This window comes from Tachypleus tridentatus, chromosome 9 (assembly GCF_004210375.1).
Source record: "Tachypleus tridentatus isolate NWPU-2018 chromosome 9, ASM421037v1, whole genome shotgun sequence".
Lineage (NCBI taxonomy): Eukaryota > Metazoa > Arthropoda > Merostomata > Xiphosura > Limulidae > Tachypleus > Tachypleus tridentatus.
This window is the reverse complement of record NC_134833.1, coordinates 42,187,315-42,293,632: the sequence shown is the minus strand read 5'-3', so window position 1 is coordinate 42,293,632 and position 106,318 is coordinate 42,187,315. Positions and strand designations below refer to the sequence as shown.

Below are 106,318 nucleotides of genomic sequence, written 5' to 3'. Positions count from 1 at the left end.
GTCGTTCATTGTTGTCCGAAACTTGTCCTGATCTATCAGTTATATTATCCTAATCTGACCAAACAGACGCAGTCGTGTATATTATCCCCAGTACTTCAGTAATTGTATACCAATACCTTTGTCACCGTAGCTTCTGATACTTGGCACATTCAGCGGCAAAGTTCTAACGTGTAACAGCAGTTTTGTAGTTGTAGAAAACTATGAAGTATTAAAATAAGCATTATGCTAAAATTACTCTATATGAACCAAACACAAAACTGGTTATTCTTAACTGACAAGAAACCAAAACTGAAACATACAGTTACTGTTGAATTCCTCTTGTACCTATAAACATATATGTTTCAGTAAGTTTTCACTAGTGCAATACAGCCAAGTGTAATATTCAAGTAAGTCTTCAGTAGTGCAATACAGCCAAGTGTAATACTCAAGTAAGTCTTCAGTAGTGCAATACAGTCAAGTGTAATACTCAAGTAAGTCTTCAGTAGTGCAATACAGCCAAGTGTAATACTCAAGTAAGTCTTCAGTAGTGCAATACAGTCAAGTGTAATACTCAAGTAAGTCTTCAGTAGTGCAATACAGCCAAGTGTAATATTCTCTTCAAGTAAGTCTGTCAGTAGTGCAATACAGCCAAGTGTAATACTCAAGTAAGTCTTCAGTAGTGCAAAACAGCCAAGGGTAATGTTCAAGTAAGTCTTCAGTTGTGCAATACAGCCAAGTGTAATACTCAAGTAAGTTTTCAGTAGTGCAATACAGCCAAGTAATAATACTCAAGTAAGTCTTCAGTAGTCTTCAATACAGCCAAGTGCAATACTCAAGTAAGTCTTCAGTAGTGCAAAACAGCCAAGGGTAATATTCAAGTAAGTCTTCAGTTGTGCAATACAGCCAAGTGTAATACTCAAATAAGTCTTCAGTAGTGCAACACAGCCAAGGGTAATATTGGGCTACTCTTTTACCAACGAATAGTGGAATTGACTGTCATATTAGAACTCCTCTACGGATGAAAGGGCGAGCATGTTTGGTGTGACGGGGATACGAGTCGAGTGCCATGCTGGGCTAATACACATAGAGTAGTATGATAACTTTTGGGGCAATTTTATTTTGTAGTGTCCTTGCTGCAATATTTGTTTCAAAAGGGAGGCTTGCGTATGCACTGTGTCAACATTAACGTAACAAATGCAAATTTATGTTCACAATGTTCATATTACGTACTAGTTTATATGATGTTTATGTGTTGGAAAGATATTCGCTGGAGAACATTAGTTTCGAGTATATTTTCATAGCATAGCTGGTAGAATGTGATCTTCAAAACTGAGAAAAGAATTGCTAATGCAGCTATTTTCAATTTAAAAACAGATTTTTGTCTTGCTTATAGTGCTCCAAGATGGTCCATTTATCATTATTTCTTCTTGCGATCCTCCTGGAAATCTGTAGCGCTAATGATGTCCTTTATATTCCGTCTCCTCCAACCATCGTCATTCAACCATCACAATCAGAACAGTTTTATCACGTAGCACTCACAAAAGGCGAGTCCATCATTCCAGTAATCCTGAAATGTGAAGCTGAAGGGGATCCACAGCCTCTGTAAGTGTAATTTGTTGTATCTCGATTGTTATGTTCATTATTAATAAAGTCATTTCATCGGTCACTTCTTGCTTGTAATACTAGCAATGACTTTTCTGCCGTTTAAATGTCCTGTATTATATAAGTCTTTTATTCCTGATCACCTATAGTTTTGGCCAAAATGTTTACATACTGTTCTATACTGATGTTATTGTCTGCATGTATAGAGTTTTTATTACCTAAATGCCCTAATAGTAACAGAGAAGGTAGTGTATGATCGGACAAATGTGAACCAGCAGCTATTTTGATGTGAATAAGTTGTTTTGAGCATTTGTTCATCAGAATATAAACCCGTTTTGGTATAATCTTTTATAAACATATCAACACTTTGTTCAGACAATTTCTCTGTACTTAGTGCAGAGTTAAGCCTCGTTAGTGCCAGAATAAGTTATAGGGCGTCAAATTGCCCAACTTTCCAGAAATGGTAAGAAGCAAACGGACATTACCAGAACAGTAGGGTATCCCGATTTACTGTATCCAGAATCATGAAACGTCATCGTACTACAAGAATCATTATTCCAGGAAAGTCGACTGATGGATATCGAAAACCTACTCCTGAGATGGCCTTGTTTTGATCAGGTTAACTTGTTAAAGTCAAAAAAGTCTTGCAACACTTTACGACAGGAATTACATGAACAGATTCATTCCAGAGTATTTAGAAAAAACAATGAACAAGAGATTGACCAAAAAAATTGTTACTTTGCAAGAAGAGCATTCTCCTGACCAATATTAAACAGAATCCAACGTCGCCACTGTGTTACTTGGAAAAGACAGCATAACAAGCATAAAAAGTTACAGTTAGGACATTGGCGACATGTCATCTTTTCAACCAAATCCTGTTTCCGACTTGTTAAAGCTGATGGCAGGATTCGTGTTCGTTGTTTCCCTGAATAACAGATGAGGGAAGAATGTCTTTCTCACAGGTAATGCAAAGAAGGTGTTGTAGTTTACATTTGGGTACCTATTCATAACAGTGGAAAATCTGCGCTTCATATCCAGCAGAGTAACGTCAGTGGCGCCGCCTCCTATAGGCATTACACGAAGCAGATATTTCTGCCATATACTTGCATAATGTTTGGCAATAAATCTGTGTTCTTGGATTACAACACCACTGCCCACAGTGTGTGTATTGTACCGAATTATTTTAACCAAGAGGAACGTACAAAGTTACCATGACCAGCAAAGTCTCCGGATTCTTGATGACGAGAAAGTATCCAAATTATAATCCCACTGAGCAATAAAATTGCTAACTACGACCCTAAGTCAGCTATTGTAACTGAGTTTCAGCACCTTCTATTGACAAGTTTGGATGAAATCACAATGGATGGCATCAATAACCTCATCAACAGCATGCCATGTTACCTTGCGGAGGTTACCAGAATACAAGTAGGACTAACCAAGTATTGAATGTTTAATACGGACTAAATTAAGGTTACAGATGCTATTTATATTAATTTTATGTTATATTTTATCATTATATACACTGCTGGCCAAAATCTTCAGGCCAATGAACATAAAGAAAAAATATGTATTTTGCGTTGTTAGACTCAACCACTTATTTGAGTAGACCTTAGAAAAATGAAAATAAGAAAAGAGAAAATAAAAACCTTTTTTAGCATTTAATAGGGAAAATGTGGACACTATGAACGTAGCCTAAATACTAGCTGGTCAAAAGTGAAGACCATACTGAAACGAAGCGTTAATTGGTAAAGAAGTACCGAAATTAGTTATTTGTGTTCAAGCATTAGCGTTGTCAACATCTCCCACTGACACCTCCTGTGTTACATTGGATAAAAACATGGCAAAGACTAAAAAGTTGACAGAGTTTGAACGTGGCAGAATTGTCGAGCTGCAAAAGCAAGGTCTCTCTCAATGCGCCATCGCTGGTGAGTTTGGGCATAGTAAGATTGCTGTTGCAAATTTCTTAAAAGACCCTGAGAGATACAGAACGAGAATTTCAAGTGATCGGCCCAAAAAAATTTCGCCGGCGTTGAGCAGGGGGATTCGACGGGTTGTCCGGTAAGACACCAGCTGATCGTCAAACCAAATTGAGGCCCTTTCAGACGCAGAATGCAGCTCAAGAACAATCAAACGGCATCTACTAGAGAAAGGCTTTAAAAACGGTGAATGTCTTCAAAGGCCACGTCTCCTTCACACCATAAAACAGCTCGGTTAAACTTTGCTGAAAAGCACCAAACGTGGAACGTAGAAAAGTGGACGAAGAGTTTGTTTTCTGATGAGAAAAAAATGTAACATGAATGGTCCAGTTGGCTTCCAACGTTACTGGCATGATAAGGATATCCCATTGGAGACATTTTCTACACGACACAGCAGAGAAGGTTCCATCATGATCTGGGATGCTTTCTCCTTCCATGGAACAATGGAGCTTCAGGTTATACTGGGGCGTCAAACAGCAGCTGGCTACATTGGCATGTTGGAGAGAGCATCCTTGTGTGGAAATGACTGGATCTTTCACCAGGACAACGCTGCAATCCACAATGCCCGCAGGACAAAGGACTTTTTCATGGCGAATAGCGTGATTCTTTTGGACCATCCAGCGTGTTCGCCCGAACTGAACCCTATTGAAAATGTTTGGAGGTGGATGGCAAGGGAAGTCTATAGAAATAGACGTCAATTCCAAACAGTGCATGATCTTCGTGAAGCTATCTTCACCACTTGGAATAACATTCCAGCTAGCCTTCTGCAAACGCTTATATCGACCATGTCAAAGCGAATGTTTGAAGTTATTCGCATTGATGGCCGTGCAACTCACTACTGAGACCTCTTGTTGGGTATTTCCTATCCTGTTTAGGACTTCTTTTTGGTATGGTCTTAAACTTTTGACCAGCTAGTATTTAGGCTAATTTCATAGTGTTCACATTTTTCCTATTAAATGCTAAAAACGTTTTCTACTTTTATGTTCCCTTTTCTTATTTCTATTTTTCTTATTTGAGTAGAGCTTCGAAAATAAGTGGTTGAGTCTGACAACGCAAAATGCATATTTTTTTCTTTATGTTCAGTGGCCTTAAGGTTTTGGCCAGCAGTGTTTGTTTTGTTGTGATAGATGAATTACACATCTTTATACAGATGTCTAATAAAACTGTGTTTTCTCAGTTTAATAGAACTAAGTATTCTATGTTAATAACAATGATCTCATTTGTTATAAAATATGCAAACACTTTGGCCAAAACTTTACATTTGTGGCTCCGTTTCTCTTCCACGATGCAGAACTTAGACAGGTACTTTTCGTGAACTAACTTTAGTTTTGATATTTAACTCGCGTTTTTTTTTTATTCATGCTCTAGTATAAACGTAGCTAAGAGATGCAAGTGCGATTTAAGTAGTTTAATAAGTTATAACTTTGGAGCAAGGTTAATTGCGTTCGCTAAGCTTGAATTACTATGTGTCTGTTGTGGTAATAAAAGGTGTTTTAGTAGTGCAGCAGTAGACGGGGGGGATAATCCTGATATTTCCTCCGTTTAGACAAAATAAAATAGAAGAAAGAGAGAACAAAGTAAGTTATTCTCGAAAACAAACTTTACTTATGTTGCATACATATATATTACGTGTTCAGTTTATATTGTGTGTTAATATTTTAAAAACTTGTTTACAAATCCAGAAAGAGAAAAGTTCATTTTTCCAGAAAGAGAAAATATTTTATTTACTTTTGAAACAAAGTGCTTGGAACAACAACTTGTGTGTGTGTGAGGCGGATGGGGTCTAGGTATTTTGCTTATGGCCTTGTTCTGTAGGATGAGTATAATAGGTTTGATTTGTAGGCCGAATCCTGTTACTTCTGGCCAAATATCTTGGGTAAGTACACAAGGAGTCCACTGTTTTGGGGAATGAAACTAAGGATGTCAATTATAAAACCTATCCAGTGTTGACACCATCACTGTCGGTTTGTGCTACATCTGTGACAATGTTATTGGATATTTCAGTGTTTGACGTCTCCCTTGGCATCATCCTTCCGCTATCTCAATGGTATCCTTCCGCTAAGGAAAGGTTGTTGATTGTGATAACAGACCCGAATCTTAACCAAACTACATAACCAATGGTGAGATTAGAGAAATGTGATGCTCAGTCACAATGAAAGTGGTTTTCAAGATTTTCTAATAAACTTGTTAATTAAAAGATATTTGAAATTCTTTATAAAAAATATTTAGCGTTTGTGTCTTTCCAAGCATACTCTTATTTTAGACAAAGTTTACTAATCACCTCAACACTTCAAATGCTTTTTTTCTAAAAAAAAACAAAAAAAACCACCACTAGGTACTATTGGACAAAAAATGGAAAACGCTTTGACCTTGACCTCGTAGGAGAAAGAGTGACCCAGCTTAAAGGAGTAGGCACACTGAACTTCTCCCATCCTCAAGCTTCAGATGAAGGAAGGTACCAATGTTTTGCAAAGAATCCATATGGTGTATCGTTATCTAACAGTGTTTTCCTTAGGAAATCAGGTAAGACACGAACAAAAAAATGTAATCTTGATTAAAATGAAACTTACGGTCGCAAAAATGCTTAAAAACATACATTTCCAGCTTAAACATGTACTAAATTCATATACTCCGAGGGTCGCTGGTTCGAATGTCCATCACACCAAACATGCTCGCTCTTTCAGCTGTGGGGGCGTTATAATGTGGCAGTCACTTCAGTTATTCGTTTGTAAGAGAGTAGCCTAAGAGTTGGCGGTGGGTGGTGATGACTAGCTGCCTTCTCTTTAGTCTTATATTGCTAAATTAGGGACGACTAGTGCATACAACCCTCGTGTAGCTTTGCATGAATTTCAAAAATAAACTAAATAAATTCACAATTTTGTGATGAAAACATAATCCCTGTTAAATTTACTTTTATGTATATCATGTTAAGTTTTTGTGATAATTTATTATTTTTGTGAGAGCTTGCGCATGTTAATCAAATATATTTATTTTGCCACCATTATCATCTTATCACTGCTATTTCCCTGGTAAGTTGTTTTTCATTTATTTATTGTTGTTGTTCGTAATTTTTATTTATTTTGACCATTATAATTGTTTCCTTCTATGAGGTTAGTTATCCTAGGCTTAATTATATTACAACTATTATTTTTTCACTCTTAGTTATTATCAAATTCAAATATGTATAAAAATAAAGGTGGTTTCACGTCAAGATTATGTACCTAGTAGAAATATTAATTATAAAAGGAATTTGACACTACTGTCCATACAAACGTAGATTGTTAAGGAGCCATGGTACTCAATATATATATATATATGTTTTATGCTTGGATTAAAACAAACCGTGGTCTATAAATTCTACTGTGAAGCTGGGAAGTGCAGTATCTGTAATGTAACCAGGAGTTTATTTCAAACGCCACGTCTAGAGGTCGCGACTTTTTTGGAAAGAAAACGTTTAGAAATGAGGAAGAAGATATATATGAAGGCTCTTAGAATTCGCATTATACGCTATGACTGTCATGTTTTAACATTGGATCTAAATATATTTTCAACTGTACAATAGCCGTCGTTTTTCATTAAGGGGCTTGGTTGTGCGGGCAATATAGAGGGATAAACTCACTACGAAGATGATGTAGCGACGTGAACTTGCACGTGATAGTACTTCAAGATTTCCACACAGCCTTATAATTCAAGGACAATCAGTTGTCGAGTGTATACGTATATTTAGTAATACGGCGGGACTTCTGGCTTCGGAAAGGATTATAGAAATGCATATTATGTGTATAGAATAAAAGTCATTTTACCTTTTATATGACTGTGTTTGTTATTTTACTGGTACACACAATTAGTTTTGTATTATTTAGTGTACGTCGTTATTAGCACTAAAATTTACAGAAAGTAAGCAAAGCAGAAATAAAAAAGTGCTACAAATGTCAGATTTCTCGTTAATAACAGAATTTGTAAATGTCAGCGTCACAGTTTTAAAAAACGTTAGGCATCCGTATGTCACCTCCAAGCTTTTCACGTAGATTTACACGCCGTCCAGTAAATATTTTACCTGCAATAGGAATATGGTCAGACATCAATAATCTAAAATTGATTAAATTTATTGAGTATTCATAATGTCGTATAATAACATGTCGAGTACGACGAAGCTTTACGTAGAAATTTAGTTGCAGCCTGTACGTGAAGGGTACGTTGTCCGAATTTATAAAATAATACTGTAGTTTCTAAGTGATACTTACGTCATATATTTTAAATTAAAAACATATAGCATGTTACATATTTTATAGGGAAAAATCGAATCATATACATATTACAAATATTTAATAAATAATATCAAAATCGGGAAATACGACGTTTAAGTTTTGTAGTACATTTTGTTTGTTTTTTGTTGTTTTTGGAATTTCGCACAAAGCCACTCGAGGGCTATCTGTGCTAGCCGTCCCTAATTTAGCAGTGTGAGACTAGAGGGTAGGCAGCTAGTCATCACCACCCACCGCCAACTCTTGGGCTACTCTATTACCAACGAATAGTGGGATTGACCGTCACATTATAACGCCCCCACGGCTGGGAGGGCGAGCATGTTTAGAGCGACGCGGGCGCGAACCCGCGACCTTCGGATTACGAGTCGCACGCCTTACGCGCTCGGCCATGCCAGGCCATGCCAGTACATTTTGTAATAAATAAAAAGTTATAGTTAAACTAAAAGTAACGCTAGTTTCGTATTCAAACAGGTAGTTAGTATATTAATCTCTTCAAAGTAAGCCTGTCGTTTTAAAAATATATATGCACACATACATTTAAAAAATTAAAACTGTGTTAATTTTTCCTTGTTAAAGTAATGTAAAAATTTCTTGTTCATGTGTAAAGGTTTTGTTTGGTTATTGTTGTTGTCTTCAATGCTCGTAATTAATAAGGACTTATAACGGTATAAATTTGTTATTTGATAGATTATTTAGGCAGAGTATTCATGATGAAACTTTGTAAAATGGACGGCAACTGCCTGTTGTGGAGACACAAGTGTAGAGGACTTCAAGGCTTGAAAACGAAAGGCGGAAGACTTTCGAAACGTCGTTCTCTACACTTGTGTCTCCACAACAGGTAGTCGCCGTCCATTCTACAAAGTTTCATCGGTATAAATCTGTTTTCAATACGCATTATGGACGCAACACAGAAAGTACATTGTGTGGCTTTGTGCTTACAATAAAGAAACAAAACTGATATAAACGTCACGAATAATAAATAATGTTAAGTTCTTTATTATTATCCAAAATAAAGCAAAATATTGTTTATTTGCAATAAAGGAGAACATAGACACTGACAAAAAATAATAATAAAACATTTACAATGTCGTTCATCAGAAATATAATTATGCTCGTTATCCATAGCACACTTGCATTCTCAAAAATATAAAACAAATAAAAATTGAGAATGTAAATATATATTTCAAACAAAGTATTCTTTCTTCCAGAATTAAACTTTTTTCCAAAAGAAAAAATAAAAAAGATAGAGGTCAAGGAAGGATTGCCTCTCAGTTTAAATTGTTATCCGCCCAAAGGGCACCCGCAACCATATGTGTTCTGGATGATCCAGCCCAACAGCGGTGAGCCTCGTAATATCAACAGGTAGTCATTATAACACTGTATTAGTTTGTTTTCTTGTCGCATATAATGATGAAGTTTTCACTTAAAACCTTTTTAAATCACTTTTTTATCACGTCACGTGTTACCATTTATCAATACAACATATTTCTTTCATTTCTATGAATAAAAACCCTATAACCCGAGCGCTTTCGAGAGGTGGGCCTTTCTTATTCAGGAGCAAACTGGGATTAAGATTCCCATTTTGCCCCTGAAGAAAAAAGGCCCACCTTTCGAAAGCACTCGGGTTATAGGATTTTATTTATTTATGTCGAGACTTCCTGAACCTTTGTGTTTTTCTAACGTCATGAAATTTTCACTCCTGTTTTAGATATGTTTGTAACATCTGTTAATTCTGTTGTTAAATATATTATAGGAATATTGTTAAGACATAAAACATTTTTACTTAAGAGTTAGGTCTACTTGCGACTGCAACATGTGTGTGTATATTGGAATATCCATCTGGATATATTGTTATGTTAGTCAATATGATTCCTAGGTGTCCTGCGTTCGAAACCTGTAATCCTCATTAACCACGCAAATGCTTTACCAGTTAAAGATAAAAGAAAAGAAAAAAGTTAAAATATATTATCATTTATAACGTTATGATCTATTGTTACAGCATGGTATCTTTTTTTTCCAAAATATTTTTGTAACTCAAAGTCAATTGTAATTGTATTTGTGTATGGACACATATTAGCATATTTACACAAGTAACAAAGTAACAATACTTATTCATGTAAATTGACTGTTATAAGATATTGGGTGAAGAGAGTTTTAAAAGTTTTAATTGTTTAATTTCATTTCCATAGGGCATAGGGATCCGATTTATCATCTGTGTTATCCCATATTCTAATACCATTTTACTCCAAACCTTTTTTACCAATATCTAACCCTGATCTCCAAAATACTCATTCAGTCGCTTCTTAAATTTTTCATTGTTACAACCACTACAACGTCTAAGACAGTGTATTCCACCTTATAAGAAAAGTAGCGTTGTTTTGACTATCTGAATCTTATACATCTTCAAAGTGTATCTTCTAGTTTTACTAAGTACAAAGTTTTTGTACGAAATTGTCAGTTAAACTTATGAATTCCAAACTTTTAATGATCTTAAAATCCACAATAACGTTCTCCCTAACCATTCTTGTATCCAACAAATATGTGTAAAAATATTTTAACTTCCCTTCATAGTATAACCATTTAAACCCTGAAATGATCCTGGTTGTTTTTCTTTTAAGCCCCTCCAATGGTCAAATATATTTTATTAATTTAAATATAATGGCCAAACCATTCACGCGAGGCCGAACCTTTATATCACACAGTGAACCGACGACTTCATTTGACTCTTACTCGACATTACTATGTATATAATGTAATATTCAATTTTCTTTATTCAAGCTATATATTATTTTGAAAGATTTGATGATTTGGATATAGCTATGTTCACATTTTATTATTAACTAACATCACTCAGAGTTTTCCCAATTATTATGTTAACTAATACACATAACTTTAATTTTTTGAAGAGTAAAATGTATATGGCAGCTGTTTATCGAAATCTCTCTGTAAAACTACATCTTCTTTGATATAATTTGAAACACTTATTACTTTATTTTATTCTTTTTACTTGATCAATTTACTACTTATTACATTATCAACTTAATGTAAATCTCAGCATAATACTCTTTTTTTTTAATAGAACAAATTAATATACATTTTATATATTATTTAAAACTTATTAATGTTCAAAACCAATACAATAATATTTTTAAATTGTAATTTTCTAATAAAAAACGATAATTTCGGTTTTCTTACCAATATCTTTTTTTGGTTAGTCACGTGCTAAATTTTATTGTAGACTCCGAAACATATTATATTAGTGAGATAATAAGTAATAAGGATATTATAAGAGCAAGGAAGTTGTAGAATAATTTATATAGTGTTTACTGTAACCTTGGGCAACTGTTTTCTTCGTATTGTTTTAATGTTGTAATTTGTTTATTTGTTAGAGGGCACATAACGTTAAAATCGAGGCGTAGGGAACACGAAGATTGTTTGTGACTGAAAGCTTTATACACGTAGGTTTATCATGAATGACTAAGATCGGATATTTTTTCAGAAAATTTTTAATGCTGAAACCATTATTGATATGGAATGTACATATTTTCTGATGCGCGACTTTTTTTACTTGAGCGTGGTGTACATATTTTTTCAGTGGGCCGGGAGCTGCAGCTCCCATCTTAATCTGGCCCTGGGGTTTACAAAACATCTAAAACAAAGAAAGTTACAGGTATAAATACGACTGAGCCAGTAATTTTTCAGTTAGTAAAGCGTTAGTGAAAAGTGAAGTATTCAGAACAATGATATTTATGATGTTTATTCTGTTAATCGATCGATTAACCGTGAGAGTGTTCAAGCAAGTTTATGAGTATGTTATTCGTAGTACAATTATCGAGTCAATTTCAATTGAAAGAGAAAACGTTATTAATGGGCTTGGGCTCAAAAATAATATTGTAGGCAGGTGATAGAATTAATAGCCAGAAGCAAACGTTACAGAAGAAATAAACTCATTTGTTATCGTTACGCATACTATATTCTTCTGGTCTGAACTTCGCATTATTTTCGTCAAATAATTCTCTCATCGGAAAACAGAGTTACATCAATATATTAAAAATTGCTGAACAATAATTTGTTGTTTTCGGCTCTTCTGGAGTAGCTGCTTGTATCATGGAGATTTGTTACAACTTGTGTTGTAATTTATTTTGTGTTTATCAAATACTTGTTGATTATATACATTACACTAGTACTTCCTGTTTGACTTAATTTTGATTAGGATAAAAGAAAAAATACAATAATCTTTCTACCTATAATATTATTATTATAATAAATAAGTTTACTCAACTTGTCAGTTGTTATGGTTTTATTCAGACTAATTTGCCTGAGAATTAAACGTCAAAGTGATCTACCCACTGTTGTTTTTCTAATTAAGTTTTCTGTTTTGTGTTTTTTTTTAGACAAGGGGCCATATCTCTACTATTTTATTTTATTAAGATGCATTTATTTAACTTCGTTCAATATACGTTTTAACTATATAGGTTTACGTATGGCTTAAATCTGTGTGTTAACGTCATTGACTTTGTGTATAAAACCAAAGCGTACATCACTGTGTTTATTTTCTTTAAATTTCGAAACATGACATTCAAATAATCTTCTGGCCGATTTGGAATGTAAACTGAAAAATATCTAGTTTTCGAAAACAGCGTGTTCGAACTTTATCCATTAATTTCGCTTCATAGTGACCTCAGCATATGACAGAGGTTTATGTTACAGATCACCGGCAGAAAGAACGTTTTGTTTATTAACTAAATAATAATCTGACTGTTATATTAACACGCAACGAACGTTAATAATAAACGCGCAGTCTTTCATTCCGACCCCATTTCCATCATTGCTGTTATCTGCTGACTAATCATCAAAAGTTGATCCTAGCTAAGTAAAATTGTGACAAGATATTTCAGAATAGAGGCGTCGCGATCCGTTGACACACGGGTCCGTGCCCCAAATCCTAAATTGGTGTCTTAAAAAATCAGAATGGAAAACTATGATCGATATCATACTAAAATGCCGAAAATTCCCGGACCCATAGGCGCCGAGCTTCGAATCTTTTTAGAAGCTAACGAGGCCTCCGTTTCAGAACAACTTACATTAGCTAAAACTTAAAGGTTAATCAACTAAACGTAATATGAAAGGCGAAGAATTAAAAAATTACTATGTATGATTCTGAAAATGTTTAGCTCGTATGTTATTAACTTCTGTAAGAATTTAGAAAGTTACGAGTCATTGTATGTGAATTACAACTATGTGAAGATATTTTTGAGTAATTTGTAGCCCGTGTCATATTTTGTTGATAAATAAAATAGTTTTCTGTAAGTACTTGTTTGTTTAACGATGGTGCAGTAACTTTTTTTTTTTTTTTTTGCATACTGTGCCAACTTTAAAAACCTGGTTTGTTTATTGTTGTTGTTTCCTTTACGATATATAAAGAGTAGTATACATAAATATACAGTTATAAAATGAAAATTAATTATATATATGAAAAAAATGATATATATATATATATATCACTAAAGTTAAGTGTAGCTTTAAGGTCAGGGTCATACACACACACGTATATATAGTGAAAGTGGTCAAATTCAAAGGAAAGTTAAAGTTTAGTTTTGTAGTGTGGATGAATGTCGTTTGTAGACGGCGGAAAATGTGAGTTATTAACCGGTTTCGATTTCAGTGAGTCGACATTTTTATACACTCCGATAACAATGTATACTGTATCTTGGTCGTTTAAAAGAGCTATGTGGGAAGGAGTTAATAATTTGATTTAATTAACTAATATTACGGCACCATCAAAACGATTTTTTTTTTTATTTTGAAACCTAATAAACTAAACATTTTCTTTGTAATTTTAAACATTCAAGTTTTTTGGACCGTCGACCTTTGAAAATTATTATTGTTCGGGTTGTTTTATGGCACTGTTGTTTATGTGCATGTGTTTGTTAGGAGTTAGCTTAAAGTTAAGGTTTAGTAATGAATTAATTAAAGCTAACTCATCCAATTTTCCAAAGCTGTGTTGTTTAAATTTCATCAAACTTTTCAACAGTTCACGAGTGACTTTAGATCCTGAGGGAGGCTTGCACTTTTCCTATGTTACCTTGGCGGACAGCTTCAATGACGCCGTTTACTCCTGTTTTGTGTCATCATTATTTCGGAATGAACTGAAAACGGGAAATAAAAGAAAACTAATTGTCATTCCAAGAGAAAGTAAGCTCTTCTGGTTTTACGAATATTACCTAAAGTTCATATTTATATACTAAATCTTGAAAATGAAATGCATCATATGAACTATCCACTTATTGTTCATATATTAACAGTAACAGTAGAACTCAGTTTATATTAACTTGATATCACATATTTCTTATTGGTCCTCACAAGCTACAAGTTTTCCCCCAGTGGCGCACCTCTAGAAACCGGGGTTCGATACCCGTGGTGAGCAGAGCACAGAGAGCCTTTTGTGTAGCTTTGTGCCTAATTACAAGTAAGCAATCAATAAACAAAAGAAGAATAGCGTTTCAGCCACACGCACTGCTGGCGATGCTAAAGTTCATTAGATGATCTAGGTTTACAGTTTCATTGCGATGTAATATCTTCACGTAATCCAAGCGTCAGGAGATAATGCTTTGCCAGTCTAGAATTTTTACACCGTAACATTTGTCATATAAATGTCTGGTATAAATAGAATTTAGACTGAGACTTTGTGTGGCGTGAAAGTAGCTAAGTGATACGGATCATTTACAGCAGCGAACCACACGGTTGAAATGCAGCCGTATATTATTTTCATTGAAAACCTTTACAGGGCTAGTAAATATTTAATATTAGCAGGTCTTACTGTGGTATAACATAAGTTTATAACTTATAAACTTCACCAACCTAAGTGTTATATATTTAAAGTCTAAATTCAGCTATTGTTTACTGAATGTTTGAAGTGAACTACAGCCTTCAATATATTTATTAAACCTTCCAGTTTCATACTGAACATGATAACCACGCATATCACTTGAAAACCATGACAATATTCTAATAGAAAATCTATTTTTGTACACATAAATGTCTGTAACTTTACATTATCTGCCTTAGAAAAACAAAACACAATTTTCTGAAATAATTAATAGAAGTTGTCTATTAAATGTTTTTATTCAGTTGGGGAACCTGTTACTCAACAACCAGTGAGACAGTATGTTTCACCAGCTAATAAACTTATCCTCAGAGGAGATGACTTACAATTGGCATGTATCTATGGTGGCATGTAAGTTTTACAATTTAAGGTTCTCATTCAATAAAATGAAACTTGGTTGTACATTTTTTTATCTCTTTGTAATTATAACTCAAAACTTATAAAGCTCCCACCCCATACCTTATTCCAAACTACAAAAAAAAGTGAAATGCTAAACTTATCTGTTTCAGACCTTATTTAAAAGTTTCTTAGTAAAGTTGGATTTCTAGACTGCAATGACTTGGTACCATATGTACTGTGGGATACATAAATGTATTTGTTATGTATTATAGATGATTTATTTGAAGTATATTATTATTTGATTATGCTTACAATATAATAATTACACAGTTGTATGATTTTGTTGTGGTTAATCACCTTTTCATAGTTATTGTTTCCTTTTTGGTGTTAGAAAAGCATCTGTGATTCCACACAATTTTTTTTAACTGTCTCCAGTGCCTTCCTCTGGTCCTTCTGGGCTTCCATGACACAGGGTCATAATCCATAAATTCAAATGGAAGTTCGAGGCGCCTAAAGAAGTATGTTGTGCTATTTGTGATGAAATCCTCAAATGACATGTCGTCAGATTTCCTGATACCTAGCTGGATGAATTTTGGGAGTTCAACCATGCTTTCCTTCTCATTCAACACCTTTACCATTGTTAATTTTGTCCCTGTTGATACAACTCAGTCAAAGAATGTCATACCATTGAGTTTCTCATTGAGATACCTTAGATATTCAACAAAATTTTGAGAGGCTAATTTTTAAAATAATATAATTCACTTTCTTATACATAGTAAAACACTGTAGAAAGTTAAGATCATTGAAAAGAACACAAATGGCATCCTGACCAGTGAGCCATACTCTGAAATATATTAAAACAACAAAGATACTGATTTCTTAGAATCCTCTTTCCTTGTAGCCAGTGAGCTTAAACTGTCCTATAAACATCCAGATCTTGATCTTGATAGCATGTAATGCCATGGCCATTCATCATACGTGATGCAGTGTTCTAGATGTTATAAACTGCTTTCCACAAGGAATGATGCTGTAAAGAATGGTTATGGCTTGTTCAAGATCTTGATAATTGTCTCCAAGTTGGTTGACCTGAAGTTGTCTTGAAGAAAACTTAAGGGTGCAGTCTTTAACTCCCTCTGTGGCTTCTGCTACTTCATCATTGTCAGGTGCAGTTTCATAACTGTATTAAGATTGTTGGAATTGGTTGAAAATTGCAATATCTTGACCAAAGGTAATCACATACAGTCTTTAAAAATACATCTCAGGATAATTTTTAGGTATGATGCTAGCACATCAAATATAGAAAACTGTTTAATCTTTATTCTACCAGCATACATGCTCAATTTCTAACACCAGTGTTGTTTGCTATTGTGTCAAAGCAAACTACTTTTACACAATGAGTAACTCTTCACTCTTTCAGCAAATGTACCACAGCAGAAGCTTAAGCCTCTCCAGTGATAGAAATCAACTTGGAGTTGGTTTACTCCTTTTCCAGACAGGATCACTAGTAGATGATCCACTTCTTCTTTCCCTGTGAGATCATTAAGGAACTTGCTATCTCAGTGAGCTGCAAGTAAGATTGTTAGCTGGAACTGTTTGTCAAAAAAAATAGAGAAAACCATTAACAATTTATCCATCCAAAGAATTCAACACTGGTTGCATAAATGGTTAATGGTTAGCTCCTGCACATTATGACCAAAGCTATGTCAGAAAAGGCAAATGTTGCCTTTCTGTCACTCAACTTAATGCTGTTCATAGCTACTTCAAAATCAGGAGAGATAGGATTTCTTCTTGCCCTCATTTTAGGCTTAGAATGTGAGGGTTCTCCAATTGCTTCTTTGTCACATCCTTTGAGCTTTCATAAACTATTGTCTTTAATGTTTTGTGATTGTAGAAAAGACACATAGCACATGCCTGTTTGAAAGTAATCTGTTTCCTGTTAGTTGAGTTTCTTCTAAGTTAAGTAATTAAGATATAGTTTTACTTTATGTTACAAGTTTCCATTTGCAATAATATGCTGATATAGGGTCAGCTGAAATGATACTGAAGAATCATCATAAGTACTCATGTATCTTCACAGAAATTTTGGAAAGTAATGTTTTATCATACAGAATATTCCAGAATTAGAAAGTGACAGCATAGTTTATTTATATGTGGAATTTATTGAACAATCTGAATAATATGGAATAATCTGAAATTTCCAGAATATACTAGAGCATTCTAGAATAATTTATAACCTTCCAGAATTGTACAGAATTTGTAGATGTAATGCATATTATCATGAAAATCCCCTAAATGTTATTCGATATCAGTAAAACGTTATGTGAGTTACTTATTAGTATATTGGTAAAAAACAAAGGGGTGAGAGTATTGTAACTACTGCAGATAGACTATCCAAATGAGAGTTACAAGATGTACCATTTTTATAATTATCTTAAATTTGATGATGTTTTCATAATTTGTTATACCCTTCTCATTACATTGTGATTGTTTGAGTTTAGGGAAATGCAAATAGGCATGATAAAGCATTCTTAATCCTATAAGTAAATTGTAAGAGTATCATGAGTTGCTAATTAATAAACAAACAATGTAAAACCTATTAACTTTAATACAATTTACAGGCTATTTATTAAAATATTGTTTTTTGATAACCATAGGAAAAAGCATACAGGCTTTGAAACATGTATTATCTTCTTTAAAGGTAACTGTAGAATTATCTCATATTGAATTAAATGTAACTCAATTTCAACTTTTTTATCCTAATTTTGAATGGTGTAAGTCAGCTTGAATTGTCTTTAAATAAATAAAACGGATATTGAAACATGATGATGCAAGATTGTAAGAATAGAAAAATCAACATATTTATCTCCTGATAATAAGGAGAGTGTGGACCAATATACTTATCTCCTGATAATAAGGAGTGTGTGGACCAACATACTTATCTCCTGATAATAAGGAGAGTGTGGACCAACATACTTATCTCCTTATAATAAGGAGAGTGTGGACCAATATACTTATCTCCTGATAATAAGGAGAGTGTGGACCAACATACTTATCTCCTGATAATAAGGAGAGTGTGAACCAATATACTTATCTCCTGATAATAAGGAGAGTGTGGACCAATATACTTATCTCCTGATAATAAGGAGTGTGTGGACCAACATACTTATTTCCTGATAATAAGGAGTGTGTGGACCAACATACTTATCTCCTGATAATAAGGAGTGTGTGGACCAACATACTTATTTCCTGATAATAAGGAGAGTGTGGACCAACATACTTATCTCCTGATAATAAGGAGAGTGTGGACCAACATACTTATCTCCTGTTAATAAGGAGAGTGTGGACCAATATACTTATCTCCTGATAATAAGGAGAGTGTGGTTATCTTTCAGTGTACTGAGTTAGGATTATCAGGTGACTTTTCTGTTATTTAACTTTTATTTTTTTATTCTAAGGGGCCTCTTTATCAAACTTATTTCAGAATGATATGTTTATCAATGCACCTGGTATTCACACAGTACTTAGCATTTTCAAACTTCAAATTTGGTGTTTGCTGAATTTTCCAAAAATGATGTACAGTTTTTTTCTGTGTTAACACATAATCTTTTTAACATAGTTCATTCAACCATTTTAACTAAAAGAAATTTCAGAAGAACAACTGTATATATGCTTGTATAACTAATAAACTTACAGTGTTAATAGCTTAAATATTACAGACAAAATTGCTTAACATATGGTTTTAGTGAATTTTAAACTCTAAATACCATTTCAGTAAATGCCTTTGTCTTTTTAGATCTTCAGTCTAAAGATAAATGCAGCTTAAGTCACAAGGGGAATGATATGTTTAAATAGAGAGTTGCAATATTGAGTATTTAAATTTGCCTCAGAAACAAGTGTTACATTTTGATATATTCATTATATCTGTTTCCTTACTTTGCCCTTTTTCTAAATGATTGCTGAGAAGGAAATATGTTAAACATGTTTTTATATAAAGGATTAGTAGCCTTTTTTGTATAACCATATGTGCATGATACAAAATTTTATTTCAGCTTATCTTTATACTTTCCTTGTAAAACATATCAGTAACAAAATGTTTATTAAGAAACATTAGCATTTATATGCCACTTATCTGTTTGCCACAGTACAGCATCAACATGTTAAATTAACTGAAGTTAAGCATATTTTTTTATAATAAATGAAAACATTTTATTTGTATTTAAACTAGGGATTTTGTTTTTTCTTAAATGACATTCTTTAATTGTATATAATGCAGTTTTCGTGAACTAACACATAAATGTGTTTTTCATCTTAATTATTTAGGCCTATTCCCACAGTGAAGTGGTATTTCACCAAAAAAGGACCCCTACCCAGTGAAAGACTTGGTACACCTATCAAGATTGGTAAAATATTAAAGATTACAAATATTAGCAGTGACAATGAAGGCATCTACCAGTGCATTGCTAATAATGGAGTTGGAAGTGAACAGAAATATTCAGTAACAGTTATAGTAGAATGTATGTTTAATATTCATACGTTTTTGTTTGTTGTTGTTTTTTTTCATCTGGGTGTCAAATATACATGTGATTATTTGGTTAATATCAAGTTAACCAACCACCAAGAAATATAAGTATGCTACTAAATAAATATTACTTATTCTTTCTGTGTATAAATTTAAAAACTGAAATTTTTTTAAATAAAAAAGGCAAAAAATTATAATCTTTGAAATATAAAAAAAAATTTTCTTTAGTTCTCATAATGTAAAAAATTGTGACATGGTTGAGAATGAAGCATGAAAATTCAGTGATAAATGAACTCAACTTATCCAGTTACACTTCAAACTGAAAAAACTTGTGTCATAAAGAATTCGTTTCTATGTGCCTTATATGAGTGAATTATCTCTGGCTTTTACCCTGAACATATCTTGACGTGACACGTTTTTAAAAATCAAGCTGAAAAATTATAAACTTTAAACACATATTGTAAAGAAATGTACTGGTTAAAAGTTTCAATCTGTGAAATTCTTTACTTTGTGCTTGTTGGAGATCATATTACGAGTCATAAACATAAACATCTATCTAATGATGTGAGCATTTTACATAAATGTAAATTGTGTATTCACATAGAAAATAGAATATCAATATATTTTATCATAGCATTACCCTATTGGAATGTATCACCAACCAACACACAGGCTGCTGAAGATGAAAACGTTAGGTTTGAATGTTCAGCTAGTGGAATACCTCCTCAAAACTTCACTGGTTGATAAATGGAGAAGCTATAGAAGGTAAAATACTTCCTACTGTTAAAGTATGAAAATCTAATGATGGTGTGAGGTCTGAATAATAGACTGAACTTATAGATTACCTGAAAAGGAGGTAAAGTTCAGTAACATAAGACCAAACTGTGATTGTAAGTTTTGTGTTAGGAAATATAAAAAGTCAGAACTTACATGTTTCTATTTTAGTTTCAAATGGATTGTCCATTATATAAAGGAATTAATGTGTTATGTTAAAACAATTTTGAATTTGTAAATCAGCAAGACATATGACAACCACAACCATTATAATAAGGTACTGTTGAAATGGAATGTGTCAGAACTACATTTTGACATAGTTTGACATTTTGTTATGCTAACAAAATGTATTGCTTTTGTGAAGATATGCAACAACCTTTTGTGATGTAAAATATTCATACACTCAGATTGCAAAGATGCATTCAAATTAGGAATTTGGAATTTCCAAGATGGGGATATTCCTTATGCTTAATGGCATTGGAAAACAAAGGAATATAGGTCAACTTGGGACACCAGAACCATTTGGAAAGAGATGTACGAGATGTATCCCAGCAAAGGTAGGCAAACTGCAACATTTTGTAACAAGTGAGAAATCATGAACAGAAATGTCAGTGGTAAAAGCTATCTATTTATCCCAGGCAGCAGTATACAACATAATCTAGAAGGATCTCGATCTGGAAAGAATGCCAACAGGTTATGAGCAGAGACTTATAGCTACACTTCCTCTTCAACCATTGCATACCTCTAACAGTTTGAGAATGGCATAGGGAGTTATGTTACTTTTATAAAGACATGCAAGTCAAGTTGCTGGATGCTGCCCCTATCTATTTCTGATCAGAGTGTCATCCTAATAAACTTATAGAAAGCTGCTGACAGGAGGAGTGTGTTTGAAACATGACAGCTTCACAGTGGAAACTATGCTGTGAAGTTATTTTCAATAATACATGGTCATGAGATACATAGAGCATAATCTAGCATAATATTTTGGAATAAAATCACATGAGAGGCTTCAGAAAGTGATGTTCCCAGAGTAACAGACACTTAGAGACAAGAAATCAATGACAAATAACTTTTTTGACATTACTGAAGCATTCTTCGAAATAACGTATATATTTTGAGATGACAAAATTAGTAGTAAAATTATCTTGGAATACAATCACACAAGAAACCCCAAAGTCATTTTAACATAACGTACTTACCTTCTATAAAATTAAGTTAATGTACTTGAAAAATATGTATACATTTAACAATAATGTAACTGATGTGTGATAACTGTGAAAGAAAAATAACATAACTGGTTTACTCTGCTGGAGGTTTTAAGAAAAGCCAAAGTAGTTTTACAGATAATCCTTTTTTTTTGAAAAAGAGAGACGTATTTGTCTGTCTTCCGGACAACTCTTATTTTCTATTTTATAGTATGCATTATATGATAGCTTAAAATTGGTGTGTAACTAATAATCAAGTTTATATGTTAATACATTTGTAATATATATGTTCGCAGTTGAAGTTGTCATATAAATTACAGTGATTATGTTGATTCATTTTGTTATGACTCTTTAAGGTAGGAATCTCTTTCGTGGTTTCTTTTTTTATAAACCTTTCCATAATAATTGCGAGAGGTGTATATTTAGGAACAAAAAAAACATATTTTATTACCTGTAAGTATAATGAAGACAACACTGTTTTGGTTACTACTCAATGTAGCTGTTCATTATGGCATTCAAATATTTTTTGTCTTTTTGTGATTCATGAAATTATAAACTTAAATATTAAAATCATGGTTTTATTCTTTCTTTTATGTTTTGGTAAATTTGGTAAATTTTGATTCATGAACTTATAAACTTAAATATTAAAATCATGGTTTTATTCTTTCTTTTATGTTTTGGTAAATATTCTAATTATACCTTCAGCATGAATGTTTATCAAATATTTTAAAATGAATGGAAAACTGTAATACGTTTTTGTACTGTACAGTGGCTGAGTCAAATCCACGAAGAATTATTAAGGGGAATGTCATGACCATCAGTAACCTAGTGAAAACTGACACTGCAGTTTACCAGTGCAATGGTTCCAACATTCATGGTTATACCTTCAAGAATTTCTATTTAAACATTCTATGTAAGTAAAATTACTATATTGATATTGTAACATCATAAAGCCTGCTCCATTCTCAAGTTTAAAATGTGAATAAGACCAGAAATATTTTGGAACACTTGGTCTTTAGTAGAATGATCACATGTAAAAATATGTAGGTTTCTACTATGTTCAATGTGAATATTGATTATAAAAGATTTTGGATATAAAACATAGTTGGATTGTTGATTTTAAAAACTATGTTAAAAGTGTTTTTTTGACAGCAGCTCTACAACAGTAAAAAAAAATTATTTGTTAAGTGTTCTTGCTTACATTAGACAAGTTTAGAGTGATGAGTTTCAATGTAATTTCAGTATTTCATTAAACTCACTAGCTCTGAGAAAAATTTTCTAAAAGAATGGTAGTTAGGGCAGTTATTTATTTTATGTATATGTTTTTAAATCAGTTCAATGAGTATGGCTAAACAAATAAATAATACAGCGAGATAGCAGAAATTGCATACAAAAGTGGTTGTGTACTTATAAAGCGTGCCTACTAAACAGTATTTAAATAACATGCAAACTATCACATTCATTTAAAAAAAACAACCTGATCTTTTAAAGATGTAGAGCATGTGTAAAAATCTAAACCATGCTGTTGGTACTGGAAAAATATATAGAAAATTAAAAAATAACAAACTTAAACATGTCGATATAGCTGTAATATATATATTTTCAATCTATACTTAGTTCCTTTTATATGATTTTCTACTATAAATAAAGGTAGATTTAACATCTAGACAACTAAACAATATTTGTTTTTCTTGTGTTAAGCCAAGAGCCTTTTTAAGGTCACTCTGTCTTTTAACATGCCTGATATATTGCATTTTAAAATTTTTATTGTATATCTGTTTAAATATATAAAATTTCTGATTTAATGTGGAGACACCAAAGAAATTATTTTCTAGTCACAAGTTTCGGCTTCTATTTAGAAACTTGATGAAATGCATGAATGTATCCCACATCAAAATATTGTGTGTTTTGGTAGCTATACCTCCAACAATGCAAGAACCACCTAAAAATATTACGTATGCAGTCGTTGGCTCTAAAAGAATTATTAAGTGTCTGGTATATGGAGTACCACAGCCACAAGTGAATTGGAAAAAAGACAACCAAGAACTTGTTGGAAGTCGGTTTCAGGTAAGAACTATGATTTAGTTATTTGCTGGATTCTGTAGTTAAATTCATATAATGTATTGTTTGGGGTAGGTCAAGCATTTCAAATATATATTTAATTTCACCAAAAAATTTGGGAAAAGAGGGTTGACTAACAGTAAATTGTGCATATATTAATGCTTTATTTAAGACAGTGAGAAATTTCATGTTAGCAAGCATAACATATTTTTTACCTGCCCAGTACCCATATTATGAATCTGTTAGTGAGAAATGAATGCTAATAAACTTAATTTTGTTTTGATTATATATTATAAAAGAAATCTGAAATTAGAATAAAGAAATCATAAAGAGCAAATATGTTTCTCATACAAGATGATGGAATTACTTGTCTGGTATCCATCATTATGGATGAAATGCCATTAATATATGATCACTGGTATGGTCTGATTTGTACCCTGAAAATATGATTATCATAGAATACTGTTTTATATTTTGAGACATCAGCTAAAACAACTGTTGGATGTAATTTTCTGTTCACCAAAAAATAGAAATAGTACCATTCTTTTTTTTTTTATCAAGATTAAATCTCTCGTTTTTAATCAAACAATAATGTTTGGGCCAGAATTTTATTAACATGGCAGTTTCTTGATATCTTACTGTCTCAATACTAATGTTTAAATTGTCATTAAATTTTTTGAATAGTAAAAACAGTTGCTTTGCAAAACTGAGAATAGAATATACTGAAGTTCATGCAGTAGTTTAATGAAAGCAGTCTATTACAGAAGTTTGAATTTAGACAATAATATGAGATTTAATGTTCTTGGTATTTATAGTTTAAAATACTGCCATTAAAGTTTATATTTTCTATGTATTTCAAAATAATAACTGATGAAAGAAGACATTTTGTTATATTACCTGTTAAAAATAAAATAATATCTGTACGTTATGTATACAGGTTTACAAAGTTGTTAGGAAGAAAAGAAACAGTTATTTATAAGTGATTCACAATTGTCTGTTTTTATAACATGAGCAGTGGTATTAAGCAGTTAATGAAATATTCTCTGTAACCTACATTTTTTAATATGCAGTAATTAATGGATGATGATGTGTATTATCATCTATAGACCTCAAACAGTGGGATTTTGGAGTTAACAAATATTTCAAAGGAAGATGAAGGCCAGTATACATGCATTGCAACAAATAAGTATGGGTCATTACAAGCTTCTGGAAATTTGGAAGTCAAAGGTACATTGAAAGTTTTTCAGAGGTGATTTATTTTAATAACTGATGAACAAAAAGGGTTTGATCAACAGTTTTGTTTTTTTTCAGTTTTCAGCTACATCTTCTAGAACTGATTTATGTGTAAAAATATAAAAACATCAGTTGTTTCTGATCCAAGGACTTACATCCAATTGAAAATTGATATGTAATAATGAAATAGTAATCATATCAGTTTTAATATTAAAAACTGTACCATTTGTATTTGGTATGACTTGTTAAGTTCCTGATGACTGCTACATACAAAACATTCACATCAGTAGATTTCTTTACCTCCTACTATATATTTGTAATACCAGAAATAAATAGTTGGCCTTACCTTATGGCTAAGTGCCTTTATAACCATCTTAACTGTTTTACTTTCCTCTTTTTTTTTGTTTTGAAACAATCAGCATATTCCTTATACTACCCTGTATTGTTGTTTCAAGCTGTGACCAAATATTTACCCTTTTTGTTATCTTCAAGGTTATTTTGGTTTATACTATCCTTTATTGCAGCTGTTTATCTTTTGCTGAATATTTATATTACTCTTTTAATATAACTTCAATTTTGTGAACAGAATTGTCGGCTTTTTCTTTCTTTCTATAATTTAATACTGTCATTTTTTGGTTTTACCACTAATAGTCAATGTTTATTTCACCCTGTAAAGCTAACTATTACCACATGTATACATTCATATATCTTGTTGAGTTCATCAATCATAACCATTGTTTATTTTTCCCCTTTATAGTTGGCTTCACTGTGTCACAATATTGCTCTGCTACTAAGCATTGTTATGTTTTCCAGATTACATGTTGCACATTACAGTTGATCTTCCATTACATCATTTGTTTTAGCCATATACGGTTAGCCTCTCTATGTTACAATATTACAAAACTGAAAAAGTGTTTGCTTCTTCATTTTCTACACCATATTGTTGTTTCCTTATCACACCTATTACAAATGTTATTCTGTATTCACTGTTTCACAGTATCACCAAACATTGTGTTCTCTTTTTTACAACATGCTCTTCACTTTCCAGTAATGCAGTGTTTGTTTTACCCAGCACAGTGAGCTTCACTGTATTAAAATATTACTAAATAGTGTTAGCTTGTGCTTTTCACTCATTATTATATTCCACACCATACTGTTTGTTCCCCATCACACTCAGTATTTGTTTTACCCATTACAGCGAGCTTTACTGTGTTACAATATTATCATACCATCAAACTTTATTGACTTTTCCATTTTAATAGTTGTTATTTTCTACAGCACATTTTTATGTTGTGTTTTCACTAGTATAATTAAAATTAAACTGGTTTTTCTTGTCATTTAAACTATACTGCAGTTTCATCTTAAGCTAATTATATATACATATATATATGAGCTGGTAACAACTAATGTCAAATTGTCTGTTAATGTATATTTCTTCTTAATATAGCTAAGATTGCATTGTAGTGTTTAACTTAATTTATTAAAATATATTTTTCATTCTTAACGGTTTTTTTATTATAAGTGTGCATGTTACATTTTCTATGGATCTTATTCATGGTTAATGGTTATTGATAAATTGGAATATTTTGTAATAACTGTTTGTTGGTGAGGCAGACATTAATACCCACTACACAGGTTTTTCTACATTATTCACTGGGTAAACTTGGTTATTGCTGTAGCCCTCTCTTTATTTTTCAACAGACAAACTTTCTGGAAAGTTTCAGACATTTTTCAAACTGTGTGGCCTTCTACATAATATGTTGACTATACTAGCAAGCATTGGTCAGTTTTTTATTTTACCATACTTGGTATTTTCTTCACCATATTGTTGACTGTCCTTCATACCAACTGTTTATTTTACCTTTTTTGTTTTTAATACTATACTGTTGATATGCTATCATGACCAGTAGTAGGGTTATTTGCACATAGCTCTACCTAATGTTTAAGTGATTGATAGTTAGTCAACAACACCTATAATTAACTCTGGAATAATCTTCTCTGGTTGATTAGCAAGATTTGACCATCATTTTTTGTAGTGTATCCTTCATCCAATAATTTTGAGTAAATTTTTTGGAAAAACATGTTGCAAAACATAAATCTTTGAAATTACAATCCAGACTTCCTAACCATTAGGCCCAGCATGGCCAAGTGTGTTAAGGCGTTCGAGTCATAATCCGAGGGTCGAGGGTTTGAATCCTGGTCGCACCAAACATGCTCGCCCTTTCAGCTGTGGGGGCATTAATAATGTGATGGTCAATCCCACTATTCATTGGTAAAAAGAGTAGCCCAAGAGTTGGCAATGAGTGGTGATGACTAGCTGCCTTCCCTCTAGTCTTACACTGCTAAATTAGGGATGGGTCGTGCAGATAGCCCTCGAGTAGCTTTGCGTGAAATTCAAAAACAAAACAAACACTCTCCTTAACCATTAAGCTACACTCACCCCACTTTCCAGGCATTTTGTCTATTTAAAAAAAATGCTTTAAACATAATTAGCAACTACCAGTGTAGTCCTCTAGTACTGTTTGTCACTTGAAAACGTTAGAATGTTGATATAACTGATGTGCAATTCATAATTTATAAATAATGGAAGGAAATTCATAAATAAGAGACTATAGTATTTTATGTCATGTCTCAATAAACAATAAAAGAAAATAAAAACCTGAATTCGAACACAGTGTAGTATAATGTTACCAAACAGAAGTAGGATAAATTAAACCTATGGTTTAGTAGTTATATATGTTGCTGTATTTCAGTTCTTTCTTGTGCTACTATGTAGAGATGATGCAAATGCCTTCTATGCTACTTTGTTTGCACTGTTTTTCAAGGAATGATATTAGCCATCCTTACATTTCCCTTTCTTCAAAAAAGCTTTTTCTTTACCTGTTTGTTTGTTTTTATAAATACAGCATTTCAACAAAGACGGGAATGCTATACTTATAATCAAATTCTAAATACAATGAGGTTCAACTGTAGTATATATTTATCTATTATTGATTGAAAATTCCTGTTTCATCCTTTACTTAAGCTTTTTAAAGAACACTAAATTTCTGTAAGAAAACTAACATTGTTTGCACTACATTTTTTTTTTAAATTACTAGAATTTAATATTGCTTATAATAGCAGTTACTATGTTTGAAACTATGTCATCTCAGTGAAATTGTTTGACACCATTGTTTTGGTTTTTGAATTATCATGTAATAAAAAAGAACTAGCAGAAAGTAGAACAAGATATTCAGACTGTGATATTTACAGATATTATTTAAACTTTGTACTGTGATATTTACAGATATTATTTAAACTTTAATATGATATTTACAGACATTATTCAAACTTTTTACTGTGATATTTACAGACATTATTCAAACTTTTTACTGTGATATTTACAGGCATTATTCAAACTTTTTACTGTGATATTTACAGACATTATTCAAACTTTTTACTGTGATATTTACAGACATTATTCAAACTTTTTACTATGATATTTACAGACATTATTCAAACTTTTTACTGTGGTATTTACAGACATTATTCAAACTTTTTACTGTGATATTTACAGACATTATTCAAACTTTTTACTATGATATTTAGAGACATTACCAGAACTTGTGACTCAGTTATTACATGGCTATGATCATAAAAGGAAATACTGTGCAGTATTGTAAAATTCTGATAACCTGTTGAGGAAATATTTAAAATACTATTTTGATGAACAATCCAAACTATCCTTACTTAGACAACACTACTGCCTGTCTGATAATCTGTTATTTCAGAGACAAGAGTTTAAAAGTTTCCAAGAAGGATTAGGTGATTCTTATTCTCACTATGTGAGAAGATACAAAACTCAGGTGGATTAATTACCTCATATCTTATAGTTAATGCTTCAATATACTAAATGTGTGTGTACTTGTAAGTGATACATAGGTTTATGTACATAAATAGCTATCAGTTACAATAAATATATTCGTATATGTTTTACAAGTGCAATAGAAATTTGTAGAATGTCTTTGGTTTAAAACAGGCTTGATGTTGTAAGTATTGACTTAAATAAAAACCAAATGTGGCTTAATTTGAGGATAATATATCTTGGTTATTTTCTGAATTAATTATTTGAGTTTAAAGCTTTGTTTACCCATGAAAAGTGTACTAAGAAGCAGCAGAGATTTCTAGATGTGTGGCTTCTAGGTAGATTCTATTTCATTTGTTAAAAACGCTCCTGCTATGTGATATATTGCAAGAAATTAAGGTTATAACCATTACTTTGTAACGTGTTATGAGTTTTTTGGGACTCTCCAGGTGCTCTGTTTAGGAGATTTAATACAATATTACATATGAAAGAGTCTGGTATGAATATTGTAATTTTTTTTAGACATCTTAAAACTGACATGACCAGTGTTGTGAAAAAGTAAGTAAAATGTCATTAACACATCTTCTATATAATACTGGTTTGTAATAGAGAGAGAATTTATCCAGCCACTAACATTTATAGCACCAGAAAAAACAAAAGAAAAAATAAGAATTAGACCTATGGATGATCCCACTGCCACACCATCTACCTAATCTTAAAAGCTGTTTATTAAATATGAAGTGATTGTCCCCGAACTCCAATTTAAGAAGACATTTGAATTTTTATTGGTTAAAATTAGAGTACAGGACATCTGGTTTAGAATAATTAGTTAATAATTATTTAGGTTGTTAGTGAATAAGGACTGAATATTAAACCTAACTGTATCAAATTAGTCTGCTTTAGGAAACTTCAGTATCCCTATAGGAAAGACAGGAGAGTCTTTAAAAGTAAATCTGTTCTCAGTTAGTTAGTTTTGTACAAGATATTAAGCAAGTTTGTAGGCATGGGAACAAAGAGTAGAGAAAAAAGGTCTAAGTTGTTTATTTTTAGTAGTTCATGTATCAGATTGGAATAGGAACCTGTTGGATGAAGTTTCGTAAAAGTGTTATGAGAGATAAGTTTGCAATTTTTAAATATCTTGAAGTTCATTGGAGCTTTTCCTCAAGTGAGGTTAAGCCACTTAAAGGATTTAAACTTTGTTCTGTAATTTTTACCCTCTAATTAAGTTGCTTTTGATACTTGAATCAACATTTATTCAAAGCTTGTTTAAAAACAAAAACACTGCCCATCCTTATGTACCTATAAATCATATATAAATACATTTATGGTAACTAAAAACTACCTATATTGGTAAAACCAAACTTCATCTACAATTATGCACACCTTAGTATATAGGAACATTAGCCAAAAATAGATATAAGCTAACTGAAAAGACAGTTAGAAAAAGATTCATATCCACTTTTTTGAAGAGTTTTCCTTTCTGATCCCTGGAACAACATATTATAAACTCTTTATTAAAGAAATCCTCACCATTTTTATTAATCATCCAGCATTATAACATCTGAAATTAGCTGTAAATATTAGAATACTTTTAAAAAACAACTATAATTTGTTCGGTTTGTTTCTATTGATGATTTTTAACTCACTTGTGTTTTTTTCTAGCTAAAACCAAGATCACATTAGCACCTGAGAATGTTGAAGTTAGCATTAACAAGAAGGCAGTGCTTCACTGTGAAGCTGAAGCTGATCCCACTTTACCTTTGACTATCAAGTGGCATTTTAATGGAGAGCCTATAGACTATCATCTAGATACCCGCCTAATACAGACAGAAGATCAGTCTTTTGTTATCAACATGGCTAAAGACAGTGACTCTGGAATTTACACATGTATTGCTGAAACTTTCATAGATAAAGACTCTGCATGGGCAAATTTGATTGTTCAAAGTAAGGAAAGAAAGTTTCGACAAATATCATTATGTTATGATGGTTTCTAAGTATACTCAAATATGTTGTCTAAAAACTAAATCTTGTAGAAATAGATAGATATGAGTGTTAAACTACTTTTTACTGCTGAATTTGATTGTGTTAGGAACATTAATGTTCTAATACTGGGTAATTCCATGTCAAATCATCCAGATTTTGGAAACTATTCCAGGTGACCCCTTTAAATGCCTTGATAAAATTCACGTGTGCTCATTTACCCATATAATGAAAAACTACCAAAGATTAGATCAATATCTCTAACAGTTTCTGATTTACAGCCCTGTAAAATTTAATTAATTTTTTTTATTTTTGGCAAATCAATTTCAGGCAAATTTGGCTGCTTAAAGCTGCAAGAGCAATGGTGGTAGAAGGCTGAAATTTGCTACACTGACTGAATTAATCTCACAGAATTCAAAAATGGTCTCAAACCAAGTTTATCTCTCTTAGGATTTGCATAGTGAGACTGTAAAATCACCTGAAAACCCAAAATCGTAAAAAACATTGGTTTATTTATTAAGCCATAGCTCTAAGACTTAATATGATACAAAGCTGAATTTTGTTTTCAAATTTCCTATAACATATCAGTTGATAAATCAACAATTGTTGTAATTAAAAGTCTATTAGATCTCCTGTAAAAACATTTAGTTCCATGCAACTTTTTATGATTTAGCTAAAAATAGCCCTACTTCAGGTCACAGTTTGACCATGTCACCAGTTATTCAGGCTTTTCAGATTTTTACCATATATTCTTACATCTCTGAATATGATCTACAAAAAAAAATCAGGATGGTTTTCAATCTACTTTTTGAGTTATAATTTTTTAAAGTATCTTCTTACCATAAGTTGTTTACTTGAAAAAAAAAACAACTTCAATTCAGGTGTGTTACTGTGTGCAAATATATCCATACAATTTTGAAAAATACCTGTCAGAAGTTTATGAATCCCACTGAAATATTCTAACCAGCCTTTCACAATGTTCAATAATGAAGTTGTAAGAAACAAGAAAGAATTAATTCATTTCCGAACAAGTTTATTGGCATAACTAGTTTGATCACATAGCAATGCAAATATATTGTGTATCCATTACAGTTATGCAGATATGGCTGAGTTTAAGATTCATAATATAATAAATACAAAGGTAAATCAGACACAAAAAGCACAGTGCTACAACAGGGGATAACTGAGAAAGATTATAGTCACACTAAACTGCAATAATCGTGACAGTGAAATGCTTCAAACATTGCTTTGGCGATAAATTAGCCTTAACAACATCAAATAAGCATTGTTTTGTTCAGACAGCTTGAATAAATTTCTGAAATTCGAGTTTGATTATGTTGAAGTCACTTTCACTTAGAACATAGTGGCGAGCACTACTGCCTTGCATGGTAGGTGCACTTATCAGATAAAGAATATGTTGGAAAGGAATCCAGCTTTCATTTTAAAGGACCTTGCAGGCCATGAGAACAGTTCGTTTCTTGATTTCTTCATAAATGACACCAACATATCAGAATGTTCATCTCATCTATCTTTTATGTTTCCCACATACCAATTCATGATCGTATATGCATGCCACATATTTCCCTGGCTGATAATTGTCATTGCTATCATTAGACCCTATTTGAGCTGCTGCAGCATCACTTTCACTGCTACTACCAACAGTTACAACTGTGTACACATCATCATCTGATAGCCTTCTGATACAATTTGTTGGTAGAATAAAGCTATGATGTGACCTAATACCTGTCACAGTTTTGTGTTTTTACATACTGCTCAAGTAGATCAAACTTTACACAATTCTGCAGGACTGATTCCTGATTAACAAGAGAGAACTAAATGCCCTGAATGTGGTCCTTTGGCCAATGGTACATATCAGAGACACTTAAAATTTGATAATTTATTATTTTTCACAACCTTGATTTTTTTTTTGAAGATCATGTTCAGAGATGTAAGAATATATGGTAAAGGCTGATTAGAATATTTCAATGGGATTAATAAATTATTTCAAAATTGTATGGATATATTTGCACACAGTAACACACCTGAAGTGTTTTTTTTTTTAAGTAAACAACGTATGGTTAGAAGATACTTTAAAAATTTATAACTCAAAAAGTAAGTTGAAAACCATCCTGATTTTTTTATTTTTTGTAGATCATATTCAGAGATGTAAGAATATATGGTAAAAATCTGAAAAGGTTAAATAACTGGTGACATGGTCAAACTGTGGCCTAAGTAGGGCTATTTTTAGCTAAATCATAAAAAGTTGCATGCAACAAAATTTTTTTACAGGAGATCTAACAGACTTTTAATTACAACAATTGCTGATTTATCAACTGATATGTTATAGGAAATTTGAAAACAAAATTCAGCTTTGTATCATATTAAGCCTTAGAGCTATGGCTTATTAAATAAACCAATGTTTTTTACAATTTTGGGTTTTCAGGTGATTTTACAGTCTCACTATGCAAATCCTAAAAGAGATAAACTTGGTTTGAGATCATTTTTGAATTCTGTGAGATTAATTCAGTCAGTGTAGCAAATTTCAGCCTTCTACCACCATTACTCTTGCAGCTTTAAGCAGCCAAATTTGCCTGAAATGAATTTGCCAAAAATAAAAAAAAAATTAATTAAAGTTTACAGGACTGTAAATCAGAAACTATTAGAGATATTGATCTAATCTTTGGTAATTTTTCATTATATGGGTAGATGAGCATATGTGAATTTTTTCAAGGCATTCTGTGGGGGTCACCTGCAGCCCCCTGGATGATTTGACATGGAATGACCCTACTATATTGTAACAAAATTGTTTGTTATTATTGTTCATGAAATGCAGTTATCAGCATTAGTTTTGTCTATCAGTTTATAAATGTAATTGCATATTTTTATATTTGAAACAAAAGACATTCTGTATTAAATTATTTACCTTTTTAACATTTGACTTGTTGGTAGCAAGTATTCTGAAAAATTTTCCATATGATTGTTTCTCACATATAGATGTTATAGAATATTTATTGTTCACACAATGTCAATTAGCTCCTTAGACTTTCTGATAGTCTTTGCAACAAAATGTTTGCAAGGTTCTTAAGCCTTGACCTACAACTATTTTTATTAACTACCTCATAGGGTTACAGAAGCTAGCTAACAATCTGTAATATCTTATTTAAAATGAAACTGTCTGTTGACTTACTGATATGATTTCACAAGCCAAGTAGAGTCTGTTGTGTTTGAAAATGTTTAAGAATATTTAACCCACTAAAGGAAATAATCATTGACTACGAAATATTACCTCTGTTTCTTATTCTTGTATAATTTTATTTCTATTTAGATGTACCTGAACCTCCAGTTTTCAAAGAAGTCAAGTGTGAAGTTCATGTGGCTGATATTCAGTGGGAACCAAGGGGAAATGGTCATGCACCTATCCTAGGATATAATATTCAATACAATACTAGTTTTAACCCTAATGTGTGGGAAAATTCTTTTTTGAATGTGCCACCCACAGACACTCATTTTAAGGTGAGTTTATTACAGAACCAACGTTCATTATCAACTTGAACCATTAAAAATTTTAATTCTTAATGAAGCTAAACAGGTGATGGAATATGCATTGAATGTGTTATCTATATCATTTGATTAGAGTATACATTTTATAGCCAAAATAGAATATTACTACTTGAAAAAAATGCAGATTCAAATGTATAAATGCCTTGCCTTTATATTATGTATAAAAATTTGCATTTCTTATACAATAACTACATTTTATTTTATATTATTTGAAAATATTTTAAACCTCCAAATAAAGATTTACTATTCTTTTTATTTATTTTCTTTTTTACTTTTTTTTCCAAGTACAGCAGTTACAACTATCTTTATTTGTATGTTTTTTGTAAAGTGAGATTACACTGTATTTGTTAAGAAACAATTCACTGAATTAATATTCTTCCTTTATACTGTAAAATACATACGTAGTCTATGTTTATTCACTGTGTACTTTTAAGTAACTCTGAGTAGTTTCAAAAGTATGTCTAATTGATTCATACTCTAAACATACATGTAGTTTACAGTAAAGCAACTTTAAAATTAATTGTTTGACTGAATATTTCAGGTACTTATGTCCCCATGGACTAACTACACTTTCAGAGTGGTTGCATTCAACAAGATTGGTTCCAGCCAACCAAGTGAACATTCCAAACAGTGCTCCACACCACTTGATACCCCTCATAAGCATCCAAGTAATGTTAAGGGTGAAGGAACAAATCCAGATAATATTGTTATATCATGGAAGGTATGCTCACAGGATCGTTTAATTGTTCTTAACCTAATGTTTCTGAGAAAAGTACATGTTTTTAGAACTTCTATACATTTATATATATAATGATTCTCTGTTAATTCTTGTCCTATTGAAATGCATGTAAAATGAAACTAGGTTCTAAATCACTGTAAAATTAAATATTCATTGTAGTTTATCATCACAAATAAATATAATAAAGATTACAATTTAAAGTTCTGTGAATTAATTGAAAATACATTTTTGAACTTTTATCTTTCCAGTTCAAAAGAAAATTTAATAAAGCAACAGGAAAATTTTTTATCTCTGAAGCTTTTGAAAGTTATAGATCTATATAAAAAACAAAGATGTTTTGCTTTCAAATACTTTTATGAATGTATGAAAATAATGTGATTTTGTTAATAGTTAAACTGTACGTAAATACATTTTTAATTGTTTTTATACATAAATACAAAGATCTATTTCTCTCATGAACAGGAAATAATATTTATATTTTGAAAATTTTGGTAATTAACCTAATGCTGCAAATATTTCGCTTGAAATATGGTAATTTTATTGATTTTCATTGTTCACAAATACCTTGTTTTATTAAAGAATGTCTGGTATGGCCAGGAGATTAGGGTGCAGGACTCACAACCAGAAGATTTCAGGTTCAAATTCTCATCACACCAAACATTCTCAGTCTTTCAGCCTTGTAGGTGTTTTAATGTTATGGTCTATCCCACTGTTCATTGGTATCCCAAGAGTTGGCAGTGGGTGGTGATGACTAACTGCCTTTCCTCTTGTCTTACATTGCTAAATTAGGAATGGCTAGTGCAGATAGCCCCTGTGTAGCTTTGCAGAAAATTCAAAATGAACAAAAATGAACTTTATTAAAGATTGTGTTATGCAACATAATGAAAACGTTGCTTTAACTTTGTATTATTTTTCAACATGGTTTTAAGCAGAGGTTAATTTGTTTTGAGTTCTAAAATGAAAACTTTGTGTCGGCTATTTTCTTTCTTCTTCAGTGTTCTGAATATATGAGAATTATCACAAAAATATTATCTTCTTGTGATTTGATATTTTCAAGCTGAATGTCAACTTTTATAGCACATAGGGTAAATTACCTGACCTCCCAGGGTAGAAGCACATCAACAGTTTAGGCACTCTTATCACCTATATGGTAGCTCTTAATCAAATAGCAGGATTGATTATGTTTCTTATAAGTTACCCACTGCTAAAAGTGTTGAGCATGTTCAGTAACATATTTTTGGCTCAAATATCGGATCTATTTAGCTGCAACCTGGCACACTAATTGCTAGGCTATGCCCAATCCATATATTATTCTGTAGTATGTTCAGTACAAAGAGTGAATGTGAGTTAGGGCTTTCATATTATCTTCTGTCGTCTTTAGTGTGCTGAATGATCTTCATAGTCACATGTTCAGTTAAACAATCACACCAGAGATGTATTTTGCAAGAACTGAAATTGTTCATTTCTTTAATTTTTTCTTCAACAAAATGTGAATTTTCATTAAAAACAAAACAATATAGAGGTCTAATCAATTCTTTGATACAGTGTTGCTTACAAGATCAAAGGAAATAAATAGAGTATGATTCTTATGATGATAGAATATCAGCAATTGGTTCTTTGTTTCATGTAGATATCTTTAGATGAACCAAATTATGTTATCTGTTGTTAAGTTCAAACACCAATAACAGACTCTAAAATGTCAAACACTGGATAAGTTTTTGCCAACTTGGTGAAGTACTCAATGAAACTAGCACATACCTATTATCTTTTGCACTTTTTCCATAAGAGCACTGTATCTAGAATGATTTTCTGTAAACAGCCTACAACCTTCTATTGGAATGTTTGTTTTTCATGATACACAAATGTCAGTTTTCTAGAGCCTGCAGTTCTTTACAGTAGGTGTCTGTGATTTGTTTTCAATAAATATCAACAATAAATGGACAGCACACAGTTCACTTGTTTTAAGATAATACACTGCTGGCCAAAATCTTAAGGCCAATGAACATAAAGAACAAATATGCATTGTTAGACTCAACCACTTATTTGAGTAGAGCTTCTAGAGATGAAAATAAGAAAAGGGAAAATAAAAATAAAAAACTTTTAGCATTTAATAGGGAAAATGTGAACACTTCACATTGTTGTATTGCAAATAGCACCTGAGCTATGTCTGAGACATTCATTTCCTCTTTTCAGAGTTCCTGCTTAGTCACTCCTGGTAACCATCTACAGATAAAATTACCACTGCATGTTCCATTTCATTGTTACTTCTGCTTCAATAGCTTTGGCTGTTGCATGGTGTCCAGGATTCAGACATACTTTTGTCAGTTGGCAAAATAATTCACTAACATTTCTCTGCTGCTTACCAGAATGATAACCTGCAATTAAGCTGTACTTTTACAGCTTCATCATTGAATGTGCAATCATAACTTCCATGTTCATGAACCATTTCATTGATTCAAGGTCATTTTGAGTATTGAACATCTACCACAGTTAGTGGTGGTAATTTTTGAAAAATACTACATCTGCAAGCAGTCCTTTCTTTGTCATTTAAGAACTATTAATGCAGAGCTAGAATAATAAATTACATGTTTCAATCTCTTCTATATTTGTAACAAAACTTCTTCATTGCTTCATTTAACTGATATCAATATCCAAGATTAATGTACTTGTTTAGTATAGATGAACTCCAGTCTTTTAACATAAATATGTTTTACAGACTGAAATTCTTGCTCATATTAATGCAACTCAAGAATACCTGAAAAAAATTCTTTATTTCAGGAGATGGCTCTTAGTAGCCTTTTCTGCATTGTCAAACTATGTCCACAGTTGAACTGCTGGTTTCTCTTCTCCACTTGTAGTGGTCTCACTACAGTGATTACAGTCTAAAATCTGTACAGTAGTAAGATGGTCAAACAGAATAAAAAACAGCTTATTGAAGATAAAATCTGCAAAAAACAGTTCTGGTTATAACACGACAGTGGAAACTCAGCTGTTACATTCAGGTTTAACAGGTAAATGCAAAGTATTAAAATAACGAGAGTGTTGAAAATATTTGTTTCCAAACAAACAAAATGAACACAGACTGCAAAGATAGGTTAAAACACAAAAATGGGAATGTATTTCCTACACATAAAACAAACCTACCTGGCTGGTCTCTTAGCTGTTTCAAACATTCTGGTTGTTGGAAGTACCTCATAAAGACAGTTTAATATTACGTACATCATTGATTATTTCCACAATTCATATTGAAGAGAAGATTAGCTTCCAAGTCACATAGATTTGTACAAACATCTTGTGTATGACCCATAACTCAACAAACCAATGACAAGTATCATTCTGAAACTGTTATAAGCTCAATAAAATTGTACTGTAACCTTAGCCCAAGGTTATGATTAATACAAGTTTAAGACCTTTCTTTCTTATGAAAGAAAGTTAAAAATCTAGAAGTTTTCAAATTTGACACATGTATACAATTTTCTATTGTGTTCAATGTGCTACATCCACAGAAGTTAAATTGTTTTCTTTGTTTTAAATCATTTTTAAACTGTTAATTTAAAAATGAGAATTGTCACCTGCTACAATTTTTTAAAACAATATTTATAAAAATTTTGCTAGAAATTATAATAGTTTAAAGAGTTTTTTGTATATTTATCATTTAGCCTATGCCCAAAATTGAGCACAATGCTCCTGGCCTTTTTTACAAAGTTTTCTGGAAAAGAGATGATATCCCTGATTCTCGTTGGAATGTAGTGACTATTAGGGACTGGAAACAAGAGAGCTTTTTGGTGGATCAACAACCAACTTTCAAACCCTACAAAATAAAGGTTGAAGCACATAATTCCTTGGGTAATGCTAAAATAACAGCTCCAGAAGTTATTGGCTACTCTGGAGAAGATGGTTAGTTTATTTCCCTTTTTATTGTAAACTGTAAAATTAAAATATTTTAGTCCCCTGAAAAATTTAACCCCTCCTTATTAACATAAAATTTTTATTTCGGTCCTGTTTATTTCCATGTTACTATGTTTTGGTAACTTATAGTGTTAATAGAGTGTTTAGTGTTAATAAAGTTCAAAATTGTTGGTTTATTAAAGTTATAAAATCAGCTCATCCTGATAAGCATGCAGACTAGCAGTAAGCATTTTAACGGTTTAAAAATTTCTTTATAGTGAAGGTAACTGATAAAAAAATAAATTTATTTTTCTCCTTCAGGAACACAGTTTGAAAATCTAATGTTTGTAACATTATTCACTCATCCTTGAATTATATCATTTTATTTAACTTTATGTATTAATATAAACTTTTGACCAGTTGCCTTCCCTCCAGCCTGTCATTTCAAAATTAGGGATAGCTAGTGCAAATACCCCATGCAAAGCTTTGTAAAAAATCTGAAACTAACTTATTAACTAACAATTATGTTTATTCTTGTAAATTTGTAAACACCAGTGTAATACTAATAAGGGTATATTTTGTCTTAAAACTGAAGATTTGGTGAACATATTTTCTGGTGTAAAGTTATACAGTAAGTTGTGAATTCTAGTAAACATTTTGGTATGTGGTTTTTGAATCACATTTTGAATCAATTAATTGCAGTTAGCATCGTGTAGTCAATGGTAGTTAAGTGAAGTAACATAGTTAAAAAAAGTTTTCAAATTAAGCGTCATTTCCAGTAGTTATATATTTTGAAATATTTGTTATCATAATAATATATAATAAAGTATTTGTTTCAATGATACTCCATGCTCCTTAGTATTTAGTATTATATGATATTCTAACTAAAAGGTTTTTGAAACATTCTAAATACACACATTTGTGTATTTTATCCTTTAGTTCCACTTGAAGCTCCTCAGAACTTTCAACTGTTAATGATACTGGATGGTAGAAGAGCAAAGTTTGCTTGGAATGCAGTTTCTTCAACCTCAATAAGAGGACACTTTAAAGGTTACAAAGTAAGAAATCAAATATTCTTGTGTGGTTAATTTTAAATAGCCTATCATCTGTTCTATTAAAGTATCTTTTCAAATTACATTTCACAACAACCATAAGCAATTAGTCAGACAACTATTATAACATACTGTTAATACCTTCACTGCCATGGGCACATATACATGTCCCTTTCCAGGCCATCTGCTACATGCACATTTATGGGCATACTATATAACCTTTGTTTTAATTTTCAAAAATATGACATTAATTAAATGTTCTGGGAAACAGTATACAATAAAACCAATAATTTTATAATTCATTTCATAAAGTGTAGACATTACATATTTATTTACAAGTTTTAGTAATAAATCTTAACCTCAAGATGACCTAGGAAGGTCGTAAAGTTGTTCTCTCCTTATCAGTAAGTGTTAATACCCATACCAGCCATTGTGAGATATAAATGCATGAATAATTATTTTACTTAATATTTTTTATGGTCTGAAAACATAATCATATGTGAAATATTCTAGGCCGTTACCCCTAAAAGAATTTCATGTTGATACAGTTAAATAAAATACAAGTAGTTCTGTATGTATTTGTCTGTGTATATGATAATAAATATGTCAGGAACAACTGTTTCTCTTTAAATGTGGCCATGAAAGAGTTAAACAATCAATATGGAAGTGGCAAACTACTTGGAGACACAAACATCAAAGCTAAAGGTTATGTAATTTTAGTTTATTACACTTCTTCTACCTTGTACATAAATTGTGTTTTAAAACTACTTGTAATGTAGAATATTTCAAAGCTACATTAAACTGCATGCAAAACTCAACTTTCTCACAAATTATTATTGCTTTTACTTCTCTTCTTTTTCTGTTTCCACTAAAGAAAGTTTGTGATCTGAATGAAATATGTATCAGTATGCAGAATATTCTGAGAATCAATGAGCATGCCAGAACAGATAATGCTTGCAGCAGCTATTTGGGGATGGGCCTGATATTTTGATTAAAAACGACAGAAACCATACTAAATGTATTCTATAACAATTTTTGAAATATCTTTCATCATTTCAAAAATTTCCTAAATTGACCTAGCCAACAGTTCCATATTTTGGTATACATACCCATAAAGTTACCTGGAGACTTTTCTCAGGTTACATGAGAATCTTTGAAAAACATTAAAGAGAAAATAAACCCAATGTTGCAAGCGTGAAGGCCTATTTCTTTGAGTTACTAATGTATACTTACCAACACTCAACTTCACATATTATTGAAACACCCATAAATTATTTCTTTTTATTTACCTTTTTCTATTAATATAAACCACTTTAAATATATTTAAACAAAATTATTTGTGTTATGAATATGTTGTTGGCTCAGAGGTATTACTGGAGGTATGAAGGATGAAAAAGATTGGGAATTATTGCTCCAGAGAATGTACTTTTTCAAGTATGATTACTTTAAATATGGGGCTTTTGTCATAAACATTCTATAGAAGTTATAAATTATGCAAGGTGAGAACAGCCTAATGAATTTACAAAAGATTTTTGGCAAAGAAAAGGAACCAAGAAGAAAATTTTGTACTGTGATTATCTCAGGTTGGTAAAATTCTCTGCTTTATCTTCACATAAATTCAAAGCAGAGAAAAGCTTGAAAAATAAAACTAGAAAGTTTAACTTTTAAGAATATATATAAAAAAAATACATAAGGTAAAATACCTGTAAGTCAGGTGTAGATATAAATACAACATACACAAGTTCCATATGTGTAGAAAAAGCTCATAATATTTCCTATTTCTGAAAAAAGTACATCCCTCAGCAGCTGATGTGTAACATGAGTCCCATTAGCTTTTCTACATTCTATCACTACAAATATAAAAATTACTATGGTGAAATTTTAAGTGTAGTTCAGACTTTAATTATTTACTAGAATCAAATATTTTGTTAAATTGCATTCATATTTGATATATATTTTCAGTTTGCTTCCAGACTAGTTAACATGGCATATTTTGTTTGCTTACAATACTAGTTTTCTCTCTGGCAGTTATGTATTATATGAAGATTGAGGTTTTGATACATTTCAATTAGAATAACTTGTTTTTTCTGTTACCCATAGAAGTGCAGTTTTTATTACTCCAGCAGTATTTTCCAATCACAGCATATAGGGAATTTTTTTTATTGTTTCTTCATATTATATTTAATATAATGAAATGTATCCTAATAAGTGATAGTCCAGATTGGTCACTCCCATGGTCATGGAGTAACCATGCATGTTAGAATTTTCAAGAAAAAAAGGAAAATTTATCCAACTACCTTATCAAAATTAAAGAAAAAGAGCAATTTTGCATTTAAACACTTATTAAAACTTGTTTTCCAAAGAATTATTTTTGCTAACATTTAAATTTATGCATCTGTCAGAACTGTCAGGGATTTTTCAGTTCCTAACCTAATGTACAGTCACAATGTAGTTTGTGACACTTATTACCCCTGACAGAACTTTATTTAAACTAAAAATTATGCCAGATATTTAAGATATTGAATGTGGTAAATGTAAATAAACAAATATTGGTCTTGTTTGGATGCTCTCATCAATATGTCTGACTAATTTTTATAACCATTTGATGTCATAAGATTTTCTCATAGTGCAACAATTGAGATATCCACACATCCTTAAATTTCCTGCCTCAGTATTGTGAATGCTTACTTCACCAAGCAGTGACTATCATATTGAAAAAGTACTAAAAGAGGTTAAGCCCTTTGATTGCACAGTTAAATCCTGTGTGGATTCTTGTAAAGTGTCAGTTAACTTAGAAACATGTTTGGTTTCTCAAATATATGAATCTGGTCCAGTTTAAAAAAAATATTCTTTGATTTATTAATTTTATGAAGTAGGTCTTGTTTTAAAGAATGTTGGTTCACTGAAGTTATGAAACTGGTCTTGTTTTCAAAAAAAATATTCATTGGTTTATTAAAGTTATAAAGCTTGTCTTGTTTTAAAGGATGTTTAATGGTTTATTATGCTTAAAAAACTAGTTTAATCTAGAAAATGTGTTGGTTAGTGATGGTTCCTTAAAAAGGCAGTTTTTTTATCATTAGAATTGGGTTTTATTTTCTTTGTATTTGTTCCAAAGAGTATTCCTTCTCTGAACATTGTTTAGGTTTCTGGATCAATAACTGTGGATTATGAACATAGATGGTGAAGCAATGAACTTCAAACTGTAATTTAGTTTTTTTAAGTATTCTAGAAATACAGTAAAAAACATTTGAAATTTCATCCTTAAAGATCACACATTAAAATAGGGTAGTAAAATTTGTTTATAATTATTAAGTCATAAAAACTATTGTCTGCTGTTTTTAAAATTTGAATAAAAAGTATATATATTACATTATTTTAATTTACACAGACAAATGGAATTGAAATGTGAAAAGGTGTTTCTTGATTCAGGTTCGAACGTGGGCGATAGGTGATGGTCAACACTGGAGAGAACAGGATTTCTCACCAAATGCCACTGAAGGAATAGTTACTGTTCTGAAACCATTTGCAAAGAATTTTGCAGAAGTTGCAGTTATTAACCAAAGATATATTGGGCCACCTTCACAGACAATTACCTTCACCACACCTCAAGGAGGTAAAGTTAAAAACTTTAAGGTGGCTAGCATTACATCTTTTAAAAGCTATTTGCATGTGTTTTTTCTAATTATATCCAGATAAAATGATGAAGAACAAACAATTAACCTGCCTATCCCAATTTAAAGAAATAAAAATATAGTTATTAATCTAATTGCAACCAAGAGTTTGATGAACAGAATTTAGTTGTACTTTTCTTAAAGCTTATTTGTTACCAAGTGTCTTAGTTACACTGTATGCTGTTATTTTTAGACAAATCAAAGCTTCATCAGTTTGTTTTAAATGTTATATAGTCATTTGGTTATGTGCTTGGTCTTATGTATAGTTCCTGGAGCAGTGGCCAGCTTTAGTGCCTACCCATTAGGCATCAATTCCCTTTACTTGATCTGGAAGAAGCCTGATGAGGCCAATGGTATTTTAACAGGTTACAAAATATTTTATAGTGAAGGTAAGCGAATTTTTTTTTCTCTCTCTTTCAGGAATACAATTTGAAAATCTACTGTTTGTAACTCAACAATTTTATATAGGTAGCGTGTATCTTAAAAATAAAGTGAATAAGTAAAATATGAAATACATTGCAACACTTTTTTCTGCTTTCATTATTATACAAAAACTTTCTTTTCATGGCATCTATTATTTAAATAACTCATGTTTTGTGTAGTAATTCTTCCAGACAGATATATGCTAAAAATGGTCAATACTCTGATCAATACATTTGTTACACAAGAGATGAGTTTTTGTAGAATTCTATGATATCATAACAATTACATTTTGTTAAAATGAAAATAGAATATTGGTGAATGAAGAACAAAGTGACAAATTTGTAGTATTTATAAAAATAATTATGAGAAAATGAATGGAATAATATGAACATTAGATACCATAGAATAACTCTGATTATAATCAGTGGAATCACATGAATTTAAGGAAAAACCTATACTGTTGGCATAATCACCAGAACAAATTTAACTTGTGTTTACAAGTTCAACAACTTTAAATTTATATAATAGTTGTAAGAACAGGTTTGAATTCTTAAGTGAATACTTATGTTATTGTATATTACTTTAATTGACAGATTTTATGTTTTAAAGAAATCAGTGCTAGGAAATAATAGGGTGGGTTTATGAAACAAGCTTTTCAAGACAGAAATAAAAGAAAGTTTTTTCAGTCTTTAATAATTGCACTACAAATTATTTCCAGTAAATGGTACAATATTAGGAATAAAAAAGGAGCACCTGCCCCCTCTTTCCAATCCTGATGCAACCAGGCTTAAGTTGACAGGTTTAATACCTCAAACCAAATACAGAGTCACTATTCAAGCCACTACTCAGGTTGGAGCTGGAGAACCACGTTACATTGAAGTAATGACAGGTTCTGAAGATCATAAAGGTATATGTAACTGTGATTTCTTTTAGGAAACCATTATTGAGTGTCTGGGCATCATAGAGGTACATTTCATGTTTCCAGTTATGTTCCTTATGTTTATTTTGTCATTTATTGAAAGCAGTGTTGAATCAAACAGTCAGTATAGGTTGTTGTTGTTTTTTGTCTAAAACTGACTGAAAGAAAAATCATTGGACTTTACAAGCTCTTAACTCTATTTTCTATAATCATTACCATTATCAATTTGTAGAAGTAATTTTTATTGCTTTTTTAATTGAAGGTTAAACTAAATGAGCTTCAGACATTGTAAATTTTTAATTCTTTATTCCTGAAATTGTTGGTCAAATTTACTTATTTTCTAAATTTTGTTTCAGCACAACAAAATACAGACAACAAGAAACCATTTGGTTCTTCAAAGCTGTCCCTCTACACTAAGCCTCGAGAAAATCTAAGAACAAAACCTAACATTTATTTCTTCAAGAAATTCTTTATTCCCCTTCTAAAGCCTTCAAAATTACTGGCCTCCACAACTTTCAATGACATCTCATTCCATAAATCAGTCACTCTGCTAGAAAAATAAAACTGTCATAAATAAATCCCACCCTTTCTTTATCAAGTCCTTTCTTCTTGCTATCTTCAGAATAAAGCACAAAAACATCAGAGGCTTTTATCTTATTGATCCCCAGGTAACCTGGTAACCTTCAATAAGATCACTTTTTACACTTTTCCCAAGAGGAAATAACTTAAGAGATAAATAACCCTCCATCCCTTAAGTGTCCTTTATCTAAATTTCTACTAAAATGTTAATATTTTTGCTAGTTGAAAAAACCAAACCTCTACACAGCAGTCCAAGTGAGACCAAACTGGTGAATTGTTTAAAGAGATAATAACATCTTTTTATTTGTAATCAGTACACCTGTAAATAAAACCTCATTTCTAGTACTAGAAACAGAGAATTTCTTCAGTGGCTTGAACTATCCATCACTGTGCCAAGATTTTCTTCAGTCATCCTTGTTTTGGTTTCTAGCTATATTAAACATGTGATTCAAATTATGATAACACAAATAAATTATCTTGCACTTCTCATAAATAAAGATCATATGCCAAATATTTATCTATATAGCCAAGAATTTAATGTCATTTGCAAACTTTACTAATTTATTGCTTGTACCCATTTCAATATTATTTACATAAATAAGAAAAAAAGCAAAACCCCAAGCACTGGCCTATGAGGTATTTCATTAGCAGTAAGAATCCACTTTGACTGTTTTCCATAAAAACAAAGTTTTGCTTTCTCCCAACCAACCATTGTACAAACTAATTTGCTAGTCTATATTTAACTCCTGTTGATTTTTGTAGCTAATTTTTTATGTGATGCCTTATCATAAACTTCTTGTAAGTCTTAAGTCTACACCATTTCCATCATTCAGATAATACATAACACTCATCCCCAAAATAAAAGTTAACAGAACAGATTAGATGGGAGGATTTTCTTTCAGCTAATAATTTAATTTCTTTCCTCTATTAAAGACTCTGAAATCTGTATTGAAATAAAAATTCTGTTTAAGAAAGTTTTTAAAATGATGTATTTTGATTGCTTATCGTGAATTATTTCTCAATTAGCTAAATAGTGTTACCTTTACTTTTAACATATTAAATTTCATATAATTATGCAAGTACTCTATTTTTGTTTATTATATAGTTCCAGGTGTACCAATCTTTATTTGGTCACAAATTCATGATGATAAGGAAGATGTCATACTCAAGGTAACATGGTTGCCTGCACTTGATGACCACCTGGGTAGTCATTTCTTTGTTCAGTACAGGCTAAAAGGTAAGTAACAGTTGTGTTGTGTATGTTTGACTGAACTTAATTATCACTTTGATAGATGTTTCTTTGTTCAGAAAAGACTAAAAGGTAAGTATCAGCTTGACTGTATTCAAGATAACATGGTTGCCTGCACTTGATGTCCAAACTGGTTGTCATTTCTTTGTTCAGTAAAAATAAAAGATGAATAAGAGCTGTGTTGTACTCAAGGTAATATGGTTGTCTGTACTCAATGATCAGAACAGACTGAAAGGTAACAGCTGTGTTATACTCCATGCAATATGGATTCCTGCACTTGATGGTGGCCCTGATAGTCATTTCTTTCTGTAGTACAGATTAAAAGGTGAACAACAGATGTGTGTGGCTGAATCTGTTCTCTTAAAGTAAAAATCAATCTAATCTTTATTGAAATAAAAGTTTAGTTTATAAAAAAGTTTTATGTCTCTGCTTTTTATAATTAGTTATCAGACATTGTAGAAGAACAGAACAAACATATATTTGTTGTTTAGGTTCATACAGAAGCAATTTTAAAATACATCTGTACATTTTCAAGGCTTTACCATTACTTTTATTGCACCAATACATTTCATGTTTAAAAACTGGTTTTTTCATTCCTTTATCAGCTTTGTTTTAAATTTTTGGTCGATTTAATTTTGATCTCTAACTTTATGTTAGCAAATTTTATTTTGTCAAATGCATGTGTCCAGTAATTAATTGAAGTTTTTGTAATGATAGTTATTCCATATATTTGTATTAGAATTTTAGCATTTTTTTAGTCCTTAAACGAAATTTGGTTTGAGAATGAAATTTCAAGTCTCTTTTTAATAAATATTTGGAAAATTGTACATTTTTGTGTCATTTATGTTATTGTATCATTTTTAATTGTCTTGCTTCATTTCTACAGTTCAGTGTGTTAAAGTATCTACTAAATAAATATAAACCTCCAATTAAAGAAAGCTACTTATTTAGATCAAAAATAAAAAGTAACCTGTGAATAAGTATAGTTAACTAAATATATTGTTTTACAATTAAATGTTTAAATTACAGTTAAATTACACTTGCTGTTAGTGATATTTTCACTAATAAATCCAAAATAACCTCATGTGTTGAAAAGCTCAGGAAACTTAAATTAGCTGTTAATCCATAGAATAAGTTAACAATACAAAATAATCGTTGTAATAAAAATATACTAAAGAAAAATTCCACGCATAAAAAGAGACATCTTAATAATACTATTGTTCAAAGTAGGAGAGAAAAAAGAACAGAGTATACCTAACTTACAAAACAAACAAATTATAATTATTAGCTCTATTGATAATGATTTGGTCTAACTTATAGGAGATTCCGCCTGGACAAACACTATTTCTGAATTAGAAAATGATTACACTATGATTACGAACTTGGAAATGAATGCTGTCTACGAGTTAAGAGTTGTTTCCGTTGATGGCCCTTATGAAACTCCAAGTCTTATAGCTGAGGTAAAAATTGGAAACCATGGTAAGTAACATGATGTTTGTATAATACTGTTTTTATATTCCAATATTTGCATTTTGTTACGTCTGTTTCTGCCTGTTAAGATTTGTGGTTCAATAAAGTTCATATAGTTCAAGCTTTTGACTCCAGTATTATAAATGTAAGTTAGAAATCCAGTCATGTTTGTAATTTTGTTAGATTTCCAATTTGTCATTCATACATAAAACAGAGTTAATTAGAAATATTCAAAGTACAGAAAAAAACTTGTACATATTTCTTTTGAAGTAATAAATAGTCTGTCAACATTTCAATAATTCTTTAGCTTATGTAATGAAAACTGATATTATCTTTTGATCAAAGCAAGCTACTTACATAGATCAGAACTAAAAATTATTATACCTAATAATGAGCACAACTAATTACAAGTTTCAAACCATATCACTTATAAACCCAATAAGCACAACTAATTACAAGTTTCAAACCATATCACTTATAAACCCAATAATATTTCATGAGACTCAGCCAGTTTAAGAGATTTAGGTTAGTTCTAAATAAATATGATAAGCTACATGTACAGAATAATCATTATGGTAAAGTAATGAACATAATATTAGGTTAAAAGAGATTAAAAAGTTAAAGTAAACACTGTAATGAACATTGTATGCCTACACTGTAATAAAAGTTATATGTGGCTCAAACACTAACTGTCAACTAAGATGATGAGTCCACAAACTAAGATAATAATTTGTATAATAAAAACGAATAGTAACAAAACAGTTGGAATTAGTTATAATAAATAAAATAACCAATACTGTTAATGAAAGTAACCTTATAGAAATAATAACATATATCTAAATTGCTATTGTTCAAGGATCTATTGTATGACTTTCCTTTACATATTCTGATGTGTATTTTGCTTTATTTGTCATTGTTCAATTAATCAACAGTGCCTAAAGTTTCTTCTTTCAATGTAAGTTCATGTAGATAAAATATGTTCATGTTATAGTGAAGTAACAGAGGGCAGAGTGGGACATGATAGGTGAGTTGTTTTAATAGTGGGCTGGTAATGACCTGTTGCTTTGATTATGAAACATGAAAGAAAGCTTACCAACTGACACAAACATACTTAAACTGTGCAATTTATGTGAAAAAGGAACAGTCATATTTTGGGTCTTCTTTACATTTGAATCATTCAACATAAACGGCAGTTTATTTATACATACATATGTGCATATAACATTCGATATTCCACAGGTTTTAAGGCTAGCCATTACCCACAGTTTTTAACTAATATGCATATATTTCTTTTTATAATAGTTAGCAACTAGATTAGTTGCACTGCATTTATTTATAATTACAAAAATAACCAATTTGTGTTTATTGGTAAGTGGTATTGTTTTATAATTATTTAAACCCATACTCAGTTTTGAAAATATTGATTACAATATTCTGTTAAATTTTGTCCAGCACGTTTAATGGCCGTGTGAGTTAAAACAAACAAAAATACTCTTTGTGAACTAATGTTTGTTATACATTTCTGAAGAGTTAATATTTATTATGTGTAGTTTTATTTGTCTTGCCTCAGTTCAGAGAGAAAAAAAAAGATTAACATGAGATAATACAATAAAATAATAAGTTTGATAATGATTTAGCTGCTAGTCTTTAGTACAATAAGTATTATTTAAGTTTTACTTTTTGTGGGTAAACTAAAAATCTGAGTCATCTTGGAAAAATGGTGGCAGTTCCCAAACTAAACAAATCACAATCATTATAATAAATGCTTTAAAAGCATAATTAATAATTAATATATTTTATATGGTTCGTTTAAGAAACTTCTAAACACTTCTTAATGGTCATACACAAGAAATGGTGATATAAACTGGTCAATTGAAACATTCCGTTTCTTATCATTATAGCTGCTCCTTTCGTTCAACCAGTTGAAGAATCAGGAATACCTCTCTGGCTTATAGCTCCGGTATGTTGCATCATTCTGTTAGCTATTATTTTGGTCATTATCTATCTTGTCAGACAAAATGCAGGAGGAAAATACCCAGTATATGAAAAGGAGGTGGCATTAGGTTCTGAAAACAATTGCCTTGACGAGGGAGGCTTTGATGAGTACAATAAGCCGTAAGTAGAAGTTTTCTCTTGTGGTGTTTTTATAGATAATATAAACATTTTGTTTCTAAAACTAGTGGCTTGGAAACGTTTTAGTATTGTATTTTTTCTGTATTGTAATTCACCCCACCCCCCTCCACACACACACAAATATACACTGGTAAAAATATATGACATGTATTACCATCACTAACTATTAAAAGTTGTAGCATACTAGAGATTCAAACAGACTTACACATAAGTATACAGTAATATCAATTTTATGTGACATGCCTATTAGCGAGAAAAAGGCACCTGAGCAAATTCCGGCTAGGGTGTAATAAACAACATACAGCAATACTTGGAAGAGAACTTTATCCTTTAACATCCAAGGTAAAAAAAAACAAGGGGGAGAGCATCAGTCAGACATAAAGTGCTATCTGAAAGTTATAATATACATAGAGGTATAAGCAGTGAGACTTGCTTTACTTCACATGCATCTAAAGATATGTGTAGTAAATTTGTTGTATTTTTTTTACTAACATTTTCATGTCCACAAACAAGATACTCAGATTTTTAACATTTCGAAAGACTCCTGTCCATGAATAATATAGAAACACTTTTTATCATTATCAACTTTTACCCACAAACAATATACTCAGGTTTTCAATGTTTGGAAGACTTTTATTCAAAAATAATGTACTCACATTTTTGATGTTACGATAAGTCCATAAACACCGTTTATTAACTTATCACTGGTATGAAGACTTTTTTTTTCCATCAACTCACTTTCATCATGTTCTAAATACTAAAAATAATGTTCTTATTTCCTCATAAGACATATATTCATTTTAGTACTGTATTTTGAAGACCATGAAGAGTATATTCAGTTTTCACTATTATGAAACTTCTATCTAGAAACAGTATATTAATTTTCTTAATTTTTTGGAGACCACAAACAATACTAACTAATTTCTTATTCATATTAAGATTTAATATTGCAAATAATACATTCACTTCAGTATTGTTTGAAGACAGCTAAAAACAAATATATAATCTTTTTCATTGATATAAAACCTTTATCCAAACACTTGGTACATTGGTACTCAGAATAAATTTTGTTTATATTCAAGGTTTCCACTCCTTAGTTGGATCACCAGCAGCATTCACGATTATTGTATGCTTTCACAGGCTGTGGAAGCTTCATTTCAAAAGTTCCTGGACATTTAGTAACCTTAATGATGAGTCCAGGAGCTCTGCAGGTCCTTGAGTCACTACTGGTCATTCAGTTTGCAACTTTCTAACTATTTTCCACCAATCCTGTGGGATTTCCCCTTCTTGCATTTTGGTAGGATTTGAAACTTAGTCCAGAGTTATCTGAATCTGTTAGATCTGGGAGTAGTGAGAGAGAGACAGGCTAGTTCTTCAAAGTTTTATTCCTGTCAGATGTTGAGCCTATTCTGTCAGGAAATTGGTGTCCAGTCATCAATCTTCCTTGTCTATATCAATGCTTATATTCTCTAAGATTCACATGTTACTCATTCCTCAGTCTGTGTTGTTTTTTTACTGGGATTGTAGTTGTCCAGCTTAGTTGTAGTTAGCTCCTATTTGCAGTTTGTCTTTGGGGTGGAGCCCCATCACTACCAGTATTTGTGGTGCACAAGGGTCATGTACTGCAGTTCCTAGTTTTTTCCTTCGAACTAGCACAGTCTTCACAAGGAATCTGCCATATTGTATAAGTTTTGATTTTTCTCATCCCCTTCATTCCATCTTATTTCCATGAACAACTGGTTATTGCTGACAAGATCTCATCAATTTTTACCATCACATCCTCATTCTACATTCAAATACAACCCAGGTGGGCTTCCCTTTTAGGACTACAACTTCTATTCTTGCTCAAATTTCACATTTCATCAGTCTGGGTATTTTGTATTTTTCATCTCAGCTTTCAGCTGTCTCCCATCCTGCTCAATGCTATAGAATAGGATGCTATGCTTTTACTCATCTCTCCTTCTCCCACTACTCAGATGGTTCTTTCTCCTTTGCCCTGAGAACTCAAGCTATCCTTTCAGTGATCTTTAAGTGAACAAGGATCACACACACCTCTTTACTGATTTCCCCTGTTTTCTTAGTTCGGATCATTCTTTAATCTCAAGGGGTTTTTAAATTTGGAAACTACTATGATTTTAGTTTCTCTATTGCCACTTCATGCAGAGTTTCATTCTCTTCACGAATGCTTTGCTTTCGGGATAGGGTGCATATATCAACAGACAGGACTTCTAGAGTTTGTGCATGGATAAGAAAAATTCCCTACACAATGTTTTTGACCTTCTTGCTCTAAAACGGGCAATGCCTTGTAGTCTAGGCATCTTAATGGGTATATTGTCAGGCTTCATTCTGACTGTTCTGTAGTGGAGTATTATGTTCCTCATCAAGGAGGCATGTGGTTTAGGGTTCTTTATTTTCAAATTTTTTATTCCTTTCTTGGGTCTAGCCTTATCACCCTCCTAGCTTTCCATGTTTCATGGGTAATGCCTGCAGTAGTAAGTCCATTGTCTTAATTTATACAGATCCTCCAGACAGAATATATGTTGTATTGCAAGATTTAGGTGGATTGTCTTTCATTTTGAAACTCTAATTGGCAGGTTGACTTCTCATTATATCACTCAACTACTGACACTTTTGTTTCCAGTAGCTCATCTTTGGACTTTGGAAGTAGATGCTTTCTTTCTTAATAGGATTGGATTACCACTCTCAGCTTTCTCTCCTCTTCACATGTTGTCCAGTGTATGAAATATGACTTGTTCCAACCCATTGTCAGATCCTGTTTATAGCACCAGATTGTCTGCTACACCCAACTTACAGTTTCTGTGATCTTTTCTGGTGTGTCCAACTCTCCTACTCTTTTTTTTAGGAGGAAGCCATGATCTGATATGGTACACCCAGACATAGAAATTATGCTTTCTTTCACACAGTGTTTGGGTCTAATTTCTAGGATGACATGTACCTAACTCAGTTTCTGTTTAATCCCAAGATGAGCACTTATCAACCGTAATGACATCATATTGGCAACGTTATATGGGGAGGAAGTTGAAGCCTTTTCAATAACTGGTGTTAACCATAACTCATTTTTGATTTGGCTCTCTAACAGAGGTTTTTTGCATTTTCCACAATTTCTATTATTTACAGCAGCCTTGTCAACTACCGTTCAACATGTTTTTTTTAAGTCCCCAATACTCTCCAGATTCCTCACATTGTTTAGGGTAATTGGTCCCAAATGGATTAAGGTTATGTGTTCTTTTTCTACACCTGTTTGCAACCTGACTGTTATTTGCTATGTATCTCCTTCACATGGAGATTTTTTGTTGCTTCTGACCTACAGGCATCATCATTTGGTGTGATTTGTGCTGTTTGTCCACAGACCACTTTCACATTCTCTCTATGTCCTCAGACCAGTTCTTCTTACCCAACACTCTGTCAGGTAGGGGTTCAGTCCTTTTTCCAAGATTCATCTGCTCACTTCTTTTCTCTCTGTGTTTAAACAAATTTCAATCTCAGTCATATTCAGTAAGGGTCTTAAAGGTTTTGTTGCCTGCACTTGCACCTTTAGAGATACTAGAAAACATTTTTATTATGAGCTCTCTTTGAAGGCAAGGTATCTTTTGTGAATCATATTTAATCAGATTTCTGTTTTTTATGTTTTTTGCAGCCTGGTTGAATTGTCCACTGGAGGTCATTGTGTCGACTGGTATGTGCACCTCCCCTATATCTTTATCTCACGTTATCTGCTTCATGGGGCAGTCTCTTAATCTAATGACTTTTTCTACTCTTTTTTAGCTATCTTAACCATTTCTGCTAGATTATCTTGAGGGGTGAGTATTTGTAATTATATATTTCAGGGTCCCTTATCTTGTTTTCACAGGATCCCACTCTGTGGCAAGTGTTGCCCAGACAGGTGTGCTTTTATCAAACCAATTTCACACTAGCAACCACAATTTTACCATAATTATTACTAGTTGAAACAGGTCCTGTAGAAATGAAGTGTTCCATAAGACCACCAAGGAGCTCACCAGATGATATTACCATATTATGCTCGACCATCACTCATTGACTATCATGAGTAAAGCGAAATCAGATCCTGCCTATTCATGCCAATCATCAGGTTGAATAAATCAAGGTTGGTTTGCTTTTAAAAATTTATGAACTTTCTTCACCGATTCCACCGTTTGCAGAGCACTGTTTTTCAGGACTTTCCAACACAGATTCTACTAGTGGAGCTAAGGAGTCTTTACCACACTCAGTTTCCAGTCACATCCAAAGCCTTAGAGTGAATTCCTACATTTTCTAAGAGGGGTGAAGTGGGGGGCCATTCTACAAAGGGCCATGAATGTTTTGTTTTGTTTTGTTTTTTTCCCCTTGATATAACTAGGATCAGCACTAGCCAACATGGAAGCCTACTTGTAATACCAGTACAAGTTTGATGTTTGGCTCTCTGGTTGAGGTGTGATGGGCCTTCTTTTTGATCAGTATCAGTTCAGTACATTGTACATGGAAGAAGGTCCACTATCTCCTCATAATTCTGAACATGGAGTAGTCCCATCCTGGGACCTTGGTTGAGCATAATGTTCCATGTCCTCCCCTTAATTCTATGGGCAGGTGGAATGTTCCTTATCCACTTGACTGAGAAGTGAGGATGAATGTTCATAATTCCAGAATGGATGAGTTCTGTTCCTTAGGTTGAGAACCTCATACACAATTCTGTTATTATGAGCCTAGGGTGTTGCCTTTTGGGCTTCTTCAGGTGAAGAAGAAGGTTTGTCTGCTTCAGTGTTGCATACTTTCTCACTGTAATTCTAATGGTTTGTAATGCATCACTCTATAGTTACAAGTTGGGTTTCAATCAATAGTATATATTTGTGTGTGTGTGTGTGTTTCTGTCTGTCTGTCTGTCTGTCTTTACATTAAAGCCCAATTGTTCTAGCCATCACTGTGGGATGTAGGGACCAAGATCCTTTAATTCCAACCCCAAGTAGTGGAACCTCAGCTATGTGGTTGGACTATGAGCTTGTAATAATAATCACCCATGATACAGGAACTAAGTTCAAGGTGAATAACATACTTGTTCTTAATTTATTGCAGTTCCCTCTACTCTGGTACCAATCTTATCTTGGTATACCAGTCATTTATGCAAATGTTTTTTTGTATGGATACTGCCCTCACCAGCCTCTCCACCTTCTCAGTGTGGGCTTCTAACTATAAGTAGCAGTAGAGTTAAGTATGTTATGATAGTTAACACTTTACTAAACTGAAAATGTATTTCCATTAATACTTACCTCCACTGAAACTTTATCATCTTCTTTCCTCAATAAGAGCTAGTGTTAGATGATGGGATAAAGTCAGTCTTAAAAGTGATAAAATTATTTAAATTAGGTGTTTATACACAGTACCAGGATAGAAGGTGGGTAATCCATGCCAACTCACCTAGGGCTTCCTAGTTCATGTCATAAATTTCCTTGAAAAAATTCAAGCAAAAACTTCATTTTGGTTTATTCAGCCATGCGGTACAGCTTTAGGATTTTCTATGGCTGAATAAATCAAAATGAAGTTTTTGCTTGAATTTTTCAAGGAAATCTATGACATGAACTGGGAAAAGTTTGTTTGTTTTTTCTGGGTGAATTGGCATGGAATGACCCATGTGCAATGACATAGGTGGAGAATATCATGAGATAAATACTGCCAAGTACAGTTAAGTGGGGTAAAAAAGACTGGAGGAAAAAAATCAGACAAATGCTTAGCTGGGCAAAGAAGAATCCCTGGTGATCCAGTATTAGCTACAAGTGTCAGTGCTGATAATACATTTTCAATTTAGGAAAATGTTAACTTTGAAAACATTAAAACCTTCAGGTAATGAGGTATATATAAAAAACAAAAACTGATATAGAAATTACCATATGTAAACATATTGCAGTTTTAATATTTTTGTGAACAGTCTGTTAAAACTTACAAAATGATAAGAGTCATTTTCGTTTTCCAAATTACATAAAGCACAATATGCACACGTTTATAGTTGAGGCTAAAAAACTACAACTAAGGATTTGTCAATTCTAATAGATAGTGGTCACGAATACATTATAGAAAATTTAGAGAAAGTAATAAACCATTTGTTATCATTAGCAATTCCATTGTAAAGAGAAAACTAAAGACTTTGAAGTTATAACAATACAAACATTTTATTTCTGTTGATAAAACGTAAAGAACTTTCCATCAACTGTTGTGAGGTTTTTGTTTTTTGAATTTTGTGCAAAGCTACATGAGAGCTAACTGCACTAGCCATCCCTAATTTAGCAGTGTAAGAACAGAGGGAAGGCAGCTAGTCATCACCACCCACTGCCAACTCTTAGGTTACTCTTTTACCAACACATTGTTGAATTGACTATCACATTATAACACCCACATGGCTGAAAGGCTGAACATGTTTGGTGGGATGGGTATTCGAACCCTGCGACCCTCAGATTACAAGTCGAGTGCCTCAACCATGCCGGGCTGCGAGATTTTTTAATAATTATACTAAATGACTACTCTGTAGCGGTACACATAGAAATTTCTAGGACAATGTAACTCACATAAAGTTGTCATTGTTTCACTTGCAGAGCATGTCTTTTTTACATGACTATACCTTTGTACAATTTAGCCAACGTCTTTCAATAAATGCAGGAAATTCCAATGGGAGGTAACTTCAGCCAACAAGTTAGAGATTTGTATTTGTTTGGACTATAATTTTCATCCAATACAAGTCTTACTAAAAAAGAAAAAAGTATAGTAAAGCTTTGTATATCAGTCATACTTCTAGTAATATGGGTAATATTCTTATAATGAATTATCGAAGTTTTAAAGACAGAGCCAAACTAATTTATCTACCAGAACTTACTCAAGGAAAAACACATTTCTGTTAAAAACAAAAGACAACATCTGGACTTAGATATTAGCATCATTAATCTTAACATTAAATTTTACAGTTTCAATGAGATGAACACTTTAAACTTTGAAGCTGTAAACCTTCCATTTACAAATATTTCAAGTAAGCTGGGTTACAGTGTTTATTACCCACAGATTATGAGATACAATAGAATTTTTTTTCAACATTACAAAACATTGTGAATATAGCTTGTAAACTCACTTTCAGTTTCCACAAGTGAGATTTCTTATTGCTCATTTTAAACACAAATTTCATTCAGTTCAATGAGAAATGCAACAGTCTTATTGTTACAGGTTATGGGTAAGAAGTTTCACAGGACATCTTGATCTTTTATGTAAAACTTAAGAACTTTCACGTCTAATTGTGATTGCTTTGGATATTGTTTATGGTAGAAGTAAACCATTTTAGTGTATCATCCATATTAATGTTGTTATTTCACGGTAGTTTTATCATATATATTTGGTTATTACTAGTTATATAACATTTCTTTATATACTATTATGTTATGTGATTAGTTGTACTGGTTTTTGGTAATTTCTTTCTTTACCATATTAATGAGTGTTGTAATTGTTTCCTTTCTAGCTTTTGCAGAATATTTAACTGTATTACTTCCTGTAGCCAGCTTTGTGTTTGTGTGATGTCAGACGTTTAGAATGTTGTTTCTTATCGTGTTTAAAATAGTTATATTTTTATAGATGATTTAGGTATTTTTAAAATTTTTTATTTATTATTTTGTATCTTCTGCTTTTAGTGAATTATTGAGTGATTTTGTCAGTTAATGAATAATCAGTGATAATTTAGACAGTGTCTGTTGCTGTCCATCAGTTAGTCATTTCAGTGCTGTTAAAGTTTAAGAGTGTGTTTTGATAAAGTACCAAAGATGTGAGGAGTACCATACATATAAGAAAATTTAAAAAACTGAAATTGTTGTGTTAGCATCTGCTGTGAACTTAGACCTATCAGTGAGCACTAGCTAGGCTAACCAAAGATGTGGCACAAGAATTGAAGCTTTTGAACTTTGAACTATTTTTATACAAAATTATTAAACCAAAAGAACCTGCATAAAAATATTAACCATTATAGCAGTATAATTACTTTCTAATTTTGATGAAATTTGAGATAAATACCAAAAAATATTTTAAAATTATCTTAGTAAGGAAATTAAAAAGCAGTCATAGAAAATAATATTCAATCTTCTGATAATAATAAAATTACCCTTGATTGAAAACACAAGTTGTTATCAGTAACTTAAACTTAAGTTGTAGACTGAGCTTTTATATGGATTTCTTCTTCCATTTATCTTGGTTTCAAGATGATATTTTAGGCTCAGCAATGTCTTGAACCTAAGAAAAATGGCAAGGGAAATTCTTAGAAAATAAATTCATATGTTGAATATTCTGCTTAAATTCACCTTCAAAGAAAGTGAGCTATAATTGCAAATACTTGGATATTACAGGCACAAATTAATTTTGTTCTATCAGTTCCAGTAATCACCATCTTCTAAATGGTAGTCGGGTATCACTAGCAAGTAGCCTGGCCCCTCCACTGAGTGAAACTGATAGCATGGCAGAGTATGGTGGAGAAGGAGATACAGGCAAGTTTACCGAGGATGGATCTTTCATTGGTCAGTATGGCAAAGTCAAAAGTCCAGAAGAAGAATCAGGATTATCAACTCCTGCTTCTCCACTTGTGTGATACTTCCTTCTCATGTTCATGAGTCTTCTCACATACTGCTGTTTTAAAGTGTTATCTTTATAACAAAAACAACTGTTAGATTTTAAAACTGCCTTCTAGCATATCACCACAACATGGAATGAAAACACAATTATAGTGCAATGTTACATTATGTCATTCAAGCTTCAAAGTGCCATTGTTGAGGTTTCAAGTTCACAAAAACTGTGACTAGTATATTTTTTTTGTCATTTATGCAACTAGAGAGCATATTCATATCTATATAATTTATAAACAGTTGATAGACCTGATTACAAAAAAAAATTAATGCTTACATAGATTAACTGCTAAGTATTTTATTTTTGTATCCAATTTTATGCATTACACTAATTTTAAATTGTATATTAGGAACAAGGGTGTTTTGTATTTGTTTGTAATGGTATCATAGGAAATTGGAGAAAAACAAGTAATACTTCATACCCTAACATATTGTTCTTTAAATCATGGAGAAAAGTGTAATGTTGTATATTATTTAATACTTTAAAATATAAAACTTTTAACTGAAAAAATTCCTTTTTCCATGTATTTGTACTTAAAGTATTCAGAAAGCAAGCAATCAAAAACTGTTGCTTTTTTGTTATTACACACACTGTGGAGAGACAGTTTATTATAGAATCTGTTTGTTGGTGAACATTAGTTTGAAAATGTTCAGACATGTTCACTTGGCCAATGAGAATTTAAGGATTAGATTAGCCTTTAAGATTATGAAATATATTCATAACAATTAACAATATGTTTGAAAGAGCATATTAATTACAAGATATCTAGACAAGTGAAAACCAAGAATATTTTGGGTTCCAACAGATTGCCCTTCAGAATTTCTGTCTGCATGTTTCAAGTGTTGTATGTTGTAATATAAGGTATTGAATAACAAGATGAAAGGAAATAGAACAACATTTTTCTCTAGGTTTACATTTAATTTTTGTTTTCATAAACACACACACACACCTGTCTTCGTTTTTAACTTTATACTGAAACCTCTGTTTCAATGGTCATGGTATATACACATATAAAAGTATCATTAAGTCCACAAAGCTGGCTGGTCCAGATTATGGGTTATTTTAATGTTGACAGTAATATTTCTATAATTTCATTACTTTCTAGTACCTGTCCCATAATTATTTTTTTAACTACAATATAATTATATACAAAACACCATCTAGTAAAAACTGATAAACTAAATATCCACATACTACAACAGTATTTTTTACAGATATAATCTCTAACCCATGCTTTTATACTAGGTATAAAGTTGTGTACTGCCTAATATTTTTTCTATTTTTTCATACGTCATTATACAAATTTAACAACTGTGGATTGGTGCAGGAAGACTGAACTCATAAAGTTGATAAAACAAATTATTATGATCTCAAAATTGGTCAAGGTTCCTGAAAACCTGCAAACAAATCCACTGCACACACTTATTAAACTAGTTCTGATCACATTATGTCTAACAAACTCAAGCAAGAATTCATGTACACTGAAAGACAAGTGGTGGAACACTATGATGGATGAAATTGGAAAAAGAAAATGTAATTTATAAGCAACTAATAAAAACTTGAAAGCTCTTCTTCTAGATGGTTTGTTTATAATGCAATTACTCAACTTCAGTACTTACACTATGTAAAATAATAAGATCTAAGCATCATAGTTATTTTCCTTTTTGAAATGTATGATTTTATGGCAGATAAAACAGAAAATCCAAAAATTTTAATGCAAAATGGTTTTTAATGTTTCATTTGCTTCATATATCTATATAATATTCATGTACAGTTTACATTATAATATGTTGTTCTTGATGAAAACTGAAAATAATTAGGTTTTCTGGATTCATGTTTCAAAATGCTGTAAAATTATACAAGAGAAAGTAATACAGAGTCGTTACAGATATTTAGTTCCAAAGATTACAGATAAAATGGTATTGCTTGAAACTGTTTGGGTCATACTTTATACTTATTTCAACAGAAAGAATCTAATATTTACGAGGCTAAATAGCTAAATCTACTTTTCATACTCAATGTCAGTGACAGTATTCTTAAATTTAATCAGTAAAACCCCAGAATATGTGCCTCTCATTGTACCTTAACTTATTTTAACTATGTTTAAAGGCATAGTTACAGAATGCTATCCATAATAAATATTTGAATGGATAATTTGTGGTGTATATCAAATGTTTGTTGTTTTATACACAGAAAAGTTACTAGAAATCTAGTATTAGTCACAACATTTATGTCCTATAAGGCCTTACTTTATAAAAGATAAAGGTGCAATTACAAGTATAGTCCGTGTCAGATAATTTGGTATTTTATCACATCTATTGCATTTTAAAGTTGTTTGTACGTTTCTCCATTTTTTTTTCTCCAATTTTCATTAGTTACTATTTTATTTCAGAAAACTGTATTCATTTTCTTGGAAAATTAGTTAGGGGTCAAAACATACTGTTCTTTTATAGTAAAATACTAAAACTTGTATAAAACTTTGTATTATTGAAACATAAAATAAAAATAAAACATTAAATATAATATATATATTTAATTTAATATTCTTTGAAAAAAATTAAAATTATTATCTGTTATTAAAAATCATAAGAAAATGAAATCATAAGTAGTTGATATAAAGGCATACCTTATAGTAGTTCTGGTGAGAGATAATCACCTCAAAATAGGTTTTAACTACCTGCAGTAGGCACACCACAAACAGTTCATTGTATAGCTTTGTGTTTATCAACAAATAGACAAACATTTTTAGATATATAACTGTCAACTTACTTCTTCCTTTGGTTTTCTATCTATTCATTCAATTGAGGTGAATCTTGTGAGTTTTCATCACACTACACAGAACTTGAAAGCCTCCTACTTTGCATAAGATGAAAGTTTTACTGTTAGTGTAACAACTTGCTAAACTGAACTAATAACAAATTTTATTCTAGTTGCTTGTTAGAAAACCTGAAATGATTTATTAATTTTTATAAGTCATTATAATTCTACTATAATCTTGAATATCTTTCAAAGTATATAAGATATTCAAACAGCTCTATCATACATTATGGATATCTTGTATAATGGCTTTTAGCAATATCCCTAAATTCATCTTACAAAAATTTATTTACACTTAAAAATATATTTTTTTTAATTTTTATTAACAAAACATGTAGAATTGTAGTATTTATTCTGAAATTGCTTATATGAAAGTCTAACACTAATCAATACAATATATTCTAAAAGTTGTTATATGGCTCATTAAGTCATTTCTATACAGTCGACTGTATCCAAGTTTAGTATCATTTAAACAGGTTAGCAAGATTTTAAAGGCATGTACCCTATCACATAATTTATGTTAGTATCTGTAATGTTGGTGATTTTTTATGAATGGATGTACTTGTATTTTTGATTTGCTTAAATTATTCTTTCATAAAAAAAAATTTTATTTGAGTCATACCCAGCCTTTAGATACATTTTTCATGATTTGTACCTGAAGTTTTAATCAGGTGATCTTGGAACTTAATCTGATCTTTAAAACTGTCGATGCTATGTTTACATTAAAATTATAATTCATTGAAAAATATAGATATATGTGTAAAAATTGATTTAAACCTTTATTAAAACAGTAATTTGGTTCTGTTCATAGTTAGAACTCTTTTTTGTTGTTTTTTTTTAAATTTATTTAATATTCTATGCATACAGTTTGCAGTTGTACAACAATAAAAAGACAGAAATATATTTTTGTATAGTTTCAGCATAAAACCTTTTTTTATTAAAAGTATTAAAATTTTTGACAGAATGTTTGATTCCTTTATATTAGAGTTATTGCACATGAACTGTACACTGCCCCAATGAAAACTAACTTTTATATCATAAACTTTAGCAAAGAAGAGGGTATTATACAGAACAATTTATACAAACTAAAGCCATGGATATAAATATTCATCAACATCATCAGTGGTTTTGAGATACTCCAAATCACAATAATTTTCTTAATATGTTACAGTAACATTAAAATTCCATGGTTTTCTCACAAATCTCAGTCATTTTAACACATAAATGGCTAGCATATATAGAGAAGAATTTACCCTAGCTTCAGTCTTTTTCTGATTATCTTATATAATAATTTAACACTAAAATCAACTTGAAATGATCAATATGGAAGCAAAAAATGTTATCGACAATTCTGAAGATGATTGTGTGGCATCAAATGCTAGTGGATACAAGCTCCAAAGAACATAATGCTACTATTGGAAAAATGTTGTGATTGTAGTGATGAAGAAATGAAAGCTTACTTATCAAAAAGTGGAATAGCTTATAACATGATTAATCTTGTTGTTAGGACAAGATTATAAATCTTTACAAAGAAATACCAAGTCCAACTATATACACAAAGAGAAATATTAACATAATTATTTTACTTGTGAAGAAAAGAATTGTGAAAAACATAGTGAATTGAACAACCAAGAAAGAAGAACTGGTGCTATAAGAAAAATAGAAATTACACTATACAACAAAATTTTTACTTTTCCTTGTTCCTGGGCAGAAAGTGTTATTTCCAAATTGCTTATGCCAAAAGTAAATGGAAAATCCCTATTTTTCTCCTCAAACTTTGCTTTTATGACCTGGGTGCATATAATGAAAACGTGATGGGAGGCTATATTTGCGAGCTGATACGTGAAAGTGATTTACATTACAGTCACAAATCTCAAAAAACTACTCACTTGTAAACATTTTTGTATAACTTTAGTATAAATACATGTAAATCTTGATTCATATGTTGTTTTATTCAGACCTTACGTAAATGAAAATGTGCAAATTTGGCTGTTTTTACTTAGAAAATAGGGTAATTTCTAAATTTCATTATCCAGGCCACAAAATAATGGCCATTTTCTGTACTTTTACAACATAAGCAATTAAGAAATAACACATACTATTCAGGTACAAAATTTGTGTTACATAATGTTATTCGATCCTAATGAAATGAAATATCTCTAACTGTTTTAGAATACATCTGTAACATGGTATATTCAGATAACTTTTCTAATTTTTAATGTATGTATTCTGCATGTAGTTAATAACATCTATGGTAATCATATATTGAAAGATCATAAACAAATTGCATTTTTTGTTTGTGATAAAAAGACTATATAGTATGTATAGCAGTACCTATCCCATAGAAGTTTAACCCTGACAATGGCATGTAGCAGATTTGATAATGCCAGAGAAAGATGTAAGCTGAAGACACTCGTGATCCGAGGGTCGCGGGTTCGCGCCCGCGTTGCGCTAAACATGCTCGCCCTCCCAGCCGTGGGGGCGTATAATGTGACGGTCAATCCCACTTTTCGTTGGTAAAAGAGTAGCCCAAGAGTTGGCGGTGGGTGGTGATGACTAGCTGCCTTCCCTCTAGTCTTACACTGCTAAATTAGGGACGGCTAGCACAGATAGCCCTCGAGTAGCTTTGTGCGAAATTCCAAACAAAAAAAACAAACAAGACAAATCTAATCCTATTTACTGAAAATACCAGGGATGCATTCAGTGTCATTTTCACAGGCATCAGTCAACTCAAGGATTTTTACATGAGAAACAAGAAATTGAGACAAAGGTTTCATGTATTAACAAAACATGAAGTACTTGTTTATTTATACATTTATATTTACAATAATATACTTGCCCTCCTTTATAATTATTTTTCTAATAATCTAAATACTCCTTTCAAGTTTACTACAACTTTAAGCTGAAACTACATATAACTTACATGAGTTGAGGGTTGTTCTATTGTCTATGAGGTAGACTGCTCTAAAAACTCTCAGCTGCTGTCTTACTCTCTCAGGTATTAGCTCACTTATTGTGATTTATACCCAACATTTATTTAATTTTTTCTGATGTCATCTAGCTTATTGACGTGCAACAAGTGCATGCCACTTACTCACCAATAAACTTACGGTCTTGAGTTCTTACACAAAAAAACACCATATTCATAAGGATTGCATCAACGTGAAGATATTGACATGCACAGTCCAAGAACAATTTTGAACAAGGACTTAGACCTACACATGCTCATTTTGACATTCTGTTGTGGTATTTTTACTTTGAAACTTTTCCCCAAAAAGTGTTTGACAGAATTTTTCATAGTAACAGCAGAATTATCCAGGAAAACTACAAGATTCTTGTAACTAAAATATTTATATGGGTGTTCATTTCCTTGTATGAATAAATAAACTGGATAAACTTTAAACGAATGAACAAAGGAGAAGGAAATATCAGCATATGTATGCACTATCGATAAAGTCTCCATTCTTGGTCAGTCACCATTCTACTGGCAGCACCAGGATAGTTTCGTTGGGGGACTGAGGTAAACTGTGGAGGGGCTTCCCAAAATGACATCAATATGAAGTATAGATGGTAATTTATAATAATGTAAATACCAAGGTACATTTCAGAAAGGTGTGCTATTTTGAACTGCATTTTCAATGCAGTTTTCATTGGAAACTCATACTCTGATTAATAATTCATTATTACAAATGAGAAATAATCTGTTTATGAAAATATGCGTATATGTAAAAGAGAAAGTTCACCTAAATTCCAGGGTAGTGATAATGCAAAATTACACGGCTAATTAGGGAACACAAACACAGCTTTGATAGGGCATGTTGTAAAACTGTGGGTAGCTAATGAGAGTGACCTGGTGGGGGAAAGGGGTGACGTGCGGCTGGCATCTGGATCTCGATCGGGCTTAGCCGATCGTTAGCCGTACGCAGAACGTACACCATGGTCAGCGGCTCGGGGATCATATGCTTAAGGCGTTCGAGGCGGGAATCGCGCGTTCGAACAAAGCAAACCCGCGGCCTGAATATTGAATGGTCATAGAAACACCAAAGCAAAATATCTAAATTGAAGTTGACCTTCACAGAAAGGCTGGTTTCTTCATAAGTTCACATTATTCATACAGGCCAAACTGTGATTGTGATATTGTTCTTATTATCATAAGTGTGACAAGCACCTGTTACAATAATGTAACTACTACATTACATTAAATTAGGCACTTCTAAATAGCCGAATGACAATTTCAAAATTCATTCTAGAATTGTTTAGAAATATTATTTTGTCAGTTAACATGTAAGGTTATTATCTAATCATAAGTATAACATTAATTGGATTGTAAGTCACAATTTTAAGTGTATGCCACAATCATCAGTACAATTTTGGATGGCCGATACACAATGCAAAATGATCTCACAGAGGACACAACACCAGCTAAATGCTTCATAGTTTTGACCTATACAAAATACACTTGTACATGCATGCTATGTTTTATTTTTCAATAAAATATAAATGAAATTAATGGGTAAATACCCGTGAAACCTTGGGTTTATCAAGTAAAATCCCTGATGATCTGTTGTAACTTGAAATCAACGTGGTTGTCTAATCTTCGTTAAGGCTCAAGATAGAATGGCATTACACAGGGAGCGGCAATACAGCGCATGAGTTTCAGTGTATTCAGTACGTTGCTGTGGGACACATGACACATACTTCCGTCTTAATGAAGACCTTGAGTTCTACAGATCTATGTCTCTTTGATGTTAATTGTTAAGCAACAACGACGATTGTATTTTCCATATTTTATGAATATATGTACGTAACAATATTGGGGGGCTGAGGGGGCTTGGCTCATTTGGGGAGGGGGGCTCAAGCCCCCCTTGGCGCCGCCACTGCAGCATTCTTGATCTTCATGTTTCCTTTTACTTGGAATTAAAATTTTCAATACTAAACATGAACAAAAAAGATAAGGTCTTTGCTGTAGAAAAACTGGACCAAGAAATTATGCTTATATTTCAAACATTATCTCACTTTCTTTGTTCAATAGACAGCATTACCTCATGGCCTCTGTTTCCCTGATTGCACTGGTCAGCTATCAGCCATCATAGTTTGGCCAACAGAGGACATTCCAGTTCTAATTAGATCAACTGAGGCTCAAGATACAAATTGAAATACCGTGTGGGCTGAAAATATCATATACCAAATGAACACAGAGTTAAGGCAATTAGATTAAGATAACATTAAACATCTTTGACCACATGTTGCTGCAATGAAAATCCATAACTAGTTAATAATTTTCAAAACTCTACCACGATAGATGGTAAAAGAGCATGGTATGCTTGCATACCACACTGTCACTGCTTGCTCTTTGGCTATTGGTCTCATTAGTATGTGTTACTAGCTTGGAGTTAAGGAGCTGTCATTAACTGTTTCAATATACATTTATGATTTTACCCAGATATTTTAAACTTATCCTATATCTTCATTACAGAGTCTAGCCTTGAAATAAATATCCTGGCTAATTATTTACTAGAGAGACATGATAAAATTGGAATATATTTATATCATCAAGTGCTTACTTAGTAAATCTTTTTTCTTAGTTTTCGTAACTACTAAATATTTCCTAACTCTGAAACACCTTAATATAAGCATTGCAAGGAAACCATACTAAAGTATTTCCATTATATAATGGTATTTTGTCTTTATGTATTATTACAAAAATTGACTTTTAATCATTTCTTATATGTTCTTCTTTCAGTGATTTTATGTACCATCAGAAAAATGTGACTATTGATAGGCAATTAACCACAATCTGTGTTAGATGCTCTATTAAAATACATGTATACATTTCAAGCAAATCTAAAAAAACAGAACCCGAATTTGGGATTTTTGTGACAGGAATACATCTTATGTTTACAATATTAACAGATATATGTAAGAACAATAGGTCTGCCAAAATAATTCAAAATTAAAGAGAGACAGCTGTACTGAACATGATCCAAGGGCTAGGAAACAGTGGAAGCAATATAACATATTTGTGATAAGTTCTTTAGATATTTAAAGCTGGACAAGAAATTACTGGACTGGAAGTTGAGCTTCCAAGTAAAATGTCTCCATATAAAGATGTGCCAATTTTTCCACTAAATATGCTTTCACCAAGTCCTCTATCCCAATTCCACATTGTCCAAATTTGGGAAAAGTAGTTGTGATGCAACATCAGCCAGAAAAACAGTGAAACTTCTAAATTACAGCAGTATCAAATGTGAATATACAAAGTTTCCAATTTTCATACTATTTATATATCTATATACACACACACAATTTTTTTTTCATTTTTAAATGAAGTCCAAAAGTTTTATTGTGGTGAATATTAGTGTGTGGTAAACTAAGTATCAATATACAGAACTAAATGTATTCAGAAACTATTACGTAATTTTTCGTGTATAAATACATAGGATACATATAAGTACTCCCAGTCAGAGTGTGCAGCAGAGAGTGATGTGATATTCAGATACGCTAATTCTACAATTCCTAGATTATCTAAGTCAATAATTATTTCTATTCTACATGTGCATATTCAAGACAGATAAACCCTCAACTCATACTAATTTGTTCAAGTCTCTATAACAGTTTCTGAAATGAGTATGACACCACTCAAGAAGGTCGGTTTACAGATTTACAGTGCTATAACTTTATGTAAAATTCTCTGCTATGGACAGAACGTATACATCTCGCTGTGTAACAGTGCACTAAAATTGACAAACTCCAACAGAATATCGTGTAAAATACGGCTGAGCCTTGCAAAATGGACACTGTGGTATGTAACCTTTCCTAAGCTAGAAGATAATACCTATGCAAACCATAGAAAATATTCTACCAGAAAATATATGAATAAAGAAACAAATATTAATCTTAGTTATACAAGTTGAAAACCATGTAACTTGACGATATCTACAATAATCAAACTCCCCTTTCCATATCTCACACTTTTCTTAAGCTTGAACCTTGAAACTAAATGTTAAAACGCCAGATTGTAAGTTGATATCCTTAACCACCTCCCTTGACCATAGACATGAAACACGATACTTATAGGAAAACAACATTTGGAATTTTATTCAAACTATAGGATCTAACAAATAAGTAAGATAAATATATCTCAAAATAAATTGTGACAAACTGAAACAAAGTGAAAAGTAAACTGAGTAGTATTAAGTAAAATTTTTAAGGTTACAAAATAAATGAAACTAAACATGAAATGAGACAAAAATAATAAAAGAAACGAAATACAGAATGATACAAAATCATGAAATGTATAAAAATTAAAAGCACCTCAAAATAAAATATACCCTTTTGAAATTCTACTCATTCCTTATATTTAAATAATTAACTCAGAGAATACCAAACACAAATTTTAATAAAATTATACTTTTGCTTTAATATTAAAACAAACACAAAATTAAAAAATAAACTGAGTATAGTTTTTATATTTATGTAAAGGTGGTAAATCAAAATAATTCAGAATGACAATTCAAACTGGGCCAAAGTTGATACAATTAAAGTAAAACCTTTGTATTTTCATGAGAAATCATTCCACTACAAGTGTCAGAGAGACAAATTCACTAATAACAGGTGATTCAGGCGGGAAATTTTTTGGTAGTCTACATTTGAAAACTTGCCTAAATTTCTTGTGAAAGATTTTAACGAAATTGACAAACTTTAATTATGAAACAAAAAAATGTAGTGTAAGTGCTTACAAATACAAGATCACAGTCAGTTATCTACCAGGTGATGTTTAATCATACAACTTTCAACCTCTCGGTATTGATATCTAGAGAAATAAAATACAATAATTTCAAATTCAGTTTTTACTCGAAGAACTGAACCAAAAAAATTCACATAAGTTCAATAACTAAATTTGTTGGTTTTTTTTGTACAGCTTACAACAACATTTCTGTTGTTGACTGTAACCTCGTTTACTCGTCCAACAAAGGATATTACGGTCCATGGTTCTTTCAACTCAGATGCTTTCGTACTGCATTATCCACTCTGGCAGAATAGCCGACCTGGCATGGCCAGGTGGTTAAGGCGCTCGACTTGTAAGCTGAGGGTCGCGGGTTCGAATCCCCGTCACTCCAAACATGCTCATCCTTTCAGCCGTGGGGACGTATAAAGTTTGGTCAATCCCACTATTCGTTGGTAAAAGAGAAGCGCAAGAGTTGGCAGTGTGTGCTGATGACTAGCTTTCTTCCCTGTTGTCTTACACTGCAAAATTAGGGACGGCTAGTGCAGATAGCCCTCGAGTAGCTTTGTGCGAAAATCCAAAAAACGAAAACAAACATAACTAGATGTTGAGTGTAAATATGTATATACATATACACTGCTGGCCAAAATCTTGAGACCAATGGACATAAAGACAAATATGCATTTTGCGTTCTTAGACTCAACCACTTATTTGAGTAGAGCTTTGAAAGATGACAATAAGAAAAAGGAAAACAAAAAACAACTTCTTTAGCATTTAATATGGAAAATGTGAACACTATGAAATTAGCCTAAATACTAGCTAGTCAAAAGTTTAAAACCATATTGAAACGAAGCGTTTATCGGTAAACAAGTAACGAAATTTAGTCATTTGTGTTCAAGCATTAGCATTGTCAACATTTCCCACTGACATCTCCTGTGTTACATCGGGTAAACATAGCAAAGGCTAAAAAGTTGACAGAGTTTGAACGTGGCAGAAATGTCGAGTTGCAAAAGCAAGGTCTCTCAACGTGCTGTCACTGGTAAGATTGGGCGTAGTAAAACTGCTGTTACAAATTTCTTAAAAGATCCTGATGGATACGAAAAGAGAATTTCAAGTGGTCGGCCCAAAAATATTTCGCCGGCCTTGAGCAGGAGGATTCGATGAGCTGTCCGGCAAGACACCAGCCAATCGTCGAACCATATTAGAGCCCTTACAGACGCAGAATGCAGCTCAAGAACAATAAGACGGCACCTACGAGAGAAAGGCTTTACAAACTGTAAACGTCTTCAAAGGTCACACCTCTTTCCAAACCAGGAAACAGCTCGATTAAACTTTGCTGAGAAGCACCAAACATGGGACGTAGAAAAGTGGACGAAGATTTTGTTCTCTGATGAGAAAAAAATTAATCTGGATGGTCCAGATGGCTTCCAACGTTACTGGCATGATAAGGATATCCCATTGGAGACATATTCTACACGACACAGCAGAGAAGGTTCCATCATGATCTGGGATGCTTTCTCCTTCCATGGAACAATGGAGCTTCAGGTTATACTGGGGCGTCAAACAGTAGCTGGCTACATCAGCAAGTTGGAGAGAGCATCCTTATTGACTGAAGGCCCCCGCTTGCGTGGGAATGACTGGATCTTTCACCAGGACAACGCTGCAATCCACAATGCCTGCAGGACAAAGGACTTTTTCATGTCGAATAACGTGATTCTTTTGGACCATCCAGCGTGTTCGCCCGAACTGAACCCTATTGAAAATGTTTGGGGGTGGATAGCAAGGGAAGTCTATATAAATGGACGTCAATCCAAACAGTGCATGATCTTTGTGAAGCCATCTTCACCGCTTGGAATAATATTTCAGCCAGCCTTCTGCAAACGCTTATATCGACCGTGTCAAAGCGAATGTTTGCAGTTATTCGCAATGACGGCCGTGCAACTCACTCCTGAGACCTCTTATTGGGCATTTCCTACCCTGTTTAGGACTTCTTTTTGGTATGGTCTTAAACTTTTGACCAGCTAGTATTTAAGCTAATTTCATAGTGTTCACATTTTCCCTATTAAATGCTAAAATAGTTTTTATTTTTATTTTCCCTTTTCTTATTTTCATCTTTCGAAGCTCTACTCAAACTAGTGGTTGAGTCTGACAACGCAAAATGCATATTTTTTTCTTCATGTTCATTGGCCTTAAGATTTTGGCCAGCAGTGTATTCATTCTTTGTATATATAGTTACAATTCTTCTTCGAACTTACAGCTTTGGTTTGAATTGAAATTTACGTCTACTTTATAACTTTTTCTGGAAGTACCGAAATATATTCGATTTTTATTTGTCCGATAATGAATGCCTCGTCGCACTGATATATCCGTATGTGTATAGCATGATCATTCGTGTACGTCTTGAATCTACTTTCTACATAAGAATTGTGTGTACAAATATATAAAATTTCACTGAGTACAAGACCAAAAATAAGTTAATATGGGCTATCCATTTTGTATGTTCGCTGTATAGGAAATTTAAACTATGATAAACTTTTGCAATGGTTTACCAATGGTCTGATATGATATAAATTGTTGAATATTAGACATGTGTCATTAAATTACAAGGGTGGTGGCGCTGTGAAAAAACGTCCTCTGACAAGGCCGTCAGCTTCAGTGATTAGCTTCCACGTGGACAGAAGTTGTTTGTGTAGCTCAACGCGTGCCGTGTAAGTTATAGAACTTCGTTTAGTGTTGTTAGAACACAGTTCAGTGCACTTGAGCTGCAGGCGAAATGAAAAGGCGAATATGATTGGGTGAAAAATCGACTCCCTCATCTGGATTGAGAATATAATCTGTGCATGAAATCCAAATATGCTCATCGTTTCCAAAAACGAGCAAGTAGTAGTAGCTAATAGTATGAGCAATAATAAATGTGATTAAACAGGTAATTGGTTAAAGGGTCAACTATATCTTAAATAAATGGTGTCAGAATCACTGGCACTAGAAAGCAAAATTAGGTTGTGAACGAAAAGAGTAAACGAAGGACTACTTCACTAAAGTTGAAAAGACAATTTGCGCCTTATCGCTGTGAATCTTCTAATACAGGTTATGTTCTTAAGTTCGTTTCTGAATGAATATATCGGAGGCTTTTGATATATCTTGAATGGAAATTTTTCACGTGTATGATAAATAGTTAAGCAAGGGCTAACAAAAATAGAGCAAACAAAGTAAAATTCATGGCCCGCTTATATCAACCCATATCATCTTGTTTTGAAAAGGTGAGAAAATTTATATATTAATATTTATACGACCTTTTAGCTATTAATAAGTAATTGTATGTTCCTCCAAGATAGGTCAAATTCGAAATTTATTAACGAAAGAGAAATGAATTTATCGTTAGCCATTTTACGTTTTAGATTAATTTATGAATTGAGAATTTAGTGAGTTTTCAACCTTTGTAGATTTCAGTATTTTTATTTTTACTGACTGTTTGTTATGCTAAAAATGTTCGCATATGAAAGTTTTATTGTTATGTTAATAAAACTTGTTATGCATATTTGTGTTAAATTGTTCGAAGAGGCTTAAACATAAAAAAAAAATACTTACTTAGAGCATAATATCGACCTATTTCAGTATTTTAACAATTATTGTTTGTAATGATAGGAAATAAGCTGTAAACGCTGCGACAAGAGTAACTGACTGCCAGTCGCTTTTCGCTCAATATTTTCGTGTCAGGAGTTTATAAGAATTTTTGGTCTTGCGTAGTACGTGGTTCTTTCAGCGTAATCCACGTTTGTATGTGTACGGAGGTTAAACAAGAACAACAAAAATTTGCAACAATTTCGCTTTCATGTTTTGCTCTAATAAATATTTCGAGGTGAAAATTAAACCTTTTTAGTAACTTAAAAAAATAGATAGCTAGATGGTTTTATACAATTATATAATAATATTGATGTGCCAAAATTAGACGAATTTCTTAGTCCATTAATTATGGCTATAGGCATTACTAACTAACAAGGTAAATAAACACCTCGCATAATTATATACACACACACACACACACACACGATATCATAAGCAAAACGTTTAGAATTTACAACGGAAATACAAAACCGTTTCGTAGCACAGTGGTTAGTATGCTTTAACTATGAATCCGATACGATTTACGTACGACCCGTTGCGTCTAAAAACTCTATATACTTTAAGGCCATGGGCGTGCGAAAAGTGTCCGTCAAACCACACTATTTTGCCAGGTAAGAGTAGCCTGAGACTTTGTTTAGCTCCAAGTGAAAATTCTGAAAAAAACAACAACAAAGAATGCCACTAAATTCTTTCATCGCATTACTTGTTACCGATGAATAAAACACATTGTGAAAATCCAAAATATATTAAATAAAAAAAAACTAATATAGATTTATTATTAAAACAGATAAGACATAAGATGTAAAATTTGCACGTGAATTGAAATACACCTGAGGAACATATGACATACCATTCACAAACGGTTTACATTTTACTTGATTTAACCTAACTACCATTCCCAGGCAGTTTGCATGTTACATGGTTTAACGTAACAACCACTTCCAAGCACTTTACATGGTGTAAAGTTTGAACGTAAGTCGCGGTTTATATATTACAAGATTTAACAAAACTACGATTCAAGAGTGATTTATATATTACATAGTTACCTTAAATAGGATTTTCCCACCTATATTTATACTAATGATGGTGTGAGGGCTTAACACTAAAAATCTGATCGGATGTTTAAAACATTTTTATTATGCTTTTAGGACTTTTCTTTCTCTCGCTGTTGTACTTCTCCATTACTAATGAAATTTGAAAATGTAAACATGACAGAGTGATCTTTTTGTCCACCTTCTGATTAATCAAGGAATTATGTTCAAGTCATCTTTAAGTCGTTCCTTGTTATATACATGTACCACACCCAATAACACCTGCTATTCTGGAAAACATACCAGTACCATGGTAACTTCTGTTGTACATATGGGAATGTGTTACGCCAATATATAACCGATTTGAAGTGCGTGTACTGGATATTTGAGATATTCAAGTGTTTGGTGTGCAGCTGTATGTTCTCACAGTTTCGTACACTTGTATTTCTAAACACACGTGTGTATAACGATTGTTACGTGACTGTATATTTTCTTCGTGGTGTTAGAGCTATATAAGTAACGAACCTTTCAATTTTCAAAGTTTGTTGTCGAATGTCGCTTTTCTGGAGCTAAAAATTCACGTGATTTCGAGAACCACTGGAAAGCTACCAATTTTTTTGTTATTCCTTCGGCTTGTAATCGAGAACTCCGACGCAACGCAGTGCTCTATAACTTGAACTGAAATTATAAACTATATCAGTTACCAGTAATGTATTTTTCAACAACTCTTACTACAACACAATAATATGACTAGATTGGCAATTATTTTGTTGTTGTTATTTGGTCTGGGATCATTTTGTAAATACTTCATTTATAAACTTGTTTTAATGTAAAAGTGCACAAAAAACTATTTCGTGAAAATAAGTTTTGTTTTTACCAAATCATAGGCAAGACAAACATCTCGTTATTGGATATACGTGTATTTGTGTATATTGTTACGTATTAAAATTTCAGATAACTGGAAATTTGAAATTAGTAGTTGAATGCCAATAGGTATCAGATTTATAATATTTGCTAACAAAATCGATACACATATTTTTATTTCTTAACACAAATATATTTTTATATACAAAGCTTTTACAAACTCTCAAGCAATATTCAATTTTCTATCTGGTCTGGAAGTGAATATTTTATTCATGATGCAGGGACACGACGAGCGAATTTATGTATGTTGATACACACATACACGGAATGCTAGCTAGCTCTCTTCTTGTTTGATCTAATGCAGTTACAAGGTTACTTTTTATAGAGGAAGATAAACATGTAGTGCCCTCGTAGAAATACTAACGTGCGAAGTTAATTTTTCGAAGTTTTACGATTCGTAATGTTCGAAATCTGTAGACGTTTCTATTGAAATATCAGTAGTTTTCCGATTAATAAGCGTTTAATACAATTAAAGCCTCCGAGGATTATAGTGTATTGACTGTAACAGACCGATAATATTATGTATAACGACTTCTCGAGGTGTCGATTTATAAACTTTAAAAGGTGGCATTCTCGAAAATTGAATTGGCAATAATATTTGAAGATGTACTGGCGCGTTTGTAAAATATATATTGTTTATTCTTATATATATTGTTTATTCTTACACTCGAAAATCTACAAACCTAACAGGCAGGACTTGCACAGTACACATTTAACAGTATAAGTTACATACATATATATTAAATGGAAACAAACGGATATTAAAATAATATTGGATCCATTACAATATAAAGAATTTTAAGGTACTTTTTCTTCGTGGTGCCCTTTGATTTAAAAAAGTCTATAAACTATTGTACATTTTTTATGAAATTCGTCTTGAACTTTATCAAGATTATTTCCCCATCCCCAAAAAAAAATTACATTGAGTATGTAAATACAACTTGTTCTTTCAATATTTCGAATGCGTTTGGAATTTTATAGGCCGTTTTCTTTTAGTTTGTTTTATAGAAATGTTAAATTGATGACTTATCAATAAAGTTATTTCCTTGAAATCAGGTGATTTGCAAACTACAGAGTGTCAGTCAGGTTTCGTCAATTTCGTGTGGTTTGGTTTTCAAATCACTCTTCCTCCTCTTAGAAAATGTTGATTTTTTTCAGTTAACTAAAGATTATGTACATATATTCTAGGTACTCAATCAGACAGTATAGGGATTATAATACTGTTCTTTTACAAGCGTCCCAATTTGATATACTGTAGTGTTTAGTGTCTCGATTTTACTTGAAGAGTTAGGTATGCTATTCAAGGTCATAAGTACCAATGTGTCTGAGATAATAATCAGTGATGTCGAGAAAACCCACTTGTAGAGAAAAATATATATGTAAAAAAACGGCTAGTTTGGGTTGAGAAAATATTTTACGTAGAGGAGCAAACAACGTTTCGACCTTCTTCGATCATATCAAAGAAAGAAAAGACGTAACTGATCAGAAGCTGACCACATGTTTAAAAGGGGTTGTGTAACTGAGTGTCGGAATGTAGAGGGCGCGCTTAGATGTTTGAATATATAATTTTATATTCTTATTATTTATTATATTATTTTGGGCTTGAGTTCTATAAATAAGCCTTACTTATACTGTTGGCTCTCCAAAGTCAATCAAAAAGCTTACTCTGGTGACATATTGGTGGACACATCTACACCTCAACACAGTGAACTCCTCTTATATTGAAAGCAATTAGGGATATGCCTATTGAGGTTACGCCTCATGATACTTTGAATCCGTCACGAGGAGTTATTTTTGAGAGGGATTTGAAGAACATCCCAGAGTCGGAGATTCTAGCTGGTTTTTCCATCCAAGGAGTTTCTGCAGTGAGGCGTATCTTCACTCAAAGATGGAATTACGATGCCGATCAGTATCCTCATTCTGACATTTACATCACCATGTCCACTTGCCACCAACGAGGCAGGTTATCTTAATTGTAGGGTATCGCCATATATTCCAAACCCTCTCAGCGGTTCAGTCGTCGTGGTTTCTTGACGTGTACTCGTTGCAGTGGCAATGACCACAATGCCTATGAGTTTGAAACGGACCCTCACTGCATAAAATGCAATGGCTCTTACCCGTCCTACATTCGTTCTTGCCCTTAATGGTTGGAATAAAGAGGTACAGCATTTAAAGACAATTCAAAACATTACTTACTCTGAGGCTTGAAAGTTGTTTCTACCATTTCATCGCAGATGTATGCTGCTGCACTTTGTTCCACTACTACAGTGGGAGTGCAAACGTAACTCTCTGTGCCTCCAAAAGAATCGTTCTCAAACCAAATGAAAAGTCATTTGACCTTCATGGTTAAAAAAAGTTGATGAATCAACTTTAACACTGCTCTCTGTTCCTAACATACATTCCAGGAAATTTGAAGATCCACTTCCTTTGGTTCTGGGTACAGAACAAAGACCTGCCCAATGAACCAAGGGCAGGATCCATAGAGTTCGATAGACCTCCCTCGAATAAAGACAATAAAGAAAAAAAGACAGGGTCGTAAACAGAATGGTTCTCCACCCATTTCGCCTACACATAAATAAAAATGGCCACCTTGATACAATGGAACTGTTGAGGTTTACGTTCTAATCTGGACGACATCAAAACACTGACTGCTTCCTACCATACTACATGTCTTTCCTTACAGGAAACGTTTCTGAAACCTGCCGATACAGTCACCTTTTGGCAGTTTTCTTTGTACAGAAATGACAGGCTGTCTGATGGATGATTGCATGGAGGGGTGGCACTGTTGATTGATCAGCATGTGCCCACCCTGTCTTTGCCACTCGACACACCCTTGGAGGTTGTAACCATCAGTGTTTCCTTGGGCCATACCATCATTGTTTGTTCTCTCTACCTGTTGCATGGTGAGACCTATGACCAATCAGACCTTGATGCTTTCATTGAACAGTTGCTGTCTCCCCTTTTAATCCTAGGAGACTTTAATGGACATCATCACCTCTGGGGAAGTGCTGATATTGATAGGAGTCACTCTGTAGAGTGTATGCTCTTTGTTCACAACCTTTCTCCTTTTCAGTATTGGTTCTTCTACTTATTTTCATGCACCTACTCAGTCCTTTACTGTTATTGATTTCAGTTTGCTCCTGTTCACTACTCTCCCTTTTTTCATGGAGGATTGACAGTACTCCATGAGACAGTGATAATTTTCCTATAATTTTGAGAGAGACTGGGCATGTTCGATGCCACCCTACCCACGTGCCCCAGTGGAAGCTGGATCAAGCAAACCGGCCCTCTTTCACTGCTCTTGCAGAACTTGATCCTGCCATTTTCTGTAAGCCGTTAATAGACGACTGTGTGGCAGCAGTAATTGACTGTATTATACAAGCAGCTGCTCAATGTATTCCTAAAGTCTCGACACATTTTCCATGATATCCTCATCCGTCGTGGAATCCTGCCTGACATATGGCATGGAAAGCTAAAAACGGGCTTGGGATACTTTTTGTAGGTATCTCACACTCTTGCACCAACCACATTGCTTTCCAGCAGGCCGGTGTACGTGCTCAGTGGGTAAGATATCAAAGCCAGAAGGAAACTTGGATTAAGTTCACAAACTGCATATCTTCTACCACCAGTTCCAAAGTCATATAGGACAGGATTCCAAAGGTCAGTGGGCAGTATAATTCCATCCTCTCTTGATCTTGCTCTCTGATAGTCAGGAAGTAGCTGATACTCTAGGTGAAAGCTTTGGCCGAGTATCTAGCACTTCTGCTTCTTCTTCCACCTTCTTAGCCATCAAGATTCGGGCAAAGTGATCACCTCTTCCCTTTTGATTTGATTGTCTCTATGACTATAATCGTCCCTTTACACTGGTGGAACTCAAACTGGCCCTTCATTTGTCTGGCAGTACATCGGTTGGACCTGATGAAATGCTGTGTCATCTATCTCCTGCTTCTCTTGCTATTCTGATTGTTTTTAACCGGATCTGGCAGGAGAATGTTTTTCCTGATGGTTGGTGCCAGGCTATTGTCCTACCTTTCTCTAAGCCTGGGAAGGATCTCAAGATTCTTTCAAACTTCTGTCCAATTGCTTTGATGAGCTGTCTCTCTAAGACCTTGGATAGGAGGGTTAATGCTCATCTTTTTTGGTTTCTCGAATCAAACAACCACCTCTTGCCCATCCATTGTAGGTTTTGACGACAGCGTTCCAACATGGACCACCTGATTTGACTTGAAACGTCAGTCGGAGAACCCTTTCTCAAATGATAACATCTTGTATCAATATTCTTTGACATTAAGAAGGCTTATGATACAACATGGAGGTATGGCATTTTGCGAGATCTCCATATGTATGATTTACGTGGCCATTTGCCCATATTTATTAACATTTTTTAATGAACAGGAGATTCCAAGTTCATGTGAATTTGACACTTTCCTATTCTTTTCTACAAGAACTTGAAGTCCCTCAGGGCTGTATTTTGAGTGTCGCACTTTTCAGTGTAAAGATTAATGCCATCACTGAACAACTCCCTCTTACTGTTTAAAACGGGCTTTATGTCAACGACTTTTACATCTCATGCCAGTCATTGAACATGAGGTATACTGAGTGGCAGCTTCAGACTGCCCTCAATCGTTTATTGAAGTGGACCACAGCAAACAGCTTTTACTTCTCTCTCTCTCTCTGAAACCGTTTGCATGCACTTTTGCTGCCAACAGGGTATTCACCCTGATCCTGAACTCCATATTAGTGACGTTGTGCTGACTGTTGTCCCTGAGACAAAGTTCTTGGAGCTTATCTTTGACCATAAGCTGACCTTTATACCACACATCAAACAGCTATGGGTCAAATGTACAAGAGCACTGAACATCCTTCGTGTTCTTTCTTCTACCACTTGGGGAACAGATCGATATTCTATGCTAAAGAATATCATGCTCTTATTCAATCGAAACTGGATTACGGATCAATGGATGTGGCTCTGCCAGGACCTCGGCCTGAAAGATGGTGGATCCCTATTCATCATCAAGGATTTTAGCTCTGTGCTGGGGCTTTCTGCACTTCTTCAGTTCAGAGCTTATACATAGTGTCATGAACCTTCTTTGCACCTCTGCCATTTGCAACTGTCTTTACTATATGTTTCGAAATTTTGTTCCTTACAAAAGCATCCCACCGGGGTTGTGTTTTCCTTCCTCGATGGGCCATACTTTTTCAGAACAGACGATCTACCATTGCTCCTTTTAGCCTTCGTATCCAGGTGCAGTTGGATGAATTGGGTCTGTTCTCTTGGATACCATTTCTCTATCCACTGGTCAGCCCATACCACCATGGCTTTTTACAGTCCCCAAATGTGACCTATCTTTAAGTCATCTGAGAAAAGCAGACACTCCTGATTGGAAATACCATAGTTTGTTTTGGTTTCATGGTTGCACGCAGAATCCCTTCTTCAGCTTCTGTGTTCACTGCTGAACTGTACGCCATTTCTCTTGCCCTGGATCACATGGAAGCTAAGCAGTACTCAAACTGCATGATTTATACTGACTCGCTTAGTTCTCTATTGGCCCTGGAATCGCTTCACGTTATTTCACACCCTGTTCTCGCCGATATTCAAAACCGACTGGCTCATTTATCGTTAACAGCTACTTCTATCCAGTTTTTCTAGATACCGGGCCACGTTGGTATTCGCGGGTACGAGCTCGACGACACCGCAGCTAAATATATCTGCTCTGGCGCTATCACCGCTGTGCCTGTTCCATTCATAGACTATGGTCCTGTATTCAAGGCTCGGGTCCGCGCCATGTGGCAGTCGACTTGGAGTAAGCAACGTGAAAGCAAGCTTTTCCAAGTAAAACCCTCTATTGGTTTTTGTCCGTCTTGCTTCCGTAAGGATCGGAAAGAGGAAGTTGTTCTGGCTAGGCTACGCATCGGTCACAGTTTTTTAACTCATAATTTTCTTTTATCTGGGACTGATGCACCAATGTATTGTCTAACACTCAGGTCACAATAAGCCACGTTCTACTGTCTTGTCGTCGTTATGACTCTCAACGACGGCACCATTTTAAACATGTTCTGTCCCAAGGTTTATCCATAATGTTAGACGGTGTTGTTGGTGATGGTAACACTGTCTACCTTGGAAATGTTTTTAATTTTTTAAAGGCCATTAATCTTTTTAATGCTATTTAAGTTTTTTATTTATACATTAGACCTGTTTTAATGTGGTTCTCCTTTAAGAATCAAAGTCCATCTAGTTCAGTTTGAAGTTAGAAAATGGCCGTAATGTTAAATAATGTTAAACCAGGACTGGAAAGGCCAACTTCAGATGGCTAACGCTGATTTTTGAACTTACCAGTTATGCATCCTGGCGAGTTATGATAATTACAATAATGCTACAGAAAGTCCTTTACAACTTGTATTACTGTTGTTTTTCTCTTACCGCTGTAGATTAGATGTAAACATTGGTTTAAATGCTATTTGTTTTTTTCTTAAACTTTGTTTTGTTTTACCTTAATTTCCTTTTATGAATTTTACGAAATTTATTTTAATGTTAACTTTCTACCGGATGTTTGGCGCAGATAGCCTAGTTGCTTTGTGCGATAAAACGCCAAACCAACCAACCAAACTTAGTAGGCAAGAAACGTCAGTGATTGTATTTGTTCTTTATTCACGTGACATGGTTGCTTAGTTACTATGTCATTTTAACTAGCGTATAAACGAATGGTACACTTTTCATAGTGGCGTTTGCTAAACTGACGTTAATGAAGTAGGCCACAACGTCACGTGAGCACAAATTTATTGCGAATTAAAATATTTATAATTTGTCGTCACGTATGCAGCTTTAGCGACAAGGTCGACTAGGTTAGGTGGAGATAGGCTTTTATAGCCTAAATACATATTTCTTGATAAAATTACAGTATGACTATGTAAAAAAAATTGCACGAGCAACGCTACCACCGAAGAGACCCTTGGACCAATTGTTAATCAAGCACACGGCTTTCTTGTATAAACAGTGCTTCTTTATATGAAACTAACACTGAGCGAATCGGGGAACCATGAATCAACCACGTGAATCCAATAAACGCTACGTCTGTAAATATTGTTACCACAAAACAAACCAAGTTGCTTCCTGGTGTTAGGTGTCACTACAAGTTTATTAACAAGAGAACCGGGTCATTTTTTAAAACAATTTTTAACCTGAATAAAGCATCTAAATCGAGAGTTAATCCTTGGTAGTGAATAGGAATTTTGTGTTTTCATTCACCATCAAGTGGCCCACAGAAACATGTGTATCCAACCAACTTCAAAAATACAGTATATGATGTCTATGGATAATTACTTGGTTCTATTACTACAGCTAATGTCATACACCAGAGAATTTAATTTGGTATTCCATGAGTTCTCTTTATGTGGAAATTTGATATCAGACTTTCTACATTTTGTTTCCAAGATGTTTACTTCTAATATTTTTTTATATATAATTTCTACCTTTTAATGTTTCTGTACCTAATACTATTGGATATTCAAAAGTTGATTATACTAATAGACGAGTAATAAACAAGTCTTTATTTACTGTTTTGAATGTTTGTAACAACAACTTGCAATACAACAAAACTTGTTTCTTTTTTGATGTTATTTGTTTTAAAAGACAAACTATATCGGAGAATGATTTTACAAAATTAATACAGAACTTAGTCCAAGAAAATCTTTTACATCACGTAAGTTAATCACCTACTGAGTAGTAGAAGTTTTATTAAAGCGGTACTTGTACCGGGACTTATTTGAGCTGCTTTGTAGTTTTTATGTTTACACACGGGTAATGTTTTATTTTTCCAAAACAGATTCACTTCACCCAGTTAAGTTCTCTCTTTTTTTTTTTGTTGATGTAATTCACCTCTGCTTATGTGCTGTGGTTTTGTCCGGTACAAAACAGGCTTAATCTTAGATGGGTTTGTATATATTCACTCTGTTGACTGTATCCCATGTAACTCCATTGTTCATGTAACAATTCACACTTCTTAGGATTTAACTTAAATGTTCTGTTTTTTTTTATACCTGACTCAGACCTTCCCCAATCATAAGCATTTAGAAAGGGCTCAGGGTGCTTGCCTCGTAATTTGAGTGTCTCGCATTCAAATCCTCGTCACACTAAACATGCTCGCCCTTTTGGACTTGGGGTACTAGTGACAGTCAATACCACTGTTCGTTGGTGGTGGGTGGTGATGATTAACTGCTTCCCTCTAGTCATACACTGCTAAATCAGAGACAGCTAGCATTAGATATTTTTTTAACTAAGATATGTATATATACATTGACAATAAGACATTAGATATAATGTAAAAGAATTACAAAACTTCAATAACTGTGACAACACACAACACAATCAATACAAATAACCTATGATCATAAAATTCTATAACACGTGAAAGTGCATAAGCACAAATGTTATAAACCCTTCTGACATGGATTATCTTCAGCTCATACTCTTGTGATGACAAGCTCCAATTTAGCAGTCTGCTGTTTATGCCATTCATTTGATTCAAAATGGTTAGTGGGTTGTTATCACTGTAAATGGCAACAGGTTGTTGTGTTACAGATACATAAACATTAAAATGTTCTAAAGCAGGGGTTCCCAACCTTTAGCATTCGCGACCCCTTACCTAAATGTTTGAAACCCATGTGACCCCCTACTGAGGGCTTACTATCAGCAGCTTAATTTTTCTTTTATTTTCTGTGAAGGAGAGGGAAAAAACATCTAAAAAAAATTTAAAAATTCTGTAATTATTTATTAGCAAATTAAATCACATTGGTCCAACCCGAATTCACAAAAAGAACATATATTTCTTAAAATAATATTAACATAGGTTTGAACAGCTATCCAACCCAGCTAGTGAGATGCCTGATGTTGCATTTCAGCAGCAAGCTTTGAAATTCGTGGCTGAGCGTTTGTTAGAGCCAGTCTCATGTCATCTCCAACATCCAATCTGTTCCTATTCTTTGTTTTTATATTGACAAGAGTGGAAAATCCTGCCTCACACAAGTAGGTAGAAGCAAATGGAACAAGGACACGTAAAGCTATCATGCTGACTTTGGAGTATGACTGATACATAGCGCACCAGAACTGAGTCACGGATTTCACCTTGAAGAGATCACGAGCTGAAGAGTCGTTCCTTAGATCCAGAAATTCATCTTGGATATCATCTGGGATGCTGGATACATCAAGTTCAGTACAAAATGGGTTCCTTACCAGGGCCTCCTGTTCCTGTGATAGCTCAGTGAAGTAACTCTCGACTTCCTTTTCTAGAGACTGAAGATGTTCGGTAATCTCATCCTTGAGGAACTGATCCAGTTGGATCTGAGACTCATCCGTCACTCCACAAAGTGTTTCAAACATAGCGATGTTTCCAAGATTGTTTTTCCGACGCCAGTTATGCAGTTTGGAAACAAAGGCCCGAAGACTATCTTGAAAAAGGAGAACATGTGTTTCCCTTACCTTGAAGCTTCAAATTGAGCTTGTTCAGCTAGTCAAAAATGTCGGCTAGGTACGCAACCCTTTTATTCCATGCTTCATCTTCGAAGTGAGCTACAAGATCTTTCCTTTCTTGAGTCTCCAGGAATAGCTTTATTTCATCTTTCATTTCAAAGACACGATTAATAACGTTTCCTTTCGACAACCAACGTACTGCTGTGTAGAAGAGAAGGACTTCATGGTCAGCATTCATGTCTTTGCATAGTTCTTTGAATAGGCGAGTGTTGAGTGCTTGAGTCTTCACATAATTTACAATTTTGATTACAGATTCAAGCACTTCCTGCAGAGAGGCAGGGAGAGTCTTACTGGCGAGAGCATATTGGTGAATCATGCAGTGGATGCCCTTTGCTTGAGGTGCTAGCTTCTTCACTCTCGACTGGAATCCTGATTTCGATCCCAGCATAGCCGGTGCCCCATCCGTACAAACCCCACACACGTTTTCCCATTGAAGATCTTCGTCTTGAAAAAAGTTAACTTTTTCCATGACATCATCAGCTTTTGTTGTGGTTTCAAGTGCACTGCAGAATAAGAATTCGTCTTTGTCACCTGAATTAATGTATCTCACGAAGACAAGCAACTGAGAACATGAACTTACATCTGTTGACTTGTCGAGCTGAAAGGAGAACAAATGGGAACCCTTGATTTCAGTCAAAACCTGTTCCTTCACATCCATAGACATTTTAGAAATGCGTCTCTGTATAGTATTATTTGACAGGGATACTTGCTGCATCTTCTTTGAACTGGCTTCTCCAAGAATAAGATTTACTGCTTTCATCATGCAGGGTTTAAGAAGTGTTTCTCCAATCGTGTGAGGCTTTTTTTGTTTAGCAATTTCGAATGCAATCTCATATGAAGCTTCCACTACGGCTGCACTCTGCTGCTGAAACGACCCACTTCTATCGATTCTTTGGCTTTTAAGACACCGTTCATGCCGTTTGAAGAAATCCAAACCCTTCTTTGCGTGTTCTGGATGTTTCGTCTCGAGATGACGCTTGAGTTTTGATGGTTTCATTGACTCTGCACTCAGGACAGCATGGCACAAAACACACTGTTTTCTCGATGCCGTCGTTGGCGAGCACAGTGGTGAAGCCAATGTTGAGGTAGCATTCTGAGTATCTGCGCCGTTTAGCCATGGACACAACTCACCTCTACTGCTTACTTATCTCCTTGTTAAAATAAAATAAAAATGTTGAATAATGAACGCTTTGGCAACTGTAGATCTTACACTGACTACTTGTGGGGGTGCAGGTAGAGTAATGATGGGGTAAGTATTGGGAGGGAAGGGAGCGTGGCCAGTCGCGCGATTCGTCATCCACCAATCAGCAACGGACATATGACTCACGTGTCGACAGCGAGCACACACACACTTAATCACAGCTAGACAGACACACAAGCATACGTACATGCGCGTGCACTCGCATACTCGCTACTCATTAGTACACACATACATACAGTTGCAGACACATACACATTCACACAGGCACATTCACTCACAGGCACGCATACATACATCCATAATATCACCTAATGACATTGAACTAACGTAGCACACGTTTTGCTTTGCACCGAAACAAAAAAAAAAGTAAGAGCATGAAAATGTAATTGATGAAATAAAATTAATGTTATCCCAAGCTACTTCTAACCAGGCTTCGCGACTCCCCTGCCAAGGCTTTGCGACCCCTTGGGGGGTCGCGACCCACCGGTTGGGAACCCCTGTTCTAAAGCTACCACTAAACCTAATGTTTCTTTTTTCTACTGTAGAATAATTATTTTGGTGACAAATGTCTTAAAAATAATAACAGACAGGGTGTTCAATACCTTTTGTTTTGATTGTAATAGAGTAGCACCAGCACCACAATCACTGACATAAAAAATTAATACGAAAGGCTTATCAAATCAGGTGTCATCAATTCAGGCTAAATACACAATAAAGATTTGACCTTTTCAAAAGATTTGACATGTCTAAGACCACTTTAATTTTTGATTTTTCTTCAGTTGATTTATTAATGGTACAGTGTTTGTTTGTTTTTGAATTTCGAGCGAAGCTACTCGAGGGCCATCTGCGCTAGCCGTCCCTAATTAAGCAGTGTAAGACTAGAGGGAAGGCATCTAGTCATCACCACCCATCGCCAACTCTTGGACTACTCTTTTGCCAATGAATAGTGGGATTGACCGTAACATTAGAACGCCCCCACGGCTGAAAGGACGAGCATTTTTGGTGCGAACGGGATTCGAACCCGCGACCCTCGGATTACGAGTCGAACGCCTTAACACGCTTGGCTATGCCGGGCCCATGGTACAGTGATGTCAGCAAAATTTGTTACAAAACTTCCTGTAATAACCAGACATTCCCAAAAATCTCATCAAACTTTTCTTGTTGGTAAGAGTAGGATAATGCACAATGTAATAAACTTTGGACTGGATATCAGATTTACTCAACTTAGTGCTGCATTCATCTCCGATATTTCCAATACACCCACACACGACACAGTTCGAGTCAAATCAATTGTCACTAGTATCAAAAAAAACACTCGATGGCTAAATATTTTCTCGGATGTGATGGGGTTTTAACATATTAAGACACATCAGGTGTTTTTATAACACAGTACTTATCATTAAACTTCTGAAAAATCTCGTAGATATCATGATATCTAGCTTTGAGTGGATGTCCCACAGTGGCTAACAATACTAAGACCATGTCGCCAGGACGTAACTTAGCTCTTAAGCCTTTCAGTCATAAACGTTTTTCATTTTAGCTTAGGATGACTTCAATTTTTTTTCGAGCCAATTCACAAGTTTGTAATACAGTAAGTGCATTTATTTCGCGTCATATTCCAATCGTTGTTTCTTCAGCAACTTCAAAGGACCTTTCAATGAATGACCAAACATTAACTCAAACGGTCTAAACCCGAATGACTCCTGAATCAAATCACTAACAGCAAATAGTAATAATAAATTGACTTCTTAATCTCAGACTAGATTTGATCTATTTAGCGCCGAGCTAATAAACAACTTGTTGAAACAACCTGGATATAATTTGATCCCTCTGACTGAATTTCTTTATGTAAACTAACAAAGTATAGAAATTAACCAAAGTCTTAGAAATTTTTCAATTGAAATATTTCTCAAATGGAAAGCTTCAGGGAATTAAGTGGATGCACACATGATAGCAAACAAAACTGGTTCCCTGATCGAATTTTTGGTAAAGGCCCAGCACAATCAAACAACTGAAATGGTTTTGAAAAGTTAAATATATGTTAAAAGAATAACAGGAATTTTGTGGTTAGGTTTTCTGATCATTCGACAGCTATGACAAGTTTTACAAAACTAAAATATCTTGTTAAATTTTTTGCCAAAAAATGCCTCATAATAACTTTGTCACATGTCTTTCTGACAGTTAAATTACCTCGCATGGGAAGTTCATGTGCAACTTTGAATATTTCGTAAGGATATGCTTTGGGAACAACAATTTGATAAACTACAGCCCAGTTAGTTAGGTTTCTGATCATTCGACAGCTATGACAAGTTTTACAAAACTAAAATATCTTGTTAAATTTTTTGCCAAAAAATGCCTCATAATAACTTTGTCACATGTCTTTCTGACAGTTAAATTACCTCGCATGGGAAGTTCATGTGCAACTTTGAATATTTCGTAAGGATATGCTTTGGGAACAACAATTTGATAAACTACAGCCCAGTCCTTTGGAGTTGGTACATCTGGCGGTCTCTATTTCCTCATAAGTACACCATTTTTGATAATATAACCATTTGGAACTTTCTACAGTTCATCTTTCTAGAGTGCATATTTAAATAGTGAAGAGATGCATCGATCTTTTGTTGCTCAGCTATCAATTTATTTCTAGTAAATGGAACTTCATCAGGTGAACCAGGTTTCTCACGTCCATCATTGTCACTCACCGAGAAATTAGCAGTAGGGTAATCATACATAAGAACCCGTCGGTTCCAAAAATGTCTAAAACAAATTTATAATACCGTCCTCAGAATACACGTTTATCATTTGTTTTGGCTTAATTTATTAGCCTGCTCTCAAGTTATAGCACACGGGAAACATCAATATTCTCCTGAATGATAATGTCATCCTCACATGAAACGGTGATTGGCTCACTACCCATTTTGGGTTCGGCAAACAACTTTTTTCCCAGCCAAATCGTTCCCAAATAATAATAATAATACCCTTAACTGGCAGAGAATAGCTGCTTTAACCTCATCATAATTTGTACAATCTCATAGAGAGGCAGCGTTTGGCATAAGCTTCATGTGCTTTATCATTTAAAACATTTTGTAATAATAATGACCATTCTTTCGTGGGCCATTCCATGGTTTAAGCAACTTTCTCAAAATGTTGGAAATCTTTATCAGCTTCATTTTCGTTCAATGGTGCGACTTTAATATACTCTTCAAAAAATGAAATGAAAAGGGATATTTTTGTTATTTTAAAGAGAAATATATGTAATAACGTTACAAGCTCAGAGTATGTGATGTTACACGTGTTAAGGCACTGATTGTCAGACCAAAATGACAATTGCACTTTGAAAACGGAGGAAAACATCGGATTTTTCGCCAAAACGCATTCGTGTCCAATAAATTTGTTTGAGATCTGCATGTTCTGCAAGTGCAACATGTGCAAAATCCCTATAAAAGTGACGGGTTCTCGGTTTCCATAGCTTGGTGTTAAGCCACCGACACGCAATACAGTTACGCCAAGACTGACTGAAGCACAACGCAACAACGGCATTAGTCGCTTGGAAACAGGCGAATCTCGATCAGATGTTGCCAGAGCTGTGAATGTCCACCCAAGCACCATCACAAGGCTGTGGAATCGTCACCAACAACATGGATCAACTTGTGACCGTCCACGATCTGGCAGACCTCGTATGACCACGCCCGCACAAGATCGCTACCTCCGGTTGCGTCACCTTCGAGATATGACCAACACTGCGACGTCTACTGCCTCAACCATACCAGGGCTGCGTAGGATTTCCGATCAGACCGTACGCAACCGTCGACGAGATTCTTAGGCCCCTTATGCAACCCATCACGGTGAACGTCAACGACGTTTTTCAACATGACAACGCCCGTCCTCACACAGCCCGACTCACCACTGTCTTCTTAAGACACCACAACATCAACATTCTTCCCTAGCCCTCCAGATTACCAGATTTACACCCTACCGAACATCTTTGGGACGAGTTGGACCGACGTCTGTGACGGCGACAACCTCAACCGCAGACTCTACCTCAGCTTGCAGCAGCTTTGCAGGCTGAGTGGACAGCTATTCCACAGGATGTGATTCGTCATCTCATCGCTTCCATGGGCAGGAGATGCCAAGCGGTTATTGATGCTCACGGGGGGCATACTCGTTATTGACGTTGAGTGACTTTAAACTTCAACTAGTGAGCGTGTACTTCGCCTTTACAGACTTTGGATGTTCAGCAGTGAATGTGCAAAGTTTCACACATGTCATACAGAACTACCCGGAATAAACTTGTTAACAATATGTCTCAAATTTTGCCTTTTGCGTTTCTTTTTTTGAAGAGTATATATCGATTAATTTCAAAGTTGTCATTTTGCCTTGGTTGATCAGAGTTGTCTAATTTCCATTTCTTTCAGCCTAATTTCTTTCTCAGCTTAGATGCAGGCTTGTTCGTTCTTGAGCCGTTTACTTTCTCTTTCAACTTGGATATGGACTTGATTTTTCTGGGATTCGATATGGACTTGTTCAAACTCTATTTTTTAGTTTTAACTAATCTCTGACTTATCTTTTTTTAGTTTTTTCATTGATTTAACATCTGGTTTTAAAACTTTAGCAGTTCTGAGCATTCCTCTTTGTTGTATCTTTCTGATTATTCGAGGGAGGGTGATTCAAGAAAATCTTAGTATTCAGGCATGATCAAATTTTGTTGGCACTGATTAAATATAAATCGAATTATGATTTGATTTTGAAGTTATCTCAAAATTTGTCTCTAATTCAGGTCTTGGACACGAGCCCCCAATGTATTATGCTATGTACTACAATTTTAAATATCTTAAAACTGAGTTACATTGTAATTTATAGCTAAATAAATGTTTATAAGTATACAATTTATGATACTTCCAACAAGATTGATACACTTTCTATTTTAATATAGAAACAAAAATACAACTTACGATTATGGTTATTACAAATAATGATTTATGTGTAAGCGTTTTACAAAGTTACAAACAATGTCAAGTCTTCTCTCTGGTCTAGAATTTTGTCTTATCAAGGGTTCAGAGGAGCGAGATATTTTCAATTTCATGTAGGTATAATTCACTTAACAGAGAAATAACTAGTTCTGCGTTCTTCGTTTATCACAGTCGAGTTTTTACACTACTGAAGTTAAATGGTTTGTAATGTGTGAAATCTATAAACGTTCTTGGTCAAATATCTGAAGTTCCCGATTAATAAGCGTGAATCACAGTTATAGCTTCTGAGGATTATAATATACCAACTGTAGCAAACTAATAATATATACTGTGTCTCTGCACATCACGTTGGTTACATTTCAACCTGCACAACAATACCGACGATATACTAATGTTTACGTACACGCATATACGTTGTTGATTTTTACTCTCGAGAATCTTCTATAACTTTAGTGAAAGGCGGAAGTTTCGCAAAACAGATTAAACAGCATAAATTACATACATTTCTAAACATATATTTAACTTAAATATCAATATTAATATATATAATAGTGTATCCATCACAATGGTATTTACTTTTGTAAGACGTTCATAGCGTCAGTCATAAATCTCCTATGAATGAGGTTCTAAACTTCTTTCTTTGACATTATACTCCCTACGTCTTGTCTCTAAGTTACTACTGATGATGTTCTTTAATGTAGTAGTATTACTACTACAGCTTTACATCTTGCTATGTCCTACCCAGAATTACTTCGAATTCCAACATGGTTTAATAGGTTTATGTCCCTAATGATGACACCTTTTCTCTTAAACGTCTTGCAAAAATTCTTCCAACAAGTAATTTCTCAAGACGAGCTAGAGTGTTTGGTTTTGCTGCATCCCTGTTACTAAATGTAATGTTGTTTTTAACACGTTTTTCTATGAGTATCTTATTTTGTGGTGGTACAACAACTATCTTCCTTCTTGTCAATAGAAGTTCAATCTCTGGTGTAATTCTCGTTTGAGGCCAGGCATGGCCAGGTGGGTTAAGGTGTTAAGATTTTATACTACCACCCCAAGTGGTTTAACATTAACTAATACATGTTAAAATTGCTAGAAGTCATGTTTCGATTTCCATGGTGGGCATAACGTAGATATCCCCTAGTGGGCCAGGTGGGTTAAGATGTTCGATTCGTAATCCGAGGGTCCCAGGTTCGAATCCCCTTGCACCAAATATGCTCGCCCTTTCAGCCGTAAGGGCGTTATAATGTGACGGCCAATCCCACTATTAGTTGGTAAAAAGTAGCCCAAGAGTTAGCGGTGGGTGGTGACGACTAGCTGCCTTCCCTCTAGTCTTACACTACTAAATTAGGGACGGCTGGCGCAGATAGCCCTTGAGTCGTTTTGCGCGAAATTTAAAACAACCAAACAATTTTCGTTTATTGCAAATCATTTCTTTGGAAATATTATAAAGAGCAAAAATATATTGTTTGTATGAAAAGACAAAAATTTAACTCTTTTTATTGTTTTAGCTAAAACTGAATAGAACAAATATATACATACTACAATTTTGTAAAAGTTGTTATTTTTTCACAATTTTACTATGGAATTTTAAATGTACAAAGAATTATATATAATGTTGGTATATTTTATAAACCAAAATTATATCTATTTGGAACTTTATGACTATGCATTGTCCACATCAATCCATCTTCTTGCTTTATCAGTGGATGCAATTTCTCACTTTTCATTACTAAATTAGATTATATATATAAAGAGCCCTTAGACCCAAATGGCGATAAACATGCTTTGAGGATTCGAGTAATAAAACCAACATCTTGTGGGCTGGTTCCTGTAATTAATGAACTAATTTTGAATGGCGTCGATGAAGTATTCTCAGATGAACTTCACCTTTTAAGTCCAGCTAACTTGTTTTTCCACTTCTGATCATCTCCTTATTGTTCCTTGGATGTAAGTGGATACTGGGATTTATCCTCAGCGCATTCTCTTTAGTTTAGTATCATATCTTGATCAATCACAACTTTTACTGCAGTGTTTGTGTTTTCCTCACATACAGTTTTTCAATCAACCTTTGAGCAGAAGTTTTATTTCTTACAAGTGTTTCTTTGCAGATCTTAGTAATATGTTATTTGAATTTTCAGTTGAAATGCTTACTGTTCTGTGGCTTACTTTGATTCCGAGTAACCAATTGTTTGATTAATTCTTTGGCTTCTATCATATGAAACTGTTGTTTTCACCCTGCTCGATATGACATTTACATTGCTATGATTACTGGATGTTAATTTTAGTTGCTTATCTGCGACTTCGATACAAATTCCATGATTAACTGGAAAACGTCCTATAAAGTAGACTTTCTTTACTTAAGCCTAATTTACGTATCCTCTTTCATGATACCATTTACGATTTGATCACATGCTAATGAATCTGTTATTTCATATACATCTTATGGATAAGATAAATGAGCAAGCCTTGCGACACCTTCCATAAGTTAGGCCAAGGTCTTGCCTTTCTACCTTTTCCTGTTCCTAGATTTTTCTTTTGAAAATTCCTTCTGGTGTGACATTCCAAATCTATTTGATAAGACGGGGCCACCTAGTTGTTACGATTCTCTCTGTTGGGTGGCTGCTTAATGTTGTTAAAGCTGTTTTTTGTTTTTTAATGAACAGCTTCAATATTCTATACATTCAATTTGGGAATATTTCGTACATTATTTATAATATGCTGTTTTCTCGATTTGATGATGTTGCTAAATACGCCTACTAGTTTATTTAGTGAAGTAGTGATATTGCTATATCAGTCAAGGAGGGCCCTAGGTTAGACACTGGCAAAGCTGTAGTGGTAATAGGTGTAGACCACATGGGTTTTCCTATTCCACATATGTAGGCGTAAAATGCCATTAATTATGTTGTTTTTATTTTGTTAAAATCGTTTCTTGTACTCAGGAGCAATTCAATAAAACAATTTCCCATTACAACACGCTACCTAAAAACTTCTCTAAAACTAGTATCGTTTGGAAGGTTTGTTTGTTTTTTGAATTTCGCGCAAAGCTACACGAGGGCTATCTGCGTTAGCCGATCTTAATTTAGCAGTGTTAAGACTAGAGAAAAGGCAGCTGGTCATCACTGCTCACTGTCAACTCTTTTACCAACAAATAGTGGGATTGCCTGTCACATAATAACGCTCCCACAGCTGAAAGGGCAAGCATTACGAGTCGAGTGTCTTAACCACATGGTCACGCCAAGCCCCTTTTGGAAGGTTACTCGGTTGGTTAAAAAGCTGGTAACTACTAATTTACAAAACAACATTTTAAGGATCCGCTTGCATGACGTTTCAAGAAAGTTTTGCAGTTTTTAAATAGTTTGAAAATTACGCGTTATGTAGTTTTATTTGTAATGTTTTTACCAAGCTTTTAAGAAATTATTAAAGTATGATATTTCAATGTGCCAAAAAGCGTCGTTTTTTTCCACCTTTATGTACAGTTTCATAAGCAACTAAACTCACTTGCAAATAATTATAAAGAGTGATTGCCGTGAAATACGCGTCATAGTTGCTTTGACTGAAACTGAAGCGAGGTTTGTGTACATGTTTCATCAAATACAGACAGAAACCAGATGCAGCTGTGAAATGAACGAGATGATGAAAACGTGGCGTGGGCGTCTAGGTTAAAAAAACAAACAAACAAAGTGTGAGTTTCTAACAAGCCATGCGCTCTGTAATTGTTTTGTGTTCATTTGTAAAGTATTTAATTTTATAATGGAAATTATCTGTTGTACGATAATGACACAAATAATAATAATAAAGTCACAATTTTGGATTTCAATAACATAATAAGAAAACCCGAACGACATAGAACGAATTAATTTTACGAGTAAAATTACTTTGGTATTCGCAGTTTAAATTGTTTTGGTTACTGTTCAGCACAGAGCTACACTATGGAATATTTCTTTTGTTTTGAATTTTGTGCAAAGCTACTCGAGGGCTATCTGCGCTAGCCATCCCTAATTTAGCAGTGTAAGACTAGAGAGAAGGCAGCCAGTCATCACCACCCACCGCCAACTCTTGGGCTACTTTTTACCAACGAATAGTGGGATTGGCCGTCACTATATAACGCCCTTACGGCTGGAAGGGCGAGCATATTTGGTGCAAGGGGGATTCGAACCTGGGACCCTCAGATTACGAATCGAACACCTTAACCAACCTGGCCCACTAGGGGATATCTACGTTATGCCCACCATGGAAATCGAAATATGAATTCTAGCATTTTAACCTGTATAGTTAATGTTAAACCACTTAGGGGTGGTAGTTTAAAATCTGAGATAATAGAATTTGCTAATACAGAGTGTTTGGAAAGTCACTATGCAGTTTTGTAATCATATTTTATTCAGTCTATTTCAAGCCAGCAACTGATCGCGGTGTTTTGAAACAAAATAAGAAGTCTCCAGGCCTGTATTGATGCCAACAGGGGTCACTTTCAACACTGTTTATAATTGTCATTCATATTTACTTCCTGTATTCTATATTGAAACATGTCTGTTAATAAATATATAAGTGGACAGTGACTTTCTGAACACACTGTATATTTAAGTGCTTTTTTTTTTCCCCAGCCAGAACCTGTTGATGTGGAACCTGTGACAATGGATTATCACTCAGAATCAGTGAAGACTGGAGAGGCAGAAACATGTAAGCTTAATCAATATTAATCTTTGATCAATTGCTTTTTTTCTTAACCTACTTGTTTACAATATTTTACTTTAGTGCATGAAATTTATTTTAAACTGCATTTAATCAAGAAATACATTAGTTTGTTTCCCCCCAGCAAATACTGAAAATGTAAAATGGCTATAGTTTTCTTTCTTCCAAGAAATCGTTCATAATTTTGTCGAGAAGAAGAAAATTCATGGTGAAAACTATCAAAACCACAGATTATTTTATTTTTTGTTAATGATTAGTAAAGTCCATTACTTTTAAGGTGACAATATCCCAAAATCTTTTCTGCCACAACGAAAAATACATTATTTAATCGTAACCAGTAAAGGCATCATTAGGTATAGATTGAAATGTTTTTAATAGGTATGTATGTGTTTGAACAATATATCTATGAAAAATTTAAAAAGATAGCACAAATATTTTATAAATAAAGTCCGAAATTAATTCCAGAAAAAGTCTAAACCACCAAATCAACTTTAGGTCCTCCCACTTCTAATTCTTTGCTTAAACATACATCAACCTGTTACAAAACATTTCAGTGTGTAAGTAATAATTGATGCCTTTACTGGTAAAACTATGGTCATGAATAAATAATATACTTGTGAAATGTTTCATTGTCTTGTTTTCACCTCAATTCTGTAGGATTGGTTTATTGTTGAATGGGATCTTAGTTTTACTTTTAATACACTGAAAAACATAACCATATTTAAAGTCGCATGATGAGAAATGTTAAAAGGTTTAACAAATTTCAAATTGCTATTTCATACTTTTTAACATTATGTTTACTTTAGCACTGTTTCTGAATACCTGTATATTGATGTTTCAATTTCCTTTAAAATACCAATCTTCAATATAAGTTTATAACCTTAAATTATGCACTGATTGGCTATTTATTACGCATTTCTTATTAATGACCTTAACTTTTTTTTCAGGTCCTAACTCTACAGTGAAGGCTCCAACCCAGAGTAGTTGGATGGGAAAAGTTACCTCGGGATTATACAACATTGGTGCAGGGGCTGTAGGAATTGGGGTAGGGGGAATTAAGTGGGCAGCTAACACAACAATATCTGTAGGATCTGGTGCCATTTCTCTTGGACAGAGTGCTGTGACAAAGGTGGCTTCTGCAAATAAAAAACCAAAAAAAGACTGAAGTATTTAGAGGTTTGCATTGAAGATTAGTTATATACATACAGATAATAACACTTCTATTTTTTCTTACTATAATTGTAGTTTTCAAGTGAAGAGCATTCTACGTTACTTGTTTATACAGATGTGTTGTTCTTTAAAAAAAAAAAAAAAAAGGCTTTACCAATAGTACAAGTTATATAAAGCTGGGTAGTATTGCACACTATCTACTCACAGTAATACATACTACTTTGAGCCAAGGTCTAGCTTTGTCAACGATACGAATATAGTTTATGTATGCATTCAGTTTGGTGAAACATTAACAGTTCTTCCTAATTTGTTTATATTTTTAGAGCAAGCTCTGCTCTATGTAAAATGAGACCTAACGTACTATTATTGAAATCTCTCTCTTATGATGCCTTTGTACAAAACATAAAATAACAAAACTACGTGGACAAATTAAGACCATTATCACAAGAGCAGATACATTTAATGAAAATCAAATTTCTATGGATTAAACAATACTGTTGAAACATAATACAAATAGTTTGTGCAATAACATACTTAATTTTTCATGTATGTTAAGAACTTAGCTTTGTTGAAATCCATACATAACGTATGACTAATATCACAAAAAACAAAGTTTGCCCAATGAGAAAAACTGCCATATTGCTAGTCAGCTGATCAAAACTGTTCTTACCCTTTCATTTTAAATGAACTAATATGAGGACTTAACACTAGTGAACCTTGGTTACAATATCTTCAGCAAATAAATTCTCAAAACCACCAAATTTTATACTTCTCCATGGGACTGTACTGATTTTGTGTTAACACTATTAGTATGGTTTTAGGGTTGGAATATGTTTATTTCATTATTTCTCTATCATATGCAAGATTCCACATGTTACTGTCATAAATTAATATTTTATATTCCTGTTTTATTGTTTATTTTGCTGACTAGTGCAAGTTTAAATTCAAACACTCTATTTTAATATTTGATATTAATGTTGAAATTGCCAAAGATGAAAATAAAAACACGAAAACTTATTGTTGTGATAACCTATACCTTTTGAACTATTAAGTGTTTGGAATAAAATGGTAACTATAAAGGTGAAACATTGAAATTTCTGTATGTGATAGACAATTAGAGGATTATTACAAAATGCATAAACATATATGAACATGAATGCTTTATTTGAAGACCTGTTATAAAATGCATCAACATACAATAAACTTTTAAAAACAGCTTTTAGAAAAAGTAACTTAACATGATCTTTTGTTACAGTTAATTGAATAAAGTGCTATTTTGTAACATTACAAAAAAATGACAAATCAAGTCAACTGTATACTGACTTATAACCTAGACATAGAGTAGAAACTGATTTAAAATTCACATATTAAAAACCTTAAGTGTCATAAAAAATACTGATGTGAAAACAATTTTATGCAAATGATAAATGCAATGTTTACATTTGGACACATTCATTAATGGAGTACACATATTAAAGAATGGCTGCTGAAACATGATTTACATCTGATAAATCTTTGAGTGGTCTTATGGTTGGCAGTACTTGTGGACTTATCATAAAAAAAGTATTCAAACATTATTACAGTAATTCTTTAACAGTTTAGAAGATTTGAATGTTTTTCATATTAGCATTAACACTGATATACTGTAAATGGCATGGATGAAATGTATCCAGTCAACCAACTCATTAAATACGTGCTTGCATAAATTATCTTGCATAACATACAATTTATGTTAAAGGTGTTAACAAATACAATGAAAAATATATCTGGATCTTTGTTGTACTTAACACAACCTCATATGCAAAGAAAATATTCTCAGAACTATAGTAAAAGCAGTTAGCAGCAGATGTAATATTAATTGCAGGCCTCAGGATTATGAATAAGGAATTTCTCTTTGAAGGCTCTGTTTATTACTGGCCCTTGCCAAAACCTTAAACCAGTCAGACTGGACAATGACAACAACAGAATGCTTTCAAGTACACTTGACTTAATAGGAAATCTTGGGTTACTATTTTTTTCCACTTGTATTATCAGTTTTCTTTCAGTCCTCAAGTATAAACTATAGACAACACATATTAATTGTACTTATGGATAAAGCCTTTAAATGCTGTTATTTAGGCAATTTTTAACAATTAATAAAAATTTACCCAAATGTGGTAAAGTGGTAAGTATAAGATCCTCAAGTATTCCAAATGTATCTGATATAATGCCATTTTATTTCTTTAAATAATTAGGAAATACTGTATCAAAAAAAAAGTCATTCTTTCACAAAAACTTTATTGTTGGATTTTTATGTAATATTTCACATACACTAGGTATTAGATATTTTATAAATAAAATAAAACAATATTTTAACCCAGCTTTGTTTGAAGCAGTTGGGAATGATGCCTGTAAAATAAAAAATACTAGCCTATAACTGACTTTTTTTTTTTTTGTAAGACATTTCCCATTCAAAGTGACCATTATCATTATTAATCCTCAATAAAATGTCAAAAAATGAAACTATTACTATTTTCCTGATGTTCTACTGTTCAAATAATGGAAAGATTGAGAAGCTTGACCAGAATGATCAAATATAGGAAATGTCATCAGCATACCTACAATAATAATGTGGTCAATTTTCTAGCCACTAATTTTTTTTATAACAGCCTAACCAAAGTTGGCATCAGTCTCAAACTTATAACAGCATCAACCAGACCATAAAGCTTTCCCTTCAGAAGAAAGTGAGATTCCTTAACTTCATATTAAAAAAAAAAAAAAGTTTGAATGGTCACATTGTTGAAAACATCACTGTAAATAACATTGGCCCTTAATTGTATGGGCTTTTCCAATGATAGATTTGTATACAATGATTCAACACTAAGAACAACACCATGCACATTACTGTCAAATGTTTTACTTCTTTAGAAAATTTAAAACTGTTCTTTAAAGTGTAATTACCAGTGGTAAACATCTTTAGGTATTCAAATAAAAAAAAGTCAAAGCATGTTTCTAGTTTGTAGTGGGACTCGGTTATGAATTTTTGGTAAACCACAAAACAAGACCTGGGTGAATAGTTGATGGTCTGACATTTAGATATGGTCTTTCATCAAGAATATTACCCTTTCTCAACTGCAAAAAATATTTTTGTAACTTAGGTTCTCTTTCATCACTAGATCATTAGGTAATTTCTCAAATTTAGTAGAATCACTTAAGATACCTTCAACTTTAGGTTATCTTAATAAAATACAAGCTGAAATACATATCAGCTGATGGGGAATTTTAAACTCTATTTAAAAAAAATGTAAGTTTAACATCAACCATAAACTTTATCTGAAAAGTTTAAAATTATAACAAAGCTTCTTTACAAACAACATTTGTAGTTTGGTTTCCATCTAGTAACAAAGATTTTGAGGTGATTTAATACTTTGATCTTGAATCCCTTTAGAATATTCAAAATTGTTCGAGCCATCAATCTGTTAAGATTGATATTGACTCAATAAGCTAAGAATAATTAACCAAAAGGCTTTACATAACAGAAATACAGTTAAGTTCAATTTTTCCCTTCCTTAGGACATTCTCCACAGTTCATAATGTTTATATATAAATTGTTGTTCAGATTGGCCTAATAGACTTGAAGGTGTTAGGGTACAAACAAACAAACAAATATAGAATACAATGCTATTTCCCTTACAAGATTTATAAATAATGAAACTGCTTAAATTTCTTAAAAATGTAAGTTCTTCAGGGCTTGGATTAATGAATTTTTTTGTATACACATTTATAGTTATCAAAATCAGTTAGAGCTATACCACTAATCTGAGATCTAATATTACTGAAAGATTGGCTAGACTTATAACAGACAAGTGGTTGTGACAATTTCAATATCTGTTCAAACTATGTAAAATAATCCTCAAACTACCAGCTAAAACTTCAAAACATACCTTGAGTAATTAAGAATTACATCAAGTTGTTTAAATTAATTTTTACTTAACTGTCACTTCAGACTTTAACTTAACTAGTTATTTTTCTCTAACCCACAATCTTGGTTTAAAATTATGGGCTGAACTTCTACTTTACAATCATCATTTACTGTTTATAAATTTACTTGTACTTACCATTAGCCAGGTTTCACTGTTTTTCCTAAAAGAAAATTTATAATAAAAATGAAGGAACATGCTAACCTAAGCTCCTCTGTTAAGTCTAGTGTATTTGAACATGCTGCAATCAAATGTAATGTTGTTGTCCACTAATTTATTTAAGAGCTTAACAAGGGCCAATGATGAAGACAGCTTTCAAATAAATGAGAGTTTGCTCACTTACAAATTGAGGCCTAAAGATCAGTGTTAAAGAACCTGCTCATAAATTACTTCTATTATTGTAAAAAGGTTGTTAATAACAATTTCATAGCAGGTCCTTAGTATTATGCAAAAATGTAATCTTAATGGCTGTGACTAGCACTGTTTATTTTTATCTGCAAAGTAGGGTTCCAAGTAGACCTCCATGCTAATTTTCCAGCATTTTCAATTTCTTACAAAGGAGAGAGATCAACTACGCATTTCTATAGCATCCTTTATCTATGTGATGCTACACATGATTATTTTGTTTCTTGCATGTTTTACATTTATTATTCAAACACGATACCTGAGCAGCCAAGTTGGTACTAGTAGAAAATATTAAATGCATTGAAAAACTGTTTTTAAGATCAGTTTTTCTCTCTCATTTAAAAAAGGAATTTCAAACTTAAGCTTGAACAGATACAAACTACATTATTCTCTTATAAACATGTCGGTTCATGCTTGAAAAGCAAAGATAAATGCTATGTTTTTAGATATATGACAAAGAAATATTTTGTTGTATGATAATAAAACTGTTATCTAAACATATTAAGTATTGGGTTGAGTTCATAAAATAGGGTTGATTTGAGATCCAATATTGCAAACTATAGCAGTTTTGTCCCTTGCAGATATAGGTTACAACTACACAAACATCTGACTAAACATACTGCTCACCACAAAAATAACATGGCTAGAAAAACAAATATCCATACAAGTCTCTATTCCTTGCATCAGGTATATACTTATAGTATGTGTTTTATATTTATATATACACACACATTCACATAGTAAAAACCAAGCATTAGAAATATGGATTTTAAAAACTAACATTGTAACATGGAATATTATCAGAAAAAATGAGAAATGTTACTGATAATATGTAAAAGGGTTTTTACCAAATCTATGCACAGAAATGGTGTAACATTAAAACAGTACAATGTTTTTTAATCTATACAGCTTTCCACCAATATACAGAAAATTGTACTTTTCATTCAGTTCATGTGACAATAGCAGAATATTTAATTCTATGTTTAATTTTCAGCTGCCAGTATTTTCAATCACAAAACTGAAAGTAGTCTTACGATGAAAGAAGAGAAAAATGGACTTAACTCTTTCTATACAAATTCTTTTAAATAGAATGATTTATTACTACAGGTTAAAGGGCAACATATGTAATGTAACGAAATAGCAATTAATGTTCACAGAATCTTGATTAATATTGAACAAGAAATATAAATTGAAAGTATGGATAGAAGTATTAAAAGGATACAAGGTATAGACTGAATTTCACCTTTATTTATTTCTCTGTCCCTCATGCTCTGTGAATATAGCTTAGTTTTCTAAATGTGAAAACGTGTGTTAACAGAAGACATCTCACTTTATCAGCTAAACAAGGTAAACATAAATGTTCATAATGTCAGGACCTTTCACTGCTTTTAAACATTGCTTTGCATACAAAGTTGGCAAATTAACTTGTATTTTCTTTGATACAACAGCTACTCTTTGTTAGATTATTATGGATCAGATAAGTAGCTAAAACAACTCATGAGTACATGCAAGCTTAGCAATATTTATTCTTGAAAGAAATATTTTAAGTATCTTTACTCTAGATCTTAAACAATGGAATGTTGATGACTTAAAAAAGACATGGTCCTTACTTCATAAATAAAATATCAGTTTTATAGATGAAACGATTTTTCAATTTGTACAATGAGCTCAGAAAAATGAACTGTTAGTTGCAAATTCAAGTCTTTTTTTGAAATTACTGTGGTAAATGTACAACAAACAAACATTTTACAAGACAGAAAATATGCATACATCAGATAAAAAAATTCCTTACACATTTGGCAGTAAACATTGTATGTTAATACTCACTGATGATACATAATACAATATATACAACATCAAAATACATTAGCCATCCTACATGGCATCATACCATATTTACTGTCTATTCACAGTATTGATACAAGTGTCAGGAGTTTGGATAATGAAGTATCATTTACACTGTCCTACTAAATATTTTTTTTTTTTATGTTTTAATTTGAATAAGTTAATTTTAAATGTTTATATATATATGGTCCCAGATGTTTAATATTTTCATCATCAAAACAAAAAAAACTAATATACTACTGAATTTTACAGTATCACAGGTCTGACACAAAAGATACATACATTTACATGTACTTAAAAACTAGAAATGTGAAATATATCAGTATAAAACTTTTCATGACACTAAAAATGCATTTTTTTAATATAAACTTATCTGAAGCTAGGAATCAGGTTGGCTGGTGTGATTTGAATTTCTTATATTATTTTGACACAAAATTCACTAAGAACAGAAATAGACTATTCTAGAAAAAACAAACATACTAATATACAGAGCAGGAACTTTTTAAAACTAAACAAATTACAAGGTCAGTGATATGCAGCTTCACTTAAACTAAAATCATATCATGTTGTTAATTAAAAACAAAAGCCAGGTTACTAGAATGAGAGAACTAGAAATTTACTTTATCTTTAGTTTTGCCATCTACATGGTACTCAAAACCCATTTTGGATTTGTCTCACTTACAAACTACATTTGTTCTCCTTGAACTGTTTTGTACAATATAAAAAAAAAATTTTTTTCTCTCATACCTGACTTATTCAAAATGTACATTTTTATACATTTTCAGAATATTTATGCATAGAAATTTTATCAATAAAATTTCTGAACACTTGACTACCATCACAAAATTTAATAAGTGAAAATACTGAAACATCTGGAATACTTTTCTGCTCATATAAACTAATATCATCAAACATACTATTAGGAGTGCACCTAAATAAAACAGAATATTTTACCAATTTATATGTAAAATTAACCATTAAACATGTTTTGTTTTGGATTATGAAAAAAACAACAACTCTTGCTTGGATTGAAAGAATAACTTTTTATCTTCTAATAATTTAGTGAAATCTCTATTAAAATTAACTATGAACTGACAGAAAGGACTCCAAACACTTGCAGTTCATCATGATGTTGTATCTTTGACAAAAGAGTCAGTGACATAGCATCCATTCCATCTTCTAAAATACCAGTTGAAGAAATTTTAATATTGTAGTTATTGGCCTGGAGAAATTAATTAAATAATAATTAATTTTATTGCTTACAGTCATCATTAAAACAAATAAAACTTCATTTAATATTTACTGAAACTATGAATACTATCCCTTCCAATGTTGTCTATTTTTTCACTAACAGCTTAAATTATTTTTTTCTGTTATAACCACATACATCCTTATATATAAATCCACTATAAACATACATGTCAGAACCTCAGAGTACATGCACCCAACAATTAAACTGTCTGGCTCAAATATCATTAACCCCATAACCACCACTGGTATTTTGCTAACAACGATTTTTATTTACTTTTTCCAAAAGGAAAGGAAACTACAGTTCTTTGGGAAATTGCATACTGTAAGCAATTCTTTTCGGTATCTGTATACACATGTATACTGTTTATTATCTAAATTATTATTATTTGTATTATTTATGATTTTGTAGCACACAGCAAACAATTTAATATATATTCTGTAGGTACAATATTTGTTGTGTGAAATTTTTGAATAATATTTTAGTGTTTCTATTGACAGTCAGACAAGTTATTTGTTTATAATCCCCCTGTTCACAACACTTTGTAAGTTCCAATATATATGCATATTATTCTAACAGCTGAGAAGTCAACTTTAAGAGCACAAAGTTCAGAATACAGTTAAAAAAAACATTTGGAAGAATGCTTAAAAATGGTTATTTCATAAAATGCACTCAACTTTGCATATGATGAAATTTAAAAAATGATGGCTTAATATTTGGATAGAGGAGTCAGACAAGTTTATTTGTTTATAATCCCCCTGTTCACAACACTTTGTAAGTTCCAATATATGTGCATATTATTCTAACAGCTGAGAAGTCAACTTTAAGAGCACAAAGTTCAGAATACAGTTAAAAAAAACATTTGGAAGAATGCTTAAAAATGGTTATTTCATAAAATGCACTCAACTTTGCATATGATGAAATTTAAAAAATGATGGCTTAATATTTGGATAGAGGAGTCAGACAAGTTTATTTGTTTATAATCCCCCTGTTCACAACACTTTGTAAGTTCCAATATATATGCATATTATTCTAACAGCTGAGAAGTCAACTTTAAGAGCACAAAGTTCAGAATACAGTTAAAAAAAAACATTTGGAAGAATGCTTAAAAATGGTTATTTCATAAAATGCACTCAACTTTGCATATGATGAAATTTAAAAAATGATGGCTTAATATTTGGATAGAGGAACCAAATGCTAAGTATCAGTAGCAGAAAATAAAAGCACATTTATTTTTTATATCATACTTTATCAATATTTCTTTCAATCGGTTTTATATAACAACTCACTTTTCATGCACAACCTAGTACTATGTAGTCAAGAAACGGAGATAACACATCCAATATAGTTAACACCAATTCTTAATTAAAAAATACACACTGGAAGTAATGTTCAAAATCTTCAATTCAGACAACTCACCAGCTGCAATGTTGCTAAGAAATACCGACACACTTCCCAGTGTTCCTTTCCTTGACAGTAGTCTGAAAAAAGTATTGTATCTTTCTTTTCATTGACTGGAAAGCCCTCCAGTATATTGTCTTCATAAACATGAATGTCGTAAGGCTTTCTCCGACACTACAGTGTATTAAATAGATTTTTCAAAATATTGTTTAAACAGACTATTATGGAATGTTTTTATGATAAATCATAAATGAAATAAAAGTAAAAATTAACTGATAAGAACATGCGTATTCTTACAGAAAACTATTATTAAAGCAGAAAAAATATATTTTCAGTGTAAATATTTCATTACTTTGTGGTGACAATTGCAGATTTAAGACATTTTTGCATATTAATTGGCAAGAAAACATTTTGTTGCAACAGAATTGCAGAATGTATCTCAGATCAGTTAGTATGGGTATTAACACTTTTATTGATAGTCTTATTTATACACCAACTAAAACCAATATAAAGGAACACCTTTATACCTATACATACCTGTTTATACTCTCGGCCCTAAGACATGTCCAGCAACGGTCAGTTACAAACTCTCTTTGTTAACCTGAAGATGACCTAGAAAGGTTGGAACTTTGTTCGCTGCTTATCAATAAAAATGTTAATACCCATACCAGCCATTCTTAGATGCATTTTTATTTCAACCAGGTTTCTCGTCATCAAGAATTACAGAATAATGTGACTGTAACATATTTCCAAACTTTAATATTTTGCTCAACAAA

At 32.8% G+C, this 106,318-nt stretch overlaps 3 protein-coding genes across 3 annotated transcripts; all 3 read left to right on the top strand.

Moving 5' to 3' along the window:
• The first annotated feature begins 1,381 nt into the window (after positions 1-1,381).
• Positions 1,382-20,310, top strand: LOC143227356 (neuroglian-like). Its single transcript, XM_076458810.1, has 5 exons — positions 1,382-1,581; positions 5,893-6,080; positions 14,954-15,059; positions 19,368-19,561; positions 20,201-20,310. Exons 1-5 carry the CDS (start codon positions 1,382-1,384, stop codon positions 20,308-20,310), a joined length of 798 nt encoding a protein of 265 aa, XP_076314925.1.
• LOC143225136 (neuroglian-like) lies at positions 20,201-62,778 on the top strand. Its single transcript, XM_076453997.1, has 16 exons — positions 20,201-20,331; positions 22,315-22,458; positions 23,461-23,612; positions 24,713-24,833; positions 30,346-30,627; positions 33,989-34,176; positions 34,766-34,945; positions 38,623-38,860; positions 39,791-39,909; positions 43,333-43,516; positions 43,841-43,963; positions 44,716-44,904; positions 46,601-46,732; positions 48,065-48,223; positions 50,116-50,329; positions 58,754-62,778. Exons 2-16 carry the CDS (start codon positions 22,356-22,358, stop codon positions 58,965-58,967), a joined length of 2,598 nt encoding a protein of 865 aa, XP_076310112.1. The 5' UTR covers positions 20,201-20,331; positions 22,315-22,355; the 3' UTR covers positions 58,968-62,778.
• A 9,426-nt stretch (positions 62,779-72,204) lies between these two features.
• Positions 72,205-101,546, top strand: LOC143225135 (uncharacterized). The gene is made up of 3 exons (XM_076453996.1): positions 72,205-72,805; positions 95,426-95,501; positions 96,461-101,546. The coding sequence occupies exons 1-3, from the start codon at positions 72,764-72,766 to the stop codon at positions 96,676-96,678; spliced, it is 336 nt and encodes a 111-aa protein (XP_076310111.1). The 5' UTR covers positions 72,205-72,763; the 3' UTR covers positions 96,679-101,546.
• Positions 101,547-106,318: the final 4,772 nt, after the last annotated feature.

Excerpts from the sequence above, each read along its gene's own strand:
- LOC143225135 (XM_076453996.1), top strand. The coding sequence starts at position 72,764 with ATGGCCCGCTTATATCAACCCATATCATCTTGTTTTGAAAAG. Across the intron at positions 72,806-95,425 it reads TATCATCTTGTTTTGAAAAG|CCAGAACCTGTTGATGTGGA; the intron begins GTGAGAAAATTT and ends TTTTTTCCCCAG. Across the intron at positions 95,502-96,460 it reads GACTGGAGAGGCAGAAACAT|GTCCTAACTCTACAGTGAAG; the intron begins GTAAGCTTAATC and ends CTTTTTTTTCAG.
- LOC143225136 (XM_076453997.1), top strand. The coding sequence starts at position 22,356 with ATGACCATCAGTAACCTAGTGAAAACTGACACTGCAGTTTACCAGTGC. Across the intron at positions 23,613-24,712 it reads TTGTTGGAAGTCGGTTTCAG|ACCTCAAACAGTGGGATTTT; the intron begins GTAAGAACTATG and ends TATCATCTATAG. Across the intron at positions 34,946-38,622 it reads ATATTGTTATATCATGGAAG|CCTATGCCCAAAATTGAGCA; the intron begins GTATGCTCACAG and ends TTTATCATTTAG.
- LOC143227356 (XM_076458810.1), top strand. The coding sequence starts at position 1,382 with ATGGTCCATTTATCATTATTTCTTCTTGCGATCCTCCTGGAAATCTGT. Across the intron at positions 1,582-5,892 it reads GAAGGGGATCCACAGCCTCT|GTACTATTGGACAAAAAATG; the intron begins GTAAGTGTAATT and ends AACCACCACTAG. Across the intron at positions 19,562-20,200 it reads AGTAACAGTTATAGTAGAAT|CATTACCCTATTGGAATGTA; the intron begins GTATGTTTAATA and ends ATTTTATCATAG.